The sequence below is a fragment of the Haliotis cracherodii genome, unplaced genomic scaffold, assembly GCF_022045235.1.
Source record: "Haliotis cracherodii isolate W230 unplaced genomic scaffold, xgHalCrac1.p SCAF_9, whole genome shotgun sequence".
NCBI classification, from domain to species: domain Eukaryota; kingdom Metazoa; phylum Mollusca; class Gastropoda; order Lepetellida; family Haliotidae; genus Haliotis; species Haliotis cracherodii.
This window is the reverse complement of record NW_027266343.1, coordinates 8,944,489-9,088,667: the sequence shown is the minus strand read 5'-3', so window position 1 is coordinate 9,088,667 and position 144,179 is coordinate 8,944,489. Positions and strand designations below refer to the sequence as shown.

Sequence of the window (144,179 nt, the reverse complement as noted above, 5' to 3'; positions counted from 1 at the left end):
TCATACACCCACCTATTATTATAACCCACAACAGCTGTTGAAGCTGAAAACCGTTCTGAGATGGCCCTTTCCGTAGAGCCCAAAGTTCAAGCGTCCAGTCACCGCTTTGCGTCCCTTGATGAAAAAGCAGTACAGGACATCGTGGATGGGAACCTCTCCAAATCTACTGGGAGTTAAAATATTTCGACGTAAGCCATTGAAACATAAAAGAATACATAAACACATACCAAAATTTCCTACGCAGATTCGATCAACATCAGCGAGAGTTACCTCCCTTACACCATTGCCATAATAGCAATGTAAAGTGTGACCAATGTGTCATCGCAAAAATTGGTAATAATATAACGAGATTGACCAAAATCTTAACATAAATTAAATATTTCGTTTTGTAAGATTTGAGATATGTTATACTAAATGGATATACGGAAATTTCATTTAAACACGACACCGTAATAATAACGAATTACTCCCACTTACCGTCACATTTGTACCCTGAACACAGCAATCTTTTCACTTCCAGAATGGCTTGGTTTCCGAGGTTTTGAACCCACGTTCGAAGAGCTTCCTGCTTTTCAACTGAATGAAAGACTGAGGTTCTTTTATGTCGAAGTCAGAAATGCTGAGGGAGACCTTTACTCAAAATCGAGTTTTGTTGGGTTGCGTGCTGCCATACACAGGCACATCAGGGGACCGCCATTTGAGCGCAGCATAAACATTATCCAAGACCAGGAATTTCACACTGCAAACTGCCGTCACTTTGCTGTGACGTCACTTTGTCGTGTTCAAATGAAATTTCCGTACATCCATTCAGCATAACATCACGCAAATCTTACAAAACGAAATATTTATCTCCTAAGTCATCAGCGGATGAAATGACGATGAACCTAGGCCAAGAATCGGCCACTTGAGGAGAGACATCTTCATCAGACGAGACAGAATCTGTATGCCTACGCTTGTTTGTTTTTGAAGAACCAGAGTGCAGATTTAGAGACATGATGTAAGTATAAGTTTCAGCATCCCTGCTCCCAACCCGCCATCGAGTGTCAACAAGGACGGTGTGCAGTGGAAGCCAGTCTACAACACCAGGGATACAGGGATGTTATACTCCAGCAAATATGACGTGAATAGCTATATGTATCTACCAGATATAGTGCCAGGCAGGTTCAGTCCATGACAAGAAACTGGAGACATACAGAATACAGAGGTCAACATCACCAGATTGGCCCATGAGCCACCGCCTTCTGGCGTAAGACTCTAGGCAATTTATTCAATTCAAATTGGAGAATTCACACTAGTAATGCACGGCCAAGACCAAAATATTCATTAAGATACAACACAGGTGTGCATACACAATATTACGCACAGGGCCTGGCATGACCAGCCGATTGATAAGACCGGGCCCATCTTACCACCCGTCTAGGCGAAGTAAGGGTCGAAGTAGTGTGTTGGGCAAAGGAACACAGTTCCAGGAACCAGTGCCCTCAACTACCAGACTCCCTTCCTCCGCCGACACAGGGACGCAACCCACGGCAAACGGGCTGCCCACTTTGGTCGCCTCTTACGACCAGCAATGGGGTGCTGTGGAAATATTCTACCCCGGTTCCACACGGGGGAAGAGCTATTAGCGCTACTCACTCACCACGAGGAGGTTGCTCTTCACGAGTGCCATATACGTATGTACGTTAACTACAACGTGTGTGCAATTCCTTATTAGGGCAAGGGATAGCCACCATGAAATGACCAAATCTTTAGAACAGCTGGATTGTTGTCATTTCTGGTTACCAGATAACAACAGAGGTCAATCATTCAGATGTTAAGGTCAAAGAAGGCGCTGCAGAACTTACAAGATGATTCCAAAATTCAACATATATCTTACTTAGTAAGAGAATACATTTACTTGTATGATTGATATGAGGTCTGAATCTTGTAGTGCCATTGGTGGCCAAGGCGCCAGAGTCCCCTGTGTATAGTTGCGATTCTTACGAAACTTGCCCTACGTGGAAGACGCTTCCAGGATGACGAGGACATAAAGGCTGCAATAGAGGCGTGGTAAGAGGGCCAGTCTGCGAATTTCTATAAAAGTGGCATTAAAAGCTTGAAGGACAAATGGTTTTGAGGTGAATACAGATTATATTGAAAAATAAAACTGCAAAAGATAATAATTCTGCGACTTGGTCTTATATTGAAGTTGCAAAACTTATTGAACGCCCCTCGCAGGCCTGCCAGAAATCTATGATTGGGGTCTCTAATTCAGATTCTCCCTGAAAATGTTTCTTGGTTTGTCAGCACCATACCCGTGGGTTTCACTTTAGTGGCAAACGTCATAGACCTGCTATACTTCGGGCTTATCTCCCACTATGTGATGTAACTGAAATACTGTTTCAAAGCAAGTAAATTCACTCACAAACTCACTCGAATTCTTAACAAAAATAATATATCAAAATAAAAATGTAAAATCACTCTTTAGGTATAGCCTATTAATGAAATGTACACATCCCTCCGAGTAATATTGGAGTTTGATACTATTCAATTTTGAGCTCTTGTTTTAATTATCGTCTCTGTTAATGTTTTTTCAAGTTTCTGCCTGCTCGATACATCAACGTCTCGATACAATATGCTACAGTATGCTAGCGATATGGTGTATATCAAAATACACTCTTTTCGATTAAGTGTAGTAATGTAACAAAATACGAAATGTAAACCACAGAGACACATCAGAGTGAGTGAGTGAGATAAAATTTTACATCGCATCGGCAATATTGCAGCCATATTGCGATGAAAACAAGTTAATTATTATTAAATACCTGTCAACAAAGGACAGTAAAACAGTAAGTCATGTATCACAGCTAAGGTATAAAACAAACCAATTTAGAATAAAAAACAAAGAATACAAAGATAAAACTGGGCTATATACCACGTGCATATTAGTGATATTGTGGCGTAATGGACAACTAGTCAGTTTCGTGAACGTGCATATTAGTGATATTGTGGCGTTATGGACAACTAATTAGTTTCCTGGACGTGCATTTTAGTGACATTGTGGTATTATGGACAACTAATTAGTTTCCTTAACGTGCATGTTAGTGATATTGTGGCGTTATGGACAACTAATTAGTTTCATGAATGTGCATATAAGTGATATTGTGGCGTTATGGACAACTAGTTAGTTTCTTGAACGTGCATATTAGTGATATTGTGGCGTTATGGACAACTAATTAGTTTCGTGAACGTGCATATTAGTGATATTGTGGCGTTATGGACAACTAATTAGTTTCGTGAACGTGCATATTAGTGATATTGTGGCGTTATGGACAACTAATTAGTTTCGTGAATGTGCATATTAGTGATATTGTGACGTTATGGACAACTAATTTGTTTCGTGAATGTACATATCGTGATATTGTGGCGTTATGGACAACTAATTAGTTTCGTGAATGTGCATATTAGCGATATTGTGCACGTTATGGCAATGTCATTAGTTTTGCGATATTGTGTACATTACGGCTATCTGATTAGTTATGTGAACATGCATATTAGCGATATTGTGCACGCTACGGGAATGTCATTAGTTCTGTGAATGTGTATATAGGTGCTTATCAGCGATATTGTGCACGTTACGGCTATCTGATTAGTTCCGTGAACGTGCATATTAATGACATTGTGTACGTTACGGCTAACTGATTATTTCCGTGAACGTGCATATTAGCGATATTGTGCACGTTATGGCCATGTGATTAGTTTTGTGATGGTTTTTTTGTGTGAAACCTTTCCAAAAAGAATCCGGTAGGGAGAATTTACAGGCGACTTGTAAAAGAGAAGGTCGAATCAATGGAGACTGGATTCATACAGTTTGCACATCGGTTCTTCGATTCATACCTCAATGAACCGAAAAAAATACACAGTCAATCCTTAACTAATTTGTTTCGTGAACGTGCATATCATTGGTATTGTGGCGTTATGGGCAACTTATTAGTTTCGTGAATGTGCATATCGTGATATTGTGGCGTTATGGACAACTACTTAGTTTCATGAATGTGCATCTTACTTTTAGTAAAAGTCAAACTGCACAGTTTAAAGGCAAATAAACCCTGCTATGAAATATTTTAATTTTTTTTCGTTGTTAAAAATATGAAGAAACTCCCAACAATAATAGCAGAAACTCCCGATTTTACATATTGCATTAACACCCCCAGGATATATCGTCGACATATGTTGCCAGCGGCGATATATATATGTGCCCGGCGACAATATATACTGTAACATGGTGTCCTTTATGAGTATTTTATCAATCGCTTGCAAGTTTGGAGAAGGCAAATGTTTCAAGAGCTGATAATGGATATTATCATCTCCTGTTGCTGTATCATGAGTTTGTCCAAGGGCAGTACGTAGCTCATATAATGAAAATACCTCATTATAGTCTTCACCGTTGTCCGAATTAAAAACTCATTTTTCTTTTCCTATTGTTTCCGATATTTTCTAAACTCCGGGACATAATTTGATGGTGAAGAATGTTTGGCTAACATTTCTCCAAGTTTATTTGCAATTTCAGTTTTATTAGTTAATAACTGATCACCATCCTTAAGCTGATGAACAGAAGATTTTGAACCTTTGCCTTTTATTTTCTGAACCATGTTCCACATCTCGGACATGTGTGTACGGGAATTTATTTTGGAGACATAGTTCCTCCAATATTGTCGCTTATTTTGTTTAAAAGCATGTCGTGCCTTGGCATTTGTAATTTTAACCTTATCCAAATTATGGACTGTAGGATGTCGGCGAAAATATTTTTTTGCTTTCTTCCTACACTTTCTGGCCTGTTTGCAGTCATTAGTAAACCATGGTTTACGAATATGGGGATTAGCAGGGGACTTAGGAATGGTTTGGTCAGCAATGTCATTCAGTCATAAGGACCAATTACCCTTCGTAAAGTTCCACCTGGATGATGGTGGCTCATCAGTAGGGTTAACAGTTTTAAGTATAGTGGTAAAATGATCACTCCCGCAGAGGTCATCATGGACAGACCATGCAAATTCATTATACAAGTTTGAGTCTGTGAGTGGCAGATCAAGGGCAGAATAAGTTCAAGTGGCTGGATGTAAATAGGTGCTCGAGTCATCATTAAGAATACATGTTATTTTCAGAAAGAAAATCCCAATGATTTTTCCTTTATTATTAGCATTTGTACTTCCCCACAGCGGGTTGTGTCCGTTCACCCATGATAATGCAGGGCTTTGGAAGTTGATCGGATAGATTTTGATGATCAGACTGTCGAAGATAAGATGAAGGAGGGATATATAAGGAGCACAGCGTAAAAGCAATGTGCAGAGTCAGACGAACAGCAACAGTTTGAAGATTTGTATTAAGAGCTACAGGGCTATGTTTGATGCCCTGCCGCACCGAGATAGTTGAGCATCTCATAGCTTTATCTAAAGGAGGAGAAAAGGAATTGTAATCATCGTACTGTCTTAAGGTAAACTGATCTGTAGTTTTCAGGTATGTTTCTTGAAGACATAATGTTGACGGTTGAAAATCCTGTATCAATAATTGTATCTCATTAAAATCATGCCTAAGTCCTCTGTAATTCAAATGTATTATATTGGACAATTGAGTCATGGTGGCTCAATTGGAGATCGCTCGCGTGAATGTGCGGAGGAACTACTCCTCCGCCTGTCTTGTGAGGACAGAGTAACCTCCATGTCTAGAGGCCCTAAGGAGGTCTGTAAAGGAACCTCTAAAGGTGAAGGGACGATAGGTGGCTGTGTTATGATCAATTCCTTCATCTCTTTTGTTTTTGACTGATTAACTGGTTCTTTCACAGACCTTTGAGATTGTGTTTCAGAAGTCTGAGAACCTGAACTTAATTGACTGATGGCAGGAATAGGTTTATTAATTGGAATAGTAGCAACAGGTTGTTCTAATTTGACCCATGTCAAGTCAGTCTGACACGAAATAGATCTTTCAATAGTTTTTTGGCATCCAGGTAGGGTATGCTCCTTTCACATTTCAGTTTCATTATTTTAGATTCAATCTGTCACACAGGGCAAGATTTAGATGAAGCAACATGTGGGCCAGAACAGTTAGCACATTTCAAATCATTTTCGAAGTCAGTGCTCTCATGGTTGGCACCGCAACGATGACATACCACAGAGTTATGACGGGATTTAGAGTTATGACGGTATTTGGAGCCATGACCGAAACGTTGACACTTGTAGCATCAAAGCGGATTTGGGACATACACATCCACTCCGATGTGGAAATAACCAGCTTTAATTGACTGGGGAAGGAATGTACCGGGAAACGTCATGAGATACGTATTTGTTTTTGTGATGACACCGTCCTCCTTGAACGTGAAACGTTTAACTGCATTAACAGCCTGGTCTTCCAACTCTGTAGCGATTTCTTCTTCAGACATGTCGGACAGACAACGAGCCCTGTCATGAACAATGCCTCGACAAGAGTTTAATGTTCTGTGCACAGACACAGCAACCTCAATATTGGCAAATGTAGAGATAGATAAAACTTTGAGAGATTGCTGTCTCCTTGCACACTCCACCAGAAGCGACCAACTACGGAGACGTGTGGCGTTCTTGACCTCACCACAAATCCTGGACACAGCCTTAGAAACAGCAAAAGGATTCAATTTGATGGGTAAGTTATCAGCAGCCTCAATCACCAGGAATCTAGCCCAGGAATCAATATTTTGAGAAAGATTTCCACTTGTAATTTCAAATCCTCCAGACGTCTCTTTTTTTTCATTTCGAGATGAACCAGATTGTTGTTGAGCCATGATAAAAAGAAATGATTCGGCACCCCTGTTCCCCACCCGCCATCGAGTGTCAACAAGGACAATGTTATATTGCACCGGATATCCAGGATGCAAACACCAGGGATACAGGGATACAGGGATGTTATACTCCAGGGAAGATGACACGAACAGCCGTATTTGTTTACCAACTCAATGCCAGACTGGTTCGGCCCATGAAAAGAAATTTAAAACGTACATTATTCGGAGGTCAAAATCACCAGATTGACCATGAGCCACCGCCTTCTGGCATAGGACTTTAGGCAATATTTAGATTTGAATTAGTTGGTTTATCTTATTACATCATCAAAAAGTGTTTCAAATGATATAACTAATATGACAGTTTTCCATGCACAGGGCATGGCGTGACCAGCCGATTGATAGAATCGGGCCAATTCTACCACCCGTCTAGGTGAAGTAAGGGTCAAAGTGGTGTGTTAGGCGAAAGGAACACCGGTTCCTGGCTCCAATGCCCTCAACCACCAGACTCCCGTCCTCCACCGACACAGGGGCGCAACCCACGGCAAACGGGTTGCCCAATTTTGTACCCTCATACAACAAGCAATGGGGAGCTGTGGACACATTCTACCCCGGGTCAACACGGGGGTAGAGCTTTTAGCGTTACCCAGCACTCACCACGGGGAGGTTGCTCTTCACGAGTTCCTTATAAACCATGAATATCGCCGGTAAGAGTGAATTTTTTAGATGTGTAAATAATAACGGATTTAATTAATAATAAGCAATAATATTAACCGGAAATGACATGCCCCTTATTACTTTGCTTTAAACGAGTGTCGCCACGATTGGAACGACAAGAATACTCAATCAGCATCTGGACGTGGCACGATTGGTTGGTTGGTTGGTTGTTTGTTTAACGCCGCGCTCAGCAATATTCCAGCTATATGACGGCGATCTGTAAATAATCGAGTCTGGACCAGACAATCCAGTGATTGATATCATGAGCATCGATCCACGCAATTGGGATCGATGACATGCATCAACAAAGTAAGCGAGCCTGACCAACCGATCCCGTTAGTCACCTTTTACGGCAAGCATGGGTTGCTGAAGATCTATTCTACCCCGGAATCTTCACGTTCGGATGTGGCAAGAAGTAGAGTGAGTGAGTGAGTGAGGTTTTACGCCGCTTTTAGCAATATTCCAGCAATATTCCAGCAATATCACGGCGGGGGACATCAGAAATGGGCTTCGCACATTGTACCCATGTCGGGAATCGAACCCGGGTCTTTGGCGTGACGAGCGAACGCTTTAACCACTAGGCTACCCGACCGCCCCTGCAAGAAGTTTCTAACAACTTATCGACAGATACCCTGTAAGTATTGCATTGAAATTGTCGGACTTAATACTTTATTAGTTACATAAAACATTAGTTTAGATGAATAATACAGATGTTCTTCATGTACTGTTATGTCTTTTTTCGGAATAGAACAGTTACGACATTTAGGTCCCAAATGTTTGCAGTGAGCATGTGAAATAAACTAGTTTGAATTGACACTAAGTGTTATTAAACCTTTCATGTTATTATAGAATATTAAATGGAAAAACTTCGCTTCGGTTTGAGGTTTATTTTACCAAATTCAAAATGTTATAATAACTGCTCCCGCGCGTATAGTAACTATTAATAACTTTTTCAGGAATTTCCCCTATTAGCATTGTAAGTAATATTTGTAGTATCAATTATGCACGGAATATATTAAGTTGTCACTCGTACTTTGGCGACATATACCTCAAATATCATACTGATTTTACTTGTATTACTGTATGTAATTGCAATGTGAAATGGTATTATTACAAGATTAGGCAAAAATAGATTCAGTTAGTAATATAATTATTGAAATATGCCAAAGTAAAGTTTGGCACCAAGCATAATGGTTACAAGAAACCAATAACAAGAACAACATATTGCAATGAATCGATGTAAATATTATATATATTGTACACTAATACTTGGGTTATGCAAGAGTACTTTAGACGTTGTTTTGTTGTGAATGGGCATTGTTTTCAATCCATTACATATGGGCATCTTCAAAAACTCATAGAATGTATTGAAAAAAAACCGGTAAGGTGTTAGCCCGCACACTAACATCTGTGCTGCTAACACTTAAACCAAATTAGTCTGGTGTTTTACCTCCAGTGACAAACATAAAGAGCAAGATTAAATCTTTAAACCATCATCCCAAAGCAGTAGAATGGTTCTCTGAAGGTCAAGATCCTGACATCATCGGCAATGCCTTTGCTGGCCAAGACATTGCATTTTCACATCTACATAAATTACAGAAGATGACAAGTACAATTTTAACCAATGAAATGGCCATTGAACTGCGTTATCATGCACCCAAAGGATCACTCAAATATGAAACAGTAACACAATATATAAATCTTTTTAGATCCGAGGGAAATGAAATCACTTCACAGCTTTGTTTATATCACCTCAATAGTGTTCACAAAATTCAAACTGAAAAAATTAGAAATCATAAAACAGATACTGACAGTTTCAAAAATCTTCCTTTTGCATCATCGCCTGCCCCTTCTTTTTCAAAATGTCTTCTTCATCGCAACAACTTGAAATACAAAATGAATGTCTCATCCTTGAAACTGAAAAAATAAAAAAAGAATACAAGGAATTTCAGCTCAACTTAGATTTTATTTCATTGACTGCCACAGAAATTCTTGAAGAAAACAGCTAGCAAATATTAACAATATCAAATCTGGAAAACAACATTTTACAACTTGAAAAGGAATATTCTTGTTGTCCAAAAAAAAAATGATTCCCTAAATACAAGGCTTTATACAAATGAGAAACAAATCAAATCCTTAAATCCAAAAAATGTAAAGCGTACTCTTAAAAGGAAGGATTCAACAATCACACAGATGCTTTTAGAAATAAGAAAAAGTATTTCTGAAAAAACAACAACTTGACAACGGCTCTTGTCCATAAAGACGAAACTATTATTTCATTGACAAAACAAGAGGTGGAAACTGCTGATCTAAATAAAAAAAGTAAAGAAACTTGAACACCATTGGTCGGTTAAAAATGAAAAGACCTTACTTCTTCGCGCTCAAGTTCAATCAGTAGCTCAAACCAATCAGGTCATGGTTTGTTTGTTTGTTTGTTTGTTTGTTGTTTTACGACAAGCATAGTCACCTTTTACGGCAAGCATGGGTTGCTGAAGACCTATTCTACCCGAAATCTTCACGGGTCCAATCAGGTCAAAGAATTTAAAATTAAAGAACAAGACAAAACCATTACTCAACTGATGAATGAAGTTCACAGTGCCTTAAAGGAAACCTACAATCTGAGCTTCATCAATGATGGCATCTACAGTGATAATTTAAGAGCAGTTATCATGCACATTGGAGCAAACAGTGTCAGTTCACACCACATGGCTGATACAATTAAAACCGTACTTGACGGCCTGGTCAATATTGACACCCCAAAACTACCTTGTCATGCAACAATTAGCAATATTCTTAAAGAAGCCAACCTTGTTGGATAATTGCAAGCTGCTGACGTACTGATGAATCATTCAAACAGCTGTTTGCATGTTGATGGCACGGGTGATCACCTGCGTCATTTCTATGGGTATCAAGTGTCCACTTCATCACTGCCCAGTATGGCCATGTGTATGGTTGAAACTGAATGTAGTGACACAACAACCCAATTGAACCAGCTCTCAACGCTTTTGGAGGATTTGTCAAAACTTCTTCCATCAAATAATAATGACCCTAAAGAATTATATGAGCAAATGTTTCTCAACTTTAAAAATCTCATGACAGATCAACATATTGTTAACAAAGTTTTTAAAAAGAAATTAAACAGACCATCTTGTCAAAATCAGAAAATAGCTGAATTGCAATGACCGATACTGAAAAAGCTCAAACTGTCAATGTCAATCAATGATTTTGTCACTTACATGTTCTTTTAGGCCCTGTCGACTCAGCATCTCTTTCAATTTCCCAATATGAAAAGGATTCTTGCTACTGATGGAAATCTGAACACTTTAAAAAGATCTTTTAGCCTGAACAAAAAAACCCCGAAAATAGCCGTGCTGAGGAAGTCATACGATCAATATCATCCCTCATCCACATCAAAGGCCATCCTGCTGCTGGACTCTGCAGATTTCATTTCTTATATGAAAACATACAACTCGTCGATCCATTTTAAACAATTTCAGCATAATCGTTTTAACATCACTTTCCATAATGCCACAGCAACAATCCACCAACTTACGCAGTTCCTGGCCAATATTACTCATGAAAATCTCCTCATCAAAGCTGTCAAAGAAGATCTGTCCAATGACATCCTCCTTGCTGAAGTCCATGCTCTTGCCTTCTTTAATGAATATTTATCAAACCCATTTTACAATCTTATTTGAAGTCAGAACACAGCAAATCATATCCTTGATCTGAATCCCCATTTTCTTTAAATGCAGCAAAACTTGCAGCAAATTTCAGAAAATTCATCACAAATCTTACAACCTGATTTCATCATGTGGCCATATTTTCAGAAACAAAATCCCTCTTTTCTTTCAGTATCCCATATAGATCACACTTTAGAATGTCTTGGACTCATTTGGACATATGCTCTAATTGATTTCACTCGTCTTGTTGCCAATCAGTTGCCATCAGGATGTCATGCAGATGATACTCTTCAACTCTTAACGGAAACAATCCCATATAGATCTCACTTTAGAATGTCTTGGACTCATTTGGACATATGCTCTAATTGATTTCACTCGTCTTGTTGCCAATCAGTTGCCATCAGGATGTCATGCAGATGATACTCTTCAACTCTTAACGGAGTCATCATCTGTACCAAAATCAAACAGTAATGGAGAAAGCCAATTTGCTCTACTCAAACATCTCAGGCGTTTCAAGCCAAATGCCAGCACTTCCCACCTGGAAGCCAACATCCTCTGGGCATACAACAAACCATACGCTTGGCTGCAGTGTCTGTCTCCTGAAGATCGTCACCTCAAGCTGGAACAAGCCCGCCTGCAAATGAAGGATTTTCAACTCGTCTGGCAGCAACGTCGTGAGAACCTTCATAAGCAGGGGTTACAACGTCTTCAGGAAAAGAAACAAGCTGAGACCAATCGAGAACACCGCAATGCAGTCAAGCATTTGGAAGCAACGCAGTGTGTGGCCACCCAAGGAGAACAAAAAGTAGCAAGTAGCCCTTCTCTCTTCACAAATAATCTTCTATCGTGATGTCGTCAAGCCCAAACGAGTTCCACGAAAAACTTACTTCCTCTCTGAAAAAAGGATTCATTTTGATTCTGTTGCTCTGAAAAATAAACTAAAACACATTTTACAAGTCCATTCTGAAAATGTCCATTCTCTACCATCATCATCATCATCTACTGTTGTGTCACCACATACACGTCAAAAGAAAGTTCATGTCACAAAGTGGTCCATTCTGTTGTATGCAAGTGATTGTGTTTTATTAATCATGCAATAATAATATCCTCATTTATGTTCATGCAGTGCTAAAAACACCAATTTCTTAATATTTCAGATACCACCATATGCTTTAACATACTAGTTTTGTACAAGGTGAGTGTAATTAATTATATTTGTGTATAATCCATATTGTTATGAAATAATAATAGCATTGATGAATCTAAGATAACAGCATACTGGAGGGTTAATAGTCTGTATTATTTTTACAGATCCTGTGCCTTCACATGATATTATTTTAAAAGATTAAGGTACATGTAAATACCATTATAGGAGAATTAGTCCAATAATTATATCTTTATGTGATTAGAAACTATTTTTATAAATTCATGTTAAGAACCATGAGTTTTTTCCCAAGTGATTCCACTGACATCATCAGATATTTTGGCTCCAATCCAGTCCGGCCACCCCCGCAGGAATTGTGTCACCACTTTCCGTTATTGCTGTCTGACGGCAAGGGTTTCCGGTTGGAGAGGGTCCAGGATCCTGATGGTGTTCCAGTGGAATACCTGTGTAAGGCTGGTGACAGGACAGAGGCATTGTTTCAGCTTCTAAAAAGGGAGCTACCACTGCTCATACAAAAGCATGGAAAGAATGCCGCTGTATATGTATAGAGTGGTACTTGTGATATCATCACTAAAAAGATTGGACGTACCCAAATGATAGGTATACGTACTCCAGGCACCTCATCTCAAAAGTCAAAAGTACTTTCCAGGACATGAGGAGAAATGCCTTTAGCCAGGGCTGCCACATAAAATTTATTGGTGTACCATACTATTCTGTCATGGAGTACAATGGGTACAAAGGGTGTTCCATGCCAGGTAGTTATAAAGTTCATGGTCGTAAGGGTATAAAACAGGTAAACTCAATTAATGAGGGGATCACATTGCTTAATACGCAATTCAACAAAAATTCTTTGAAGTTTAACGTTGACTTGCTAAAAAACCAGAGGTGCCCGTCGGCATAGAAGGGTCAGTCAACGTTTGACTGGGTCACATGGTCGACAGAAGATCATGTGGCACCTTCTGTATGATGGGTTGCATCCAGGTGGGCTCCTGTCACACCAGTGGCTGAGGCGGCTTCACTCGGATGTAATCGAGGAGTGCTACAGAGACCCACAGCGCTTGGTCATCAGTGTAGATCCTCAGGACGAGGTGAGGTGAGGTGAAATTGGGTTTAACGTCGCGTCCAAGATTATTGCACTTATATAGCGACGTGCATGCACGTGTGTGTGTGGCTGCTTGTACTAGTCCGGACTGATGCCGATTTATAGTGCTAGCCCACTGAGATACATGCCACAGTTTAACATGAATACCCCACTCAGACACAGTATACTGACTCCGAGCCTACCAGTCCTTGTTTTAGCTCCTTAATGCCGAGCGCCAGACAGGGTAACAACAAGTACCATCTTTTAACGTCTTTTGGTATGACGCGGCCGTGGATCGAACCCCGGACCTTCCGCTCTCTGGGCGGATGCTCTACCTCTGGACTACGGAGGCGGTTCCTCAGGACGAGACACTGTTATGAGTACAGTTATCATCCTCATTGTGACTTTATACCTCCCATTTACACCTACACTTGTGTCCTGGAACAACTACATACATAAATATAAATCTGTCCTGCTCACCATCATGACTTTAAAACTATACTAGGGATGTTTGGTTGTTAATGTTTTTAGATTTTTTTTCTTTGGGTGTGTTTGGGGGAATTTAAATTAAGTAGGTAAGGTGTTCTTATTTTTACTTCAACCTAATTGTCAATTACCACTTTTCCTGGTGCCATCTTATAGTTTGAATTATATGCTGGACTCCTGTGATAAGGGTGTTCAAAGCGAACCCCGATCACTATATCATTAGGCCTATTGAATACCCTGAAACTTGCTCATCTTCAATATGTCAACACTTCTCTGGATTCTCAATATGTGTGGAACTCCTTTGGACTGATGTGAGAAGGGTGTTCAAAGCAAACCCCGATCACTACATCATTTTTCTCTATCACCTCGATCTAGTTCATCTTTAACCCCATTGTAAATAGAATGTATATTAGGAATGTTTGTCACTGGAGTTATATGGAGTCACTGGATGTGTATAAAACCTGTATATAATTGTTTCATGGAGGATAAATACTTACTTCCTTTCATGGAATGTGTAATAATTGTCACCAATGATATCATTACGCAGAAACAATGTGAAGTGAAAGGTATCAACTGCACAGATATATCAAGTTACGTCTTTGGTATATGGGTCTTCAATTTAACAGGTCACCTACAGTTATAGGTGTGGTATGTAAAAGTAAATATAGAGATTATATATATCCGTAACTGAGGAAAAATGAAATTATATTCTTTGGACTAAAGTATGTAAAACACTATTTAGTTTTGATCAGGATCTGTACTTGGGGACTGGTTATATCCCACCAGAAGGGACCCGTGAAGATTCCGGGGTAGAATAGGTCTTCAGCAACCCATACTTGCCGTAAAAGGTGACTATGCTTGTCGTAAAAGGCGACTAACGGGATCGGGTGGTCAGGCTCGCTGACTTGGTTGATGCAATCACTGGATTGTCTGGTCCAGACTCGATTATTTACATGCATCAACCAAGTCAGCGAGCCTGACCAGCCGATCCCGTTAGTCGCCTTTTACGACAAGCATAGTCACCTTTTACGGCAAGTATGGGTTGCTGAAGACCTATTCTACCCCGGCGTATTCTGGGGGCTTAAACTTATTGAAATCTGTAAAAAATTAAACACGTTAATAGTAATGACAGGCTAGGAAAATGATAGGTAAAACAACATGAATAGATAAAAGTGTTATATCAACTATGTTATGTATCGCAAATGTGCCTTCCGCTCTCTTCTGCTTTTAATATAATTGACTACTCACACGTGCACTGCCCACTCACCTTTATATTACACTTAGCGCAGTCAAACATTCTTTAAGTAATCCATGTAAAGGCCTACCATGCATCCATACAAATACCGCTAGCAAACCTAAGCATTACAAACTTGATAAATCGGATATATACATGAAGAATATAAATGTTGAACAGATAAATAAACTGATGAAGACTGTGCACGAAACGCGGACAGGTCGGACACCCGTCGAGTGTGAACAGACTCGGGAATGAAATCGCGCACGTGCATGTTAATGCTGCACGAGCAACATTCGGAGTCAGAGAAAACAGTGTTAAATTCAGACAACGCGAAAAAGATAAGCCTTGGTTCAGAATAGAATGCAGACGATCCCGTAAGAAATTTAATAAAGCAAAACGGCGTCTTAAAAAATCGAAAACAGTATTTAATGTTTAAAGTATTTTAAATTGTCATATCACCAAGAAGCAAAGGCTTACAAGAAATGTATGGATAAGAATATACGTAAATATAAAGACAATTTAAATAAGACTTTTGACAAAACCTTCACCACTCGCCTGAAGAATTTTGGCAGATCCTAACAGGATGTAAGAAAGAACCAAAGCTCCTGATATAAATTCCTTCTATAATATTTACAAAAACTTGTCGAGAATGATCATGTAATAGATAGCATTGGAGTACTTGCCTCACTATATTCGGAATTGTTCAGTCTTGTACTCTCATGTGGTGTAATCACTGAAACGTGGCTCTCGGGAATTATAAAACATTTCTTCAAAAATAAAGGCGACCCATCTGATCCAAACTCGTATAGACCTATTACGATATTAAGCAGTTTCGGAAAACTATTCACCAGTATACTAAACGAACGACTGACAAAATCTCTAGATGCCAATGATATCCTAACTCTAGCACAGTCGGAATTTAGGAAACAATTTCAAACTGCTGATAATATATTCGTTATCCATTCGTTGATGCATATTTTGAAACTGTCAAATAAAACCAACTTTATTGTGCGTGCATATATTTTACAAAAGCATTTGATACTGTCTGAAGAGTAGGACTGTGGTCTAAAATGCAAAACAGTGGATTTTAGGGCCGATTTCTAACTTTAGTTAAAAATATGTACAGTAATATTAAATCAATGATACAATGAAATAATGCAGAATCGGAGTACTTCCCTTGTCAATCAGGTGTTAGACGGGGCGAAAATCTATCACCACTACTGTTTTCAATATTTATAAATGATCTTGAACCGTATCTAACAAAACATGGATGCCATGGAATCTCATTTGATTGTACAGCAGGGAACCCCTCAAACTTAAAGTATTTAAGGCACTCGTGAAGAGCAACCTCCTCGTGGTGAGTGCTGGGTAGCGCTAATAGCTCTTCCCCCGTGTGGAACCGGGGTAGAATATTTCCACAGCACCCCATTGCTGGTCGTAAGAGGCGACCAAAGTGGGCAGCCCGTTTGCCGTGGGTTGCGTCCCTGTGTCGGCGGAGGAAGGGAGTCTGGTAGTTGAGGGCACTGGTTCCTGGAACTGTGTTCCTTTGCCCAACACACTACTTTGACCCTTACTTCGCCTAGACGGGTGGTAAGATGGGCCCGGTCTTATCAATCGGCTGGTCATGCCAGGCCCTGTGCGTATTATTGTATATGCACACCTGTGTTGTGTTATCATGTATATTTTGGTCTTGGCCAAACATACTTTGTATGAATTACCAATTTTGGATGGACTTAATTGCCTAGAGTCTTACGCCAGAAGGCGGTGGCTCATGGGCCAATCTGGTAATGTTGACCGCTGAATTCTGTATGTCTCTAAATTATTGTTATTTGCAGAACCAGCTTGGCAATCAATTTAGTAGACAAATATAGCTGTTCATGTCATATTTGCTGGAGTATAACACCCCTGTAGCCCTGGTGTTTGCATTTTGGATATCCAATGCAATAAGACACCGTCCTTGTTGACACTCGGTGGTGGGTGGGGAGCAGGGGTGCAGAACGACTTCCTTTCATTATGTCAAAAAAACACTCTGGTTCGAAAAGGAAACATCTAGATGCTAGCTCATCTGATGATGAAACTGATCTGCAATTAGATTCCTGGGCTCGGTTCATTGTAATCGAGGCTTCTGATCATCAGCCTTTGAAATTGAACCCATTTGCTATTTCTAAGGCCATCAATGGTTGTTGTGGTACGGTTGACAATGTTACCCGCCTCCGTAATGGCTCCATACTTGTGGAATGTGCCAGGAAACAGCAATCTCTAAACCTTTTGTCCATCAGCCAGTTTGCAAATGTAGAGGTTGCTGTTTCAGCACATAGAACATTGAACTCGTGTCGAGGCATCGTGAGAGACAGAGCCCGATGTTTAGCGGACATGAGTGAAGATGAGATTGTGACCGAACTAACCAAACAAGGTGTTACAGCTGTCAAGCGTTTCACCAGAAAACAAGATAATAACATCATCAAGACAAACACCTATCTTTTTACTTTTTCCCTTTCAACTATTCCTAAATCTATCAAAGCTGGGTACTTTAATATCGGAGTGGAAGTTTATGTTCCAAACCCACTCCGATGTTATAAATGTCAACATTTTGGACATGGTGCCAAGACCTGTACTCTCAGAACTGTCTGTGTGCGCTGCAGTGGCTCTCATGAGAGCACTGAGTGCACTGATGCCATTAAGTGTGCAAATTGCGATGGGGACCACTTGGCCTCATCCAAACATTGTCCACACTTTCTCCTTCAATCTCAAATTCTAAAAATTAAACACACCAACAATATCTCTTTTTATGATGCTAAGAAGCTAGTTCAGTCACAATCTCCGAATAACTCAACAAAATCATACTCAGCAGCAGCAACTGTCACTCCTGTTGTCAAGGCTACCACAGTATCTGTAGGATGCCAAACAACCATCTCTTGGGTTGGTACTCAGCAGATGCTACAGGACAATACTGCTCAAACATCTTCAAGTGCACCAACACGAGCAACATCAGCTTCACAGACGGAGCTAGTGGAATCCAGAAGAACAGAACCAAAATCATCTACAATTATTGAAGACTTACCTTTAACTAAAACTGAAAAAAAGAAACTGAAAAAAACGGCCAGGGCCCTCCAACACTTGGAGGTGCCTTCTTCTGAGCCTACACCTGTTAAGGTTCAAAATCAATTTGAACCTTTGGCGATGGAGGTCACTCCTTCTCCAACAGGTCATGGGAGTGGACCTCCCTCCCGCTCCAGAACCCCAGTAGAACCACCATGACCTGTTCTAACCCGATAATACAATGGAATTGCAGAGGACTAAAAAACAATTTTAATGATTTGCAGCTATTAACACAAGATTTCAAGCCATCAGCCTTTTGTTTGCAGGAAACGTACCTTAAAACTACTGATCAACTAACCATTAGACACTACGACTCCTATCATTTCTTTTCACCTCCAGGGGTTAAAGCCACTGGAGGTTCTTCAATCTTGGTGAGGCAGGGTGTTATTCATAGCCCTGTTCCTCTCATTACCCCTCTACAAGCTACCGCAGTTCGTATAGCTATGCACATTGTTTTTACTCTGTGCTCTCTTTACATTCCTCCATCTACATCTCTTCAGCAAACCGATCTTCAAGCTCTCTATGACCAGCTTCCTAAGCCCTGTATTATCATGGGCGATATGAACGGTCATAATCCACTTTGGTGTAGTGATCGTACAAGCAGTAAAGGCAAGCTCTTAGAAGATTTTATTTCCAACAATAATCTATGCCTTTTTAACGATAATTCCAACACATATTTACACCCTGGTACAGGCACATACTCTTCTTTGGATTTGTCTATTACCGATTCAAACCTGCTGAATGAATTTTAGTGGTTGGTCCACGATGACCTCTGTGGAAGTGACCACTTTCCAACCATATTAAACCCTATTACCCCATCTGATGTTCCTCCATCATCTCGATGGAACTTTACAAAAGCCAACTGGCCTCTATATGACATTCTGTGTACAGAAAAACTAACACCTGATCATTTCACTGACGTTCCTGACCCAATACAATGTTTTTCTGATGAACTTTTCAATATAGCTGAAAAATGTGTTCCTCAGTCCTCTGGAATTCCCCACATACGTAAACCATGGTTTACCGATGACTGCAAGCAAGCTAGGAAGGCGAGGAAAAAGGCTGAGCGTTATTTCCGTCACCATCCTATGGTCCATAACTTAAACAAATTTAAAATATTAAATGCTAAGGCAAGGCGAACATTTAAACAAAGTAAACGCCAATCTTGGCGAAATTATGTGTCAAAAATAAATTCTCGGACGCCCATGTCCAAGGTATGGAACATGGTCCACAAAATCAAAGGTAAGGGCACTAAATCTAGTATTCACCATCTTAAAGATGGGGACCAACTTCTAACTCATAAATCAGATATTGCTAATAAACTTGGTGCAACTTTGGCAAAACACTCTTCCTCATCTAACTATGTACCTCAATTCCAAAAGTATCAAAAACCGCAAGAAAAGAAACCTATTAATTTTAATTCCGATAATGGGGAAGATTATAATGAACTATTCTCTATTCATGAACTCCACACTGCCCTTGGACAAGCTCATGATACTGCTACAGGAGCTGATAACATACATTATCAACTCCTGAAGCACTTACCCGAATCATCCTTAGAAACACTATTGAATATTTTTGATGTCATTTGGACCCCAAGGAAGTTCCCTCCTTCGTGGCGTGATGCTATTGTTGTCCCGATTCCCAAGCCCGGTCGAGATCACACTGATCCATCCAATTACCGACCAATATCATTGACAAGCTGCGTTTGCAAAACCATGGAACGCATGATAAACAATCGTCTGGTTTGGTACCTGGAATCCAATAATCTTATCACTAATATACAATGTGGTTTCCGGAAAAACAGAAGTACCATCGACCATTTGGTTCGCTTAGAATCATTTGTTAAAAATGCAATAATAAATAAACAACATGCAGTGTCTATCTTTTTCGATCTAGAAAAAGCATATGACACTACATGGAAACATGGTATTTTAAAAGATTTACATGATTTTGGATTACGAGGCCGTTTGCCTCAATTTATATCTGAATTTTTAACTGACAGGCAATTTCAAGTCCGCGTGGGCTCTACCCTGTCTGATCATTATCATCAGGATCAGGGTGTCCCACAGGGCAGTATTTTGTCTGTTACACTATTTAGTATTAAGATAAATAGTCTCTCTAAGGTTTTAAATGACTCCATTGATGGATCTTTATTCGTGGATGATTTTAACATATCATGTCGTGGTAAAAACATGCATACTATCGAAAGACAATTACAATTATGTCTCAATAAGATAAATAAATGGTGTTTAGAAAATGGTTTTAAATTTTCAAAATCCAAAACAAATTGTATCCACTTTTGTAGGAAATACAAACCCCATAAAGACCCTGATTTAATTTTAGATAGCACTCCGATTAAAGTAGTAAAAGAGGCTAAGTTCTTGGGTCTTATTTTTGACCACCATTTAACGTTTTTACCTCACATAAAATATTTGAAAAATAAATGCCTGAAGGCCCTTGATCTCCTAAAAGTTGTTTCAAATTCCAAGTGGGGAGGGGATCAGAAAACCCTCCTTCAACTGTACAGAGCACTTATTCGCTCTAAACTTGATTATGGCTCCATCATCTATGGTGGAGCCTGCAAAAGTAATCTTAAACTTTTGGACTCTATCCACCATCAAGGTCTGAGACTCTGTCTTGGATCTTTCCGAACTTCTCCTATTGACAGTCTGTACGTTGAGGCTGATGAACCATCCCTCAAACAACGCCGAATTAAATTATCCTTACAATATGTCACTAAATTACGCTCTAATAACTCGAATCCTGCATATGACTGTGTTTTTAACCCCCTTTATGAAAATCTCTATAATAAAAAATCATCGGTTCTCCCCCCACTTGGAATAAGACTTCAATCTGATATTTCTGCCGCTAAAATTAATCTTGATGCTATAGCCCCCACGCAGCTTTTGTCTTCTCCACCTTGGCAGTTAGTAAAGCCAGAGGTGGATCTGTCATTAACTAAATTAAAGAAATCGGAAACAAATCCACTTATATATCAACAAAAATATAATGAATTAAGAAACACATATAATACTTACAAATCTATATTTACTGATGGATCCAAGGATAGTGGCGCTGTTGCTAGCGCCACTGTCATTGGATCCAGGACTATCTCCTCCAGATTACTCGATACTAGTTCTATTTTCACAGCTGAGGCCAATGCCATTTTAACAGCTTTACAGTATATCAGTAAACAGTCAAAATATCAGAAGTTTATCCTATTTTCCGATTCTCTTTCTTGCTTGCAGGCTATCCATAACATCTCATGTCAACATCCACTTTTAATCAAAATTATTGAATTATTTAATGAACTTGCTACTGGCCAATACGACATCGTCTTTTGTTGGTTGCCCAGTCATGTGGGCATCAAAGGCAACTCAATGGCTGATGCTGCTGCAAAAGCAGCACTCAACAAATCTGTGACACCACTTCTTATCCCATACACTGATTTTAAACCTGTAATCAGATCTTATATTTGTGATCTGATGCAAAAGAAGTGGGACTCCCAAGTAGGTATCAATAAATTACATGAAATTAAACCAAATATTGGTTACACCTACTTGGGCTGTCAGTCCAGATTTGAAGAGGTCATTATGCGACGATGTCGTATTGGCCATAGCAGGTATACACACGAATATCTTTTAAAAGGTGAGGATCCTCCATTTTGTATCCCTTGTGATGAGAGAATCACCGTCAAGCATGTCCTGCTTGACTGTGTTGATTTTTCCATCACAAGGGACAATTATTTCAAGGTTTCATCTATGAAGGATCTTTTTAAGGTAAGTTCTCATTTAATTATTGCTTTTTTAAAAGAAATAGAATTGATTGATAAATTTTGATATGTATTGTATAAAGTATGTGCTTTTAATTTGGTAAAATGATTATATAACTGTGATTGTTAGTGGCTGTACCTTCAAAGGGGGTTGAAGTAGCGTAAAATAATTGTCCCCCTGAGAGGGTACATAAGTCCTATTTCATTCAAAGTATTTTTCATTTTCCATGTTTTTAATCGTAGAATTCTTGTTGTTTTTAACTGATTTGGCTTAAACTTGCTGACAATCACCAGTAGCCAGAGCGATGGTGTAAATCCTGCTGGGTTACCATGTAGGTAGCAGAAGTATCGTAAGTCCCCATGGTACCTAGTATGGTGACCTACCTTTGGCTATTGGTGATCTATAGCCCATTTTTATTGTGTATTGTTATGAATTGTTACAAATTTTATTCTGTTATGCTAGTTTTACAATCTACATCTGTGATGGTCTAGTGTTTTTACTGTCCTTTGTCGACAGATTTTAATGTCTCTTATGTATTATTACTGTCCAACTTGATTTAGTCACGATATGGCTGAAATATTGCCGATGTGACTATAAATCTTAACTAACTAACTAACTAAAGTATTTAAACGGATGATTTCCTTCTGGCATAAATTAATGAATTATAACGGACCCACAAAGTTATCTAATATTTTATATAATTATTTGATAAAAGACTATGATGCAAATGCAAAATCGTTTAAGTGGATAGCTGGAGTTAAAAAAACCACTATATTATGTCGGACTGTCAGAAGTATTCATAAATCTGTCTATTTGTTCTACTTCATGGCTGGTTTCAAAGGTCGAGAGAACTCTTAAAGACCAATTTATTCAACAGTGGCGAGAATCAAGTTCAAAAGGTTTATATTATCTACATTTAAAGAATTACGAAAATTTGAAAAATTTCTATTGCTTCCTAAAACTATCTACTTGCCAATTTTACAATTTCGCGGCCGATGGCGAGGGTTACTGAGAGAAGACCGTGTCTGCACACAATGCAATTCATCTGCTGTTGGAGACGAATTTCACTATCTTTTTAGGTGTGAATTATAAGCACTTCTCCAACAACGACTTCTTTACATCCTAAAGAATTGTTATATCTGGCCAAATATGTGTAAACTGCGTTTATCACCTAAAATATATCCACTTTGAAAAATCTGTCCAGATTCATTGTACATTTGAACACATTATTACGTTAAAGTGTCAAAGATTTTATTTTTTTTATATTTTTTTAAGTTTTTATTTTTTTTATTGAGGCTTGTTACCATCTTGATCTGCATTGTATATTAGTTAGTTCGGTGAAGCACATCTGTAGTGTATGCAGAATGATCCCAGTCGTCATGGACTTCAAACTCTGGTATCTGTATCAGTAGAAACATCTATCGAACGCCCTGCCAACCACATAAATCAACAACAAAAACGTCGAGATGAATTGATTAAGGAGTTCTGTGGTTGGCTAAAGTGGCGTACGCCATTGGTTCCTCAGAATTAGTTGATCATACTTTCAGCGTGACTGGCAACACGTTAAAGACACATAGCAGTATCACTGGGAACATCACAGAGACGAGGAGTCCTGAGCACGCAACATCACGACCCAACTCACACTACTAATACTGAGACCACAGTGTGTTGGTTCACTGTACAGCTTGTAGCATCTCCGGACACACAAGACAGCCGAGCCATGGATCCAACGATTGTTCCGATTCTTCTTGTGTTACTTCTTGGCGTTGTGGAAGGTGTGGGTTGAGCAACGTGCTACGCCATCGATATCGTCATCCTCACGGCTCGAACTATTTTACCTTGCAATAAGCATCGATAATAGGTGACCAATCCTCACAGTGCAGTCGAACACTGCTGTGTTACAGTTGAATGTACATAGTACGTAAATACTTTGAGTTATCCGAGGTCCGACACAACCGAAAATGCCGAATAAAAAAGGAATACTTCGAGACAACCGCAAGTTCGACACATCAACGTTTTATACAACGTTGTTTGACTGTATATTTAAGATTTGAACGTCATTTTGGATGGGTTCATTGAAGTGTAAACGATTTAAAAGCGCTGGTTAAAGTGTGTGAACCTCCGAGATTTTAAATCGTCCACACTTCAATGAACCCATCCAAACTGACGTTAAAATTCGTATAATTTCATACTTTGCAGTTTATTGGTCTCGCCGAATAATATCGTTTAACAATGTTTGCTTAAATTTGAAGTTCTCTGGAAGAACATTGCAACAATGTTATTTTGTCGGTATTTGCCGGCTCTCGGTCACATACGAATCATATTCAGTTGCTCAATGAAAAATAGTTCCATGAATATATACCACATAATCTGAGCGTGAGGATGAAATTTATACTTACTGCTGTTGAAAATGAAGTTTATGTAATAGGGAAAACATCTCGACACATGAACCTCCCACGGCACTAGCAAATTGTGAATATCCCTGAATTATGAATGTGTTGCTTGTGATTGGATAATCGCAAACCAATTCGGACGATGTGGAATGGACCAGTGGGGATCGAACGGAGTGCTCAGAAACTTGTGTGTTTTGTGTCAGAGTGTGTTATATTTGGAGTTTGTGATTTGTCGTGTGTGCTGTAATACTTTACTTGGCTGGTGTTTCTGGTCACCTGAGATGCACCTACTGTATGCCCTGATGCCATCTTCGTTGCTGTGCCCCGTCCTTCTTCACATGTCGCCGCTTCTCGTCCTAAAATGCACGAAGAAGATCGGCCAACTCAGAAACCGGAATAGTAATTCCGTCAACGGGTAGTTTCTCGTCCTCGGTAAAACAGGTAGGCAAGGTTTTTGTTTTTGTTTCTTTCCTTACCTTTTAATGTCCTATTTTTTTTAAACGCTAGATTAATTTTATTTGTCTTACCATTTAACATTTTAAGAGCCTATTAATTTAGTGTTTTTCATATTTTTCATATCTTGGAGGTTTATTTTCCGATACGGTAGTGAATCGGGTTTTAGTTTAGGATTGATCAGAGGCAGTCGCTTTGACCTGTGTCGACGGTCACATCTGAGCAGGATAGATCTAGTCTACAACATTGCTTTCATTCGCAATTGTCTTGAGGGTAGATTCTTGTCATTTTCGAAAAGAAAGCATCAAAGTCAATATCGCTCAATAAATCAATTTCGTTCACCTCAGTAATTTTAGAGAATTCATTTTCTTCACTTGCGTTATTAGTATTGATAGATAGCCATTTCATATCCAAATCACCGTAAGGACAATCCATTTTGATTCATGTAGCAGCTAGACGACATCAAACACCAGAACCAAAGCATTTATTTATGTATTTATAAGTCAGATGAAATGTTACAAGACCAGGCAAAAATACTAAAAATACTGAACTGACGGATATTGCGAACTGTATTTTGGGTCCCGTCCATTTGCCGTATATAGGCTGTATAGGTGCCTATAACGAACTACGGTTATAATGAACTATAATTTGTGGTCCCTTTTAGTTCGTTTTAACCGTAGTTTACTGTATATCATATCCATTGCTTTCCAATGAAATTGAAATACAGGTAATTGTGTTCTCCTTCCAGGTGGTAGAACTCATGACTTTACAGTGACCACGTATGGGCATCACCCGCCCCTCCCTGTCCAGGGCCCACTTGCACAAAGCGATCTTAGCGCTTAGATCATCGTAACGCCCATACTTTAACATAGGCTTACAATAGTCTTAGCGCTAAGATCGCTTTGTGGAACAGGGCCCTGCACAGGGCACTGTGTGTGCCCCCTACTCTGGCATACTTGGTCCGACCGAGACGGAACTCGTCACCTGTACCTCCTCTGTCCAGCACAGGGCACTGTGTGTGCCACCTACTCTGGCATACTTGGTCCGACCGAGACGGAACTCGTCAACCGTACCTCCTCTGTCCAGCACAGGGCACTGTGTGTGCCCCCTACTCTGGCATACTTGGTCCGACCGAGACGGAACTCGTCAACTGTACCTCCTCTGTCCAGCACAGGGCACTGTGTGTGCCACCTACTCTGGCATACTTGGTCCGACCGAGACGGAACTCGTCAACTGTACCTCCTCTGTGTGTAAGTGAGTTACAATTTGACGTTGAGTCGGCAGTATACCTACCAGGCATATATGTAAGAGTGGGAGGTATTTTACAGAAGAACATATAGCTACTTCAGAACTGAAGAATGGGGCGGTCGAGTAGCCTCGTGGTTAAAGCGTTCGCTCGTCACGCCGAAGACCCGGTTCGATTCCCGACATGGGTACAATGTGTGAAGCCCATTTCTGGTGTCCCCCGCCATGATATTGTTGGAATATTGCTCAAAGTGGCGTAAAATCCCACTTACTTACTTAATTACTTACTAAAAATGACAAAGTTGCCGAATGTCCATGGTAGAAGATTTCAAAGATGTGGGAATGTCATAGTTGATAAGGGTATATGGGGACGAAGTTGCAAGTATTTCAAAGAAGCGCGGATATTGAGTGAGTGAGTTGGGTTTAACGCCGCTTTTAACATTATTCCAGTTATATCACGGCGTGTCAGCTTAATGTGGGAGGCAAGCTCCGAAGTGATGCAGGTCTCAGACGTTTACCACTTCGGTGAAACCCACGAGCACGGTATGGTGCTGACAATCCTAGAAACATAATCAGGGTGAACCGGGATTCGAACCCACAATCATAGATTTCTGGCGTGTTCAGGGTACGCAACTCTGCACAGCGATTCGCGGCGCCTTAGACGACTGGGCCACCCGTGCTGTCAAAGTTACAAGTTACAATGGTATTTGTGGCGGAACAGTACTCCTTTAGACCAGGGTGTTATTAGACAAGAACAAAGTAATAATTGAAAACGTGTTGACAGTTTTAATACTATCAGCTAATTGTGTCAATAGACAAAATACAGGATCAAAAACCCAATTTACGCTGTCAATGATCACCGAGTGATTAAATCAGAGTATATATACAAGCTGATCAGCTACGCTGTATAACAGTGAGAAAAAAGTAGTTAAATCAAAACTTTGACAAGATAATTGGCAGGATTCACAAACAACCAATTAAGTCGGCTGCGACCAATTAACAACTAAGATTTAATAAACTCAAGACTCTAATGAGTGAATAACCTCAACGGGGTTAGATAGGGAGAAATACACACTTAGGGCCTATCGCTATATACAAATATTGTGTGGCTTGTCCTATGTTAAAGGTATAGTTTTTTCATGTTCGTAATGTGTTCAGCGAATAGTTGGTTCAAGACGGAATGCGGGGTCAGACCCACACATGAAAACAATGTATATATAATACATACCTTGGATTTCACAAGTCATTTTAACTTAGATAACCCAAATAATCGAACCGTGAATACGAAACCGTTTTGTAAAATGTCACCCGTGAAGATTCCGGGGTAGAATAGGTCTTCAGCAACCCATGCCTGCCATAAAAGGTGACTATGCTTGTCGTAAAAGGCGACTAACGGGATCGGGTGGTCAGGCTCGCTGACTTGGTTGATGCATGTCATCGATCCCAATTGCGCGGGTCGATGGTCATGATATCAATCACTGGATTGTCTGGTCCAGACTCGATTATTTACAGACCGCCGTCATATAGCTGGAATATTGCTGAGTGCGGCGTTAAACAACAAACCAACCAATTCAGAGATCGACGTTGAATAGTGTGATGGGGAGAGGGCAGGGATATTTTCGTGAATATCCTTTTAGTCAAAACAGCATATGTACCTATCCACACCACATTATTTTTCAGAATATTCATCCTTTCACACCCAAACTCCAATTCATCCACCCCTTTAATTTCAAATTGGTGGTCGGTAAGTGGTCACATCCACCCAATTGTCCAAAATTAATATTTGTTCCGTTACTCGCTTTTCAAGTTGCTCTCAGGTCGTGGGTTCGAATCCGCCCTCATTATGATCCCCCGTCGTGTCACTAAATGGTGAGCATCTGCGACCTAAATCACTTGTAGTGTACACAGTGTTTATCATCCAAAACTGGCTCCCACAGGAGATATCGCTTGGATGAGACACTGTAGATATCGCTGCAATGAAATGACATCACAATGCTTTGCAGACCATTGTGACATCACTGGTTACCATGACATCACAATCAAATGACATCACTAATGGCTCTGCTACTGAAGCTGTTAGCAGTATTTTTTACACTGAAGACACTGCTAATTACTGTCTACAAATTGAAAAAGTTGAAAGAATGATGTTGGATGATAAAATAAATCTCACCCGAGTGTCTTTTTATATCAAATATATCAACACTCGTTGATAAAAGTGGCAAAAATCCTCGGCAAGCCTCGGAATTTTTCCACTTTTATCAACTCGTGTTGATATATTTGATATCAAAAGACACTCGGGTGAGATTCGCTAGTATTGCTCTGTTGGTTCGATCCGACATTTAGCTAGTAAATTAAACTACGAATCCTCCGTATGATAAACACCTTTTATTTCAGGGTCACACGCTGACAAAGCATCGCGATTGACAAGGGCATTTCTTTCCAGTCAACTGTTTTCTTGCCAAGGTATTGCAAAAGCATAGCAGTAAGGGCCTGTAGCTCACCTGGATAAGTAGCTTTAAATGTCAACAAAGATGGCCAATTAGCATTGCCATTCTACTGTCCTCTTCATAAATACTGAGGACTTAAAAGTAACAGTAATTTCTACAGATGTTCACACAATATGATGACATCAAAAGAAGAAATATAGATTAACAATTTCAGCTTTCTATACCTCAAACAATTTTTGGAATGTCCCCCAAAACGGAATATATGTACTGCAAATACCATTTTTCATTATGAGTGAGTGAATATGTTTTTACGCCGCTTTAGCAATATTCCAGCAATATCACGTCGGGGGACACCAGCAATGGGCTTCACACATTGTACCCATGTGGGGAATCAAACCCGGGTATTCGTCGTGACGGGCGAACGCTTTAACCACTAGGCTACCACACCGCCCTGTTTCATTCATTTCAGTCAGGTGTGCTCATTAACCTGGCAGTTATGGGTGGACAACGTATTACCTCCCCTTAGACCACAGGATTCGGAGTCACAGTTCGTTCAGATTCCACCTGAAACGACCTTCCATGGAGGTGTAACAGCGTAAAAGATCCAATTGTGTAGGTTACAAGTCTTGGTTAGCATGTAGAGTTACTGACTATCTACACAATCACACACGTTCATTTAAGCGAGGGAGTAAATGATTACTGAGTAATATTCAATCGTCGTAACGTTCTGTACACAAGTTAACTTAGACGTTCGAAATAATGCATAACCGTCGTGAGTTCACAAAATCATGAAATCTGTCCAGAAATTGCATTCAGTCACGTTTTCAGAAGTCCATTTTCATTTCATGCGGAGCCGTATCTTATACGCTGGTGTTTTCAGAACAATCCCCTGCCCATAGAGCCGTGGATCGGGGGGAGGGAGGGGCGATGCCTCATCCTCTACGATGTCGAAATTCTGCAAGATATTGGCCACACAAAGGAAGGTACGGAGACGCGATAAACTCTCCCCAGGACAGGACCTCTTTCCAAGGCCGAATGGAATAACACTGAAATAAAAGTTTCTGGTCGTTCAATACAAATTCCTGTTCAATGGATCAGTAGGGGTAGCTCATGATCTCATTAAAATTGCATCTTCTATTCCGATACAATTCCTCTCTTTGTGAATATCCATAGGAGGTTGTGTCAGCTAAACCCTAAAGCAGCTAATTTCCCAGCAAATCATTCTGATTTGTAAATCAGATTTCTTTACCTCGTTTTAGAAAACTGACATTCACGAAGTTGAACACACGTTTACTTCATTCTGACTGTGTATTCAGATCTTCACGTAAAGAGGTACCGTATGGGAGTAAAGAACCTAGGATTAATGAAATGAAATGGCTCATGTTTGGATATTGTTTTATTTAAGAAATCTACCCTGAACACTTTTTTCCCCCATCAAAGTTCACTTTCGACCATAGAGTTTTGTTATGATCATGGAAATGGTTGATTCACTGTTGTTAATTGTACTGAATATCCCAAAGCTGTTAAATAAACTGTTTATTATTGCTTTGAGATCATTATATGGGACAAGTGGCTTGTCCAGAGCTCCATGCTTTGAGGTACCTGCTATGCAAACATGGCTGTGCAACCAACAAAAAGCAAGTTCACATTGACCAGTAGGATCGTTATGTCGTTCAAAGATCTCAAGCATTTCCATGTGACTGGCGGAAATGCTTTTAAATGCCCGAAGGCAAAAGAAAAGAGCCTGAAAATATGATAAAAACAAAGCTGTTAAAATAGCGTAGGCCACCGCAGTGGCCATTGAGCTCTTGCCTGCGATCCTGGAAGAAAAAGTTTAAGATCCAGTGACACTGGCATTTGCTCTTTGGTACAATCCTTGGATCTGTCAAAATGGATCTGTGAGAATCATATTTTGAAAATATTTGCATATGGAGAATCTGCATCTAAGTTTCTTTAAGTAAATGAAAGAAGTCCACTGAGCAGTCCTTGTTTTAGCCTCTTAATACCGAGCGCCAGACAGGGTAACAATCGTCTTTTGGTATAACGCGGCCGGGGATCGAACCACGGACCTTCCGCTCTCCGGGCGATCACTCTACTACCAGACCACGGATACGGTCTTCATTGTGATTCAAGCTTGGACTTACTGTAAAACAATTCCCCACAAAGAGGATTTAAAGCTGAGTTCGACTGATTATTAAACACTTTACAAGCTTGGACTTACTGTAAAACAATTCCCCACATAGAGGATTAAATGCTGATTTCGACTGATTATTAAACACTTTACAAGCTTGGACTTACTGTAAAACAATTCCCCACATAGAGGATTTAAAGCTGAGTTCGACTGATTATTAAACACTTTACAAGCTTGGACTTACTGTAAAACAATTCCCCACATAGAGGATAAAAAGCTGAGTTCGACTGATTATTAAACACTTTACAAGCTTGGACTTACTGTAAAACAATTCCCCACATAGAGGATAAAAAGCTGAGTTCGACTGATTATTAAACACTTTACAAGCTTGGTCTTACTGTAAAACAATTCCCACATAGAGGATTAAATGCTGAGTTCGACTGATTATTAAACACTTTAGTGATACATTAACAACTGAGATCCTAAATGCCCCAAGAGAGAGTCTCAGGTCTTGATGTACTGAGTCCAATATTTCTACAACTTTAGCAGGCTCGAACCGTAAACAACTGAGCCAAAATGTGAACGTTTAAGTTATATCATTAAATGATTTTGAACAAGTGCACAATGAAGGATAGGTGAAGCGAAATCAGTTTAACGTCGCGTTCAAGATTATTTCACTTTAATAGCAAGGTCCATGCACATTTGTGTGGTTGCTTGTACTATAACTTACTTTTCTTTTAATGCTAGCCCATTTTTATCATGCATTGCCACTAAGACACAATGCTTCAGTTTAACATGGATACCCCACTCAGGCACAGTTTACTGACTTCGAGTCGACTCTTGCCTTCATCCCCTTAATGCCGAGCACCAAGGCAGGGTAACAACAAGTACCATTTTTCAACGTCTTTTGGTTTGAAGTAGTCAAACGGACCTGGCGCTCTCCGGGCAGCTTGGCTATCTATTTAAACACGGAGGCGGTCTTACATAATGAAGACATGACTATCTTATAGATTCAGCATACAATTCGTAAAACGGGATCTCAGTTAGATTGACGGTATCACGATCAACGGCGTGACAAGCATCTGGCGTAATTGATCAATGAATTGTATTCAGTAACATTTACAATCGGTGAATAAGACGGCCTTGTGGGATCACATCAATAAAATATCTTACCGACGGTGTGACAAGCATCTTGCGTAATTGATCAATGAATTGTATACAGTGACATTTACAATCGGTGAATAAGACGGCCATGTGGGATCACATGAATAAAGTATCTTACCGACGGCGCTTCTCGTGTTCGCTTGAAAGAAGAGCGCCGTTTTCGTCGAGGAATCTCTCAGGGATGTAATCAAACGGTCTCTCCCAGAAATCCTCGTCGTGATGTATTGACCATACATTGTAGAGGACCTGTAAAACACGTGGATGAACAGTTCAATCAACCAATCAACCAATCAATCACCTACTCAACCAATACATGCTACTAATGGTTGGAGGTCCATTTTTAAGTTCAAGTTTTAAGATGAATACCCACCCCACTCAGACACATAATACTGACTTCGAGCCGACAAGTCCTTGTTTTAGCCTCTTAATGCCGAGCGCCAGAAAGGGTAACAACAAGTACCATCTTTTAACGTCTTATGGTATGACGCGGCCGGGGATCGAATCCGGACCTCCGCTCTCTTCGCGGATGTTCTGCCACTAGACCACGGAGGCGGTCTGCAATCATGTGTATGGCCACATATTATCAGCTTACATGCAGTGTGATGGAACAGTACAGTGTCCTTATACTATTTCAACGATATCTGAACTGTCTATATATTGTTGAAATGTTCTCGCTGGAACAAACGGCAGGAAATCATATGTTTGTCTACTTACTGCAGTATCTTTGGGTATCTGGTAACCATGGAAATCAACATCCCGACTTGTCGCGTGGAATGGTGGCAGTGGGAGAGGCGTATACAACCTCATATGTTCCAACAACGCAGCATTGGTGTAGGGGAGGTGTGCTTTGTCAGGAGCTGTTATTCTTGACCCAAGGGGAATAACTTGTCTGATTTCAGCCTGAATATTCTGCTGGACACCTCGATGTGTTGCGATGAAAAGTAATGTACTTAGAAGCGTCTGTCGTGTAGTTTCAACGCCTGTATAATGGACATAAAATAACATTTGCTGTTTTCTTATTACAATTCCTGATAATTTCATACACAGGATATAATTTCTGTCTAGTGAGTGAGTGAGTTGGGTTTAACGCCGCTTTTAACAGTATTCCAGTTATATCACGGCGTGTCAGCTTAATGTGGGAGGAAAGCTCGGAGTGATGCAGGTCTCAGACGTTTACCACTTCGGTGAAACCCACGAGCACGGGTATGGTGCTGACAAACCTAGAAACATAATCGGGGCGTACCGGGATTCGAACCCACAATCATAGGTTTCTGGCGTTCCCAAGGGACGCGACTCTGCACAGCGACTCTGCGCTGCTTTAAACAGTATTCCAGTCATATCACAGCGTGTCAGCTTAATGTGGGAGGAAAGCCCGGAGTGATGCAGGTCTCAGACGTTTACCACTTCGATGAAACCCACGAGCACGAGTATGGTGCTGACAAACCTAGAACCATAATCGGGGCGAACCGGGATTCGAACCCACAATCCTAAGGGACGCAACTCTGCACAGCGATCCGCGGCGCCTCAGACGACTGGGCCACCCGTGCCCCCGCAGTAGTATCGTAGAATTGCAAACCAGACAGACCTTAGTATCAAAGTGAACACAACACGTTTCTTTATTTCTTAATGAATTATCTCCCCTGATTTTGTTTATGCTTGTTATAAAACATTTTAAAAACTTGATACTAAGGTCCTAACCATCACGAGACTTGAATGGTCAAATAAAACTAACGATACCAGATGGGTGTATGTATGCTGTGTATATTATGTGCATTGTGTACCATACAGATCATCCAAGGCATTTTAATCATTATGAATATGTATATTTATTTGGATTTAGAAAACATGTACTTTCAAGAATCTACAAATACATATTACCCCAAACACCATACCAAAATCCAAATTTACTTTTTTGGCATAAGACAAAGATTAAAGTTTGTTAATACTTTGTTGATGAAGGGTATGATTTCTTGATATGTCGAGTTCATGACTGAAATTAGATTTTGTGTGATTGTAGTGTGTTCCCTGAAGACGATAGCTCATTGGGCGTCCGATGTTCGCCCATTTGCTGCAACAATTTCATAACCTGTGTCAATGATTGAACTTTCAAAATTATTTGAAAAAACTTTCCTAAAAATGCATAGTTGAAAATTAATCCATGGCGGACACCACGTAAAACGAATAATCAAGGAAAAGTATTTATATTCATGATCATTTTATATCGTGAAAGCAATTAAAAGCTATTCGTCGAGTCTTTTCGAGGAAAATGGCAACTATAACTTCAAGTCTAATAATCTCTTGCTCTAATAGTCACGTTACCATAAAAAGTGTATGTGCATTTTGTACTACAACAAAAGCGACAAAAAACGATAAGCGGTCATGAGTTATTACTTATAATTCTTTCAGAAAATCTTTCAGGATTTCAATCGGTGGACTAATAATCTGAAAACTACAGTTGTACTGTGTGATGCTTTAAGCACCTGCTGCAATCAGATCAGTAACGATGCCCCTCATATCTTCCTCATTGATTTTGCCGCCGTCGTCCAGTTCCACGTCACCAGACAGCAACTGCCCCATGATGCTTTGTTCGGCAATGCCTCCCTCCTGCAACACGTCTAGAATACATGTGGAAGATATTTCCAAATTTGAGGCATCGGTGATGCAATTCCATATTTTGACTTTGACAACTCATTTTTCCCTTTTTTTCAGCTGAACGATTGACTTACCTTTGCATGTGTTTGCAATGGATGTCATCGTTGGAGCAAGATTCGCTTACATTTGTCGCGAACACCTTGTATCATCACAATTTGATAGTGGTCCATGCATACATGCTTGAGATAAAGTCGGAATCGTGCAATGAACTTTACTAAAAGCAGATGTGTCTTTATATGATTGTGGAAAGGATTTTGTCGCTTTCATTGGATGAATGGTATTTAACGATGCATATATACGGGCCTGTAAAAATCAAAATCAACGCAATCTGCCAAGCAAGAGAACCTGACTACCCGATCCAAATAAATCGTCTCTTATGATAAGCAGTAGAGTTCTTACAGCTCAGAGTTATTTGTTGTTTTGCAATCCCAGTGGTGAAATGTTTTTGTTCTAGTTTTTTCAGGAACAATTTACATTGTATCAGAAAAAAACACCGTTCATAGACTTGGACATCGAACCAGAGGTTTTGGAATCACGGCAAAACGCTTGACTACCCCGCCGACCCAGTTTTAAACCGAATGACACAAATGCTTTGGAAAAATGTTTTGTGGACGCATAAATGAAAAACATTTTTAACGCAAACGTAATAAAGTTCAAAAACACTTTATCTTAAAATCAACCGTTTAATTAAAGCGCGCGCAACAAAGAATTGTACCGTTAAATTAATCAACACTAGACATTTAAAGAAGAAATTAACACTTACAGAATGTTCTTTGCGAAACTGGCCTATGATGTCATCTATACACACTGACAACTTTTTGCAAGATCGCCCGGTGTTGTAGGGGAAGTACCGAAGCAATGGAAACATCTCTATCTCAGGGCTATTGCCGGGATTTGCCAGGCTGGACATGTGATCGTCGATGTTTGATATTCTCTCCATCACATGATCATACGTTTCCCGACGTCTTCCTGTCAGCTGTCATGGAATCCAACACGTTCAACACATTCAAATATACCAAACCGATTGTGTGTTTGTTTGTTTTTGTTTAAGGCCGCACTCAGCAATATTCCAGCCATATGACGGCGGCCTGGACCAGACATTCCACTGATTGACATCATGAGCATCGATCCATGCAATTGGGATACGATGACATGTATCAACCAAGTCAGCGAGCCTGACCACCCGATCCCGTTAGTCGAACGTGCGACAAGCATAGTCGCCTGTTACGGCTAGCATTGGTTGCTGAAGACCCATTCTACATCGGATCTTCAGGGGTCACGAAACCCTTTTAGTTAACAGTTCTGTCATGCAGATCTGATTTTGTCAATTTTCATTTGAATATTTTTTTTGTGTTGCCGCACTCAGCAATAGTCCAGCTATATGACGGCGGTCTGTAAATAATTGAATCTGGATCAGAGAATCCAGTGATTGACATCATGAGCATCGATCCATGCAATTGGGATACGATGACGTGTAATCAGACAACTGACCGAGCCTCATCGCCCGATACATTTTGTCGCCTCTTGCTACCATATTCCTGATGCAAGGGAGTTAACTGACTATTAAAGTCAAGTTTCCACCCTTGCAGAACTGGGCTGGGATTATGAAGTTATATTTTGGCTGGACTAACGAGTCTATGCATAGTCCAATCAAAATCGCGTAACGAAATCGACATCCAGTTCGTAAACTGCCGTGCAGATTTCGGTCGATGGCAGGATTTGGAAAGCATATGTACCGCAAACTGGGCGTCAACAGATCTTTTCATGTTTTTAATCAAGGTGCTCACGTGATTTGGTGCACTTCGCGAAGTAATTCCCGTTTTATGACAATATAGATTTTTATTATCGTTCAGATCGTCCTGACTGGGTGGATTGGTCAATAAGAGGAACATAGAAAGGACATAACTTGTAATAGCCACTGGTGGCGCTACGATCGAGCCCAGAAATTCCAGGGTAGTTCCAGGGTTGACACAGGACTTTTACAGTCAAGTAACTCCCTTGCCTCGGGTAGATGCTTACTACAAGACCATTGAAAATGCTTTGGCTGCATTTCTGAATATTAGTTAAGAATCTTTGGTTGGACGAGGAGTCATGTAATGTCATACTTTTGTCACGGTACATTTTGAGAATGTTATATGGTCAAAACACAAAGGTTGAAACAAGAGTGGTAACAGCGCGAAAAACGGAACATGTATAGAGCCCCACTAATTGCATAATTTTCCAAATATAATTACATTTTCAACACAAATGTCTGAGCAATAAGGTTAACTTCTATTATGGCTTCCGTAGCGGAGAGTTAACTGCCCGACCAAAAGCAACATGCACAAGCACTTCACTGTGTTATTTATAGCTGAACTTTTAAACGTAAAGAAAGTGAATCCTGGCTATAAACTGATGACTCGTTTCTTCATCCGGGATAATGTAAGAACAAAGGCGTAAATCCACGAATTATTATTTCCACTGGAAACTAATAAACTACTACTGCATGTATAAAAAAGAGCGCACCATTTGACGAAGCGTAAGCGATTGTACGATCGCTTCAAGCCGCGAATAGCTGGAATATTGCTGATGCGGCTTAAAGCAACATTTACTCACTCACTCACGATCGCTTCTGAACTATGGGATCTTGCGCAAGTGACCATTTAATGTAGTTGGAACACACACACACACACACACACACACACACACACACACCGGGGGGGGGGGGGGGGGGGGGGGGGGGGGTTGGAATAGTGGGGTCCGAGGCTTTTTGCGATGTTTTCTGAGAATGTGCAATGTGTATCTGTGTGGTCAGTAGAACAAGTTTCACACCTGAAGACTTTATCCGTAAGGTTCCGGCACTTGCAATGACTGTGCTGATAGAGGAATCATATTGCACATATTATTGTACGGCAGAGATCGTATTTGTTCAAGTCATACCAACATACGTTAAACGATGGTACTTGTTGTTACCCTGCCTGGCGCTCGACTTTAAGGTATGGCCTGGTCGGCTCGGAGTAGGTAAACTGTGTCTGTGTGAGGTATCCATGTTAAACTGTGGTGTGGTTAGGTGAACAATTGAATTGCCTTTGCATGTGTTTGCCACCGGTGTGTCAGGATACGCTCATCTTTTCGCGAACACCTGGTATCATTACTATTTGATAGTGATTCATAAACACATGCTCGTGATATAGTCGGAATCGCACAATTGACCCTGCTTTATGCAGAGATTTCCATTTGATATAGAAAGGGTTTTGTTGCTTTATTTATTTGTGGGCTTAAAGTAATGAATGAGCACAAATCCGGGTAAGTACATACACTGGAATGCCATAATCTTGAACGCGACGTTAATCGCTATTTTTACCTCAACACAATCCATGAACGGTACGTCAGACAACCTTTCTTCAGTTTGGCAGAAAAGAAAAGAATTAAGAAACGAGCAATTTGTTACTTACAAGTATCAAGATGGTGTTGGCGACAAACATGTGAATGTCCTCGAGAGGATAAAAACTTTCCGTGCCATGATTCTGGAATCTTTCAAGCAGATGGTCAGTTTCCCGGTATATGATGTCGTGAGTTGATGAGGACTCTAAACAGACAGAAGATGCAGCTTCACACAATGGACACCCAACATACTCGTATTAGGATAGCATCTGTCTGTACTATTTCCCAGTTGGTTCACATTCAATCGAGAAAGCCATATCAATAGGCGAGACTGGGAGGAATGCGTCAGGGACCAGTTCATACGTTAGGAGTCAGACACAAATCCTTTAATTCCTTAATTCCTTTGAGACAGCATTTAAATAACCATTTGAGTTGAGTGCTTGATTAGTTTAGTTTTAAATATACAAAATTGAGAAATCAGATAAGTTGAACTTGTCGGATGGAAAACTTGCATGGCGATATGGTGAGTGTGTTTGGCGTTATGACGAGCAAGTAGACATGGTGTTTTGATGAGCGAGTAGGTTTGGCGTAATGGCGAGCAAGTAGCTATAGGCCTGGTGTTATTTATGAGAGAGTAGGTTTGGCGTTATGACGAGCAAGTAGACATGGTGTTTTGATGAGCGAGTAGGTTTGGCGTAATGACGTGCAAGTAGGCCTGGTGTTATTTATGAGAGAGTAGGTTTGGCGTTATGACGAGCAAGTAGACATGGTGTTTTGATGAGCGATTAGGTTTGGCGTAATGACGTGCAAGTAGGCCTGGTGTTGTTATGAGCGAATAGGTTAGGCGTTATGAAGAGCAAGTAGGCTTGGTGTTGTGATGAGCGATTAGGTTTGGCGTTATGACGTGCAAGTAGGCCTGGTGTTGTTATGAGCGAGTAGGTTTGGCGTTATGACGAGCAAGAAGGCTTGGTGTTGTAATGAGCGAGTAGGTTTGGCGTTATGACGAGCAAGAAGGCCTGGTGTTGTTATGAGCGAGTAGGTTTGGCGTTATGACGAGCAAGAAGGCTTGGTGTTGTTATGAGCGAGTAGGTTTGGCGTTATGACGAGCAAGAAGGCCTGGTGTTGTTATGAGCGAGTAGGTTTGGCGTTATGACGAGCAAGAAGGCTTGGCGTAACTGAATGAGTCAGGGTTTATAACGCTGCTTTCAACAATATTTCAGTTATAACACGACATGTCAGATTGATCGTACATGAAATCCATCAGGGTGGGTTAGGTGCTGACAATCCCTAGGATTCGAATCCACGACACTTAAATGTAAGGCAGGCAACTTTTCACGTCACTTTCCGACACTTTACGATTTGACCGTTAGACAAAGTATATCATTCGACCACACTAAATATATTTATGGACCTAACATGAGGGTAAAGACAATTCGTACAAGCCGAGTTTGACTAATCGACTGTAAATGCACACGAAGATAACAGTTATACAGGAACGCTCACCGATTCCATACAACCGAATAACCTTGTGCATGAACTTCCGTAGTTTGACCACTTTAGGCGTGTAAGGTTGAAATATGACGTCACTTGGTAGGATATATTTTCCAAGGAATAATGGCGGCCTTGATGCAAAAACTTCTGCAAGAGTAGTGGCAGTCAACGCCTCCTTCACAAGATCAAATGAGTCAAGTACAACCACGTTGCGACCAAAGACATTTAGACGGAAAATGCCTTCAAACTGTTTTCTGAATTTATCCAAGCTGATATGAAGCGAGCCTATCTCGATCTGGTGAAAGTTGCCAATGATAGGAAGACCGGGAGGTGCTGGGGGGAGGTTGCCTTGGTTCTTGCTTCTCCAGAAGAGGAATTTTAAAGACGCTACAAGTACACATGCTGCTATTCCGATCAGGACAATTTCCATGTCAGCGGCGGTTGGTCAACAGTGAAATCTGGAAAGGGAAAGCAGATCACCACACCATTTTGTATATTTTGTACATATCATAACACCCTTACAAGCGTATGACAAAAACGCCTCCGTGGCTTAGTGGTAGAGCATCCGCCCAGACAGCGGAAGGTCGGGGTTCGATCCCCGGCCGCGTCATACCAAAAGACGTTAAAAGATGGTACTTGTTGTTACCCTGCCTGGCGCTCGGCAATAAGGGGCTAAAACAAGGACTGGTCGGCTCGGAGTCAGTATACTGTGTCTGGGTGGGGTGTTCATGTTAAACTACGGCATAGTATCTCAGTGGGCTAGCACTCTAAAAAATCCGAACTAGTACAAGCAGCCACACACACACGTGAATGCACATCGCTATATGAGTGCAATAATTTTGAATGTGACCCTAACAGCAGCGAAATCAGATACGCTTTCATTGCTACGAAAACCCCTGACTTGACACGATAATCGCAGTTTTGAATTGTAATTGTTAAAACAGGTGACTGTGGATTGCAGACATTATCTGATCATTTTTTGGCGCTATGTTTCGTTCCATGTGATTGCATATATTACCGATGTTTTTTTCTTTTTTTCGCCAAATGTATTTTGTAGATGATGGTACAAGTACGTTTGAGCAGACACCATTAGTATACCAATATACTGTTATCTCACGTATGCGTTTCATTATAAGAGCGAAGGGGCGGTCGGGTAGCACAGTGGTTAAAGCGTTCCCGGACCCGGGTTCGATTCCCGACATGGGTACAATGTGTGAAGCCCATTTCTGGTGTTGCCCGCCGTGATATTGCTGGGATAGTGCTAAAAGCGGCGTAAAACCATACTCACTCACTCACTTATAAGAGGGAGCTAAAGTTTGTCTTCTAGTTGTTTGCTTCTCGTTTTCTGAGTTTTCATTCAAACTGTCATTTCAGGTTTAATCTGACCGCTCGGGTAAGGGTGTCCGTATTTTTGTCTTCTTCCTTTCGTCAATCGGCGCTGTTGAAATGTATGCCCCGATGTGATAAAAAATATACTCCTAACCATTGCACACTCATAAACAACCCAGGTCATTTTCAGCAGCTATATTTATTACAAATTTATTTCCGAAGCAAAGCCACTCCACCTCCGTCATAAATTAATTTAAAGACAGGTGCAAAGTGTTATAAACTTTACAATGTCATAAAATAATTTACAAAGTTAGTGAAAAATACATTTGTTTTATTTATGATACAGTAAACTACGGTTATAACGAACACGCTTATAACGAACTGACGGATATAACGAATTTATTTTTTGGTCCCTGCCATTGCTGTATATATGCTGTATATATACTTATAACGAACTACGGTTATAACGAATTAAAATTAGCAGTCTCTTCGAGTTCGTTTTAATCGTAGTTTACTGTATTACATAAACACAAAACCAAATATGGATGGCCTAATTCCAGTGTGGGAGGATCAAGTCACTCCCTCAGGAGCCCAGCAATCCCCATTTACAGGATGAAACACTTCTCAGGATGAAAATACCCTCCTTATAATTTCTGCGGACAGCGCCCACTTAAATTCTTTATTATACATTTTGGATATGATTATATACAAAATCAAACTTCAACAAAAACTATTCTAACAATGTAAATAATAGCATCTGTTCTTAGGAAAACACTATGTATTGTTTTAGTGGAAGAACTCTACTCGGCGCTAATAAGTGGTGCTATTTGGTGTGTGATTGGATTAATGTAAGGTTGGATTAAGGTGAGGATTCTCTTGTAAACAGAACAAATGTTCTTCATATATAAATCCACTGATGCTTGAGAGGAGGGGGGTGTCGCATTCATATTGAGTCGCATCTTTGGCTAGGGGCCAGAGGTCGCATTCGTTTGGAGACGCATTAATTTCACGATTTACAGTAACTTATACAGGTTTTTATGGGCATGTTTTTTTCATATAACGGGATGTCGACAATCGTCTTGTAAAAAATGGAGGATTCTACTTCTAATAACCTTTATCAGGTGTGTGCAATGGTGCTTAAATTGTTTTATTCCACTAAGAAATGATAATTTATTATGGTCGGTATTTCATCTTAAAAAACATAATTTATATAAAAATATCAAGATAGATTTAATCTTGTTTGTTTGAACATATTTCAGTTATTCCAACAGTGACTCGAATACATTATATTTCCTTTAACGTTGATTCCTCAAATGGACCCCAAAATACGGATAATTACATTACCGATACTGAACACATTAAAATGTCATGTCCTGTAAACGATATGATTCTGTGGCATAAACTGGCAAAAAGTTACAAGTTGTATGGACTAGGCATTTCTGGTATTGAAAGAATTAGTTGCTTTTTCGGCCTTGGGATAGTGGATCCGTATAAGAAACGCCTTAGGAAACTTAATCCGAGTTTTCTCCCCGAACAACGCTCCACTTCCGGCGCGTATAATCGGAACAAAACATGACAAATGAAGAATACGCAGCACAATTGTTTAAGAAAAACTTTATTTTTTGTATCGACGTGCCAGGGGCCCTGCTTCAGATTAACCATATTGCGTTAGAGAGTGAGTTGGGTTTAACGCCGCTTTTAAAGGTATTTCAGTTATATCGCGGCGTGTCAGCTTAATGTCTGGCGTGCCCAAGGGACAGCGATTCGCTGTGCAGAGTTGCGTCCCTTGGGCCAGAAACCTATGATTGTGGGTTAGAATCCCGGTTGGCCCCAATTATGTTTCTAGGTTTGTCAGCACCATACCCGTGCTCGTTGGTTTCATCGAAGTGGTAAACGTCTGAGACCTGCATCACTTGGGGCTTTCCTCCCACATTAAGCTGACACGCCGCGATATAACTGAAATACCTTTAAAAGCGGCGTTAAACCCAACTCACTCTCTAACGCAATATGGTTAATCTGAAGCAGGGCGCCTGGCACGTCGATACAAAAAATAAAGTTTTTCTTAAACAAATGTGCTGCGTATTCTTCATTTGTCATGTTTTGTTCCGATTATACGCGCCGGAAGTGGAGCGTTGTTCGGGGAGAAAACTCGGATTAAGTTTCCTAAGGCGTTTCTTATACGGATCCACTATCCCAAGTCCGAAAAAGCAACTAATTCCTTCAATACCAGAAATTTCGAAACATTAAACTGTAAATAATTAGAAAACAAATAAAGCGGTATATGTTCTTTATAAACTGAATATACGTGAATCCCAACCCCGACACTGAAGTGAATACAAACGTGTCAAACAATTACTATTTTAAGTTTCAAAGGAGGTGAGGTGACATGGGGTTTAACGTCGCGTCTAATATTAATGCATTTATATGTGCATACACGTGCGTGACTGTGAGTATGTGGCTTCTTATACAAGTCCATTCCAACAGATTCCATTTGGCGTAAACTGCAAACTAGTTGTGAAGATAACATGAATTGACCACAGAAAGTCAGCGATGACACCAGGTGTTCGCGAAAAGGGTAAGCATATCCTGCTCTACCGGTAGCACTCACCATTCACACAATTTGCATAAAAAGGTATGTATTGCCTGACGCCGCACAGAGGTACTCCTGCCATGCAACGGCGGCCTGTAAACAAACCAGACAATCAAGTGATTGATAAACCAGAAAATCCACTGACACGATGGTGCATTGACTGATTTTGTGAAAAACTTAATTTAAAACTTAATTTAATTTTGAATTACGTCTGCTGTGTACACGTGCAGAGATTCTGCTGCTTAATAATAATAACAACAACAACAACAACAACAACAACAACAACAACAACAACAATAATAGCAATGAAACTCGGGTTCTTGAGCAATTAAGTGCCCTAATTTTGAAAGCGACGTTAAACCCCATTTCGCCCCACCTTATTGAGCTTGCCACATGCATTGTCACAAATGCAATCAAGGACTAATAAATTACTGATCACATATTTTAGCTGGTGATGGTAAAGTTTTAATATAACACACACACACACACACACACACACACACACACACACACACACACACACACACACACACACACACACACACACACACACACACACACAAACACACACACACACACACACTGGCTTGTTCACCGTGACTTCTTGTATGTAAGACCTTTGAACCAACCTTCCCGTGATTGTTTAGCAATTTGTGAATTTTAGTATTTCCTTGTTCAGACAGCGTGACTGAATTGAGACTAGTCGATTGAGACTAGTTGATATTCAGACGTACTGGCCCATTTTTATGCATGTCATCGTCTCCCCATTGCGTAGATCGATGCTCATGATGTCAGTCATTGGATTGTGTTGTCCAAACTCGATTATACTCTTCAAAAAAAGAGACGCAAAGCCAGATTTGTGTGAGGTAGGAAAATACATTTATACGGGGAACCATAGAGGCATTGAGCCAACATGTTGGGGAGAGAACACTGGGTGATTGTAGTCATCTCAATTATCGGTACATAGGAACAGTCCAAGGTGAAAGTCATCTACCATCAATAACGCATATGTCCCCCTTTGGAATCAATAGCGGCCTGACATCTCCTGCCCATGGAAGTATGCGAATCACTTCCTGGGGTTTGGTTGCCCACTCGCCCTGCAACGCAAAAGCCAACTTCTGCAACGTCTGGGGTTGAGGTTGACGTCGGCGAAGCCGTCTATTCAATTCATCCCACAGGTGCTCTATAGGGTTCAAATCCGGGGATCTGGAGGGCCAGGGGAGAACATCAACGTTGTTGTTGTGTAGACAGGCTCTTGTGATCCGTGCTGTATGCGGTCAAGTGTTGTCCTGCTGGAATACACCGTTGTCGTTGGCTGCAATCGGGAGGACGTGTGGTAGGAGAATTTCGTTCATGTATCGTAGAGTCGTAAGATTGCCCTGGATATGGACCAAACCTGTCCTGCCATGACAGGAGATAGCCGCCAAAATCATACCGCTATCCCCACCAAAATGTCCACTTCCTGTACGCAGTTACCGGCGTAACGTTCTGCCCGACGTCTGTAGACCAGTGCTCTTCCATCATCTCGATGGAGGGGAAATCCTGATTCGTCGCTGAACCAGACATCTCCAATGCAGTTGTTGTTGACGATGTTGTCGACTCAATATGACACGTCGAACAGGACGTCTTGCTCGTAGACCTGCTCTCTTAAACGGTTTCGTACGATCTGGTCGGAGATTCTGCGCAGTCCGGGTATTTGGGATGCGGTTGAGGTGGCTGTGGTCGTCCTTTCACGTAGGTGACCAAGTCGGGTGTAGCGATCTTGGGTGGGGGTGGTTACTCTCGGCCGATCACGTGTTGACCAATGCTGTTAAAACTGATCCCATAGCCTTGTGATGGTGCTGGGCGCTACATTGAAAACCCTGGCAACAGCTGATCGGGATTCCCATGCGTGCAAGTCGCCAATGTTTCTTTGCACTTCTGTTATTCTTGGCATGTTGTTGAACTGTCACTGTTCGATTGACGCATATGCCAGGCAATAAAAAACCCTGCACTTTAATACCGTTCATAGTGCTGCTCCGTTTTTCTAGAAATCCGTGGATAACCAACCTTTCAGTGATTGTCTAGATACTTAGTAACTAGGGTTTCCAATATTCCGTTTTTATAGCAATCCGTGGATAACAAACCTATCAGTGATTGTCTAGATACTTAGTAACTGGGGTTTCCAATACTCCGTTTTTCTAGAAATCCGTGGATATCCAACCTTTCAGTGATTGTCTAGATACTTAGTAACTAGGGTTTCCAATACTCCGTTTTTCTAGAAATCCTTCGACAACCAACCTATCAGTGATTGTCTAGATACGTAGTATCTAGGGTTTCCAATACTCCGTTTTTCTAGCAATCCGTGGATAACCAACCTATCAGTGATTGTCTAGATACGTAGTATCTAGGGTTTCCAATACTCCGTTTTTCTAGCAATCCGTGGATAACCAACCTATCAGTGATTGTCTAGATACTTAGTAACTGGGGTTTCCAATACTCCGTTTTTGTAGAAATCCGTGGATAACCAACCTATCAGTGATTGTCTAGATACTTAGTATCTAGGGTTTCCAATACTCCGTTTTTCTAGAAATCCGTGGATAACCAACCTATCAGTGATTGTCTAGATACTTAGTAACTAGGGTTTCCAATACTCCGTTTTTCTAGAAATCCGTGGATAACCAACCTATCAGTGATTGTCTAGATACTTAGTAACTGGGGTTTCCAATACTCCGTTTTTCTAGCAATCCTTCGACAACCAACCTATCAGTGATTGTCTAGATACTTAGTAACTAGGGTTTCCAATACTCCGTTTTTCTAGCAATCCGTGGATAACCAACCTATCAGTGATTGTCTAGATACTTAGTAACTGGGGTTTCCAATACTCCGTTTTTCTAGCAATCCGTGGATAACCAACCTATCAGTGATTGTCTAGATACTTAGTATCTAGGGTTTCCAATACTCCGTTTTTCTAGCAATCCGTGGATAACCAACCTATCAGTGATTGTCTAGATACTTATTAACTGGGGTTTCCAATACTCCGTTTTTCTAGCAATCCGTGGATAACCAACCTATCAGTGATTGTCTAGATACTTAGTATCTAGGGTTTCCAATACTCCGTTTTTATAGAAATCCGTGGATAACCAACCTATCAGTGATTGTCTAGATACTTATTAACTAGGGTTTCCAATACTCCGTTTTTCTAGCAATCCTTCGACAACCAACCTATCAGTGATTGTCTAGATACTTAGTAACTGGGGTTTCCAATACTCCGTTTTTCTAGCAATCCGTGGATAACCAACCTATCAGTGATTGTCTAGATACTTAGTAACTGGGGTTACCAATACTCAGTTTTGGCTATCTATTTTCGCAATGTGGCTTAGGCGGCCTGTAACCGTCAGCTCAGATTTGGCTCATCTGATCTTTTATTGTCATCCATTAGTACAATTAGCTGTTATTAATGAACCTGTGAACCTGTTACCACGTTTTCATTATTACTATATTGTTGTTTATGACACCCTTTTGATCATTGGAGCACTGCTCCGTGACAAGAAACAAACAAAATCTTAATTTTCAAAATATTTTGACTGAAATGCAAATACAGTTTGTGTTAATGTTTAGATTCCTTAAGCCTCTTGACAAGCAGTATACCTTTTCATTTCTAAGAGTAAAAGTTGTTCCCTTTGAAACCTAAATCATGTTTAAGGAAACATGAACATAACATTTGTACTCACAGTGTAAGGACTTGTGTTCCTCTCCTCCAAATCAAAATCAACTATGTGACAAGCTGTTTGCGTGGATAGTGAGAGGCCTGGCAGCTGTTATATTTAGCTCCCTCGCCGGTCATGATGACCCGATAATTGTCATACCAAGGTCAGCCGATGAGCTCGCGCGCGTGTTCGCCGATGCTGCACGAGAAAAAAATCCTTCCTGAAAACAGACTTGTAACAGTAATAAGGTAAATAAACCCTGGTTTATTAAAGAATGCATATTAATAACAATATAATATAATAATAATAATAATTATTATTATTATTAATGTGCCATGTGTACATAATACACCTGGCCATTACTGGCCTAAAAGACACCTAAAATTATACAATCAATAAAACATTATAACTAAATAATATCTTCATAAGTATACAGCAACCCACCTCCCCCTTTTTTAATGCGTAAAAAAACTAAAAACGTATTCTAAAATCAGAAAACTCTTCAAGAAATTTGGAACCGAAAGGAATAGATTACATTATCGACAAGTCGCAAAGAAGTATTAAAAAAATGTCTCTCAAAACAAATTAATAAACACAAACACGAAAGCTTCCCTAAAAGAGTTCTGGAAAATATTGAACGGGAAAGACGACAACACTGTTGGTCCTATCCCGGATGGAGACAGATTTTACAATGTATTTAAAGACATCAATTCTATATCATATAATGATGATGAGTTAATAGACGTTACTGAACCAGATAACTATGACATTAATGTACTGAATAAAGTTATATCATTGGAAGAAATAAAAGAGAGAATTAGATCTTTGAAACGACAGAAAGCCTGTGGGTTAGATTTGAAGGATAATAGTTATTCGATTGACGCATTTCAGTTGCTAGGGCCCCTACTCAGCATCACATTTCAGTCTTGTATATATACCAGGGGTATTATTCATAATGCATGGTCAGCTGGTATTATTAAGCTTATATCCAAGGGAAAGGGTGACCCGCTAGACCCTGCTTCCTATCGACCAATCACAATACTGAGTTGTCTTGGTAAGCTATTTACTGGTATTTTAAACACTAGATTCACAAACTATTTAAATGTGAATAACATATTATCGCCAGCCCAAGCTGGATTTCGTTAGGGCTTTTCTACAATTGACAATATTTTTGTTTTGAGTATGCTAATAAATATACTAAAAAATAGAAAAGAAAAATTGTATTTAGCACGCATTGACTTTTCAAAAGCTTTTGAGAATGTTTGGAGGGTGGGTCTCTGGTCAAAATTGTCAAATTCTGGAATTACGGGTATTTTTTTACTCCAGTTATAAACATGTACAGTGACATTAAGACATGTGTTCAAATAGGCAAACACACCTATAGTGTCTTCACAAGTTACACTGGAGTTCGCCAAGGAGAGAAATCTCCCCCCCCCCCCCCCCCCCCCCACACACACACACTATTTTCAATGTTACCTAACGAGCGCGAGCCGTGGTGATCGAAAGCTGTCGTCAAGATGTCAAGTTAACGTTGACCGAGGAAACATTGACTCTTTGTGAACAATTTCTGTTACTTCTGTACGCTGACGACATAGTTCTATTTGTTACCGATCCTGGATCTCTGGAAACTTCTTTATTATATTGTCGTAAATGGAAACTACAGTTCTTGTTTTTGGCAGTGGTACTACAAAGAGAAACCTCGCCCCCTTCATTTTCGACAAACGCTAGACTTCTATGATTATAAAATTCATTAAAAATGGAAATTTGGACTTGTCGTCAAATCGAGAATGCCACAAAAACGTATGTAATGTCTCCTGAAGAAATCCCGAAATAACAATCTCCAAACTCGAATGTATTATTCAAGCATTTGATCTTATGGTGTTTGGGGATTTGAATGTTTGAATATGGTTGAAAAAGTTTATTCAGTAAGAGGTGACTAACGGGATCAGGGGGTCAGGCTCGCTGACTTGGTTGATGCGTGTCATCGATCCCATTTGCGTGGATCGATGCGCATGATGTCAATCACTGGATTGTCTGGTCCAGACTCGTTTATTTACAGACCGCCGTCATATAAACGCAAGCTTTTACTGAAATCAAATTTAGGTATATAAGTAAAAAAATAACTTCACAGGCTGCTTATTTCATCATTTACATCACAAAAAAGTTAGACAACGATACGACATCATTTGGACTGAGTTCTTTAAGCACCATATACACCTTCTATTTCATTTTATTACCCGTGAAGACCCGGGCAGAGAATAGGTCTTCAGCACCCCATGCTTGCCGTAAAGGGCGACTAACGGGATCGGATGGTCAGGCTCGTTGACTTGGTTGATGCATGTCATCGTATCCTAAATTCGTGGATCGATGCTCATGATGTCAATCACTAGTTTGTCCCGTCCGGACTCGATTACTTACAGACCGCCGTCATATAGCTGGAATATTGCTGAGCTAGAAGATAGCACGCGTCCGCAGTGGAGAGAAGAGGTAGCTTATTTCAGTTTTGGAGTCAAGACCACGTGACATTGCTCACTTCCGCCTTGGTCACCGTCGCGCTCGCCATTTTGAGACACTAATGAGATAATTATTTTTCAAGAGAGTTAGGTATATTTCCGCTCGCCACGGCGACATGGAAGAAATATTTACTTACTAATAGTTTATCCGTTTATGAAGTCTGAAGTATGTGGTTTATGATGAACGTTTTATGTTTAAGTATGCAGTGTATGAACGTGTGAATTGGTAGCTTTTCGATCAAAGAAACGAACGCATAGAAAAGTAATTATTCGTATCTTGATCAGGAAATGTTTGCTCATAATAAGCCCATCAACATGGGAAAGTATTATTTAGGTGATAAATTATTCCTGTCTGAATTGCATACCTGCCCCGGGACACAGAATCGCTAAGGAGCGGGGTGCACGTGAGAACTATAATTTCATTTGTATCACACACGGCCGACTTATTATACACAGTGTTCTCACAGTAAAGTGAGTGAGTGAATCGATAGGTTTAAGTAGAGCACTCCCCTGGGGCAGGTGCGTGCATGTTCTTTACACTTTAAGAAGGAAACAATAAAGCATTTGCCCTCACACTTCTACACGATTACTGCATCGATACGTTAAAGTAAGCACTCAACTGGAGTGAGCGAGTGAAGGTTTTATATCTTCAAGAACAAACTGGGTATTGATCGCAGCTGCAACACACACTCACATACATGGCAATACTTAAATTTATTGCTTCAATACGGTTAAGTAGAGCAGTGCCCAGGAAGTATGCCCAATGTGGCGGACTGAAATTAAACTTTATCATGAGCGGGTCTGTTTCATGTTGATTCATGTTGTGAAATCAGGCCGTTGTCACGATACGTAATCGCCCGTGATAAAAAGTCCTGTTGACAAAGTTGATCACGCTTTTGTTGTTTGTAACGGCGCATTCAGCAATATTCCAGCTACAGTAAACTACGTTTATAAGGAACACGCTTATACCGAACTGACGGATATAACAAACTGTTTTGGGATCCCGTCGATTTGCTATATATTGGGTGTATATGTGCCTATAACGAACTAAGGTTCTAACGAACTAAAATTAGTGGTACTGTACATGACGGTAGTCCGGACAAAGTTGAGTCTCGACCGGACAATCCAGTGCATCGATCCACGCAATTGAGATACGATGACATGAAATCAAGCTAGTCACCAACCCTGACCACCCGGTCCATTCAGTTGACAAGCAGAGGTTGCTGAGGGCCCATGTTCCTACCTAGGATCCCCACGGGTTAATGACAACTGAATTAAATGTATTTCAGTACACATGCTGTTGGTGAGCTTCAGCAGAGATGTCTTATGATTAGAAAGCCAACTCCCGTGAAGATCCGGGGAAGTTTAGGTCTTCAGCAACCCATGCTAAATGGCGACTATGCTTGTCGTAGGAGGCGACTAACGGGATCGGGTGGTCAGGCTCGCTGACTTGGTTGATGCATGTCATCGATCCCAATTGCGTGGATCGATGCTCATGATATTAATCACTAGTTTGTCTGGTCCGGACTCGATTATTTACAAACTGCTGTAGCTGGAATATTGCTAAGTGCGGCGTTAAACAACAAACAAACACACTTAGAAATCAAATTGACGTTGTTTAACGCTGCACTCAAAATTCAAGCCAAACGACTGCGGCATGTAAATATAACCCTGGAACAGACAAACCAGTGAGTGATATTATGATCCACGTCCAATAGCAAATGATTAACCAGGTCACTGAAACCTTCCACCCCATCCGACGAGTCGCCTCTCTCCTCCAGCACAGGGACATATTCCCACGAGGGTTTACATTGATAACACCCACCTCACATTGCCTTCCGAAGTCAGGCATTCAGTAGCTTCAGCCATGTTTACTTTGTACTGTACAAAGTCTTCAAAAAACTACTTCTCAGCAACTCTGAGCCGCGCCGCCTTTGAATAATATTATCAGGCTTTAAAAGCATTGACATGTAGGTAATGTTTGCAGTCGATAGATTGGAATAAACATAAAATCCATTTGACCGATTCGTTAATGTGAATAAATATATATTTAGCAGGTTTGAAGAGGCTTAACGCTTATATGCTTAAGGTATCGGTTTGAAATAATGTTGAGTGTCCAGGTACAATTACACACCGTGGTAACGTTGATGGATTCATCCTACTAATGGATTTGGATGGATAACGTTACCCCGAGTTACAGCAGCTTTACGTCGTATTATTTCAACTCTTATCCTTATTGACAATGCAAGTCATTGCAATCCATCAATACACGTGGAATCTGTTTCGGCAGATAATCGAGACTGATTGTTCTCTGGTGTTGACGTTTTATGTTTGTAATGCAGCTTTACAGCTATAGAAAACAAAGCAGGCAGATAATAATGGATGGACCATCAGTAGCATGTATTGGTTGAGTAGTTGTTTGATTGATTGCTCGAACTGTTCAGCCGCGTGTTTTACAGGTTTTCTCCAATATATGATCAATACATCCCGATGAGGATTCTGGGAGAGACCGTTTGACTTCATCCCTGAAAGATTCCTCGACGAAAACGGCGATCTTCTTTCAGGCGAACACGAGAAGCGCCGTCGGTAAGATACTTTATTGATGTCATCCCACGTGAATGTCTTATTCACCGATTGTAAATGTTACTGTATACAATTCATTGACCAATTATGCCAGATGCTGGTCTCACCGTTGATCGTGATGCCGTCAGTCTAACTGAGATCCCGTTTTACGAATCGTATGCTGAATCTTTAAGATAGTCATGTCTTCATTATGTAAGACCGCCTCCGTGTTTAAATAGATAGACAAGCTGCCCGGAGAGCGCCAGGTCGGTTTGACTGCTTCAAATCAAAACACGTTGAAAGATGGTACTTGTTGTTACCCTGCCTTGGAGTTCGGTATTAAAGGGATGAAGGCAAGAGTCGACTCGAAGTCAGTGAGCTGTGTCTGAGTGGGGTATCCATGTTAAACTGAAGCATTGTGTCTCAGTGGGCAGGCATTATAAAAGTTGGCTAACACTAAAACATGTGCGGTCTGGTACAAGCAACCACACAAATGTGCAAGGCCGTCGCATTGAAAGTGTAATAATCTTAAGAGAGAGAGGTTGTCTTAAGTCCAGAGGCTACGGTATAGCAAACGACCTGACGATGGACAAGAGACAAGAAATAAAACAATGCAAAGAACAAGTAAACATTATTTCTATAAAGGTGGTAAAATGTCGTCTGCTCCTGTACGTGATACGTATGCTTCACGTGCAAATACAGAGGGGACTCGACCCGAGTCACGTGACGGAAACAACCCACGTCGGGCCTACAGAGGTAACGCAGGCAGCGGTGGGAGACCGATGCAGAAGAGATAGAGGTGTGGCCAGGGCCCGGATATACAGGGGGCGTCGTCTGAACCTACTTGTAGTATCATTAATGCTGTGAAATTCGTGTTTTGGAATATATCAAGATTGCCTCCAAAGTTATTAGACTGTGAGTGTCCATCATTTTTAAAAACATTTGACATAATTGGTTTGACAGAGACATGGACCCAGAAACTGAATTTTGATGATTCGTTCTGCGAATATACCAACTTTATTAAGGCAGCAGCCAAGATAGCAAATTTTGGAAGACCTTCAGGTGGAACTTGTGTTCTCGTAAAAAAGAATCTTATAGCTTATGTTAAAAACTCATGGATCACAGCAAATGGTGTATATCTATTACTTGACAGGTATTCCGGGATTGAATAGGTCTTCAGCAACCCATGCTTGCCGTAAAAGGTGACTATGCTTGTCGTAAAAGGCGACTAACGGGATCGGGTGGTCAGGCTCGCTGACTTGGTTGATGCATGTCATCGATCCCAATTGTGTGGATCGATGCTCATGATATTAATCACTGGATTGTCTGGTCCAGACTCGATTATTTACTGACCGCCGTCATAAAGCTGGAATATTGCTGAGTGCGGCGTTAAACAACAAACCAACCAACCAACCAACTTGACAGGTCACTGTTTGGACTTGAAAAACACATATTATACTGCTGTGTGTATATTCACCCAGAAGGATCTACATGGTATGACAGTAATGTATGATCTAAAAACGGTATATTGCTATTTCAGGATGAACTGATTGGCATCCTACGTGATGTTGGTGACGTTTCGTGCATTTTAAATTAGGGGGTGACGTTAATGCAAGAATTGGCAAAGAGCCAGATTATGTAGAGGATGATATACTTGAATATCTCCATGGCCAGGATACTTCATACTGGGACTTTCTCTTAGACAGGTTTAATCTGTGTAGATATTCTTAATAACTTTGGATAATGTTTTATCAATTTATGTGCTGTTTTAAATGTACACATTATGAATGGCCGCTGTGGAAGTGATTCCGAGAAAGGTGATTTACATTTGTTGGCAATGCTGGGGCAAGTGTTATCGATTACATTATTAGCACCATAGATATATTTGACTTGTGCCAAAATGTTGATATTGAGTCACGCCACGAATCACAGCACTTGCCTATCACAATGTCTGCACGAGCGCTTCATTCATGTGGAAAACCATCATTTGATAACGCCTACTATAGTCATTCAATGTTTAAGTGGGATAACAGCAAAGCAGATATTTTCCAAGAACGACTGTTATCAGACACTTTTGCATGCCTCTTAAAAAAGCTATTGATTCTGTTTTTACCAACATTGATGAAAGTGTATCGTTATTTACAGAAGCTATTGCATATGCTGGGAATGTAATGAAAAGTGAAGTAACCCCTAACAGAGAAAGTAAACAGTGGTTTCACTGGAAATGTGAGTTGTTAAAGAAGGAAAGATGCACTCTTTTAAACCATTTCAGGAAATTAAAAGATAAAGACTCACTTGCTAAGTACACTGATTCGAAAAATAAGTATAAAGCTACTTGCAGAAAAAAGAAACAAAATTTCATGGATAGAAGCAGAAAAAAACTAGAAGAAAGTATCAGCTCAAAGAAGGAAACCAAAAGTAACATAGAAATGCATGAGTGGTTTAATTACTTCAAAAATCTTTTCAGCGGTGATGATTCCACAAATAACTTCCAGTTGAACTGTTTTGGTAATGATGAAACCAATTTCGCAGCAGAAATATTAGATTCCCCAATCTCAAAAGAAGAAATGAAATCTGCTATTCAAAATCTGAAAAACTTGAAAAGCCCTGGATTTGATAGACTTTTTAACAGAATTCTTTAAATACTCTCTTGATAATACCCAGTCGTATTTTATTTGATACAATGTTATAATATGATGCTATTGTATGAAAGAATGGAGATCAAAATTGGGCATACAATGTTAAATGTCTTCTATATAAATGTGGGTATGGCTACATCTAGGACAAACAATGTTTCTTAGAGAATCATGCCATGTTTATATTGAAAATACGGCAGACGCCTTTTGACATGTACTTTCAAACATGGAGATCTACTGTAGATGTTTCTAACAAATGCGAATATTATAGATATTTGAAACTGCAAATATGCGCAGAAAAATATTTAACTGATGTAAATATAAGAAAATGCAGAATATCATTAACACAATTTAGATGCAGCTCACACAGGTTAATAGTTGAAGTTGGCAGGCACAAAAAAATACCCAAATGTTTAAGATTATGTAGACAATGTTCTTTAAATATTGTCGAAGATGAATTTCATTTTCTACTTGTATGTTGTAAATATGATAATTTAAGGAACAAATATATTGAACAAAAATATTATTCACATCCAAATAAATACAAGTTTATCTCTTTAATATCAATATGAGCAATACAAAATCTATCTCTCTTTATATGTCATGCCATGTTATTAAGAAATGAATCCTTGTAACATCTCTAACCGCTTCCACATTGTCATGTATTCTGTACTATGGGCCTGTGGCCTTACAGTGTTATATATGAATTAACTGATTGATAATCTTGAAGGCGACGTTAAACTGATTTCGCCACACCTATCCCTCATTGTTTACTTGTTCAAAATCATTTCTTTAAAAGTAGGGAGGGGGGATAAGAAAATCTTTCTTCACTTGTACAGATAACGTATTCGTTCCTATTATGGCTCCATTGTTTACGGTTGGAGCCTGCTATAGTTGTAGTGAGTGAGTTGGGTTTAACGCCGCTTTTAACATTATTACAATTATATCGCGGCGTGTCAGCTTAACTTGGGAGGAAAGCCCGAAGTGATGCAGGTCTCAGACGTTTACCACTTCGTTGAAACCCACGAGCACGGATATGGTGCTGACAAACCTAGAAACATAATCGGGGCGAACCGGGATAGGAACCCACAATCATAGGTTTCTGGCGTGCCCAAGGGACGCAACTCTGCACAGCGAATCGCGGCGCCTTAGACGACTAGGCCACGCGTGCCCCCCTATAGTTGTAGAAATATTGGACTCAGTACATCAAGACATGATACTTTTTCTTGGAGCATTTAGGATCTTAATTATTGATGTACCACTAAACTGTTTAATAATCAGTCGAACCAAGCATATGATTTAATCTTCTCTTTGGAGAACTGTTTCATAGTGAACCCAAGCTTGCATCACAATGAAAACCGCGTCCGTGGTCGAGTGGTAGAGTGTCCGCCCAGAGAGAGAGGAAGGTCCGGGGTTCGATACTAGGTCGCGTCATTCCAAAATACGGGTCCGGGTTTCGATCCCAGGTCGCGTCATACCAAAAGACGTTAAAAGATCGCACTTGTCGTTGATAATCAACTAAGATTAAAATATGATTCTCACAGATCCATTTTTGACTGCTCCAAGGATTGTACCAAAGAGCTGATAGTGTCACTGGATCTTAAACCTTTTCGTCCAGGATCGCAGACAAGAACTCAATTGTCACTGCGGTGGCCGACACTATTTTAACAGCTTTGTTTTTATCATATCTTCAGAATCTTTTCCTTTGCCTTCAGGCATTTAAAGCCTTTCCGCCATTCATGTAGAAGTGCTTGAGATCTTTGAACGACATGACGAACCTACTGGCTAATGTGAACTTGTTTTTGTTTGTTGCACAGCCATGTTTGCACAGCAGGTACCTCAAAGCATGGAGCTCTGGACAAGCCACTATCTATACCACTTGTCCCATATAATCATCTCAAAGCAATAATAAAATGATATATTCGGGATCGTATGCAACAAAGGTGAGACACCCTGCTTGGCATCACTATACTTTATGAAACTAAACTAACAATTGGTCTCATCTACAGTACTTGAGTTGTCAGCCAAGACATGATGAGGTCATTTCGCCACAGTGGCTTCACGCATGAATATCTCCAAACAACCTTTCGAGGACGAACCCGCTAAATGTACCAATAGTGATGGAATGTTCACTTTCAAGCATGGTTTGCCTGACTGCTACGACTTTGCAATCACAAGGGATGCTTTTGTATCATAAGGAAGCAAGTCTGTTAACTCTAATTGGAAATTAGCCTGTGTCGAAAATTGTGAATACACGTAGTTGTCCATTCTAGTTGTAGTGTTGAAATAGCGTGCTTTTATTGCAATATTGTTATTTATATATGTTTTACTTTAACCCGTATTCTTACCTTGTAAAGCTTTCATAAAGTTTTATGGTAGATATGTGCAGGACAGTTTGGCGCTACATGATCAGTGACACAAAATGATGTCTGATTTTGATGACACCTACCTAGTTTGACGTGTATCATTTGTTAAGGGGCACGGCTGGCCTAGTCGTCTTGGGCGCCGCAATTAGCTGTGCAGAGTTGCGTCCCTTGGGCACGCCAGACACCAATGATTGTGGTTCAAATTCCTGTACGCCAGGTTATGTTTCTTGGTTTGTCAGCACCATGCCCATGTTTATGGGTTTCACCAATGTTAGAACCTGCATTACTTCGGGCCTTTGAAGCTGAGACTCCGTGATAGATGGAATAGTAGTGTTCAAAGCGGCGTTAAACCCAACTCACTTACTGGCGCCAGATGTTCACGTGTTTATCCAGGTGCCACATCGACTTGCATTTGCACGTGTTTGTGACGTGTGGCACCGGTGGGACCTCTGGTATCATCACTATTTGCCAATGATTCATAAACACATGCTTACGATGTGGTCGGAATCGTGCAAAGTAGTCTTGAACAGACAAACCAGTGAAGGATATTATGATCACCTTTCAATACCAACAGGATCCAGTAGCAAATTATTAACCAGGTCACTGAACCCCACCACCCCATCCGTCGAGTCGCCTCTTTCCACCAGCACAGGGACATTATCCCACAGGGGTTTACATTGATAACACTTACCTCACATTGCCTTCCGAAGTCAGCCATTGAGTACGCTTCAACCATGTTTACTTTCTACTGTACTACGTACTCACTAAACTACTTCTCAGCAACTCTGAGCCGCGCCGCTGTTGAATAATATTATAAGGCATTAAAAGCATTGACATGTAGGTAATGTTTGCAGTCATTCATGCAAGCTTAGCTCTGAATAACCAGAAAATCAGTTTGACCAATGACATTCGTTGATGTGAACGCGTATATTTAGCAGTTTGGGATAATCAGTACAATTAACAACAGCGAATCAACCATTTTCGTAATCATAAGAAAACTGTATTGTACTTTCTATAGTCGAAAGTGAAATTTAATGGAAAAAAAGTGTTTAGGGTAGATTTCTTAAGTAAAACAATATCAAAACATGAGCCATTCCATTTCATTAATCCTAGGTTCTTTACTCCCATACGGTACCTCTTTGCGTGAAGATCTGACTTCACCCCACAAGAAAGTCACACAGTGAGAGTGAAGTCAACCTGTGTTTAACTTCGTGAATGTCAGCTTTCTAAAACGAGCTACAGAAATCTGATTTACCGGCCAGAATGCTTCACTCAATCCATGTACTGAGGAATTAGGTGCTTTAGGGTTTAGCTGACTCAACCTCCCATGGATCTTCTCAAAGAGAGGAATTGTATCGGAATAGAAGATGCAGTTTTAATGAGATCATGAGCTACCTCTATTGATCCATTGGACAGGAATTTGTATTGAACGACAAGACACTTTTATTGCAGTGTTATTCCATTCGGCCTTGGAAAGAGGATGTGCCCTGGGGAGAGTTTATCGCGTCTCCGTACCTTCCTTTGTGTGGCCAATATCTTGCAGAATTTCGACATCGTAGAGGATGAGGCATCGCCCCTCCCTCCTCCCGATCCACGGCTCTATGGGCAGGGGATTGTTCTGAAAACACCAGCGTACAAGATACGGCTCCGGATGAAATGAAAATGGACTTCTGAAAACGTGTAATTTCTGGACAGATTTCATGATTCACTTCTAAGTTAGCTTGTGTGCAGAACGTTACGACGATTGTATATAACTCAGTTAACAATTACTACTCCCTCGTTTAAATGAACGTGTGTGATTGTGTAGATAGTCAGTAACTCTACATGCTAACCAAGACATGTAACCTACACAATTGGATCTTTTACGCTGTTACACCTCCATGGAAGGTCGCGTCAGGTGAAATCTGAACGAACTGTGTTTGTCCAATCTATATAACTATAAATGTATGACGCAATTGTTCTTTGTTCTTGAGCCAATCTGATTCTCCAAACCTTTCGCCTTCATTTCGTTACATCAATTAGGAAATATCGATCTTAGCAAAGGAAAACCGCCACAGAATACAAATATTCCCTTGATAGTACACCCTTTGGGTGTTGACGTCATTGCACCCGGGAACGACAGGGGGTATTAAATATCCAGAACAATATAGTAGACCGGCTTTATGTCTGTTGTATTTGGAACTCCCAGATTATATAAACTTTCGTGATGCAGAAATCAGATAGGCTTGACTGAATGCTTTGCCGACTCAAACCAGAACTTAAAGGCTTGACGCTGATTGGCTGCTATGGAGGGGTTCTTAGATCTTCATGCCTGGAGTTATCGTGTCTGATTGTATCTGATCTATAAAGATCTGATTGTTATGAGATTGGTCATCTATACAATGAAATTCTGGTGTCCCGTTTAGCATACTAAATGATTCATATGTTTCAACTTAACGTGATATATGAATATTGAATCAGATTTTTTCAGAAAACGAGCCAGTGTTCTATACAAGACATGTGTCAGGACTCCGAATCCTGTGGTCTAAGGGGAGGTACTACGTCGTGCGTTATTAAAAAAATGTACAATGTTTAGAAAGCTGAAATTGTTAATCTATGTTTATTCTTTTGATGACATTATAGTTTGTGAAAATCTATAGAATTTACTGTTACATCAGCATTTATGAAAAGGGCATTAGAATAGCAATGCTAATTGACCATCTTTGCTGACATTTAAAGCTACATATCCAGATGAGCTACAGTCCCTTACTGCTATGTTATTGCAATACTTTGGCACTAATAGTTGACTGGAAAGAAATGCCCTTGTTTACCTCTTAGTGACACGACGAGGGATCATAATGAGGGCGGATTCGAACCCACGACTTGAGTGCAACTTGAAAAGCGAGTAACGGAACAAATATTAATTTTGGACAATTGGGTGGCTGTGACCACTTAGCGACCACCAATTTGAAATATAATGGGTGGATAAATTGGAGTTTTTGTGTGGAATGATGAATATTCTGAAAAAAATAATGTGGTGTGGATAAGTACATGCTGACTAAAAGGATATTCACGAAAACACCCTGCCCTCTCCTCATCACACCATAAAACGTCGATCCCTGAGAGTGAGCAAGTTATACAACGGCGTGTCAGCTTAATGTGGGAACAAAACCCGAAATGCAGGTCTCAGACGTTTACCTCTTTGCTGAAATCCACAAGCACGGGTATGATCTGACAAACCTTTAATTTCAGGGCAAACCAGGATCGAACTCACGAAAACAGGTTCCTGGTGTGCCCAAGGAACGCAACTCTGCACAGCGCATATGGGCGTCCAAGACGACTGGGATACTATGCTCCCCTTGACCCCGATCCCTCAGAAGGGAGGATCCAAAGCAAAAAACGAAGTTAGACAGGCTTACATAGTACAGCACAGATGCATTGCAACAGCTCTTCAACTTCAGAGGTATTACAAACAACCCCAAATCAGCAGGTGCAGAATCACGCCCAGCTGAGCCAATATTGCCCGCGGTAGAAATAAAATAATAACAACAGAACACTAGGGATATTTACACTCAGTTGCCAAAAGCCGCGTTGAGAGAAGGAGCTGGTGTGAGGCCATTAACACGTTTGACTTACTTCAAAGTTAGCTGATGCAATTACGGTATTTTGATTTTATTTATAAACTCTATTTCAGACAAGGTCTATAAAAAGCTTATTATTTTCAGGAATTGGTATATAAACCTTCTTGCCCACGTCAACTGCTGTTCACACATGAAACACATATGACGACTTTTATTGTTTAATGATGTCATTGCATTGTTTGAATTCAAAAAGTACGTCACGAGTAGTATTCAACCTCATCTCCCAACACATTAAGTTTTCTCCTGTTATCCATAGTCTGTATATATCCTAGGAAGAACGCCAGGCACCGATTACAGATATTTTCATGTAAAATAGACAATTCACCGTATCCACTATTAATTGTCTTGTCCATCATGTTTACACTGTGATCTACCCATATTGCAATGCAGAATCCAAAAGCCATTACTAGTATATATTGAACGATCTTGTACCTGTTCGAAGGCAATAGGTGTTTCACCACACTTCTTGTTTGTTGCTCTGCTTCATATGGGAGGGCCAAGCACCAACTATTGTCTGAAGAATTCGTTATTTTTGTTTGTGGTTTAACGCCGCACTCGGCAATATTCAAGCCATGTGACGGCGGTCTGTAAATAATTAAGTCTGGACCAGACAATCTCGTGACTGATATGATTAGCATCAATCCACGTAATTGGGATACGATGACATGCATCAACCAAGTCCCCGAGGCTGACCACCCAATCCCGTTAATCGCTTCTTACGTATGGGTTACTGAAGACCAATGCTTACCTTGATCTAGGCTAGGGTCATCTGAAGGAACACATATCTTTCTTAACTTTTCAGCAGGAATCCATCTTCTTTCACACATTTATAGGAATGAGTGAGTGAGTGAGTTGGGTTTTTACGCTGCTTTTTACAGTATTCCAGTTATATCGCGGCGTGTCAGCTTAATGTGGGAGGAAAGTCCGAAATGATGCAGGTCTCAGACGTTAACCACTTCGGTGAAACCCACGAGCACGGGTATGGTGCTGACAAACCTAGAAACATAATCGGGGCGAATCGGGATTCGAACCCACAATCATAGGTTTCTGGCGTGCTCAAGGAACGCAACTCTGCACAGCGAATCGCGGCGCCTTAGACGACTGGGCCACCCGTGCACACATCTGTCTAGTCCATACATGGACGCAGAATACACATTGACTAGTATGCGAGTATCATCAACATTTGCTGCACTATGAATACGGTTTAATTGGCAGTGGGTTGGCTGGGGATTGGCGTGATGTGAGGGTGGGTGCACCTAGAGTGACTGACTGACTGACTTACTTACACAACAAGTGTGTTGCCTTATTATTGAAGGCATTAGCATTTCCTTACTATTTATGTGTCCGTTGCATGAGAAAGTTTGTTTGTTTGTTTGTTTGTTGTGTAACGCCGCACTCAGCTGGACCAAACAATCCAGTGATGACATCATGAGCATCGATCCACGCAATTGGGATCGATGACATGCATCAACAAAGTCAGCGAGCCTGACCACCCGATCCCGTTGGTCGCCTTTTACGACAAGCATGGTAGCCTTTTACGGCAAGCATTGGTTGCTGAAGACCTATTCTACCCCGGATCTTCACGGGTCGCATGAGATAGTGAGTGAGTTGGGTTTAACGCTGCTTTTAACAGTATTCCAGTCATATCACAGCGTGTCAGCTTAATTTGGGAGGAAAACCGGGATTCGAACCTACAATCATAGGTTTCTGGCGTGCCCAAGGGACGCAACTGCACAGCGAATCACGACGCCTTAGACGACTGGGTTACTCGTGCCCCCTTTATAGATATGAGATCAATGTGGTATGCAGATATGTCTAAGGGATAGATATAAACGAGGGACTGTCTAACATGTGTCCCGGTGTGTATATTTATTCATCTCACCTCTAAATGAACCACAGTAGCACAATTGATTTCTGAACCTTTATCAAAAACATTTTAAACAATTTAACTTCGAGACAACAAAATACCTTATACGATAATTTAACAAAAATAATTTTCAACTTCAAGGATCCTTGTCGTTGCGTCGAATGAGATGCGTTCTGTTATATTAGATACTCGCAGATCTAGATATAGATCTATATGAGCAAGCACGAACAGACTGTAGGTACAACAATGAATAAGCTTAAATCCTACGAGTAATATATACCAAGTTCCAATAATTACCAGCTTAGCAGGATCAACATGATCGAGCTACAGATGCATTAACTAAACAACCACGGGCAACAGACGTGCAGACAAATGGAATCATCCTATTTACACACTTTTACGGCAACAGCTGCTCGTTTTATATCGAACGCAGAGCAAGCTCTTGTCAGACTACGGATACCGTGGACCATGGTTGTCGTTTTTTATCTGGAATCCTAAAAGATTTACGGATTTGGAATTGAGTGTTCAAGGAAAAGAAAGGTATATATGTTTTAAAATAATTTATATTGTTATGATTTGAATTTGCCAATCGGAGATGTGGTTAGTTGTAAATCCTACAACACATTGACAAATGTTTATAACGGGGCCGAATAGGTAGCCCTCGTTTTCAGTGACAGCACACCAGCTGATGATCATGAAAAACGTTTAATGAATCTGAGAATACGGTAACCGATACGTCCAGTTCACCGTGAGTCTGAAATAGCCAAACTGCTGCGCATTACCGAGACCAAAGATGCATATACGTCCGTGATGATACATATAGTTTTTTTTAATGTCACAGTTCGCAATATTCCAGCTGTATGGCTCAAACAACAGGCTGACATGTTGAGGTGTCTTGGTAAGAGTGTCATTTCAAACTAGTTTTTTCAGTTGTTTGGATCTTACAGCGACAGTGGTAAGTATACGAGCTGGTGTATATGTAAAGTATTTACAAAGGTCAACTGCATAGTGACCTCAACCTTTAAAGGCGGCGGATGCAACCGCTGGGGCAGGATGTGCTCATCCTCATCCGCCCCCCCTACACCCCAACGTGTGGCGTCAGCAATATGACTTTGCAATAATTCGTGAGTGTCATTCTGAGTCGTGAAATTCTTTTTCCAGAGAATATGAATATCATACTTTCGTTGCAGAATAAATTATAAATATGAAAAATATGTAACTTGCTTTTACCTCGGAAAACCACAATGCCACGGTTATTGTTTCCGAGGCTGTCAATAATATCTTGGGTGACTGGGTCTATATTTAATAATAATGAAACGAAATCATTGATCGTTAGAAGCATGATTGACTACGGTTTTGATGAACATGAAAACTATTTTCAGTGGCATTTATTATCCATACCATCGCCTTTACATATCCCGAATATTGCTGTGAGTAGCATATAGACTATAAATGTGTCAACTTGACCGTCAACTAAAATGCGTGATTTAGAGTTAGTATTAGTTCTTGGTTGCATACGTGACAATGAATCTGGCAAGGTCAATAAGGTGGGGTGAAATTGGGTCTAACGCCGAGTTCAAGATTAGTGCACTTGGATGGCGCGGGGCATTCATGTATATACTATATATGTGTGTGTGTGAGAGGTTTGATTAGGTTAATGCTAGCGATATATATATATACATACATCATAATGCTTACAAGAAGAAATTTTGGAATGGCTTGAATAACATTTGCAAGGACTGCCAATTGATCTCCTTAATTTCAGTTTCATAAAATTCGCAAAATCATACATGTTTATTTGTAATCAATAACATAGAAGTTGTCTTCACGCTGACCGTAGTGTACCTGTCAAAAAATGTGTGTGTGTGTGTGTGTGTGTGTGTGTGGTTTGTTTGTATGCGTTGAGTTTAACGTCGCGTTTAACAGTATTTCAATTGTAACAATTACTTTTATGGAGGAAATTGTTCAAACAAAAGTTTACATAGACTATTGGCACAGATATGACACAGAGGTGCGCACTGACCATAATCAGGGCGAATCTTGGATTCGAACTCATGAACTCCGGATCCTGATACGCAGTGCAAACCTTGAAACAAATCTCATCGAAGTTGCTTTTGACTCCCCGAGACCGTTGATCGACCGTGTGTGTGTGTGTGTGTGTGTGTGTGTGTGTGTGTGTGTGTGTGTGTGTGTGTGTGTGTGTGTGTGTGTGTGTGTGTGTGTGTGTGTGTGTGTGTGTGTGTGTGTGTGTGTGTGTGTGTGTGTGTGTGTGTGCTTGTGCTAAGGGAAACAACAAAGACCACCTTTTAACGTCTCGTGGCATGACGCAGCTGGGGATCGAACCACCAACCTTCCGCTCTCCTGGTAGACGCTTCACCCACTAAGTCAAGAGTAATGTTTACATTACCGGCGAAAATTTTAAAAGACATATTTCTCTTCACCGTATTGGCGGATTTGATTGCAATATCGTAATGATTCTACAAAATTCGATTGGTTGGTTTCTCACAGCTTGTTCCTTTTAAATGTTCACAGCTAGTCCGTATTAAATGTATATCGTTTGTCCCCCTCCAAGTCTTGAGGATTAGGTTAAACCAGGGCACACAATCCGTCATTTCTCTTATGTGTATCCCTGTGCAGATTTGCGTCCCTTGGGTCAGAAACCTATAACTGTGGGTTCGAATCCCGGTTTGCCCCGATTATGTTTCGAGGTTTGTCAGCACCATACCCGTGCTCGTGGGTTTCACCGAAGTGGTAAACGTCTGAGACCTACATCACGTCGGTCTTTCCTCCCACATTAAGCTGACACGCCGCGATATACTGGAATACTGTTAAAAGCGGCTTTACACCTAACTCACTCTTATGTGTAACGCGTTAAAAGTTCCATCCGACAAATACAGTCGCCCATGACAACCAGCATATGGTGTTGTCAGCCAATCCTAATCCTGAACCCCACGATTGACACGTGATTTCAAGCAAAACGGAATGTGTAAATGATAGTCAGTGGCACCCCAAAATGAACTTCACACATGTGGGGAATCGCACATGACGAGCGAACGCCTTATCCACTCGGCTACCTCACCACCCCTTACATGATTAGATGACAATCTGCGAATCAAGTCTTTGAATGACATTTAGAGTGAGTGAGTGAGTATCGTTTTACGCCGCTTTTAGCAATATTCCAGCAATATCACGACGGGGGACACTATAAATGGGCTTCACACAGTGTACCCATGTCGGGAATCGAACCCAGGTTTTCGGCATGACGAGCGAACGCTTTAACCACTAGGCTACCCGACCGCCCCTAATGGCATTTAGAGGTGACACACATTAGAGAGAGAATTTATCGATGACATTGTGTAGAATAAATCTCATAATAAGGAGGTGGACATCAATGAAGTCTCTTATAGTGGAGAGCATGTGTTCATAACGGTCTGATGCATCTGGATCAGAGGAACCTGGGTTCGAATTCAGACCGAACATGATCCTTGCACTGTCAGCCTGTGGTTTTCACGACTGTGACTATCGCAGGGCCTGCTTGACGTTCACCTCACCCCCCCCCCCCCCACCACCCCCCACCCCCTTCCCTAACCCAACCACCACACACGTAGCGGACACGCTGCGGGTTATCTATAAGATTACTGAAGGGACGTTAAACCCAAGTTTAACCTACTTCTATTGTATTTTGCTGCGGGAAACCCCATTTTTGTGCAACCTGAGGCAAAAACTCATATAAAAAGTCGGGTCCCGTATACTTGGCAATAAAGTGACAAATATAGAGTAAAGTAACCTCTGATGATTGTGATATCACTAAGATCTTTTTATGTGAACTGATTTCCTTTACACCTGGCATTTGTCAAATTAACCAGTGGGTAGCCGTGTTAAAGCGCCTGCGCGATAAGTCCCAACACGAGTGTCTATACATCGCCATATATCACCCCACCTACTGTGATCGTATACCTTCACCGCGAGCCAGACAGGTCAACGCGACTTTGTTCACTTTTCCAGTCACTGTATATCGCGATGTGTCATGCGTAACATAAGAGGAACACCGTGCGGGTGCCTGGCGAAATGCTCTTCTGCTGACAAACCAAGGATAATAATATTATTAGGGTTTTCGACCCCACGATCGTAGGATTCTGTTACGCCTAAGGACCGTAGCCCTGCACAGCTAATCAGACGTCTCGGGAACAGTGCCCTCCTATCAGGTGCGATTGCCCTGAACGTTTAATTTCCAGCTATGCTACTAATATGCTGAGATAGGTTTATTCAAGCCAGAAGTATGCAGGCCAGAGTACGTACAACCGGTTAACACTCCGCCGTCTGGACCTGGCAAACCGGTGATAGATATTATGAGCACCGTACCACGTCGTCGGGGTAAGATGACATGCAATCAACCAATTCACAGACCACCCGATCCACTTTTTAGCTTCTTGCAACAAGCATGGGTTGAATTGCAGAGGCTATTCCCACCCTGAGACCCTTGGTAATCGTTTGGGGCGTATAGCAGTCTGTCGATAGGTACTATTAAAATTACTTCTTCAATAGCTGTAGACATAACATAATTCACATCAACATGACAATGAGTCTTTCCATGTGAAAAAATGTTCAATGTGAATTAACACTACCGGTAATGTAAAGCCGTTGTGAATGGGACCTGCCCAGTTTGAGTCTATGTTATTCAAAGAAAACATCCGCAGCTCAACCCATTTGAAAATAATGACATACCTTGTCCTTTGCTATACAGCCAATCTTTGTGGAGATACCACACCGTCCGATTAAACGCAAAGTCTTCCCGTCGCGGCCTACATTTCTGAATGAACAGGCTGTCAGAAACCCGACTCGTTGTAATCGCGCTAAAATGCTATTTTTGTAGTACTCCGTTTGTCCTTCACAGGTCATGTACTTGTGCGCGTTGTTTTTTTTTGTCATCACAACAAACTCGCACACGTACACGCATAGCAGCAATACCGGGTCTATGAGGAGTGTTACCTATCTAACGCGTTATTATTCATATCTCCACTTCAACATTCAATGTGCTGGAGGTGAGGACAGGCTGTCGTGAGCCGGGTATTAAAGGTAAGCTATACACACGTATGTACATTTCAATGATTTTCTTACAAATGTAACAAATGTCAGCGTTCTGGAAATGTAACTTCTTTATCCCATGTTTGAAATTTCAACAGAAACAGATTCGACGATTTGTCATGTGTCGACACTCATAACTGAATGTACCTGTTTGATTACCCATGCAGTAAATGGACGTCTACTTGATATCCTCAATAGGGCACGATGTGAAGCTGTGTCAGTGTTTGGGCGTAATTTATAAGGCAAACTCGGAATCAGATACTGAAATAAACCCATTCCCTTTGCTTAACATCCCTTTTGAGAGATGTTGTATGTTTGCTTGTTTTTATACGCCGAAGACTTTGTAGCAGGGCGTGGAGTCATCCCACAGATGACATCCTTACCTTGGTTCGTGGTCCGTGGTTCGAATCCCATCACGGGACTCGGTAATTTTATGGCTGTTACATTGGCGGCCAACGTGGGGCTGAGCACGTTCATATTAGATTTGAGCAAAATAAGCCTCAGTTCCCTACTGTGCGGCCCGGGACGTGCCTTCTGTTGATGGGGGAGTATGTAGCAGGGCGTGGAGTCATCCCACAGATCACATCCTTACCCTGTCAGCTTGCAGGCGGGGTTAACCTTTTTGGTCATTTGGACAAGGCGTCCGACCTCTGATCAGAAGGTTAAGAGGCCCCTTCCACGCCATCAGTACGTGAGTGAGTGAGTTGGGTTTAACGCCGCTTTTAACAGTATTTCAGTTATATCACGGCGTGTCAGCTTAATGTGGGAGGAAAGCCCGAAGTGATGCAGGTCTTAGACGTTTACCACTTCGGTGAAACCCACGAGCACGGGTATGGTGCTGACAAACCTCGAAACATAATCGTGGCGAACCTGGATTCGAACCCACAATCATAGGTTTCTGGCGTGCCCAAGGGACACAACTCTGCACAGCGAATCGCGGCGCCTTAGACGACTGGGCCACCCGTGCCCCCGCCATCAGTACGATGAAAAGACGTCTCCGAGCTTGACCATCCGGTCCATTTTGTCGCCTCCTACAGTATACAAGCTGGGCCTTTTTTTAAAACCATGAGAGACATATATGCGGAAACAGCACTATAAAAATGAACATGGTGGAAACAAGACACGGTCCATCCTGAGTGTTTTAATTTTATAAATAAAGATATGCTTTATCGAGATAAACGGGACGAGCAGACTTTAATTGGAATTGCATGTTTTAATGGGGACATTAATAGGATTCCACAATGACATTGACATGCACACAATACTTTTATGTCCGTGTTTGCATATCAGATAGCGTGACACATTATAACGTATTTGGCCCCTGTGGCTGTGTTCGTCGTGACTACACTGTGTATATGTACACTACGATTCAAAAGTAAGTTACCTCGCGCTACTGGATGACTGATTTCTGTTCGGTTGACAGAAAGCAATCTCACCTGATTCTCACGCGTTCAACGACTACCTTGTACGCCACACCTTACCTCCTTTTGATGTAACTTACTTTTGATTTCCAGGCAAAGGTATGTGTCCTACAGTGGTATGTAACGGAGCGTTTAAGTGAGGTGAAATCGGGTTTACCGTCTCGTCCAAGATATTATTCCACTTATATTGCGACGTAGTGTACCTGTCAAAAATGTATGTGTGTGTGTGTGTGTGTGTGTGTGTGTGTGTGTGTGTGTGTGTGTGTGTGTGTGTGTGGTTTGTTTGTATGAGTTTAACGTCGCGTTTAACAGTATTTCAATTGTAACACTTTCTTTTATGGAGGAAATTGTTCAAACAAAAGTTTACATAGACTATTGGCACAGATATGACACAGAGGTGCGCACTGACCATAATCAGAGCGAATCTGGGATTCGAACTCATGAACTCCGGATCCTGATACGCAGTGCAAACCTTGAAACAAATCTCATCGAAGTTGCTTTTGACTCCCCGTGTGTGTGTGTGTGTGTGTGTGTGTGTGTGTGTGTGTGTGTGTGTGTGTGTGTCTGTGTGTCTGTGTGTCTGTGTGTGTGTGGCTGCTTGTACTAGTCCGGACTGATGCCGATTTATAGTGCTAGCTCACTGAGATACCATGCCGTATGTTATTAACATGAATACCCCACTCAGACACAGTATACTGACTCCGAGCTGACCAGTCCTTGTTTTAGCCCCCTAATGCCGAGCGCCAGGCAGGGTAACAACAAGTACCATCTTTTAACGTCTTTTGGTATGACGCGGCGTGGATCGAACCCAGGACCTTCCGCTCTCTGGGCGGACACTCTGCCACTCGACAACGGATGGGGTCTAACGGAGTGTTTAACTATAGTGGGTCGTGTGGCTTGTAGGCTAAAATATTAGGCTCTATTCAGGTCAGGAATGTTGTTTGCGTGGAGTTTGAGTGGAGTTTGACCTCCAGGCTGCCTATATCGAGATTTTAGTTTAAACCTCCTCATTGCTTGTGTGTAGTGTGTGTGTGTGTGTTTTGTGTGTGTGTGTGTGTGTGTGTGTGTTTGCGTGTATGCGGATGTTATCATTTAATTGCTTAATTGCGTAATTAACACATGTAATTCTCAACATTTGAAGTTGCAATCACATTTGCTAGAACTGCCATTTAACCCCAGCTGTGTAGCCCCCCCTCCTCACCACACACACACACAGACACACACACACACTCAGACACACAGACACACACACACACACACACACACACACACACACACACACACACACACACACACACACACACACACACACACACACACACACACACACACACACACACACACAGAGGCTCGAGATTAACACCATATCGCTCACTCAGGACCGTTAATCCGTATAATCGTTTGTTATTCTCGAAACAGACTCTGAGGTTATGTTGAGTGAAAAGTCGCAAAGGCCTACATTTCAGCCAGGATATGTAACTGAGGCTGATGCACAGCTTTTTTCTTGAACTTGATTTGTGAAGCGTAAACCTAAGGTTTACCGAGAGGTCAAGGAGAAACTGCATGACACTTTGTATTCATTTTCGAGGAAAACCTGCGTGGCAAGTATGTTAGCTCTGCGTTTAACATTATAACACATATGTTGCATGATGTTTGATTGGTATTTGGTAATTTTAAGATATTACCTTGTATACGTTTTGATAAATACCTGACCATACCAGATATTGCTGGAATAATGCTATTAAAGGTGTGAAACATCCGGCACTCCATCACACAATCTCACAGACATAAATTATGCTCAGTAATCAATATATCCCTTACAGCCCGGGTCGAATTGAAGGCTATCACACTGTAAATACTTGTACTTCCTGATTAGAGATAGGAACGCTATCGCGCGCTAAAGGAACTTGTCAAGACATTACGTTGATGTACAAAACACAGTCACTGCAGTTTACTGCAGTTTGCAGCGTTAAACACTCCTCCATCATCTGGTGTCATAGACTTTAGTGAACAAAATTATCTAAGGTAGGAAAATATATATTTTTTTGGTCAAGTTTCCTGAAATTTCTTTTGGAGGGTACTTGGCGGTTTGCATATGGTTGTGATGCTCTTGTGCGAAATCTGGCTTTGTCTGTGCCCAGAAACTATATGCTGGCGTAAGCTGTTAGGGTAGCCTTGGGACGAGGTGTGTCATCGTGTCCACACTGATCGTTGCTCAAAACATCAACCACTGAATTTGTCTGGTTCAGCGTTAATCATAGGTATCCGTCATATACAATGCTGGATTGCTGTTAAACAAAAAACTATGGTGGTCGACTTTCTCTTTGCAGATTCCAGTATTGACCCAACGTAGCTGACATGGAGGTGATCCTCGTTGGAGTTGCTGCATGCGTCCTTGTGGCTTCTTTGAAATTCCTCTTCGGGAGAAGCAAGAACCAAGGCAGCCTACCCCCAGGACCTTCCGGTCTTCCCATCATTGGCAACTTTCACCAGATTGAAATTGTGCGCCTTCACCACAGTGTGGAGAAATTCAGAAAAAGGTTTAATGGCATATTCCGTCTGAACATTTTTGGTCGGAACATTGTTATCGTGGACTCCTATGATATGATGAAAGAAGCTTTCGCTTCTCCAGCTCTGGCGGACGCGTTTGCAGACAGGCCGCCAATTTTCCCCGGAAAATATGTCCTGCCGAGCGACATAATCTTCCAGCCCTACACGCCGAAGGTAGTCCAGTTCCGGAAAGTCCTCCACCAAGTCATACGGGCTCACGGAAGCGGTGAGTGCTTGTTATCCCCAAGGTCAAAGGAAATTGTGGTTATGTAACTTAAGGGATAATTAAAAATTAATACTACAGTAAACTACGGTTATAACGAACTCAAAGGATCTACTAATTTTAGTTCGTTATAACCGTAGTTCGTTATAAGTACATATTCAATAAAGTACGTTTATAACGAACACGCTTATAACGAACTGACGGATATAACGAACGGATTTTTTTGTCCCGACTATTTGCTATAGTTATGCTGTATATATGCTTATAACGAACTACGGTTATAACAAACTAAAGCTAGTTGTTCCTTCGAGATCGTTATAATCGTAGTTAACTGTACAACATGACTACAGCAGGTAGTCGGGACCAAAAAGTAAGTTCGTTATATCCGTCAGTTCGTTATAAGCGTGTTCGTTATAAACGTACTTTACTGTACATATGGTGATATGGACTCTATGCGTTTACAGTATTAAGATGAAGGTCACATCTCAAATAATACTGCCTTGTAATACTGCTGTCGTCGCTATATGGCTGAAATAATGCCGATGCTACGTTAAATTTTAACTCACTAAATCACCTACTTTAAAACTGCTGTACATCTTGATGGGGATTGAAAATAACCGGACATTTTACCGTACATTTGTGTAAACATTACATCAATTGATGGGTAGAAAGTTGGATTTGATATTTTGATTTTGTTAAATTTGCAGCTGGAATATTGCTAAGGGCGGTGTAAAGCAACAACATGTATATACAAAATAATAAGTTGCTCCAGGAGATCGACGTTCAACACAATTAAGCATCTTTGCGTTTTCAAGCTTTAAGTGGAGTTGAGTTATATGCTTAAAGGACATCAGGGCCGTCATATTCCTCTTGGTTTCTTGTTTCTGTCTGCAGATCATATTTAATTCATGTGTATTTTATGTTTGACTCTAGTTTTGTGGAACCCTTTATCTCGAACTGTCGAAGTCAACCCGCGCTCCATTATTAGTTCAATGCGGTATGTTTGTTAATAGTGGGAAAAAACAGAACTCCTTCACCTCGTTTGGAACCGAGAACTTGGGGCGGGACTTGTGATATGCATGTATGTAAACAGCTGATGATTAGATGGTAAGGCACACCCCCTCAGGTCGCATCTATGTCAGGCTCCAGCTGCTGATGCTTCAATGATCTCATATCTGTCTCACACTTATCAGAATATGTAATTAATACTAACAGGTCTCACAGTTATCATAGAGAGTGTGCGAGGACCTCACAATGTGTCTGGTGATATTTTGAAGCTTTATCTATAGTGTAAGGTGACGATCGTTTGATAGTCTGATATTCTGTGATCTGAGAAGGGACGGGAAGGATAAATACAGCATAAAGATTCATGAATAAAAAAAAATGTGCTTGATGCTTGACTTGTTGGATCATCCATACACACACACCAACAACACACGTGCGCACGCACGCACGCACGCACGCAAGTTTGTTGGGCCCAAGTAAGGCCTAAGCTGTTACGAGATAAAACAAGGACTGTTCCTGGAGGCAGGAGATTATGTGTTCGAGTAGGGTCGCCATGTTAAACTGTGGGATGGTTTCGCAGTGAACTAGCACTATAAAAGCGAAAAACGCCCGGCCTAGTATAAGTAGCCACACACACACACACACACACACACACACACACACACACACACACACACACACACACACACACACACACACACACACCACACCACACCACACCACACCACACACACACACCACCACACCACACACACACACCACCACGCTGCACACACCACCACACTGTGCACACACACTGTGCACACACACACACACACACACACACACACACACACACACACACACACCACACCACACCACACCACACCACACCACACCACACCACACCACACCACACCACACCACACTACACCACACCACACACCACCACACCACACACCACCACACCACACACCACACGACACACACACACACCACACCACACCACACCACACCACACCACACCACACCACACCACACCATAACCACACCACACCACACCACACAACACCACACCACACCACACCACACCACACACCACCACACACCACACACACACACACACACACACACACACGGTCGATCAACGGTCTCCGTGAGTCAAAAGCAACTTCGATGAGATTTGTTTCAAGGTTTGCACTGCGCATCAGGATCCGGAGTTCATGAGTTCGAATCCCAGATTCGCCCTGATTATGGTCAGTGCGCACCTCTGTGTCATATCTGTGCTAATAGTCTATGTAAACTTTTGTTTGAACAATTTCATCCATAACAGAAAGTGTTACAATTGAAATACTGTTTAAAACGACGTTAAACTCAACGCATTCAATATATGTTTTTTTGTTCTAGAGTCCACATCGAAAGATACTATCTACCGGGAAGTTGACCACCTGATAGAAAGATTCCAAGCACATGGGACTGATACTTTTGATCCTAAACACGACATTTACATTTATATCGCCAACACCATGCTGACACTTGTGAGTATCCCTTTTCCATTCCTTATATACTAGACCGCCTCCGTGGTCTAGTGGTAGAGCGTCCGCCCGGAGAGCGGAAGGTCCGGGGTTCGATCCCCGGCCGCGTCATACCAAAAGACGTTAAAAGATGGTACTTGTTGTTACCCTGTCTGGCGCTCGACATTAAGGGACTGGTCGGCTCGGAGTCAGTATACTGTGTCTGAGTGGGGTATTCATGTTAAACTGCGACATGGTATCTCAGTGAGCTGGCACTATAAATCGGCATCAGTCCGGACTAGTACAAGCAGCCACACAAACACACACACATACATGCACGTCGCTATATAAGTGCAATAATCTTGGACGCGACGTTAAACCCCATTTCACCTCACCTCACCTCTTAAATACTAAAATGTCGGGCTTAGGAAAGTGTACATCCATGTTTGGTGCTCGCTAAAAATGAAACAAACCAGAAATGTTCGATTCCATGGTGGGGAATTTGGGACGGGTATCATAGGCGAGATTACATGTATACTACTCAAAAATAGTCGAGGATCACCCGGTTATTTTATATTACTAGAGTTCATATGTCATGACTATAATAATATAAAAGAATTGTGTGATCCTTAACTTGTTTTGATTGGTATATTTCACAACAGGTGACGTGCACAGCACATCTCAAGGAACAAGGGGGCACAATTTCATAGAGCACATTAACCAGCAGAGAGAAGTGGGAATGTTCAACTGTATACTTGTGTTTTGTCCGGTAGTTGATAATCCAAAAGTAACTGTGATCATATAACTAATTAATTTTAAAAAATAGTTATTATTCATAGCTGAAATATCATAATAATTACGATGATGTTTACTTAATTGAAACTACTTTAGTTTATATCCAATTAGTACCGCGCCCCGGTACCGGCTGATGCCCGTTTGGAATACCCACCTACTTCCTCGATTATTTAGGTGTTATTGCCATTCTATTGCGATAAATACACATTTAGCATAATAGGTTCGTTTCGGAAGTGACGTCACTAACTCTCTCTCTCTCTCTCTCTCTCTCTCTCTCTCTCTCTCTCTCTCTCTCTCTCCTATGACACAGATACTCTCTCGCTCATGCGAGTTCTTTGATTGGATGGTTAATTTAGCGCTGTACCGATCGGACTCAAAACGAGGCTATGGCGGTATATGCGTCTAGTTTTGTTATTATAATAAAATGGAGATTTAATGAATACACTGGATAATCGGGGTGACCTACACTGAACAAGAGTGACATAACAATTAACCTATGTTTCGCTGATCCGGACATCTGTTAATCCGAATAATTTCACTGAACAGTATCTTCCGGATTAATAAGGTTCACTGTATATAGCTGTCCATATTGATAAATATTCTGTGTACACGATAGGCAGCCTATCAAGACTGACCCCGATAGCTTGGTACCGTTGGGTGCGTTTTGAAAGTTTCACTTCAGTTATCATTCCCTTTGTAAATCTCGATTGGGGAACGAAAATAACCATTTTTCTATATTATACATAAACCTGTTAAAAGAGCACAAAAAATGGTAGAAAGAATTTGAATATTCAATTTTGAATTTGTTTATTCTTATAAATAATCATCATATCATTAGTCATCGCACAATTCCTGTTGTATTTAAGTATTCTCATCATGCCTTCAACAAACTGTTGTGGTATTTGCTACAATCCCGATACAGAGCAGGGAACTACAGTAAACTACGCTTATAACGAACTCGAAGGGACCGCTCATTTTAGTTCGTAATAACCGTAGTTCGTTATAAGCATATATACAGCATTTATACCACAAATGGTCTGGACTAAAAAAAACTTTTAAAAAGTTCGTTATAAAGGTCAGTTCGTTTTAAGCGTGTTCGTTATAAACGTAGTATACTGTACATAATTTCATTCACATTAGAAACACCATTCCAAGCCAAATGTACAATCCACCTGGGCATTCCTTTTCTATAATGAAGTGTAAATGCGAGGTCCAAATGTAAATGTTATTAGCTAAAGTCTTATCAATTGCATCAAATGTGGAAGAAGTATTTTTCTAACTTATCATCTTATTGTATACAGTCTCTTATCATTCATTGTAGGTAGGAGTGATGAGTAAGTTTGGTTTAACGCCGCTTTTAACAGTATTCCCGTTATATCGCGGCGTGTCAGCTTAATGTGGGAGGAAAGCCCGAAGTGATGCAGGCCTCACACATTTTCCACTTCGGTGAAACCCACGAGCATGAGTATGTGGCTGACAAACTTAGAAACATAATCGGGGTGAACCAGGATTCGAACCCACAATCATACGTTTCTGGCGTGTCCAAGGGACGCAACTCTGCACAGCGAATCGCGGCACTTTAGCCCCCCCCCCCCCCTTGTAGGTAGGAGGCATGTAACAAAGATTTAATTAAACTCCATATATGTTGTGTGGAAAACAGCATGTCCAACTAACTCAAAGATACCGAACTACTACAATCAATACCTCATTTTGTAGGGCTTCAAATTCCGCGATATTCACACGCAGGTGCGTTTTAAACACAGCTATTCAACATGTAAAAACAAGTGGTTTTCTCGATGACTCGACTGTTCTTTCAAGGGCAACTCGTTGCTGTGACCCCAGTGTGAGATTCTCGTTCACGTATTGACAGTGATCATGGGAAAGTTGATTGTGTTACTTGTTCAACAGAGAGGGATTCGTTGGAGTTCCACCTGCTCTCATGAGACTGGCGTGTTTACTGTTCAAATAGACTGCGTGGATTTCGTCTCGAGCTGCGTTGTTGTAACTGCTTGTGTGTGCTATTTTGCGCATAGGGCCATGTCAAGCTGATCTCTGAACCTGCTTTGGGTTGGGCACTCAAACCAGCGACGCATGTGGTAAAGCGAAGTTAACGCTTCGGTTGTTGTCCTTACATTTAACATATTCACTGTCAAACCGGGCCTTTAGTCACATGCCGTACAAAGAATGCTCGAAGATCGTTAGGGTCTATGGTCTGTCACACTCGCAATCCGTAGCTGACGAGCGGCACGTGCAGCCCTTTACAAGACGGTCACGTACGCGTGTACAGGGTACACGAAATGACACCCACGTACAAAGAACATGCAAATATACGAAACATGGACTACACAATAATACGTAGGTAAACAAATGTACAGGGTGCGAACCTTAGCGCTATGACTGTCGTAAGTCTATGTTAAGGTATGGGAGTTACAATCACCTTGGCGCAAAGATCGCTTTGTACAACGGCACCCAGGGCGAGAAACATGTACACACTTGCCGGGAGACACAGTCACGTAAACACATGTACAGGGAGAGAGACAGTCACTTAGACACATGTACAGGAAGGGAGACAGTCACGTACACACGTGTACAGGAAGGGAGACAGTCACGTTCATACATGTACAGGGAGGGAGACAGTTACGTACACACGTGTACAGGGAGGGAGACAGTTACGTACACATGTACAGGAAGACAGAGTTACCTACACACATGTACAGGGAGGAAGACAGTCACGTACACACATGTACAGAGAGGGAGACAGTCACGAACACACATGTGCAGGGAGAGACAGTTACGTAGACACATGTACAGGGAGAGACAGTTACGTACACACATGTACAGGGAGGGAGACAGTCACGTACACACATGTACAGGGAGGGAGACAGTCACGAACACACATGTACAGGGGGAGAGACAGTTACCTACACACATGTACAGGGAGGGAGACAGTCACGTACACACATGTACAGGGAGGGAGACAGTCACGTAGACACATGTACAGGGAGGGAGACAGTTACGTAGACACGTGTACAGGGAGGGAGACAGTCACGTACACACATGTACAGGGGGCAGAGACAGTTACCTACGCACATGTACAGGGAGGGAGACAGTCACGTACATACATGTACAGGGAGAGACAGTTACGTACACACATGTACAGAAAGGGAGACAGTTACGTACACACATGTACAGGGAGAGACAGTTACGTACACACATATACAGGGAGGGAGACAGTCACGAACACACATGTACAGGGGGGAGAGACAGTTACGTACACGCATGTACAGGGAGGGAGACAGTCACGTACACACATGTACAGGGAGGGAGACAGTCACGTAGACACATGTACAGGGAGGGAGACAGTTACATACACACATGTACAGGGAGAGACAGTTACGTACACACATGTACAGGGGGGGGGGGGGGGGCAGTTACGTACACACATGTACAGGGAGGGAGACAGTTACGTACACACATGTACAGGGAGGGAGACAGTCACGTACACACATGTACAGGGGGGGGGGCAGTTACGTACACACATGTACAGGGAGGGAGACAGTTACGTAGACACATGTACAGGGAGGGAGACAGTTACGTAGACACGTGTACAGGGAGGGAGACAGTCACGTACACACATGTACAGGGGGCAGAGACAGTTACCTACGCACATGTACAGGGAGGGAGACAGTCACGTACATACATGTACAGGGAGGGAGACAGTTACGTACACACGCGTACAGGGAGGAAGACAGTTACGTACACACATGTACATGGAGGGAGACAGTAAAGTACACACGTGTACAGGGAGGAAGACAGTTACGTAGACACATGTACACGGAGGTAGACAGTTACGTACACACATGTACAGGGAGGGAGACAGTCACGTACATACATGTACAGGGAGGAAGACAGTTACGTAGACACATGTACATGGAGGGAGACAGTCACGTACACACATGTACATGGAGGGAGACAGTCACGTACACACGTGTACAGGGAGGAAGACAGTTACGTAGACACATTTACGGGGGGGGGGGGGAGACAGTTACGTAGACACATGTACAGGGAGGGAGACAGTTACCTACACACATGTACATGGAGGGAGACAGTCACGTAGACACATGTACAGGGAGGGAGACAGTTACGTAGACACATGTGCAGCTGGGAGAGACAGTTACCTACACACATGTACAGGGAGGGAGACAGTCACGTACACACATGTACAGGCAGGGAGACAGATACGTACACACATGAACAGGGAGGGAGACAGTTACGTAGAAACATGAAGGGGGGGGAGATAGTTATGTACACACTTGTACATGGAGGGAGACAGTTACGTCGACACATGTAGGGGTGGGGGTGGGGGTGGGGGTGGGGGTGGGGGAGGGGGTGGGGGGCAGTTACACGTAGACACGTTAATGGTTCACTTTCATCGTCTTGAGACATCATTCCGATGTTATATTTAACTAGTAGAAATGTTCTTATATGCCTGATCAGGGCGCCCAGAATTATGTTTCAGTGTGTATCAGTTCCATACACACCATAAACACCACATTTGGCATTCTAAAGTTTGTGTGTAAGACACTTTAACAAAACATCTTGTGATGTTTTTTTGGGCGTCTTCTTCGTAAGCTCCAGACCTGACAATCACATTTGAAGGTAGATGCAATTATCCTGTCAACGATTTCAAAGGCGTTATATACAGGTGGATCGCATTTCTGTGTGTAAGCGTTTTCAAACACCGGGCTTTCCTTTCTGACACAACAGTGCATGCCTTTGTCCATCTGATGACTTTGGTATGACTTATAACCTGTCGAACTGACAGTTTCTATGGGATTGTTGGCAAAGGCTGTAACCTGTGATAGAGTGAGTGAGTGACTGGTTGAGAGAGTGAGTGACTGGCTGGGTGAGTGAGTGAGTGAGTGAGTGAGCGAGTTGGGTTTTAGACATATATAAGCAATATTACGACTTCTTCAAAATTGTTGTATTTCCCAAACGAGATCGAGGGTACTCCGTGAATTCTTACACGAGTATCGTAAAATCAGTGTGACAAACATGAGAGTGTAATAAATTCTTTATAACCCATTATATCTAGATTCGTTTGAGACCCCGTTACACTATCAAAAACTTTGATAAAAAACTTGGTAAATGTTCACACGCAAGAAAGTTTTTGACAGGCCGTCAAAGTTTGGGTTGGAATTATCTTGCCAAGTTGGATGCTACTGACGAAGAATTGTTCGCTGTTGTCGATTGTATTGCCATGTTGAGAAGGCGGCGTCGGAGTAGGCAAAGGCATATTTGGTCCCGAGAATGGCTGCTCGTTGTTGAAACAAACAATTAATTCTTCCAACATCTCGTCCGTCCAAAAAAGGTGACTCATTTTGGCTTGACTCTATGCACTTCCGGTTGAAAAGGGGTAAATGTTCCTTGCAGTCTGATTGGCTATATTAAATCAACGTCATCAAACTTTGATCCAAGTTTGACGAGAAATAGGGTCGGTTTCTAGTCCATCAAAGTCCCGTCGAACAATTGTCAAAGTTTTTGACGGCATGTTACGCTATCAAAAACTTGGTCAAAATGGTTTTTGACCAAGTTTTTTATCAAAGTTTTTGAAAGTTTAACGGGCGCTTTAGAAAACCACAATTGTAGAATGACGTCAACAATCTTCATGGTTTCTAGGGTGACGTCATTTCGATCTTACAACACAATATGATTTGAATGACGTCAACAATGCCGTCCTGATGACGTAAACAATACACTGGCGCGTGTGAAGTGATATTTGTACCAGTGCACATACGATGATTTTTGGGGACTGGGTTATTTCTTACCCTATGGTAATAAACGTACCTTGTACAGATAACAGACCAACGTGTCAGGGACGAGACCCGAACGTTTCGTGTCTAATCAGATAATGTTCATACGAGTATCTCCTAACATATTCAAACTATGTCCCTTGTCAAATTGTGTGACCCCTGTATCGCTGAGTCACAGAAAACACGCGTGACGATGTCCTCTCGATTTCGCAATAATCAGTTTTTTTCCAGGGGCGATGGGGTTGCCTAGTGCTTAAAGCGTTCGCTCGTCACGCCGAAGACCCGTTTCCAGTCGTGATGTTGTTGCTGGAATATTGCTAAAAGCGGCATACAACCATACTCACTCAAATTCCAGAACCCCCTGATTATGATTCTTGAATAGTTGCACCCCAACGAATCCCGGTTCGCCCCGATTATGTTTCTTGGTTTGTCAGTACCATACCCGTGCTCGTGGGTTTCACCAAAGTGGTAAACTTCTGACACCTGCATCACTTCGTGCTTTCAACCAACATTAAGCTGACACGCCGCGATATAACTGGTATACTGTTAAAAGCGACGTTAAACACAACTGACTCACTCACTCACCCACTCCACATGATCGGGCGACCACACCATTGTCAGTCGGGGCATCGTGATGAACCACCCGAATCCAAAATAAACCCTCGTGCAGAGCTTCGTCCCTTTGACGTGCCAGAAACCTATGATCACAGATTCGAATCCTAAATTTGCCCTGATTATGTTTCTAGGCTTGTCAGCACCACACTCGTGCACTTCGGTTTAAACGTAGACTTGCAACACTTCTTTATGGAAACGTATCAGTGCCACATTCTAAAAATATCTATGTAGATAATACGTACATCTGCGTAGATGATACTCACACCTACGTAGAAGATACTTTCATCTACGCATATGATATTATAATCTACGGAGAAGAAAGTATCATCTGTTATCGAATTATCGACATTTGTAACAATATTTTCTCGAGGGGGCACGGGTGGCCCAGTCGTCTAAGGCGCCGTGATTCGCTGTGCAGAGTTGCGTCCCTTAGGCACGCCAGAAACCTATGATTGTGGGTTCGAATCCCGGTTCGCCCCGATTATGTTTCTAGGTTTGTCAGCACCATACCTGTGCTCGTGGGTTTCATCCAAGTGGTAAACGTCTGAGACCTGCATCACTGCGGGCTTTCCTCCCACATTAAGCTGACACGCCGTGATATAGCTGGAATACTGTTAAAAGCGGCGTTAAACCCAACTCACTCACTCACTCATTATTTCGAGTAATCGAAAGTTCCGGGCCAGTTATATATAACCTCTGGCATAAATGATTCATGTAATGACTTTGATTGACTTTCTACCTTGACATGCCTTTATTGGGGTACTGTTCAACCCTTTAAGTAAACATTCATTTCAATGTGTCCAAGTTACTGAAGAATGACACACGCCTCACCCTCTCACCACAGTAATGTTGAGAGGAAAGTTCAAACTCTTCTCCAATCTACAACTAAAGTTTCCTCTGGATTGGTAAAATAAAAACACGGGAAGTTAAACTTAATAAGCTTCAGGTGTATCGATGATTTGACATCGTTAGATAGTGGTCAAATAGCCAGTTCTGTTCTACATATTTTCCCACCTGACAGTACAAGTGAAACCACCTAATTTGCGTCCTGTTTGTATAATGATTCAGAGTGACAGAGTATTACCCACAAGACTGTATGGCACGAAAAATGATTTCAACTTTCCAAATATTTGTGTCCATTACACAACTTTTGAAATACCTTCGACCATGCATATTCTACGAATATTTCAAAGAGCGTCATACGGCTCTTGCTTAAAACATTGCTCAAATATGTTTTGTTTTAAATTTCAAGCAATCAGACTTTTTTATTCATAATCATATTTATGTATAATGTCATAAGTTCAAAAGGGCTAATTCTCAGACAGTTCAATATGTCCAATAATGTTCTTATAAAAAATACAGTTTTTGTTTTTCACAGTGTATCATGTCAAATTGGGCAAAGGGGCCCTTATCCTACATTTTACGACCTCGTCCTTTGAATATGAGGGCTTTCATTGAGACGTGAATTCACTCGCATTATAATTGTGTTACCACTGTCAGTTTAACTAATGACCGTTTTACCTGAATTAATTGTACATATGGTGTGTACATGCAAGTGATTCATTTCCCACAGCTGACCGGGAGGCGACGAGAGGCGAATGATAAGCTGCTGAAGCTGGTGTGTAGTATAGAGCATCATCTCAGCTATCTGGCCAATCCAGGCAACAGCACTCTGATGGAGTTATTTCCCTTTTTGCGATACTTCCCCAACAAAGCCGGTCGGTGTTACAGAGAGTTTATGGTGGAAATCGATGAAATCATCGAACTGTTCCGCAAAGAATATTCGGTAAGTGGCATGTCCTATCTGAAAGATATGTTTATTAAGCGCCCTTAAAAATGTTATTTGCATATGTTGCAAATTATCTTTGTTTTTAGATAAAAACATGGCGGTTGGGTAGTCTAGTGGCTAAAACGTTCGTTGTCACACCAAAGGCCAGGGCTCAATTCCCCAAAGGGGTAAAATGTGTGAAACTAATTTCTGGTGTCCCCTGCCGTCATATAGCTGGAATATTGCTAATAGTGGCGCAAAACCTAACTCAGATACTATAAGCAATAACTGTTCATAATTTTGATTGCGGACAGGACTTTTGGTTTTGAGTAAAATATCCGGGCAAGGAATACTGAGCGACACCTACAAGTCTTAATGAAAATAACCGTTATGTCCTTTACAGAATGGAGACATTGATGGGGAAAGCACGGTGGGGCAGCTGTTGTCAGGCGACATGGAGGTCGAAGGGAACAAGTTGACTGAGGACGACATCAGAGGACTGCTCATGGATATCCTTGCCGCAGGTTGTAACGCATTGCTATACATAACAATACGTGTGGCTATACAGTAGAGCACGGATATGATATGTAGAACAGGTCTTCAGAAACCCATGCTTGCCGTAAAAAGCGACTATGCTTGTCGTAGGGGGCGACTAACGGGATCGGGTGGTCAGGCTCGCTGACTTGGTTGATGCATATCACTGAATCCCAACTGCGTGGATCGATGCTCATGATGTCAATCGCCGGATTGTCTGTTCCAGACTGCATTATTCACAAAGCGCCGTCATATAGCTGGAATATTGCTGAGTGCGGCGTAAAACAACAAACAAAGAAAACGGATATAACGAACACGGATAGAGCGAACAAACGGATTCAACGAACTGTTACAAAATCCCCGATTTATCTCCTATATTTTATCTCCGAATGTCGCATTTGACTTCAATCGATAAAATGATAAAACCGACAAAGGATTAAAAAGTGTTTCTTTAGATGCACGGTTCGCTTTATTTTATCAATAAAACGTTATATAGTGTCGTTCTCCGCTTTGATTCTTAATGTCTGGTATAGGCATGCATCCAACGCAGACTTACTAATTAATGTGTCAAAACCTATATAAATAAAACTTGTTTCATAACTTGGTTTAAATAATGACATGGTGTGTCAGGTAAAACACAAGTATGGCATTATATATCGCAATAAGCGTTAGTATTCACTTTGCAGAATTGCGTCCCTTAACAACGCAGGATCCGCTACCCATTGCAAGATCCGCTCCGATTATGGTCCTTGATCTTTCAGCACCTACGCGGGCAGGGGAGTTTCAACTAAACGTTAAACATGTTCCTCCTGCATCACTATGCCCCCTCCTCCTTAAACACATCAACAACTAAAATGCAGTACAAAGATAATTCTTCACAAACTCATTGATACACTTTGTGTTTCAGCTGCGGAAACAACACGACAGACGCTGTTAAGCGCATTGTTGTATTTAGCCAAACATCGAAACGTGCAGGAGAAAATTCAAGCCGAAATGGGCAGAGTTGTTCCCCTTGGCACCATGGTCACGGGCGACGACAAGGTTCGCCTGCCTTACACCAGCGCCGCTCTGTTAGAGTTTTACAGGGTGCACAGCCCTTTACCTCTCCCCTTTCCCCACGTTGCAAATCGGGATGTTGACTTCCATGGCTACCACATACCCAAAAACACAACAGTAAGTAGCAATACTGACACATGAACTATACGACCGCCTCCGTGGTCTAGAGGTAGAGCGTCCGCCCGGAGAGCGGAAGGTCCGGGGTTCGATACCCGGCCGCGTCATACCAAAAGACGTTAAAAGATGGTACTTGTTGTTACCCTGTCTGGCGCTCGGCATTAAGGGGCTAAAACAAGGACTGGTCGGCTCGGAGTCAGTATACGGTGTCTGAGTGGGATATTCATGTTAAAATGCAGCATGGTATCTCAGTGGGCTAGCACTATAAATCGGCATCAGTCCGGACTAGTACAAGCAGCCACACACACACACGTACATACACGTGCATGCACGTCGCTTTTTAAGTGCAATAATCTTGGACGCGACGTTAAACCCCATTTCACCTCACCTATAACCTCAACGCCAGAAAAGGGGTGGTGGGGAAGCCTAGTGATTAAAGCGTTCGCTCGTCACACCGAAGACCCGGGTTCGATTCCCCTCATGGGTACAATGTGTGAAGCCCATTTTTGGTGTCCCCGCCGTGATATTGCTAGAAAATTGCTTAAAGCGGCGTAAAACCATACTCACCCAGTAAAAACAGTCTCGATTAATTGACTCGTTTTTGACTGTAACTGCGTTGTTGGTACATGTAGATCATTCCACATTGCTGTTCGACTTGTATATTGGCACCGTCAGTACATATAATCAGCTCTCTATTACTTTAGTATTAAAGCTGTTTGGACATATCAGTGATGTACTTATGTACGTAACTATAGCAGCTGACCAGATTGTGGACAAGGTAAATAGGTTGTCCGGTATATAGGTTGCGGAGTTGCGTCCCTTATGCATGCCAGAATCCTATCATCGTAAACCGAAGTTAGATATACTTTAAAAACTATTTAAAAACAAGCTCCGAAGTTCATACAGTTTGGCCCTCACTCTATGAAGGTTCATACTCCAATCTCCAATAAACTCAATACAAGTGAAGGTCAATTCTTAAATCTACGGGAAACAAATACTCAGCAACACTCAAGAATATGAAACTATAAAATAAACTGATACATATAACGTTTTTTGTCTCCTGTATCTTCAGGTGTTATTCAGCATGTGGTCAATACATCACGACGAAGACTTCTGGGAACGACCATTCGACTACATTCCTGAAAGATTCCTTGACCGTAGCGGCGAACTGCTTCCCAATAACGATGAAAAACGTCGCCGGTAAGAAACAGTGGTTAATGGAAGTTGATTGGTTGTTTAACGCCACACTCAGCAATATTCCAGCAGTACGTCTGCGATCCGTAAATAATCGGGACCAGACAATCCAGTGCTTGACATCAGGAATATCGATACACAAACTATATTGTAATACGATTATATCTAATCAACCAAGACCGCCATATAGCTGAACTAAACTGAAGGTTCGATCATTTAGCATTATGCAGGGCCTGGGAGTTTGAAGCAGAAACAAATTTCGGTCACTGCGTCAACGCATACATTTTCATACTCTGAAAGAAGGAGCTTAATCATATAACCACACATTGTTTGGGCATGCAGTTATCAGTACAGTGTTTGCTATTTTCTCCATTATTTTGTAGAACAAATAATTATATTGATTTTAATAAATTCACACCTTAGCAAGAAAAGCATTTCCAGCCTACTCTGTTCCTTTGGTTAATTTATATCTGTCATGGACACGAATAAGTCATATTAAAACATCGTCGCCATTCACTGAACATAGAGCATCGCTTCATTATTATGTCCATCTTCTTTATATTCTATATTTGAAAATGAAATTTGAAAATGAATCAGATTTTGTGCATGTGATTATTTTTTCATTTCTCAGCCTTCTGAACATATTTTCCAATATACATTAGAAGCATCGAACAAATATTGGCAACAGCTAACCTGTATACTGAAAGTGTATCGAGGAATCTGTATTTTCATAGTGATTTTGATTGTATTTGAAAATTCAGGAAAATATAATTGATGCTTTTTTTCTCAACATCATCAACCCTGTAGCTATAAACTAACAGTGTATTTAACAATCATGGTGCTTTCAGTAGAATTCAATATGTATTGTGGGGCACGGGTGGCCCAGTCGTCTAAGGCGCCGCGATTCGCTGTGCAGAGTTGCGTCCCTTAGGCACGCCAGAATCCTATGATTGTGGGTTCGAATCCCGGTTCGTCCCGATTATGTTTCTAGGTTTGTCAGCACCATACCCGTGCTCGTGGGTTTCACCGAAATGGTAAACGTCTAAGACCTGCATCACTTCGGGCTTTCCTCCCACATTAAGCTGACACGCCGCGATATAACTGGAATAGTGTTAAAAGTGGCGTTAAACCCAACTCACTCACTCAATATGTATTGAGGCCAGTGAAACCGGAAATGGGCCTAAAGATTGTATTGATGTGGGCAATGAACCCATGGCTTTCTGACGAGCGGTTTTCCCACTATGCTACACAACCAACCATAAATAAGCACAAATAAGTCATCACAGTTGACCATAACTCATGTACCTACAACGTGATCTGACCATTATATTATTGTTATTGCAGAGTGGTCGCCTTCGGCCTTGGGAAGCGCATATGCCCTGGTGAAGGTATGGGTCGTCTTCGCGTCTTCCTCTGTGCGGCCAACATTCTGCAAAACTTCGACATACTTGAGGACAAGTCATGCCCCTTGCCCCCCGCAGACTCACGCACCTTTGAGCAGGGGGTTGTCCTCTATCCACCCGCGTATAAGATACGGCTCAGGAAGCGAGAAAGCAAATAGCTTTTGCGGCAGGAAGAAATCGCTTGATTTCTAGGAACAGCGAAACTATGCTCCTTAAAGGGGCTATGCACTGTAGTGTTGAGTTTACCTCAGTATAGGCCCAGACGTTGTAATGATGGACATGTTATAAAAATCACACATTGTCAGTGTGTAGTGGTCATCGTTACTATTAGGTTGATCAGGACATGCATCATAAATGTTAAGCTGACAAACAAATATATTAAGCTTGCTGTGGCTGCCAATTTAACAAATTGCTCCTAATTTCAAAAATATATTTTTTAATTAACTATTAGACATATATACAAAATATAATTTGTTCAAGGAGACGAACAAAATGGTGCTTGAATCAAGCTTGCTAGGACTGCCAATTTCGTCAAGCCAAAAGACCCTTCACATGTGGACCAACATAATATTATACAAATAACTAATACAATCATGAACATGTACTTGAATTATAACATGTAATTGTTATGTTTGTCTTGCCTTATATGCTTTCTATCAATCAACAAGAACACAAATAATTAAATAGGGGGCACGCGTGGCCCAGTCGTCTAAGGCGCCGCGATTCGCTGTGCAGAATTGCGTCCCTTGGGCACGCCAGAAACCTATGATTGTAGGTTCGAATCCCGGTTCGCCCCGATTATGTTTCTAGGTTTGTCAGCACCATACCCGTGCTCGTGGGTTTCACCGAAGTGGTAAACGTGAGACCTGCATCACTTCGGGCTTTCCTCCCACACTAAGCTGACACACCGTGATATAACTGGAATACTGTTAAAAGCGGCGTTAAACCCAACTCACTCACTCAATAATGAAATAAGACAAAAGCAATATGATTTTTACATCCCAAGATCGTTCCCCTTCTTTTGAAGCCGCCTTTCTGTAATACGTTTGGAATCTATTATGACAACAACGTCTGTTGAGGGTTATACTAAAAGGCCACTGTGCACTAAGAAGGTAATAATAGTAGTAAGTAATAACAAATTGAAACGATCAATGCATTGAACAAGCTATCAAATCTGTCAATTATTATGTTTCTCCCACCTTATGTACGTGAATACTTTACAATGCTTTAATGAATCTGACAGGCTACGATCAAAACTTTTCCATTGTACCTGAGGTCAACATGTATCCTGTGATTGATCATGTTTGCATGTTGGATACGTATAACAACGTCAAAAGCTATTTACCATAAGTATTGCATGATGTTCTAAGACTATGGCTGCTGAAATTTGCAAAACGAAGGTATGGTGACGATTGGTTCCAGGGTATATAGTGTAAAGAATGAAGATATTATACACTGGATAACCGAGGATGATAGCTGTGTGAAGTGTCACTCATAACGGTTCATATCTGCTACTTTTTACTTTTATACGAGAATATTATTCATTTTTTGTAAACTACCAGGGTTGACATAACACTTGCTGTGGTATGATGCGATTTGCGCATAAATGTACAACGGAAGCCCGCCAATCCGGGCGATACGGTCAGCGTGTTTCCTCCAATGTTCCTTCAGTGAGTCGGGCAATATTCCAGTTCCAGCCTTTGGTGTCATTTCATATTCTGCTTTTAGTTGAGATTTCTTATGATATTTGCATTTTTTTGTCGCTTTTAAATAAATATAGACAGTATGCGTTCGGTGAAAGGAAGTTTAACTGTGGCGACGCAAGAAATGGGTATTGAGCAGAAACAAGTTACAATTGACTTTATTCCTCCACAAATGAACAGGCTGCCATACATGTCGCATCAAAATGAAAACACTGTGCCACCGGCATGATGCCACTGTCTGGCTATACCCATGACACGACGCCAGCAGTGTTAGGAACGGATACAGGACCAAGACCGGCGCTGAAGTCACTTCCGCCGGGACCATATGTACCTAGAATAGAAATAAACTCAAGTCAACATTATATTGCTTAGATTTTTATTTACAGCAATCAGCCCTAGGGAACCGGATACAGTTCCCTATCATGTTATGACCACTTATAGTCGGTTAACAGTATGAAAAAAGGGATCGTATTGTGTTTCAAAATATGTAGTTTGTAACGACAATTTACCCCCATAGGAGTATGGGGACCATTCATGAAATCCATATTACACGAAAATAATTGTAGTCTTTATCTTTGTAGTTTCTATACAGGATATGTCCTTAACATGGCACGGTGATCTGCAGGGGGTACGGGGGCCCAGTCGTCTAAGGCGCCGGGATGCAGAGTCGCTTCCCTTAGACACGCCAGAAACCTATGATTTTGGGTTCGAATCCCGGTTCGCCCCGATTATGTTTCTAGGTTTGTCAGCACCATACCCGTGCTCGTGGGTTTCACCGAAGTGGTAAACGTCTGAGACCTACATCACTTCGGGCTTTCCTCCCACATTAAGCTGACACTCCGCGATATGACTGCAATACTGTTAAAAGCGGCGTTAAACCCAACCCATTCGCCCATTTGATCTGCATTGGACAGATTGGTCACTCGTTTCCTCGTAATGTGTCTGAATGCATCAGGATTTATTCGGCAAGAAGAATAACCTATCTTAAATGCATATAACACGTAGGTAAAACCTTAATCACATCACTGGAATGCGAACCCCATCTTCAATCAATCCACTTATCACACATCTTCATCAGTTTTTACATTACCTTGATCGATGAGATCCAATGAATTGAGTCCGGGGGTGGCCTGGACGTGAGAAGGTCTGACTGGGGTGAGGTTTCTTCTATATAAGACGGTTGGATACATCACACGAGGGTAGGGCAGAATGTAGGCGTGTGATGCGGCAACCAGACACAGGACCATGACAACTGTCACCTTCATCATCATCATCTGAAAAAGACAATCGGAATCGACTGTCGGTGAAGGTCAATGTGACTATGTGACAATAAATGAACTCTCCAGAAGGATTTTCCAACTCTGTACTAGTTCGCATTGATTATGATTCAGTTTCAAGATTATTCTATTAACTAGTCCTGCGCCATGACAGTGAATTATATATATACTTTTAACTAAAAGCCTAGGCAAGTCTAGAATAAACTAAACCAAGTCTAGTTTCATTTATTCCCCATATCAGATGAGGAAAAGTTCTCTTGAAGATAAAAAATACAATTATCTTAAAGAAATATTTTGATAGAATTAGTGTTAGTCTACACGTTTACATGCGTCGACAAAAATAGGTTTACCACCATTCCTGTCATCGGCAAGTAAACAGTACAGGTAGAAACTGAAGTATAGCTTCAATAACTTAAGAAACAATAAGGTTTTGATAGACAGTCTGAAGTGGCACACGAGGAATAGGTTCATTGAATATGAAACAAAGGTAAAAGGTGTGAAGATAACATTTGAAAAGTATACGATTCAACAACAGCTGTTCTCCACGTGTCAACTTACAGAGTTCTACAGACGTTGCGTATGCGCGACCTTCGTGTAAAATATCTTCGGATCAATATCAGTCTAATGCTTGTCACGTTGTGTTATATACAGGTCAAACTATTGTTGTCGGACGGGTGTGAGTGATGTCCGTCGCCCCCGTTCCCACTGGTCAATGTCTGTATTGACCATTGTCCTAATCTGCCCTTAAGCTCACTCATGAATCACGGCAAATGATACCCTTGTAGCTAGAAATACCAGGGATTAGTAATCTTTGTATGTGTTATAGTGGGTTACTCGTGGCATGGATGTGGTGATTAATCTATATTATGATTTGCTTAAGGGAGAGTTGTCCTTTATATACGGTTTTACGTAAAGATATTTTACGGAAGTGCTATAACATATGGCCCGATTTTTAATGTGTTATCCACAAGTCAACAACTTGCAGTACTTTTGTCAAATGACGACATGACTTTTTCTGTATCAAATCTGCTGCAGCAACCTCACGCATAGGCGCCCTTTAATGTACAGCAAAATTGCATTATAGCACTCTATATTTTATAACTGAGTGGTTTTATCATCTGTCATAAATCGCGAGGCGATTGGTCGCAAATTACCGGATATGTTTCATGATATAGTTATGTTCTATGTAATTGCGAGTGAGATGGAAATGGTCCGTCCGTCTATCTGCATGGATTTGTCGTTTTCTCTCCATCATGAATGAGAAAACAAACAAACAAACGGAATCGTATCACAAAACTCGTCTGAATTAGCATTTTCAGATTAATGAATCATAAACACAGATTAATGTCAGTTTGTATCCATGTTAGCTTCCCAGTAATCTTCTGCCTGTCTCTCTGTCTGACCGACGCTCTGTCTGCCTGCCTGTCTATCTTTTTCCTAAGGTATTCCCATTCCCTTATAATAAGTGCAGCGACATAGGAACAGAACAGTGCAAAAATGCTAAAAACAATAAAACATATGATTACTGTAATATTTCCTTTTTAACGAAATTTTATTCTTCTTTCATATAACTATTCCAAACATTGCGGAAATACACACGACAACATTTCATATAATATGACCATAACGGCAAATATTTGACAAGTATCTTTCCAAGGACAATATATTCTGAATCCATACGCACTACAACCATGTGCGTAAGAGAGTTGTGGTTTAACGCCTCTTTTAACAGTTGCATCAAGGCTTGTCAGCTTAATATGGGATGAAAGCCTGAAGTAATGTTGGTCTTAGATTGACAAGGGAGGCTACTCTGCAATACACTGTAATACAAGTACTAGGCGCATGTTGCCTTACAGTATTGAGACAATGAAACAAAGACTATGCATAAAACATAGAATCATGGCGCCTTGTTACAGAAGAAGCAATGCGACGAACATACAAGTAATCACTATCAGCTTCAGCTTCTCAATTGATATTATGACGATGGACTACATGTAGCCTGTTGGTTAAATCGCCAGGGGAAAGATCAGGGCTCAACTCTCCGTAATCAACGAATTTAACTCTTCGCTTCCCTGGCATTGACATACCTAGAATGTTGCTATAATCCCAGGAAATCATACCCACTCACTCTAAAATGTGTCATCGTACTACAAAAAATGGGCATGGAAAAGTAATAAAGAACAGTGGCCATGTCTTCTGGGAACAAGAGAAGAAACAATTCTAAATGTTTCATTAAATCATACTCTCTCGGTCATAGAAGGTTGTGATATATAAAGGTTATATAAAACCATAGCCAAATCTTCAGGAAAAACAAATTTAAAGTAAGAAATGCTAAAAGTGGCATTATATTATTACCCATTCTCAAACAATTGTGTTTCCAACAGAAGCTGACAAACAGTGTATAAGATAAACGTATGCATCCAAAAGGACGTCACGGACTGTAAGTGAGCTCCTATGAAATAATGAGATTGTACGGCCTCCATCCGAATATTATCACGTCAGGAATGACCGCACAGTTTTTATGTAGTTCACATCCGTTATTTATCAAACATGATCGACATAATGATTTATGTAGAGAAAACAGAACATTTAATTAAAATCTATACTCCAATTACCTCAAGCAATACTTCCATATTAATGATTCAACCCATAAATTGTTTGATAGGCATTACTTAGATGTTGACGTATGACAAGGTAGACACAGTTTTATGGATAACAACTTCTTATTAAAGAAGTTGTTATCCATAAAATTATGTCTACCTTATTCAACCCATAAATGTCAACAGAGTATAGGCGTGACAAAGAAAACGCAATTTTTATTTATCACGCTAAGATAATAAAAAAATGAGAAATTAAAAACATCAACAACATTCTTCTCCTACAAGCAGGACGATTTACAATAGGTCGATGGAAGCTCAGCCCTGAAAGAAATGTTAACTAACACATACAAATGTAGTGGTTTGATTTGACATGAAGCAACTCATAGTCATCGTCCATTGTTCTTCTTACTGTCAACAGCGTGACATACATTGTAAATAACTGTTGCTTAAGATATTATATAACAGGTAGTCATCACTGTTGACCATATTTCAATGTAATAAACGAAGGCTGTTCACAAACAAAATTAAGGACGGAACGTTGGTTGACATACGGGTATAAAAACCTGGGTTGCTTGGGATACTGCCCTCTCAGCATCACCTGAAGGTCATATACCCTGTGTCTATTCCAGTTACATGTTAGTAGATCTAATTTGAATTACATTATATTATTTTTTTTTTGATCAAGTGATTTTGATCTGAATCGAGATGTTTGAGACAGGGCTCCTGTGCAGGTAGCTCATGTTTCTCACTGAGTAAGAAAATAGGCAGAATCGAGATGTTTGAGACAGGGCTCATGTACAGGTAACTCATGTTTCTCACTGAGTAGGAGAATAGGCATTTACTATTGTAGATGTGGAAAGTGCCTCTATCTGGCAGTGCGTCGCCATACCAAAGGCGATCATCTCGATTTTTCCTCATCAAGACTCGAATATTTTATCACAACAATCCCCCGTAGTAATTTAATCATTTTCGACTGTACATTTTCTGCTTGCATGCAATTGCATGATGCCATTTGTTTTGTGTGTATATGTATTTATGATGGGAATAGGGTTATCAACAAAGCAAAGATCATTGTTTTAAAGTATAAAAGAAAGTTAGAAATTACAATCTTTTCTTGAACAGAATCAGAACATGAGGGTCTTCGTTGTCGCAACGGTCTGTCTGTGTGTCATTGCGACAGCAAACGCCTTCGTGCCGTATGGATTCCACCCATTCGGTCTTGGTATTCCCGGTATTGGATTTGGCGTCCCTCCATTCGTACTGGGGAGACACCGTGACCACCCCAAACTTGGCCGCCAAGGTATCGGAGGATATGGTGAGTGACACATCACAGATGCTGTAAGGCTGCATACCAATAAATGTTTATTGGGCATTTTTTTCTCGAAAGAGAGGAGTAAGGTAGGACTTTTAACACAATTTTTCTCTTGAAAACAAAGGGGATAAGGGAGGAACATTTTCTTTCTATTCCCCCAACCAATAATACCAACAAGCGAAACTGGGCCAAAATGAATATCGATATTTAATAATAAATCATGCTCAGTTGCCGAGCGTGTTGTTTCATGGATAACAGGGAATTCTTCGTATTACGTTGAGAATAACAATGCTTTCACCTCATGCTACGTTTGAATGTATAACGGATACGATTGGGAGTTAAAATAAAATATCAGAAAACATCACTTGGTTATGATATATTATAAAGTGAATAAACCAATACGGTTTACACATATTATGACGTATGAACAGACTAGTTCCGTGGACGTAAAGAACGAGTAGTTAGGTGAGTTGGAACTTTGGAACTTGGCACATATTATGAAGGTATCATGGAAAAGCATAGCTTCCCTGCAAGACCGAATCATGAGAGTTCCAAGAGCATCACCCTGAATCGTTTGACAAGTCATTTTGTTCGGAATATGCCTCTGTTCAACAGCAGCAAATGCATATCCAGATATTTAAGATGATAACGTGAATACAAAACCTTCTCGACAGTCAGATGTGTTGTATACTACTCAAATGTATTTGAGGGTATACTGATCCATTGACCTGTTAAATAATTGTGCAGCGTAGTGACCATGATGTATTGCAATCATGCATTTATTAACATCATATTATTTGTGCACTTGTATGGAACTTACTTTCACTCAGTATTTCTATGAAAAATATTTTCAACTACAAGCAGAACGAATTCCTCTTAGGCCATGTGGTATTCTGGAATCCGAATCCATGACTAGTAGATGCCCTTAGGTAAGGGACGAAACTATGCACATAAACCATCTGGTCATCCTTGTTTCCGGACCCTAATACGTTATTATCACGGCGTGTCAGTTTGGTGTGAGACGTAAGGCCGAAGTATTAAGGGTAAAACCCACAAAATCTAGGGTATAATGCTGACATACCTGGAACATAAAAAGGTCGAAACTGGGATTCGAACCGACGATCATAGGTTTCGTTGCGCCAAAGGTATGCAAGTGTGATCCTAGAATTGCGGCATCTTATTACAGCTGAAGCATGCACTGAACATATATACAATCAAAACAACTGGCTTTACCTTCTCTGTCGATTTCGTGGCGATGGACTACATGTAGCTTTGTGGTAAACGTACTGGGTCTTCAGGAATTGGAATACATACTGTTAATTTAAGTTAGTTTACAAAACGTGTCTTCTGGTAAGAAAATGGACATCTGATATTTTAAATGCGGAAACTACCTGAAGCTGAAGGTTCATCGTCATGCCACAAGCGATCACCGCACGTTTTTCTCATCTCATCCATTTTCTTACCATAACAGTTCTCAGGAGAAAACTGTCTGTATGTGTCTGTGTGCCATCGCGAAATCAAACGCTTTTGGGCCATATCGATTCCGCGCATGAGGTCTAGGTATTCCTGCTGTTGGGCTTGGCGTCCCCGCCCTTTGGTCTTGGCGTGCCTCCCGTCGGAGTGGGTAGACGCCGTGGGCACCCCGGACATGGCTCCCAAGGTATCGGAGGATATGAGCTACACAGATCACCGATGTTAGGCTGCATAAATGATAAATGTTTCTCAGGCATTTTTTTTATCAAAAGTGAAGATGGAGTCAGGAGTCCATTGACCCTACAATGATGTCGTTCTAAGTGGATTCTAATGTGGACCACGAAGGGTAGACGGAGCGTTGAAAACGATTCATCTCCAAGCCGGCTTCGTGTCCACAATGAGGGTCACATTATTTTCGTTTGTGTTCTGTTCTATAACAATGCTTTGACATTAGATTATGTTTGAATGTTGAATCATGTGATTGCGTGTTAAATGTGTGATTAAAATAATTATCAGAAAATATCACTTGTTTATTATCTATTACAATGTAAATAAACCAATGAGTTTAAGACATATGCCGTATGAACGGGCTTGTTATATGCGTGAGTTTGTTCGGAATATGCTTCGGTTCACCCAGCAGCGAACTAATATCCAAATAGATAAGATGATAATGTGAATGCAAAACCGTCTAGCCTAGATCGGTTTGTATACTCAGATATACTTAGGGGCCATGAAGATCCGGGTAGAATATAATAGGTCTTCAGCAACCGATGCTTATCGTAAAAGCCAAATATGCTTGTCGTAAGAGGCGACTACCAGGATCGGGTGGTCAGGCTCGCTGACTTGACTGATGCATGTCATCGCATCTCAATTGCGTGGATCGATGCTAATGATGTCAATCACTGGATTGTCTGGTCCAACTTCGATTATTAAAAACACGCCGTCATATAGCCGTCAAAACAACAAACAAACAAAACAAACAGATGTACTTTCAGGACATACTGATCTATTGACTTGTTAAATAATTGTGTAGCGTAATGGCAGTATGGCAATTACTTTCAGTTAGACCATCTGCGAACAATTCGCCTACACACCGACGAATTCCTCTTCCATATGATACGCTGGAATCAGAACCCATGACCAGCGGTTTAGTTTAGGGACACAACTCCGCGCATGCTTAAACCGTCGAGTCACCGTTAACCATTCTATGACATGTGTTTATCTAGATATGTAGACTTTTCAAAAATGAAACAGATGAAAAACATATGCAATATCTTGAATGTACTGTTTAAGATGTGACGAATCGTCACATGGCGCTGGCCTGTGGCAGAGGTACTGTGCTGGTCGCATGGAACTCTCGGTGGGAAAGTGTGTTCAAAACTCACTAACAACGGACTACTTACTGTTACAGACGGCCCAAGGATATACTTGAAGTTGTCAATCTAACGCTGATATCTTAGCCTCAAGGCTATGACATTTGATACCGAAAGAATACTTTTGATCCTAACGCATAACTGGGCGGATATTTCACTTGAAGAAATGTGCTACCGTGCGGTTTTCTTAATCAAAGTCAACTCATAGCATTACTGTTGAGTGTCATTTTATTTAATTTGTTTGTGAAATGATTTAACAGTACATTATAACTTAAAACAAAACAAAGCATATATCCTATACAAAGTGGTGTCCAAAGATTATTGTCTCTTTCACAGTCAATCCCACGGTCTTCTTTCATGACAGGAACAGTGATATCGGTCATTGACGTCATATGAACAAATAGTCTGTTCAGAATGATGTCGACCTAAAGGCCGCGTCGTCGTGAAAATCTGTTGGATATCAGGCACCAGATGAGACACCAACATCGTCAGCAGGGATTGTGTCAGCTTTAGAGTCAGCGTTAGCAGCTGAATAGACAGCAACTTCAAATACACACTTAACCCTGCGAATAGAAAAAAAATCAGAATGAGTTAATTAGTTCAATAGACATATGCCAAAGTTGTCCTTTTGATTAAACCTGCAAATAAATTGTGTATATTTTAAGGTGTATAACAATATATGCGTCACAGGGAATACAATATCAAATTATTTACACTATGCATGACGTTCACTACATTTTAGCCTGATCTGTTAACCTTGTTGGTTACAAATGATGTTTTGTTAACTGTTATGATATAGCCAGGTACAATTTCGTGTTGCATACATTGAATACATTTGACGCAACTTTTGCAAGATATATAAGTTCATGTTATTTGGATTTCACTTTCTTTCTTCTTTATACACATTATTTCAAGACTAATTATTGCTTGACAATGGTATAAAGATCTATACTGAAACGTCGGTATTACAGTATAATAAAGCAGTTGTGATCCACAGATTGTGTCACGTTCACAAACCTAGACTTGGTACTTGAGAGCTATGGTATAATTCATGTATAAATACGATATAGGATACTTTTCAGAATGTGTGAACCATTGACCCATCAGTACCCTATAGGGTGATAAACCGTTGAAATATCGGGATTAAAATCAAAGCACAAGAGGTGTAAGAATCAAATTACATATATAGACTCATGATTTTAGACCAAAATCCTAAAATGACCGTGCTCTTAAATGTACATGTAATAATTACGTGTGTATATTTGCCAAATGGTAAAGAAGAAGGTGAATGCTACAAACAATGAAGTATCATCAGCGGGGTGGCCTTATATACATGTACACGTCATTGCCAGTTAGGTCATAAATTGCGTTAGGATTTTTACTTATGCAACCACCATGACAGGTGTTGCACAATTGATGTAATAGTGTTACATAGACTGTCTTCTGATCTTAAATGATGACAAAGACATTTTATTGACGTGAATGGAAGGCAATGAACAATTAGTCAACTGTATAGCGAACAGCGTGTAATAAGGTTAAACTTAAATACAGAAGTTTAGAACGTGACAAAACCCTAAGTTTCAATATGCAAAAGTAATGATTGCTAAACGCAGAGTCGATTGTACGATTCCGACTATATCTACTAAAAAATAGATGATTTTCAAAATATGCATGTATGGAACACAATGTGTTATTCCATGTGATCGAAGCATATTTTTCCATCGTATTTATGAAACCCGGATTAATGATTGTTAATGTAAATCTCGCAACAGGAAATCAATTTAAAATAGCTGGTCAAAAAATAAACATGTTAAATGCTAAGCGTAGTCAAATGTATGATACATCAAATTATTTTCCCGGTCGTAACTTGTGTATGTGAAAGAACTAATGCATTTGCAAAGAACTACTTTTTTATGCAAAGTTATATTTCATTATGTATCTTTCAATGTCCTTTGCGCTTGACAATACATTATCACGATGATTTGAAATGTTGCGTGATGGTTGTATCACTGAGTGAAGTGTTTCCATGTATACCAAAATCAAATGATGACCATGAGTGTAAAAATACATATTTCAGATATTTGCATTGTTTTTGCAGATAAATGGAAAATGTATGGGGAGCTGATCCGCCAAGTACATGTCGATTAAATGTATCAGTGTTTCAGTAAATGCAACCAAGCATGCGGCTCCATGTATCTAGGCATTTCAATATTGTCGTTTACACATCAATTTAAACAACTATTCAACCTGGATTGGATGTGAGCCCTATAGTACACACACTCATACACGTTTATACACATGTGTTTATACACAGAGCTACTGCAATTCTGTACAATTAAATCATAATGTATACATTTAATTAATTATCTCTATTTACACTGTATGTAGCTTTGATTGACAGTAAAACATTTTGTGTGCATCTTTCTTTCATGAACATCCAACGCTGTTAAATGTGAAAGGGTGCTAAAGGATTTTAGTTTAATAATACATGTACTTACAAATTGGCAGGTTACGCCATTTCGTGTTGCATAGATTGAATACATTTGACGCAAATTTTGCAAGATTTATAAGCTCATGTTATTTGGATTTCAACTTCTTTCTTCTTTATACACATCATTTCAAGACTAATTATTGCTTGACAATGGTATAAGGATCTATACTGAAACGTCGGTATTACAATATAATAAAGCAGTTGTTATCCACAGATTGTGTCTACGTTACTTATTGTCACTTTATCAGATGAATGGTCATATTTCAAATTAAAAATGATCCTATCTTGATATATACATGTGGACAGACGAAGCCAGAAAAGCTGTATTCAAATGCGCTTGCGGTGAACAGACGACTGTTTAGTACCTAATTACAGTTGTTGCGGTTGATTAATTCTGTGTTATTGCAGTTGAATGATCTTGTAGGATTATTCCTTTGTAAGGTCCAAGGCTTTGGGTAGGAAACGCTTTGATCACGGTTCATGAAGCAGTTTAAGTTTTTCGACGTTATGCTGTGATAGTGTGGATTTCATGTGCGGATGGTCAATGCAGAGCTATCTTTGTTCCTTCATTGACACCGATTTTGTAATTGTTGGGACAGCTACACTGTAGACACTTCCCGACCAGTAATAACCCGCCTCAATGAACACAAAACCTTCTATGTCTCTTTGAAACATGCCTATCGAACTCATTCAGTATTCATATACGTATCATGTAGCTATTATCCTGTATTAAGGACGTCGAGAAATGTAATGGAACTTGTCAGCAATGACGTATGCCTCACACACTCAACGTAATTGTTTCTTATTTGTTTTAGTAGTAACTAAAAAAGCACGAATCATGACAGCAAATATAAAAAGAATCTGAACGAGTAGGATTTCTATTGACCAGTAATATGCCATGTCTATTTAAACGAGTACTTTAGATTTCTGTCAACCTGTTGTAAGAGGCGACTGAACAGATCGGTTGGTGAGACCTTGTGACTTGGTTGATTACATATCATCGTAGCCCGAATGCATGGGTCGGTGACAGGATTTTCTAGTTCAGACACGATTATTTACAGACCGCCGTCATACAGCTGGAATATTACTGAGTAGACGTTAAACAACAAACAAATACGCTTGTGTAACACTACGCACAGCTGCGTCCTATTGCCGCGACAGGATGTGTTAGCCCTGAGTTCGAATCCAGATTGAAGGGTGGAAAACAGATTTTGATAATAGGCTAGTGGACACTCATTTTTCGGGAAGATGTATAAGTATGAAGGAAAAAAGGCTTTGAAGTTTTTATACGATGTGTTTGAGACGGAGACATGCTGATCTTGCTCTACATATAGCTAAAGCATGATGCCCAGAAGTGCTGGATTTAACCCCAAGCATTGTTATATGATGTCAGTGTTTTTGGTATGAAACAAAGCAGTAGCCATCATGAGTCTCCACAGAAAAGTCCTTGATATTTCTGATCTCTTGCTAGTTTCACGTGTGTTTCTAAGCTCGGAAGCAACACATCCGTGCTCGTGGGTTTCACCAAAGTGGTAATTTAGCGTCGAAGACCTGTATCACTTCGGAATGTCCTCCCACATCAAGCTGAAATGCCGTAAAATAACTGATATACCTTTCAAAGCCGCATTAACCCAATTCACGCATTTCTAATCTTCAGGTCTACTTACTGTTACCGACGGCTCTATCTATACTTGTTAATCTAACACTGATATAATCGCCTCAAGGCTTTGGCATTTGATACCATAACCTTTTACCTCAAAGCGTATTTGGACGGAAATATTTCGCTTAATGAAATACACATACACGTAGTTGTAAAAGTATGCTGTCTTCTTATATCAAAAGGCAACTCATAGTATTGTTGTGGAAAGTCATGATTTTATTTGTTTGTGAAATGATTTAACAGTGCATTATAACTTAAAACCAAAACATAGAGCATATCCCATACAAAGTGGTGTCCCAAGGTCATTGTCTCTCTGATAGTCAATCCCACGATCTTCTTTCATGACAGTAACGGTGATATCGTTCACTGACGCAATCTGAATTAACAGTCTGTTGAATTATTGAGAATGATGTCGACCTGAAGGCCACGTCGTCGCGACTATCTGCTGGATGTCAGGCACCAGATGAGACAACAATAATGGCAGCAAGGGTCGTGTCAGCTGCAGAGTCAGTATCAGCAGCTGTATACACACCTAACCCTGTGAAAGGAAAACATGTTCGGAATGAAACGATTTATAGTTAATTGGTTCAATAGACATGTACCAAAGTTATTCTTGTGATGAAACATGTCTATAAATTGTGTATATTTTAACGTGTATAATAATACATGCCGTACTAGGAATACGATATCAAAGTATTTACACTATGCATGACGTTCACTACACTTTTAACCTGATCTATTAACCTAGTTGGTTACAAATGAAGTTTTGTTACCTGTTCTAATATAGCCAGGTACAATTTCGTTCATTGAAAGAACATGCGAATGTTGATTTAGCTACAACTTGTTCTACATAAAAAGGATATTGGTAAACATTTGTTTGTAAAGCATTTTGTGTAAGTATTTGCTTATCATTGAAACACTCAGCTCACCACAAATGGATGGATACCATGGCCGAATGGATGAATACCAAAGCCGAATGGAGGAAAAGGAAAGCCGATCGGAGAGAAGTTAGGCCCCAATGGAGGAATGCCAAATGGATGAATTCCAACACCCAGTGGAGGATGGAAGGTGGCGTTGGTTGTTGCTAGGGCAACAAGGCACATAACGGCAACGATCAGGACCTTCATTGTTGAAACTGTAGAATAAAAACAATATTCATTGGCTACTCATTGGAATTTGACCATATTCACGTTCACGTTAGGCTATCTATACACATTAACATATGGTGTTAGTTATCACTGTATAAAGTATTGTTATAAGACTTTACAATTACAAACCTAGACTTGGTACTTGAGAGCTATGGTACAATTCATGTATAAATACGATATAGGATACTTTTCAGAATGTGTGAACCATTGACCCATCAGTACCCTATAGGGTGATAAACCGTTGAAATATCGGGATTAAAATCAAAGCACAAGAGGTGTAAGAATCAAATTACATATATAGACTCATGATTTTAGACCAAAATCCTAAAATGACCGTGCTCTTAAATGTACATGTACTTACGTGTGTATATTTGCCAAATGGTAAAGAAGAAGGTGAATGCTACAAACAATGAAGTATCATCAGCGGGGTGGCCTTATATACATGTACACATCATTGCCAGTTAGGTCATAAATTGCGTTAGGATTTTTACTTATGCAATCACCATGACAGGTGTTGCACAATTGATGTAATAGTGTTACATAGACTGTCTTCTGATCTTAAATAATGACAAAGACATTTTATTGACGTGAATGGAAGGCAATGAACAATTAGTCAACTGTATAGCGAACAGCGTGTAATAAGGTTAAACTTAAATACAGAAGTTTAGAACGTGACAAAACCCTAAGTTTCAATATGCAAAAGTAATGATTGCTAAACGCAGAGTCGATTGTACGATTCCGACTATATCTACTAAAAAATAGATGATTTTCAAAATATGCATGTATGGAACACAATGTGTTATTCCATGTGATCGAAGCATATTTTTCCATCGTATTTATGAAACCCGGATTAATGATTGTTAATGTAAATCTCGCAACAGGAAATCAATTTAAAATAGCTGGTCAAAAAATAAACATGTTAAATGCTAAGCGTAGTCAAATGTATGATACATCAAATTATTTTCCCGGTCGTAACTTGTGTATGTGAAAGAACTAATGCATTTGCAAAGAACTACTTTTTTATGCAAAGTTATATTTCATTATGTATCTTTCAATGTCCTTTGCGCTTGACAATACATTATCACGATGATTTGAAATGTTGCGTGATGGTTGTATCACTGAGTGAAGTGTTTCCATGTATACCAAAATCAAATGATGACCATGAGTGTAAAAATACATATTTCAGATATTTGCATTGTTTTTGCAGATAAATGGAAAATGTATGGGGAGCTGATCCGCCAAGTACATGTCGATTAAATGTATCAGTGTTTCAGTAAATGCAACCAAGCATGCGGCTCCATGTATCTAGGCATTTCAATATTGTCGTTTACACATCAATTTAAACAACTATTCAACCTGGATTGGATGTGAGCCCTATAGTACACACACTCATACACGTTTATACACATGTGTTTATACACAGAGCTACTGCAATTCTGTACAATTAAATCATAATGTATACATTTAATTAATTATCTCTATTTACACTGTATGTAGCTTTGATTGACAGTAAAACATTTTGTGTGCATCTTTCTTTCATGAACATCCAACGCTGTTAAATGTGAAAGGGTGCTAAAGGATTTTAGTTTAATAATACATGTACTTACAAATTGGCAGGTTACGCCATTTCGTGTTGCATAGATTGAATACATTTGACGCAAATTTTGCAAGATTTATAAGCTCATGTTATTTGGATTTCAACTTCTTTCTTCTTTATACACATCATTTCAAGACTAATTATTGCTTGACAATGGTATAAGGATCTATACTGAAACGTCGGTATTACAATATAATAAAGCAGTTGTTATCCACAGATTGTGTCTACGTTACTTATTGTCACTTTATCAGATGAATGGTCATATTTCAAATTAAAAATGATCCTATCTTGATATATACATGTGGACAGACGAAGCCAGAAAAGCTGTATTCAAATGCGCTTGCGGTGAACAGACGACTGTTTAGTACCTAATTACAGTTGTTGCGGTTGATTAATTCTGTGTTATTGCAGTTGAATGATCTTGTAGGATTATTCCTTTGTAAGGTCCAAGGCTTTGGGTAGGAAACGCTTTGATCACGGTTCATGAAGCAGTTTAAGTTTTTCGACGTTATGCTGTGATAGTGTGGATTTCATGTGCGGATGGTCAATGCAGAGCTATCTTTGTTCCTTCATTGACACCGATTTTGTAATTGTTGGGACAGCTACACTGTAGACACTTCCCGACCAGTAATAACCCGCCTCAATGAACACAAAACCTTCTATGTCTCTTTGAAACATGCCTATCGAACTCATTCAGTATTCATATACGTATCATGTAGCTATTATCCTGTATTAAGGACGTCGAGAAATGTAATGGAACTTGTCAGCAATGACGTATGCCTCACACACTCAACGTAATTGTTTCTTATTTGTTTTAGTAGTAACTAAAAAAGCACGAATCATGACAGCAAATATAAAAAGAATCTGAACGAGTAGGATTTCTATTGACCAGTAATATGCCATGTCTATTTAAACGAGTACTTTAGATTTCTGTCAACCTGTTGTAAGAGGCGACTGAACAGATCGGTTGGTGAGACCTTGTGACTTGGTTGATTACATATCATCGTAGCCCGAATGCATGGGTCGGTGACAGGATTTTCTAGTTCAGACACGATTATTTACAGACCGCCGTCATACAGCTGGAATATTACTGAGTAGACGTTAAACAACAAACAAATACGCTTGTGTAACACTACGCACAGCTGCGTCCTATTGCCGCGACAGGATGTGTTAGCCCTGAGTTCGAATCCAGATTGAAGGGTGGAAAACAGATTTTGATAATAGGCTAGTGGACACTCATTTTTCGGGAAGATGTATAAGTATGAAGGAAAAAAGGCTTTGAAGTTTTTATACGATGTGTTTGAGACGGAGACATGCTGATCTTGCTCTACATATAGCTAAAGCATGATGCCCAGAAGTGCTGGATTTAACCCCAAGCATTGTTATATGATGTCAGTGTTTTTGGTATGAAACAAAGCAGTAGCCATCATGAGTCTCCACAGAAAAGTCCTTGATATTTCTGATCTCTTGCTAGTTTCACGTGTGTTTCTAAGCTCGGAAGCAACACATCCGTGCTCGTGGGTTTCACCAAAGTGGTAATTTAGCGTCGAAGACCTGTATCACTTCGGAATGTCCTCCCACATCAAGCTGAAATGCCGTAAAATAACTGATATACCTTTCAAAGCCGCATTAACCCAATTCACGCATTTCTAATCTTCAGGTCTACTTACTGTTACCGACGGCTCTATCTATACTTGTTAATCTAACACTGATATAATCGCCTCAAGGCTTTGGCATTTGATACCATAACCTTTTACCTCAAAGCGTATTTGGACGGAAATATTTCGCTTAATGAAATACACATACACGTAGTTGTAAAAGTATGCTGTCTTCTTATATCAAAAAGGAACTCATAGTATTGTTGTGGAAAGTCATGATTTTATTTGTTTGTGAAATGATTTAACAGTGCATTATAACTTAAAACCAAAACATAGAGCATATCCCATACAAAGTGGTGTCCCAAGGTCATTGTCTCTCTGATAGTCAATCCCACGATCTTCTTTCATGACAGTAACGGTGATATCGTTCACTGACGCAATCTGAATTAACAGTCTGTTGAATTATTGAGAATGATGTCGACCTGAAGGCCACGTCGTCGCGACTATCTGCTGGATGTCAGGCACCAGATGAGACAACAATAATGGCAGCAAGGGTCGTGTCAGCTGCAGAGTCAGTATCAGCAGCTGTATACACACCTAACCCTGTGAAAGGAAAACATGTTCGGATTGAAACGATTTATAGTTAATTGGTTCAATAGACATGTACCAAAGTTATTCTTGTGATGAAACATGTCTATAAATTGTGTATATTTTAACGTGTATAATAATACATGCCGTACTAGGAATACGATATCAAAGTATTTACACTATGCATGACGTTCACTACACTTTTAACCTGATCTATTAACCTAGTTGGTTACAAATGAAGTTTTGTTACCTGTTCTAATATAGCCAGGTACAATTTCGTTCATTGAAAGAACATGCGAATGTTGATTTAGCTACAACTTGTTCTACATAAAAAGGATATTGGTAAACATTTGTTTGTAAAGCATTTTGTGTAAGTATTTGCTTATCATTGAAACACTCAGCTCACCACAAATGGATGGATACCATGGCCGAATGGATGAATACCAAAGCCGAATGGAGGAAAAGGAAAGCCGATCGGAGAGAAGTTAGGCCCCAATGGAGGAATGCCAAATGGATGAATTCCAACACCCAGTGGAGGATGGAAGGTGGCGTTGGTTGTTGCTAGGGCAACAAGGCACATAACGGCAACGATCAGGACCTTCATTGTTGAAACTGTAGAATAAAAACAATATTCATTGGCTACTCATTGGAATTTGACCATATTCACGTTCACGTTAGGCTATCTATACACATTAACATATGGTGTTAGTTATCACTGTATAAAGTATTGTTATAAGACTTTACAATTACAAACCTAGACTTGGTACTTGAGAGCTATGGTACAATTCATGTATAAATACGATATAGGATACTTTTCAGAATGTGTGAACCATTGACCCATCAGTACCCTATAGGGTGATAAACCGTTGAAATATCGGGATTAAAATCAAAGCACAAGAGGTGTAAGAATCAAATTACATATATAGACTCATGATTTTAGACCAAAATCCTAAAATGACCGTGCTCTTAAATGTACATGTACTTACGTGTGTATATTTGCCAAATGGTAAAGAAGAAGGTGAATGCTACAAACAATGAAGTATCATCAGCGGGGTGGCCTTATATACATGTACACATCATTGCCAGTTAGGTCATAAATTGCGTTAGGATTTTTACTTATGCAATCACCATGACAGGTGTTGCACAATTGATGTAATAGTGTTACATAGACTGTCTTCTGATCTTAAATAATGACAAAGACATTTTATTGACGTGAATGGAAGGCAATGAACAATTAGTCAACTGTATAGCGAACAGCGTGTAATAAGGTTAAACTTAAATACAGAAGTTTAGGACGTGACAAAACCCTAAGTTTCAATATGCAAAAGTAATGATTGCTAAACGCAGAGTCGATTGTACGATTCCGACTATATCTACTAAAAAATAGATGATTTTCAAAATATGCATGTATGGAACACAATGTGTTATTCCATGTGATCGAAGCATATTTTTCCATCGTATTTATGAAACCCGGATTAATGATTGTTAATGTAAATCTCGCAACAGGAAATCAATTTAAAATAGCTGGTCAAAAAATAAACATGTTAAATGCTAAGCGTAGTCAAATGTATGATACATCAAATTATTTTCCCGGTCGTAACTTGTGTATGTGAAAGAACTAATGCATTTGCAAAGAACTACTTTTTTATGCAAAGTTATATTTCATTATGTATCTTTCAATGTCCTTTGCGCTTGACAATACATTATCACGATGATTTGAAATGTTGCGTGATGGTTGTATCACTGAGTGAAGTGTTTCCATGTATACCAAAATCAAATGATGACCATGAGTGTAAAAATACATATTTCAGATATTTGCATTGTTTTTGCAGATAAATGGAAAATGTATGGGGAGCTGATCCGCCAAGTACATGTCGATTAAATGTATCAGTGTTTCAGTAAATGCAACCAAGCATGCGGCTCCATGTATCTAGGCATTTCAATATTGTCGTTTACACATCAATTTAAACAACTATTCAACCTGGAGTGGATGTGAGCCCTATAGTACACACACTCATACACGTTTATACACATGTGTTTATACACAGAGCTACTGCAATTCTGTACAATTAAATCATAATGTATACATTTAATTAATTATCTCTATTTACACTGTATGTAGCTTTGATTGACAGTAAAACATTTTGTGTGCATCTTTCTTTCATGAACATCCAACGCTGTTAAATGTGAAAGGGTGCTAAAGGATTTTAGTTTAATAATACATGTACTTACAAATTGGCAGGTTACGCCATTTCGTGTTGCATAGATTGAATACATTTGACGCAAATTTTGCAAGATTTATAAGCTCATGTTATTTGAATTTCAACTTCTTTCTTCTTTATACACATCAATTCAAGACTAATTATTGCTTGACAATGGTATAAGGATCTATACTGAAACGTCGGTATTACAGTATAATAAAGCAGTTGTTATCCACAGATTGTGTCTACGTTACTTATTGTCACTTTATCAGATGAATGGTCATATTTCAAATTAAAAATGATCCTATCTTGATATATACATGTGGACAGACGAAGCCAGAAAAGCTGTATTCAAATGCGCTTGCGGTGAACAGACGACTGTTTAGTACCTAATTACAGTTGTTGCAGTTGATGAATTCTGTGTTATTGCAGTTGAATGATCTTGTAGGATTATTCCTTTGTAAGGTCCAAGGCTTTGGGTAGGAAACGCTTTGATCACTGTTCATGAAGCAGTTTATGTTTTCGACGTTATGCTGTGATAGTGTGGATTTCATGTGCGGATGGTCAATGCAGAGCTATCTTTGTTCCTTCATTGACACCGATTTTGTAATTGTTGGGACAGCTACACTGTAGACACTTCCCGACCAGTAATAACCCGCCTCAATGAACACAAAACCTTCTATGTCTCTTTGAAACATGCCTATCGAACTCATTCAGTATTCATATACGTATCATGTAGCTATTATCCTGTATTAAGGACGTCGAGAAATGTAATGGAACTTGTCAGCAATGACGTATGCCTCACACACTCAACGTAATTGTTTCTTATTTGTTTTAGTAGTAACTAAAAAAGCACGAATCATGACAGCAAATATAAAAAGAATCTGAACGAGTAGGATTTCTATTGACCAGTAATATGCAATGTCTATTTAAACGAGTACTTTAGATTTCTGTCAACCTGTTGTAAGAGGCGACTAAACAGATCGGTTGGTGAGACCTTGTGACTTGGTTGATTACATATCATCGTAGCCCGAATGCATGGGTCGGTGACAGGATTTTCTAGTTCAGACACGATTATTTACAGACCGCCGTCATACAGCTGGAATATTACTGAGTAGACGTTAAACAACAAACAAATACGCTTGTGTAACACTACGCACAGCTGCGTCCTATTGCCGCGACAGGATGCGTTAGCCCTGAGTTCGAATCCAGATTGAAGGGTGGAAAACAGATTTTGATAATAGGCTAGTGGACACTCATTTTTCGGGAAGATGTATAAGTATGAAGGAAAAAAGGCTTTGAAGTTTTTATACGATGTGTTTGAGACGGAGACATGCTGATCTTGCTCTACATATAGCTAAAGCATGATGCCCAGAAGTGCTGGATTTAACCCCAAGCATTGTTATATGATGTCAGTGTTTTTGGTATGAAACAAAGCAGTAGCCATCATGAGTCTCCACAGAAAAGTCCTTGATATTTCTGATCTCTTGCTAGTTTTACGTGTGTTTCTAAGCTTGGAAGCAACACATCCGTGCTCGTGGGTTTCACCAAAGTGGTAATTTAGCGTCGAAGACCTGTATCACTTCGGAATGTCCTCCCACATCAAGCTGAAATGCCGTAAAATAACTGATATACCTTTCAAAGCCGCATTAACCCAATTCACGCATTTCTAATCTTCAGGTCTACTTACTGTTACCGACGGCTCTATCTATACTTGTTAATCTAACACTGATATAATCGCCTCAAGGCTTTGGCATTTGATACCATAACCTTTTACCTCAAAGCGTATTTGGACGGAAATATTTCGCTTAATGAAATACACATACACGTAGTTGTAAAAGTATGCTGTCTTCTTATATCAAAAGGCAACTCATAGTATTGTTGTGGAAAGTCATGATTTTATTTGTTTGTGAAATGATTTAACAGTGCATTATAACTTAAAACCAAAACATAGAGCATATCCCATACAAAGTGGTGTCCCAAGGTCATTGTCTCTCTGATAGTCAATCCCACGATCTTCTTTCATGACAGTAACGGTGATATCGTTCACTGACGCAATCTGAATTAACAGTCTGTTGAATTATTGAGAATGATGTCGACCTGAAGGCCACGTCGTCGCGACTATCTGCTGGATGTCAGGCACCAGATGAGACAACAATAATGGCAGCAAGGGTCGTGTCAGCTGCAGAGTCAGTATCAGCAGCTGTATACACACCTAACCCTGTGAAAGGAAAAAATGTTCGGAATGAAACGATTTATAGTTAATTGGTTCAATAGACATGTACCAAAGTTATTCTTGTGATGAAACATGTCTATAAATTGTGTATATTTTAACGTGTATAATAATACATGCCGTACTAGGAATACGATATCAAAGTATTTACACTATGCATGACGTTCACTACACTTTTAACCTGATCTATTAACCTAGTTGGTTACAAATGAAGTTTTGTTACCTGTTCTAATATAGCCAGGTACAATTTCGTTCATTGAAAGAACATGCGAATGTTGATTTAGCTACAACTTGTTCTACATAAAAAGGATATTGGTAAACATTTGTTTGTAAAGCATTTTGTGTAAGTATTTGCTTATCATTGAAACACTCAGCTCACCACAAATGGATGGATACCATGGCCGAATGGATGAATACCAAAGCCGAATGGAGGAAAAGGAAAGCCGATCGGAGAGAAGTTAGGCCCCAATGGAGGAATGCCAAATGGATGAATTCCAACACCCAGTGGAGGATGGAAGGTGGCGTTGGTTGTTGCTAGGGCAACAAGGCACATAACGGCAACGATCAGGACCTTCATTGTTGACACTGTAGAATAAAAACAATAATCATTGGCTACTCATTGGAATTTGACCATATTCACGTTCACGTTAGGCTATCTATACACATTAACATATGGTGTTAGTTATCACTGTATAAAGTATTGTTATAAGACTTTACAATTACAAACCTAGACTTGGTACTTGAGAGCTATGGTACAATTCATGTATAATACGATATAGGATACTTTTCAGAATGTGTGAACCATTGACCCATCAGTACCCTATAGGGTGATAAACCGTTGAAATATCGGGATTAAAATCAAAGCACAAGAGGTGTAAGAATCAAATTACATATATAGACTCATGATTTTAGACCAAAATCCTAAAATGACCGTGCTCTTAAATGTACATGTACTTACGTGTGTATATTTGCCAAATGGTAAAGAAGAAGGTGAATGCTACAAACAATGAAGTATCATCAGCGGGGTGGCCTTATATACATGTACACATCATTGCCAGTTAGGTCATAAATTGCGTTAGGATTTTTACTTATGCAACCACCATGACAGGTGTTGCACAGTTGATGTAATAGTGTTACATAGACTGTCTTCTGATTTTAAATAATGACAAAGACATTTTATTGACGTGAATGGAAGGCAATGAACAATTAGTCAACTGTATAGCGAACAGCGTGTAATAAGGTTAAACTTAAATACAGAAGTTTAGAACGTGACAAAACCCTAAGTTTCAATATGCAAAAGTAATGATTGCTAAACGCAGAGTCGATTGTACGATTCCGACTATATCTACTAAAAAATAGATGATTTTCAAAATATGCATGTATGGAACACAATGTGTTATTCCATGTGATCGAAGCATATTTTTCCATCGTATTTATGAAACCCGGATTAATGATTGTTAATGTAAATCTCGCAACAGGAAATCAATTTAAAATAGCTGGTCAAAAAATAAACATGTTAAATGCTAAGCGTAGTCAAATGTATGATACATCAAATTATTTTCCCGGTCGTAACTTGTGTATGTGAAAGAACTAATGCATTTGCAAAGAACTACTTTTTTATGCAAAGTTATATTTCATTATGTATCTTTCAATGTCCTTTGCGCTTGACAATACATTATCACGATGATTTGAAATGTTGCGTGATGGTTGTATCACTGAGTGAAGTGTTTCCATGTATACCAAAATCAAATGATGACCATGAGTGTAAAAATACATATTTCAGATATTTGCATTGTTTTTGCAGATAAATGGAAAATGTATGGGGAGCTGATCCGCCAAGTACATGTCGATTAAATGTATCAGTATTTCAGTAAATGCAACCAAGCATGCGGCTCCATGTATCTAGGCATTTCAATATTGTCGTTTACACATCAATTTAAACAACTATTCAACCTGGAGTGGATGTGAGCCCTATAGTGCACACACTCATACACGTTTATACACATGTGTTTATACACAGAGCTACTGCAATTCTGTACAATTAAATCATAATGTATACATTTAATTAATTATCTCTATTTACACTGTATGTAGCTTTGATTGACAGTAAAACATTTTGTGTGCATCTTTCTTTCATGAACATCCAACGCTGTTAAATGTGAAAGGGTGCTAAAGGATTTTAGTTTAATAATACATGTACTTACAAATTGGCAGGTTACGCCATTTCGTGTTGCATAGATTGAATACATTTGACGCAAATTTTGCAAGATTTATAAGCTCATGTTATTTGGATTTCAACTTCTTTCTTCTTTATACACATCAATTCAAGACTAATTATTGCTTGACAATGGTATAAGGATCTATACTGAAACGTCGGTATTACAGTATAATAAAGCAGTTGTTATCCACAGATTGTGTCTACGTTACTTATTGTCACTTTATCAGATGAATGGTCATATTTCAAATTAAAAATGATCCTATCTTGATATATACATGTGGACAGACGAAGCCAGAAAAGCTGTATTCAAATGCGCTTGCGGTGAACAGACGACTGTTTAGTACCTAATTACAGTTGTTGCAGTTGATGAATTCTGTGTTATTGCAGTTGAATGATCTTGTAGGATTATTCCTTTGTAAGGTCCAAGGCTTTGGGTAGGAAACGCTTTGATCACTGTTCATGAAGCAGTTTATGTTTTCGACGTTATGCTGTGATAGTGTGGATTTCATGTGCGGATGGTCAATGCAGAGCTATCTTTGTTCCTTCATTGACACCGATTTTGTAATTGTTGGGACAGCTACACTGTAGACACTTCCCGACCAGTAATAACCCGCCTCAATGAACACAAAACCTTCTATGTCTCTTTGAAACATGCCTATCGAACTCATTCAGTATTCATATACGTATCATGTAGCTATTATCCTGTATTAAGGACGTCGAGAAATGTAATGGAACTTGTCAGCAATGACGTATGCCTCACACACTCAACGTAATTGTTTCTTATTTGTTTTAGTAGTAACTAAAAAAGCACGAATCATGACAGCAAATATAAAAAGAATCTGAACGAGTAGGATTTCTATTGACCAGTAATATGCAATGTCTATTTAAACGAGTACTTTAGATTTCTGTCAACCTGTTGTAAGAGGCGACTAAACAGATCGGTTGGTGAGACCTTGTGACTTGGTTGATTACATATCATCGTAGCCCGAATGCATGGGTCGGTGACAGGATTTTCTAGTTCAGACACGATTATTTACAGACCGCCGTCATACAGCTGGAATATTACTGAGTAGGCGTTAAACAACAAACAAATACGCTTGTGTAACACTACGCACAGCTGCGTCCTATTGCCGCGACAGGATGCGTTAGCCCTGAGTTCGAAACCAGATTGAAGGGTGGAAAACAGATTTTGATAATAGGCTAGTGGACACTCATTTTTCGGGAAGATGTATAAGTATGAAGGAAAAAAGGCTTTGATGTTTTTATACGATGTGTTTGAGACGGAGACATGCTGATCTTGCTCTACATATAGCTAAAGCATGATGCCCAGAAGTGCTGGATTTAACCCCAAGCATTGTTATATGATGTCAGTGTTTTTGGTATGAAACAAAGCAGTAGCCATCATGAGTCTCCACAGAAAAGTCCTTGATATTTCTGATCTCTTGCTAGTTTTACGCGTGTTTCTAAGCTTGGAAGCAACACATCCGTGCTCGTGGGTTTCACCAAAGTGGTAATTTAGCGTCGAAGACCTGTATCACTTCGGAATGTCCTCCCACATCAAGCTGAAATGCCGTAAAATAACTGATATACCTTTCAAAGCCGCATTAACCCAATTCACGCATTTCTAATCTTCAGGTCTACTTACTGTTACCGACGGCTCTATCTATACTTGTCAATCTAACACTGATATAATCGCCTCAAGGCTTTGGCATTTGATACCATAACCTTTTACCTCAAAGCGTATTTGGACGGAAATATTTCGCTTAATGAAATACACATACACGTAGTTGTAAAAGTATGCTGTCTTCTTATATCAAAAGGCAACTCATAGTATTGTTGTGAAAAGTCATGATTTTATTTGTTTGTGAAATGATTTAACAGTGCATTATAACTTAAAACCAAAACATAGAGCATATCCCATACAAAGTGGTGTCCCAAGGTCATTATCTCTCTGATAGTCAATCCCACGATCTTCTTTCATGACAGTAACGGTGATATCGTTCACTGACGCAATCTGAATTAACAGTCTGTTGAATTATTGAGAATGATGTCGACCTGAAGGCCACGTCGTCGCGACTATCTGCTGGATGTCAGGCACCAGATGAGACAACAATAATGGCAGCAAGGGTCGTGTCAGCTGCAGAGTCAGTATCAGCAGCTGTATACACACCTAACCCTGTGAAAGGAAAAAATGTTCGGAATGAAACGATTTATAGTTAATTGGTTCAATAGACATGTACCAAAGTTATTCTTGTGATGAAACATGTCTATAAATTGTGTATATTTTAACGTGTATAATAATACATGCCGTACTAGGAATACGATATCAAAGTATTTACACTATGCATGACGTTCACTACACTTTTAACCTGATCTATTAACCTAGTTGGTTACAAATGAAGTTTTGTTACCTGTTCTAATATAGCCAGGTACAATTTCGTTCATTGAAAGAACATGCGAATGTTGATTTAGCTACAACTTGTTCTACATAAAAAGGATATTGGTAAACATTTGTTTGTAAAGCATTTTGTGTAAGTATTTGCTTATCATTGAAACACTCAGCTCACCACAAATGGATGGATACCATGGCCGAATGGATGAATACCAAAGCCGAATGGAGGAAAAGGAAAGCCGATCGGAGAGAAGTTAGGCCCCAATGGAGGAATGCCAAATGGATGAATTCCAACACCCAGTGGAGGATGGAAGGTGGCGTTGGTTGTTGCTAGGGCAACAAGGCACATAACGGCAACGATCAGGACCTTCATTGTTGAAACTGTAGAATAAAAACAATATTCATTGGCTACTCATTGGAATTTGACCATATTCACGTTCACGTTAGGCTATCTATACACATTAACATATGGTGTTAGTTATCACTGTATAAAGTATTGTTATAAGACTTTACAATTACAAACCTAGACTTGGTACTTGAGAGCTATGGTACAATTCATGTATAAATACGATATAGGATACTTTTCAGAATGTGTGAACCATTGACCCATCAGTACCCTATAGGGTGATAAACCGTTGAAATATCGGGATTAAAATCAAAGCACAAGATCTAGAGGTGTAAAAATCAAATTACATATATAGACTCATGATTTTAGACCAAAATCCTAAAATGACCGTGCTCTTAAATGTACATGTACTTACGTGTGTATATTTGCCAAATGGTAAAGAAGAAGGTGAATGCTACAAACAATGAAGTATCATCAGCGGGGTGGCCTTATATACATGTACACATCATTGCCAGTTAGGTCATAAATTGCGTTAGGATTTTTACTTATGCAACCACCATGACAGGTGTTGCACAATTGATGTAATAGTGTTACATAGACTGTCTTCTGATCTTAAATAATGACAAAGACATTTTATTGACGTGAATGGAAGGCAATGAACAATTAGTCAACTGTTTAGCGAACAGCGTGTAATAAGGTTAAACTTAAATACAGAAGTTTAGAACGTGACAAAACCCTAAGTTTCAATATGCAAAAGTAATGATTGCTAAACGCAGAGTCGATTGTACGATTCCGACTATATCTACTAAAAAATAGATGATTTTCAAAATATGCATGTATGGAACACAATGTGTTATTCCATGTGATCGAAGCATATTTTTCCATCGTATTTATGAAACCCGGATTAATGATTGTTAATGTAAATCTCGCAACAGGAAATCAATTTAAAATAGCTGGTCAAAAAATAAACATGTTAAATGCTAAGCGTAGTCAAATGTATGATACATCAAATTATTTTCCCGGTCGTAACTTGTGTATGTGAAAGAACTAATGCATTTGCAAAGAACTACTTTTTTATGCAAAGTTATATTTCATTATGTATCTTTCAATGTCCTTTGCGCTTGACAATACATTATCACGATGATTTGAAATGTTGCGTGATGGTTGTATCACTGAGTGAAGTGTTTCCATGTATGCCAAAATCAAATGATGACCATGAGTGTAAAAATACATATTTCAGATATTTGCATTGCTTTTGCAGATAAATGGAAAATGTATGGGGAGCTGATCCGCCAAGTACATGTCGATTAAATGTATCAGTGTTTCAGTAAATGCAACCAAGCATGCGGCTCCATGTATCTAGGCATTTCAATATTGTCGTTTACACATCAATTTAAACAACTATTCAACCTGGAGTGGATGTGAGCCCTATAGTACACACACTCATACACGTTTATACACATGTGTTTATACACAGAGCTACTGCAATTCTGTACAATTAAATCATAATGTATACATTTAATTAATTATCTCTATTTACACTGTATGTAGCTTTGATTGACAGTAAAACATTTTGTGTGCATCTTTCTTTCATGAACATCCAACGCTGTTAAATGTGAAAGGGTGCTAAAGGATTTTAGTTTAATAATACATGTACTTACAAATTGGCAGGTTACGCCATTTCGTGTTGCATAGATTGAATACATTTGACGCAAATTTTGCAAGATTTATAAGCTCATGTTATTTGGATTTCAACTTCTTTCTTCTTTATACACATCAATTCAAGACTAATTATTGCTTGACAATGGTATAAGGATCTATACTGAAACGTCGGTATTACAGTATAATAAAGCAGTTGTTATCCACAGATTGTGTCTACGTTACTTATTGTCACTTTATCAGATGAATGGTCATATTTCAAGTTAAAAATGATCCTGTCTTGATATATACATGTGGACAGACGAAGCCAGAAAAGCTGTATTCAAATGCGCTTGCGGTGAACAGACGACTGTTTAGTACCTAATTACAGTTGTTGCGGTTGATGAATTCTGTGTTATTGCAGTTGAATGATCTTGTAGGATTATTCCTTTGTAAGGTCCAAGGCTTTGGGTAGGAAACGCTTTGATCACTGTTCATGAAGCAGTTTATGTTTTCGACGTTATGCTGTGATAGTGTGGATTTCATGTGCGGATGGTCAATGCAGAGCTATCTTTGTTCCTTCATTGACACTGATTTTGTAATTGTTGGGACAGCTACACTGTAGACACTTCCCGACCAGTAATAACCCGCCTCAATGAACCCAAAACCTTCTATGTCTCTTTGAAACAGGCCTATCGAACTCATTCAGTATTCATATACGTATCATGTAGCTATTATCCTGTATTAAGGATGTCGAGAAATGTAATGGAACTTGTCAGCAATGACGTATGCCTCACACACTCAACGTAATTGTTTCTTATTTGTTTTAGTAGTAACTTAAAAAGCACGAATCATGACAGCAAATATAAAAAGAATCTGAACGAGTAGGATTTCTATTGACCAGTAATATGCCATGTCTATTTAAACGAGTACTTTAGATTTCTGTCAACCTGTTGTAAGAGGCGACTAAACAGATCGGTTGGTGAGACCTTGTGACTTGGTTGATTACATATCATCGTAGCCCGAATGCATGGGTCGGTGACAGGATTTTCTAGTTCAGACACGATTATTTACAGACCGACGTCATACAGCTGGAATATTACTGAGTAGACGTTAAACAACAAACAAATACGCTTGTGTAACACTACGCACAGCTGCGTCCTATTGCCGCCACAGGATGCGTTAGCCCTGAGTTCGAAACCAGATTAAAGGGTGGAAAACAGATTTTGATAATAGGCTAGTGGACACTCATTTTTCGGGAAGATGTATAAGTATGAAGGAAAAAAGGCTTTGATGTTTTTATACGATGTGTTTGAGACGGAGACATGCTGATCTTGCTCTACATATAGCTAAAGCATGATGCCCAGAAGTGCTGGATTTAACCCCAAGCATTGTTATATGATGTCAGTGTTTTTGGTATGAAACAAAGCAGTAGCCATCATGAGTCTCCACAGAAAAGTCCTTGATATTTCTGATCTCTTGCTAGTTTTACGTGTGTTTCTAAGCTTGGAAGCAACACATCCGTGCTCGTGGGTTTCACCAAAGTGGTAATTTAGCGTCGAAGACCTGTATCACTTCGGAATGTCCTCCCACATCAAGCTGAAATGCCGTAAAATAACTGATATACCTTTCAAAGCCGCATTAACCCAATTCACGCATTTCTAATCTTCAGGTCTACTTACTGTTACCGACGGCTCTATCTATACTTGTCAATCTAACACTGATATAATCGCCTCAAGGCTTTGGCATTTGATACCATAACCTTTTACCTCAAAGCGTATTTGGACGGAAATATTTCGCTTAATGAAATACACATACACGTAGTTGTAAAAGTATGCTGTCTTCTTATATCAAAAGGCAACTCATAGTATTGTTGTGGAAAGTCATGATTTTATTTGTTTGTGAAATGATTTGTGTAAACCAAAACATAGAGCATATCCCATACAAAGTGGTGTCCCAAGGTCATTGTCTCTCTGATAGTCAATCCCACGATCTTCTTTCATGACAGTAACGGTGATATCGTTCAGTGACGCAATCTGAATTAACAGTCTGTTGAATTATTGAGAATGATGTCGACCTGAAGGCCACGTCGTCGCGACTATCTGCTGGATGTCAGGCACCAGATGAGACAACAATAATGGCAGCAAGGGTCGTGTCAGCTGCAGAGTCAGTATCAGCAGCTGTATACACACCTAACCCTGTGAAAGGAAAACATGTTCGGAATGAAACGATTTATAGTTAATTGGTTCAATAGACATGTACCAAAGTTATTCTTGTGATGAAACATGTCTATAAATTGTGTATATTTTAACGTGTATAATAATACATGCCGTACTAGGAATACGATATTTACACTATGCATGACGTTCACTACACTTTTAACCTGATCTATTAACCTAGTTGGTTACAAATGAAGTTTTGTTACCTGTTCTAATATAGCCAGGTACAATTTCGTTCATTGAAAGAACATGCGAATGTTGATTTAGCTACAACTTGTTCTACATAAAAAGGATATTGGTAAACATTTGTTTGTAAAGCGTTTTGTGTAAGTATTTGCTTATCATTGAAACACTCAGCTCACCACAAATGGATGGATACCATGGCCGAATGGATGAATACCAAAGCCGAATGGAGGAAAAGGAAAGCCGATCGGAGAGAAGTTAGGCCCCAATGGAGGAATGCCAAATGGATGAATTCCAACACCCAGTGGAGGATGGAAGGTGGCGTTGGTTGTTGCTAGGGCAACAAGGCACATAACGGCAACGATCAGGACCTTCATTGTTGAAACTGTAGAATAAAAACAATATTCATTGGCTACTCATTGGAATTTGACCATATTCACGTTCACGTTAGGCTATCTATACACATTAACATATGGTGTTAGTTATCACTGTATAAAGTATTGTTATAAGACTTTACAATTACAAACCTAGACTTGGTACTTGAGAGCTATGGTACAATTCATGTATAAATACGATATAGGATACTTTTCAGAATGTGTGAACCATTGACCCATCAGTACCCTATAGGGTGATATACCGTTGAAATATCGGGATTAAAATCAAAGCACAAGAGGTGTAAGAATCAAATTACATATATAGACTCATGATTTTAGACCAAAATCCTAAAATGACCGTGCTCTTAAATGTACATGTACTTACGTGTGTATATTTGCCAAATGGTAAAGAAGAAGGTGAATGCTACAAACAATGAAGCATCATCAGCGGGGTGGCCTTATATACATGTACACATCATTGCCAGTTAGGTCATAAATTGCGTTAGGATTTTTACTTATGCAACCACCATGACAGGTGTTGCACAATTGATGTAATAGTGTTACATAGACTGTCTTCTGATCTTAAATAATGACAAAGACATTTTATTGACGTGAATGGAAGGCAATGAACAATTAGTCAACTGTATAGCGAACAGCGTGTAATAAGGTTAAACTTAAATACAGAAGTTTAGAACGTGACAAAACCCTAAGTTTCAATATGCAAAAGTAATGATTGCTAAACGCAGAGTCGATTGTACGATTCCGACTATATCTACTAAAAGATAGATGATTTTCAAAATATGCATGTATGGAACACAATGTGTTATTCCATGTGATCGAAGCATATTTTTCCATCGTATTTATGAAACCCGGATTAATGATTGTTAATGTAAATCTCGCAACAGGAAATCAATTTAAAATAGCTGGTCAAAAAATAAACATGTTAAATGCTAAGCGTAGTCAAATGTATGATACATCAAATTATTTTCCCGGTCGTAACTTGTGTATGTGAAAGAACTAATGCATTTGCAAAGAACTACTTTTTTATGCAAAGTTATATTTCATTATGTATCTTTCAATGTCCTTTGCGCTTGACAATACATTATCACGATGATTTGAAATGTTGCGTGATGGTTGTATCACTGAGTGAAGTGTTTCCATGTATACCAAAATCAAATGATGACCATGAGTGTAAAAATACATATTTCAGATATTTGCATTGTTTTTGCAGATAAATGGAAAATGTATGGGGAGCTGATCCGCCATGTACATGTCGATTAAATGTATCAGTGTTTCAGTAAATGCAACCAAGCATGCGGCTCCATGTATCTAGGCATTTCAATATTGTCGTTTACACATCAATTTAAACAACTATTCAACCTGGAGTGGATGTGAGCCCTATAGTACACACACTCATACACGTTTATACACATGTGTTTATACACAGAGCTACTGCAATTCTGTACAATTAAATCATAATGTATACATTTAATTAATTATCTCTATTTACACTGTATGTAGCTTTGATTGACAGTAAAACATTTTGTGTGCATCTTTCTTTCATGAACATCCAACGCTGTTAAATGTGAAAGGGTGCTAAAGGATTTTAGCTTAATAATACATGTACTTACAAATTGGCAGGTTACGCCATTTCGTGTTGCATAGATTGAATACATTTGACGCAAATTTTGCAAGATTTATAAGCTCATGTTATTTGGATTTCAACTTCTTTCTTCTTTATACACATCAATTCAAGACTAATTATTGCTTGACAATGGTATAAGGATCTATACTGAAACGTCGGTATTACAGTATAATAAAGCAGTTGTTATCCACAGATTGTGTCTACGTTACTTATTGTCACTTTATCAGATGAATGGTCATATTTCAAGTTAAAAATGATCCTATCTTGATATATACATGTGGACAGACGAAGCCAGAAAAGCTGTATTCAAATGCGCTTGCGGTGAACAGACGACTGTTTAGTACCTAATTACAGTTGTTGCGGTTGATGAATTCTGTGTTATTGCAGTTGAATGATCTTGTAGGATTATTCCTTTGTAAGGTCCAAGGCTTTGGGTAGGAAACGCTTTGATCACTGTTCATGAAGCAGTTTATGTTTTCGACGTTATGCTGTGATAGTGTGGATTTCATGTGCGGATGGTCAATGCAGAGCTATCTTTGTTCCTTCATTGACACCGATTTTGTAATTGTTGGGACAGCTACACTGTAGACACTTCCCGACCAGTAATAACCCGCCTCAATGAACCCAAAACCTTCTATGTCTCTTTGAAACAGGCCTATCGAACTCATTCAGTATTCATATACGTATCATGTAGCTATTATCCTGTATTAAGGACGTCGAGAAATGTAATGGAACTTGTCAGCAATGACGTATGCCTCACACACTCAACGTAATTGTTTCTTATTTGTTTTAGTAGTAACTAAAAAAGCACGAATCATGACAGCAAATATAAAAAGAATCTGAACGAGTAGGATTTCTATTGACCAGTAATATGCCATGTCTATTTAAACGAGTACTTTAGATTTCTGTCAACCTGTTGTAAGAGGCGACTAAACAGATCGGTTGGTGAGACCTTGTGACTTGGTTGATTACATATCATCGTAGCCCGAATGCATGGGTCGGTGACAGGATTTTCTAGTTCAGACACGATTATTTACAGACCGACGTCATACAGCTGGAATATTACTGAGTAGACGTTAAACAACAAACAAATACGCTTGTGTAACACTACGCACAGCTGCGTTCTATTGCCGCGACAGGATGCGTTAGCCCTGAGTTCGAAACCAGATTGAAGGGTGGAAAACAGATTTTGATAATAGGCTAGTGGACACTCATTTTTCGGGAAGATGTATAAGTATGAAGGAAAAAAGGCTTTGATGTTTTTATACGATGTGTTTGAGACGGAGACATGCTGATCTTGCTCTACATATAGCTAAAGCATGATGCCCAGAAGTGCTGGATTTAACCCCAAGCATTGTTATATGATGTCCGTGTTTTTGGTATGAAACAAAGCAGTAGCCATCATGAGTCTCCACAGAAAAGTCCTTGATATTTCTGATCTCTTGCTAGTTTTACGTGTGTTTCTAAGCTTGGAAGCAACACATCCGTGCTCGTGGGTTTCACCAAAGTGGTAATTTAGCGTCGAAGACCTGTATCACTTCGGAATGTCCTCCCACATCAAGCTGAAATGCCGTAAAATAACTGATATACCTTTCAAAGCCGCATTAACCCAATTCACGCATTTCTAATCTTCAGGTCTACTTACTGTTACCGACGGCTCTATCTATACTTGTCAATCTAACACTGATATAATCGCCTCAAGGCTTTGGCATTTGATACCATAACCTTTTACCTCAAAGCGTATTTGGACGGAAATATTTCGCTTAATGAAATACACATACACGTAGTTGTAAAAGTATGCTGTCTTCTTATATCAAAAGGCAACTCATAGTATTGTTGTGGAAAGTCATGATTTTATTTGTTTGTGAAATGATTTAACAGTGCATTATAACTTAAAACCAAAACATAGAGCATATCCCATACAAAGTGGTGTCCCAAGGTCATTGTCTCTCTGATAGTCAATCCCACGATCTTCTTTCATGACAGTAACGGTGATATCGTTCAGTGACGCAATCTGAATTAACAGTCTGTTGAATTATTGAGAATGATGTCGACCTGAAGGCCACGTCGTCGCGACTATCTGCTGGATGTCAGGCACCAGATGAGACAACAATAATGGCAGCAAGGGTCGTGTCAGCTGCAGAGTCAGTATCAGCAGCTGTATACACACCTAACCCTGTGAAAGGAAAACATGTTCGGAATGAAACGATTTATAGTTAATTGGTTCAATAGACATGTACCAAAGTTATTCTTGTGATGAAACATGTCTATAAATTGTGTATATTTTAACGTGTATAATAATACATGCCGTACTAGGAATACGATATCAAAGTATTTACACTATGCATGACGTTCACTACACTTTTAACCTGATCTATTAACCTAGTTGGTTACAAATGAAGTTTTGTTACCTGTTCTAATATAGCCAGGTACAATTTCGTTCATTGAAAGAACATGCGAATGTTGATTTAGCTACAACTTGTTCTACATAAAAAGGATATTGGTAAACATTTGTTTGTAAAGCGTTTTGTGTAAGTATTTGCTTATCATTGAAACACTCAGCTCACCACAAATGGATGGATACCATGGCCGAATGGATGAATACCAAAGCCGAATGGAGGAAAAGGAAAGCCGATCGGAGAGAAGTTAGGCCCCAATGGAGGAATGCCAAATGGATGAATTCCAACACCCAGTGGAGGATGGAAGGTGGCGTTGGTTGTTGCTAGGGCAACAAAGCACATAACGGCAACGATCAGGACCTTCATTGTTGAAACTGTAGAATAAAAACAATATTCATTGGCTACTCATTGGAATTTGACCATATTCACGTTCACGTTAGGCTATCTATACACATTAACATATGGTGTTAGTTATCACTGTATAAAGTATTGTTATAAGACTTTACAATTACAAACCTAGACTTGGTACTTGAGAGCTATGGTACAATTCATGTATAAATACGATATAGGATACTTTTCAGAATGTGTGAACCATTGACCCATCAGTACCCTATAGGGTGATAAACCGTTGAAATATCGGGATTAAAATCAAAGCACAAGATCTAGAGGTGTAAAAATCAAATTACATATATAGACTCATGATTTTAGACCAAAATCCTAAAATGACCGTGCTCTTAAATGTACATGTACTTACGTGTGTATATTTGCCAAATGGTAAAGAAGAAGGTGAATGCTACAAACAATGAAGTATCATCAGCGGGGTGGCCTTATATACATGTACACATCATTGCCAGTTAGGTCATAAATTGCGTTAGGATTTTTACTTATGCAACCACCATGACAGGTGTTGCACAATTGATGTAATAGTGTTACATAGACTGTCTTCTGATCTTAAATAATGACAAAGACATTTTATTGACGTGAATGGAAGGCAATGAACAATTAGTCAACTGTTTAGCGAACAGCGTGTAATAAGGTTAAACTTAAATACAGAAGTTTAGAACGTGACAAAACCCTAAGTTTCAATATGCAAAAGTAATGATTGCTAAACGCAGAGTCGATTGTACGATTCCGACTATATCTACTAAAAAATAGATGATTTTCAAAATATGCATGTATGGAACACAATGTGTTATTCCATGTGATCGAAGCATATTTTTCCATCGTATTTATGAAACCCGGATTAATGATTGTTAATGTAAATCTCGCAACAGGAAATCAATTTAAAATAGCTGGTCAAAAAATAAACATGTTAAATGCTAAGCGTAGTCAAATGTATGATACATCAAATTATTTTCCCGGTCGTAACTTGTGTATGTGAAAGAACTAATGCATTTGCAAAGAACTACTTTTTTATGCAAAGTTATATTTCATTATGTATCTTTCAATGTCCTTTGCGCTTGACAATACATTATCACGATGATTTGAAATGTTGCGTGATGGTTGTATCACTGAGTGAAGTGTTTCCATGTATGCCAAAATCAAATGATGACCATGAGTGTAAAAATACATATTTCAGATATTTGCATTGCTTTTGCAGATAAATGGAAAATGTATGGGGAGCTGATCCGCCAAGTACATGTCGATTAAATGTATCAGTGTTTCAGTAAATGCAACCAAGCATGCGGCTCCATGTATCTAGGCATTTCAATATTGTCGTTTACACATCAATTTAAACAACTATTCAACCTGGAGTGGATGTGAGCCCTATAGTACACACACTCATACACGTTTATACACATGTGTTTATACACAGAGCTACTGCAATTCTGTACAATTAAATCATAATGTATACATTTAATTAATTATCTCTATTTACACTGTATGTAGCTTTGATTGACAGTAAAACATTTTGTGTGCATCTTTCTTTCATGAACATCCAACGCTGTTAAATGTGAAAGGGTGCTAAAGGATTTTAGTTTAATAATACATGTACTTACAAATTGGCAGGTTACGCCATTTCGTGTTGCATAGATTGAATACATTTGACGCAAATTTTGCAAGATTTATAAGCTCATGTTATTTGGATTTCAACTTCTTTCTTCTTTATACACATCAATTCAAGACTAATTATTGCTTGACAATGGTATAAGGATCTATACTGAAACGTCGGTATTACAGTATAATAAAGCAGTTGTTATCCACAGATTGTGTCTACGTTACTTATTGTCACTTTATCAGATGAATGGTCATATTTCAAGTTAAAAATGATCCTGTCTTGATATATACATGTGGACAGACGAAGCCAGAAAAGCTGTATTCAAATGCGCTTGCGGTGAACAGACGACTGTTTAGTACCTAATTACAGTTGTTGCGGTTGATGAATTCTGTGTTATTGCAGTTGAATGATCTTGTAGGATTATTCCTTTGTAAGGTCCAAGGCTTTGGGTAGGAAACGCTTTGATCACTGTTCATGAAGCAGTTTATGTTTTCGACGTTATGCTGTGATAGTGTGGATTTCATGTGCGGATGGTCAATGCAGAGCTATCTTTGTTCCTTCATTGACACCGATTTTGTAATTGTTGGGACAGCTACACTGTAGACACTTCCCGACCAGTAATAACCCGCCTCAATGAACCCAAAACCTTCTATGTCTCTTTGAAACAGGCCTATCGAACTCATTCAGTATTCATATACGTATCATGTAGCTATTATCCTGTATTAAGGATGTCGAGAAATGTAATGGAACTTGTCAGCAATGACGTATGCCTCACACACTCAACGTAATTGTTTCTTATTTGTTTTAGTAGTAACTTAAAAAGCACGAATCATGACAGCAAATATAAAAAGAATCTGAACGAGTAGGATTTCTATTGACCAGTAATATGCCATGTCTATTTAAACGAGTACTTTAGATTTCTGTCAACCTGTTGTAAGAGGCGACTAAACAGATCGGTTGGTGAGACCTTGTGACTTGGTTGATTACATATCATCGTAGCCCGAATGCATGGGTCGGTGACAGGATTTTCTAGTTCAGACACGATTATTTACAGACCGACGTCATACAGCTGGAATATTACTGAGTAGACGTTAAACAACAAACAAATACGCTTGTGTAACACTACGCACAGCTGCGTCCTATTGCCGCGACAGGATGCGTTAGCCCTGAGTTCGAAACCAGATTGAAGGGTGGAAAACAGATTTTGATAATAGGCTAGTGGACACTCATTTTTCGGGAAGATGTATAAGTATGAAGGAAAAAAGGCTTTGATGTTTTTATACGATGTGTTTGAGACGGAGACATGCTGATCTTGCTCTACATATAGCTAAAGCATGATGCCCAGAAGTGCTGGATTTAACCCCAAGCATTGTTATATGATGTCAGTGTTTTTGGTATGAAACAAAGCAGTAGCCATCATGAGTCTCCACAGAAAAGTCCTTGATATTTCTGATCTCTTGCTAGTTTTACGTGTGTTTCTAAGCTTGGAAGCAACACATCCGTGCTCGTGGGTTTCACCAAAGTGGTAATTTAGCGTCGAAGACCTGTATCACTTCGGAATGTCCTCCCACATCAAGCTGAAATGCCGTAAAATAACTGATATACCTTTCAAAGCCGCATTAACCCAATTCACGCATTTCTAATCTTCAGGTCTACTTACTGTTACCGACGGCTCTATCTATACTTGTCAATCTAACACTGATATAATCGCCTCAAGGCTTTGGCATTTGATACCATAACCTTTTACCTCAAAGCGTATTTGGACGGAAATATTTCGCTTAATGAAATACACATACACGTAGTTGTAAAAGTATGCTGTCTTCTTATATCAAAAGGCAACTCATAGTATTGTTGTGGAAAGTCATGATTTTATTTGTTTGTGAAATGATTTGTGTAAACCAAAACATAGAGCATATCCCATACAAAGTGGTGTCCCAAGGTCATTGTCTCTCTGATAGTCAATCCCACGATCTTCTTTCATGACAGTAACGGTGATATCGTTCAGTGACGCAATCTGAATTAACAGTCTGTTGAATTATTGAGAATGATGTCGACCTGAAGGCCACGTCGTCGCGACTATCTGCTGGATGTCAGGCACCAGATGAGACAACAATAATGGCAGCAAGGGTCGTGTCAGCTGCAGAGTCAGTATCAGCAGCTGTATACACACCTAACCCTGTGAAAGGAAAACATGTTCGGAATGAAACGATTTATAGTTAATTGGTTCAATAGACATGTACCAAAGTTATTCTTGTGATGAAACATGTCTATAAATTGTGTATATTTTAACGTGTATAATAATACATGCCGTACTAGGAATACGATATTTACACTATGCATGACGTTCACTACACTTTTAACCTGATCTATTAACCTAGTTGGTTACAAATGAAGTTTTGTTACCTGTTCTAATATAGCCAGGTACAATTTCGTTCATTGAAAGAACATGCGAATGTTGATTTAGCTACAACTTGTTCTACATAAAAAGGATATTGGTAAACATTTGTTTGTAAAGCGTTTTGTGTAAGTATTTGCTTATCATTGAAACACTCAGCTCACCACAAATGGATGGATACCATGGCCGAATGGATGAATACCAAAGCCGAATGGAGGAAAAGGAAAGCCGATCGGAGAGAAGTTAGGCCCCAATGGAGGAATGCCAAATGGATGAATTCCAACACCCAGTGGAGGATGGAAGGTGGCGTTGGTTGTTGCTAGGGCAACAAGGCACATAACGGCAACGATCAGGACCTTCATTGTTGAAACTGTAGAATAAAAACAATATTCATTGGCTACTCATTGGAATTTGACCATATTCACGTTCACGTTAGGCTATCTATACACATTAACATATGGTGTTAGTTATCACTGTATAAAGTATTGTTATAAGACTTTACAATTACAAACCTAGACTTGGTACTTGAGAGCTATGGTACAATTCATGTATAAATACGATATAGGATACTTTTCAGAATGTGTGAACCATTGACCCATCAGTACCCTATAGGGTGATATACCGTTGAAATATCGGGATTAAAATCAAAGCACAAGAGGTGTAAGAATCAAATTACATATATAGACTCATGATTTTAGACCAAAATCCTAAAATGACCGTGCTCTTAAATGTACATGTACTTACGTGTGTATATTTGCCAAATGGTAAAGAAGAAGGTGAATGCTACAAACAATGAAGTATCATCAGCGGGGTGGCCTTATATACATGTACACATCATTGCCAGTTAGGTCATAAATTGCGTTAGGATTTTTACTTATGCAACCACCATGACAGGTGTTGCACAATTGATGTAATAGTGTTACATAGACTGTCTTCTGATCTTAAATAATGACAAAGACATTTTATTGACGTGAATGGAAGGCAATGAACAATTAGTCAACTGTATAGCGAACAGCGTGTAATAAGGTTAAACTTAAATACAGAAGTTTAGAACGTGACAAAACCCTAAGTTTCAATATGCAAAAGTAATGATTGCTAAACGCAGAGTCGATTGTACGATTCCGACTATATCTACTAAAAAATAGATGATTTTCAAAATATGCATGTATGGAACACAATGTGTTATTCCATGTGATCGAAGCATATTTTTCCATCGTATTTATGAAACCCGGATTAATGATTGTTAATGTAAATCTCGCAACAGGAAATCAATTTAAAATAGCTGGTCAAAAAATAAACATGTTAAATGCTAAGCGTAGTCAAATGTATGATACATCAAATTATTTTCCCGGTCGTAACTTGTGTATGTGAAAGAACTAATGCATTTGCAAAGAACTACTTTTTTATGCAAAGTTATATTTCATTATGTATCTTTCAATGTCCTTTGCGCTTGACAATACATTATCACGATGATTTGAAATGTTGCGTGATGGTTGTATCACTGAGTGAAGTGTTTCCATGTATACCAAAATCAAATGATGACCATGAGTGTAAAAATACATATTTCAGATATTTGCATTGTTTTTGCAGATAAATGGAAAATGTATGGGGAGCTGATCCGCCATGTACATGTCGATTAAATGTATCAGTGTTTCAGTAAATGCAACCAAGCATGCGGCTCCATGTATCTAGGCATTTCAATATTGTCGTTTACACATCAATTGAAACAACTATTCAACCTGGAGTGGATGTGAGCCCTATAGTACACACACTCATACACGTTTATACACATGTGTTTATACACAGAGCTACTGCAATTCTGTACAATTAAATCATAATGTATACATTTAATTAATTATCTCTATTTACACTGTATGTAGCTTTGATTGACAGTAAAACATTTTGTGTGCATCTTTCTTTCATGAAAATCCAACGCTGTTAAATGTGAAAGGGTGCTAAAGGATTTTAGTTTAATAATACATGTACTTACAAATTGGCAGGTTACGCCATTTCGTGTTGCATAGATTGAATACATTTGACGCAAATTTTGCAAGATTTATAAGCTCATGTTATTTGGATTTCAACTTCTTTCTTCTTTATACACATCAATTCAAGACTAATTATTGCTTGACAATGGTATAAGGATCTATACTGAAACGTCGGTATTACAGTATAATAAAGCAGTTGTTATCCACAGATTGTGTCTACGTTACTTATTGTCACTTTATCAGATGAATGGTCATATTTCAAGTTAAAAATGATCCTATCTTGATATATACATGTGGACAGACGAAGCCAGAAAAGCTGTATTCAAATGCGCTTGCGGTGAACAGACGACTGTTTAGTACCTAATTACAGTTGTTGCGGTTGATGAATTCTGTGTTATTGCAGTTGAATGATCTTGTAGGATTATTCCTTTGTAAGGTCCAAGGCTTTGGGTAGGAAACGCTTTGATCACTGTTCATGAAGCAGTTTATGTTTTCGACGTTATGCTGTGATAGTGTGGATTTCATGTGCGGATGGTCAATGCAGAGCTATCTTTGTTCCTTCATTGACACCGATTTTGTAATTGTTGGGACAGCTACACTGTAGACACTTCCCGACCAGTAATAACCCGCCTCAATGAACCCAAAACCTTCTATGTCTCTTTGAAACAGGCCTATCGAACTCATTCAGTATTCATATACGTATCATGTAGCTATTATCCTGTATTAAGGACGTCGAGAAATGTAATGGAACTTGTCAGCAATGACGTATGCCTCACACACTCAACGTAATTGTTTCTTATTTGTTTTAGTAGTAACTAAAAAAGCACGAATCATGACAGCAAATATAAAAAGAATCTGAACGAGTAGGATTTCTATTGACCAGTAATATGCAATGTCTATTTAAACGAGTACTTTAGATTTCTGTCAACCTGTTGTAAGAGGCGACTAAACAGATCGGTTGGTGAGACCTTGTGACTTGGTTGATTACATATCATCGTAGCCCGAATGCATGGGTCGGTGACAGGATTTTCTAGTTCAGACACGATTATTTACAGACCGCCGTCATACAGCTGGAATATTACTGAGTAGGCGTTAAACAACAAACAAATACGCTTGTGTAACACTACGCACAGCTGCGTCCTATTGCCGCGACAGGATGCGTTAGCCCTGAGTTCGAAACCAGATTGAAGGGTGGAAAACAGATTTTGATAATAGGCTAGTGGACACTCATTTTTCGGGAAGATGTATAAGTATGAAGGAAAAAAGGCTTTGATGTTTTTATACGATGTGTTTGAGACGGAGACATGCTGATCTTGCTCTACATATAGCTAAAGCATGATGCCCAGAAGTGCTGGATTTAACCCCAAGCATTGTTATATGATGTCAGTGTTTTTGGTATGAAACAAAGCAGTAGCCATCATGAGTCTCCACAGAAAAGTCCTTGATATTTCTGATCTCTTGCTAGTTTTACGCGTGTTTCTAAGCTTGGAAGCAACACATCCGTGCTCGTGGGTTTCACCAAAGTGGTAATTTAGCGTCGAAGACCTGTATCACTTCGGAATGTCCTCCCACATCAAGCTGAAATGCCGTAAAATAACTGATATACCTTTCAAAGCCGCATTAACCCAATTCACGCATTTCTAATCTTCAGGTCTACTTACTGTTACCGACGGCTCTATCTATACTTGTCAATCTAACACTGATATAATCGCCTCAAGGCTTTGGCATTTGATACCATAACCTTTTACCTCAAAGCGTATTTGGACGGAAATATTTCGCTTAATGAAATACACATACACGTAGTTGTAAAAGTATGCTGTCTTCTTATATCAAAAGGCAACTCATAGTATTGTTGTGGAAAGTCATGATTTTATTTGTTTGTGAAATGATTTAACAGTGCATTATAACTTAAAACCAAAACATAGAGCATATCCCATACAAAGTGGTGTCCCAAGGTCATTATCTCTCTGATAGTCAATCCCACGATCTTCTTTCATGACAGTAACGGTGATATCGTTCAGTGACGCAATCTGAATTAACAGTCTGTTGAATTATTGAGAATGATGTCGACCTGAAGGCCACGTCGTCGCGACTATCTGCTGGATGTCAGGCACCAGATGAGACAACAATAATGGCAGCAAGGGTCGTGTCAGCTGCAGAGTCAGTATCAGCAGCTGTATACACACCTAACCCTGTGAAAGGAAAAAATGTTCGGAATGAAACGATTTATAGTTAATTGGTTCAATAGACATGTACCAAAGTTATTCTTGTGATGAAACATGTCTATAAATTGTGTATATTTTAACGTGTATAATAATACATGCCGTACTAGGAATACGATATCAAAGTATTTACACTATGCATGACGTTCACTACACTTTTAACCTGATCTATTAACCTAGTTGGTTACAAATGAAGTTTTGTTACCTGTTCTAATATAGCCAGGTACAATTTCGTTCATTGAAAGAACATGCGAATGTTGATTTAGCTACAACTTGTTCTACATAAAAAGGATATTGGTAAACATTTGTTTGTAAAGCATTTTGTGTAAGTATTTGCTTATCATTGAAACACTCAGCTCACCACAAATGGATGGATACCATGGCCGAATGGATGAATACCAAAGCCGAATGGAGGAAAAGGAAAGCCGATCGGAGAGAAGTTAGGCCCCAATGGAGGAATGCCAAATGGATGAATTCCAACACCCAGTGGAGGATGGAAGGTGGCGTTGGTTGTTGCTAGGGCAACAAGGCACATAACGGCAACGATCAGGACCTTCATTGTTGAAACTGTAGAATAAAAACAATATTCATTGGCTACTCATTGGAATTTGACCATATTCACGTTCACGTTAGGCTATCTATACACATTAACATATGGTGTTAGTTATCACTGTATAAAGTATTGTTATAAGACTTTACAATTACAAACCTAGACTTGGTACTTGAGAGCTATGGTACAATTCATGTATAAATACGATATAGGATACTTTTCAGAATGTGTGAACCATTGACCCATCAGTACCCTATAGGGTGATAAACCGTTGAAATATCGGGATTAAAATCAAAGCACAAGATCTAGAGGTGTAAAAATCAAATTACATATATAGACTCATGATTTTAGACCAAAATCCTAAAATGACCGTGCTCTTAAATGTACATGTACTTACGTGTGTATATTTGCCAAATGGTAAAGAAGAAGGTGAATGCTACAAACAATGAAGTATCATCAGCGGGGTGGCCTTATATACATGTACACATCATTGCCAGTTAGGTCATAAATTGCGTTAGGATTTTTACTTATGCAACCACCATGACAGGTGTTGCACAATTGATGTAATAGTGTTACATAGACTGTCTTCTGATTTTAAATAATGACAAAGACATTTTATTGACGTGAATGGAAGGCAATGAACAATTAGTCAACTGTTTAGCGAACAGCGTGTAATAAGGTTAAACTTAAATACAGAAGTTTAGAACGTGACAAAACCCTAAGTTTCAATATGCAAAAGTAATGATTGCTAAACGCAGAGTCGATTGTACGATTCCGACTATATCTACTAAAAAATAGATGATTTTCAAAATATGCATGTATGGAACACAATGTGTTATTCCATGTGATCGAAGCATATTTTTCCATCGTATTTATGAAACCCGGATTAATGATTGTTAATGTAAATCTCGCAACAGGAAATCAATTTAAAATAGCTGGTCAAAAAATAAACATGTTAAATGCTAAGCGTAGTCAAATGTATGATACATCAAATTATTTTCCCGGTCGTAACTTGTGTATGTGAAAGAACTAATGCATTTGCAAAGAACTACTTTTTTATGCAAAGTTATATTTCATTATGTATCTTTCAATGTCCTTTGCGCTTGACAATACATTATCACGATGATTTGAAATGTTGCGTGATGGTTGTATCACTGAGTGAAGTGTTTCCATGTATGCCAAAATCAAATGATGACCATGAGTGTAAAAATACATATTTCAGATATTTGCATTGCTTTTGCAGATAAATGGAAAATGTATGGGGAGCTGATCCGCCAAGTACATGTCGATTAAATGTATCAGTGTTTCAGTAAATGCAACCAAGCATGCGGCTCCATGTATCTAGGCATTTCAATATTGTCGTTTACACATCAATTTAAACAACTATTCAACCTGGAGTGGATGTGAGCCCTATAGTACACACACTCATACACGTTTATACACATGTGTTTATACACAGAGCTACTGCAATTCTGTACAATTAAATCATAATGTATACATTTAATTAATTATCTCTATTTACACTGTATGTAGCTTTGATTGACAGTAAAACATTTTGTGTGCATCTTTCTTTCATGAACATCCAACGCTGTTAAATGTGAAAGGGTGCTAAAGGATTTTAGTTTAATAATACATGTACTTACAAATTGGCAGGTTACGCCATTTCGTGTTGCATAGATTGAATACATTTGACGCAAATTTTGCAAGATTTATAAGCTCATGTTATTTGGATTTCAACTTCTTTCTTCTTTATACACATCAATTCAAGACTAATTATTGCTTGACAATGGTATAAGGATCTATACTGAAACGTCGGTATTACAGTATAATAAAGCAGTTGTTATCCACAGATTGTGTCTACGTTACTTATTGTCACTTTATCAGATGAATGGTCATATTTCAAGTTAAAAATGATCCTGTCTTGATATATACATGTGGACAGACGAAGCCAGAAAAGCTGTATTCAAATGCGCTTGCGGTGAACAGACGACTGTTTAGTACCTAATTACAGTTGTTGCGGTTGATGAATTCTGTGTTATTGCAGTTGAATGATCTTGTAGGATTATTCCTTTGTAAGGTCCAAGGCTTTGGGTAGGAAACGCTTTGATCACTGTTCATGAAGCAGTTTATGTTTTCGACGTTATGCTGTGATAGTGTGGATTTCATGTGCGGATGGTCAATGCAGAGCTATCTTTGTTCCTTCATTGACACCGATTTTGTAATTGTTGGGACAGCTACACTGTAGACACTTCCCGACCAGTAATAACCCGCCTCAATGAACCCAAAACCTTCTATGTCTCTTTGAAACAGGCCTATCGAACTCATTCAGTATTCATATACGTATCATGTAGCTATTATCCTGTATTAAGGACGTCGAGAAATGTAATGGAACTTGTCAGCAATGACGTATGCCTCACACACTCAACGTAATTGTTTCTTATTTGTTTTAGTAGTAACTTAAAAAGCACGAATCATGACAGCAAATATAAAAAGAATCTGAACGAGTAGGATTTCTATTGACCAGTAATATGCCATGTCTATTTAAACGAGTACTTTAGATTTCTGTCAACCTGTTGTAAGAGGCGACTAAACAGATCGGTTGGTGAGACCTTGTGACTTGGTTGATTACATATCATCGTAGCCCGAATGCATGGGTCGGTGACAGGATTTTCTAGGTCAGACACGATTATTTACAGACCGCCGTCATACAGCTGGAATATTACTGAGTAGACGTTAAACAACAAACAAATACGCTTGTGTAACACTACGCACAGCTGCGTCCTATTGCCGCGACAGGATGCGTTAGCCCTGAGTTCGAAACCAGATTGAAGGGTGGAAAACAGATTTTGATAATAGGCTAGTGGACACTCATTTTTCGGGAAGATGTATAAGTATGAAGGAAAAAAGGCTTTGATGTTTTTATACGATGTGTTTGAGACGGAGACATGCTGATCTTGCTCTACATATAGCTAAAGCATGATGCCCAGAAGTGCTGGATTTAACCCCAAGCATTGTTATATGATGTCCGTGTTTTTGGTATGAAACAAAGCAGTAGCCATCATGAGTCTCCACAGAAAAGTCCTTGATATTTCTGATCTCTTGCTAGTTTGACGTGTGTTTCTAAGCTTGGAAGCAACACATCCGTGCTCGTGGGTTTCACCAAAGTGGTAATTTAGCGTCGAAGACCTGTATCACTTCGGAATGTCCTCCCACATCAAGCTGAAATGCCGTAAAATAACTGATATACCTTTCAAAGCCGCATTAACCCAATTCACGCATTTCTAATCTTCAGGTCTACTTACTGTTACCGACGGCTCTATCTATACTTGTCAATCTAACACTGATATAATCGCCTCAAGGCTTTGGCATTTGATACCATAACCTTTTACCTCAAAGCGTATTTGGACGGAAATATTTCGCTTAATGAAATACACATACACGTAGTTGTAAAAGTATGCTGTCTTCTTATATCAAAAGGCAACTCATAGTATTGTTGTGGAAAGTCATGATTTTATTTGTTTGTGAAATGATTTAACAGTGCATTATAACTTAAAACCAAAACATAGAGCATATCCCATACAAAGTGGTGTCCCAAGGTCATTGTCTCTCTGATAGTCAATCCCACGATCTTCTTTCATGACAGTAACGGTGATATCGTTCAGTGACGCAATCTGAATTAACAGTCTGTTGAATTATTGAGAATGATGTCGACCTGAAGGCCACGTCGTCGCGACTATCTGCTGGATGTCAGGCACCAGATGAGACAACAATAATGGCAGCAAGGGTCGTGTCAGCTGCAGAGTCAGTATCAGCAGCTGTATACACACCTAACCCTGTGAAAGGAAAACATGTTCGGAATGAAACGATTTATAGTTAATTGGTTCAATAGACATGTACCAAAGTTATTCTTGTGATGAAACATGTCTATAAATTGTGTATATTTTAACGTGTATAATAATACATGCCGTACTAGGAATACGATATCAAAGTATTTACACTATGCATGACGTTCACTACACTTTTAACCTGATCTATTAACCTAGTTGGTTACAAATGAAGTTTTGTTACCTGTTCTAATATAGCCAGGTACAATTTCGTTCATTGAAAGAACATGCGAATGTTGATTTAGCTACAACTTGTTCTACATAAAAAGGATATTGGTAAACATTTGTTTGTAAAGCATTTTGTGTAAGTATTTGCTTATCATTGAAACACTCAGCTCACCGCAAATGGATGGATACCATGGCCGAATGGATGAATACCAAAGCCGAATGGAGGAAAAGGAAAGCCGATCGGAGAGAAGTTAGGCCCCAATGGAGGAATGCCAAATGGATGAATTCCAACACCCAGTGGAGGATGGAAGGTGGCGTTGGTTGTTGCTAGGGCAACAAGGCACATAACGGCAACGATCAGGACCTTCATTGTTGAAACTGTAGAATAAAAACAATATTCATTGGCTACTCATTGGAATTTGACCATATTCACGTTCACGTTAGGCTATCTATACACATTAACATATGGTGTTAGTTATCACTGTATAAAGTATTGTTATAAGACTTTACAATTACAAACCTAGACTTGGTACTTGAGAGCTATGGTACAATTCATGTATAAATACGATATAGGATACTTTTCAGAATGTGTGAACCATTGACCCATCAGTACCCTATAGGGTGATAAACCGTTGAAATATCGGGATTAAAATCAAAGCACAAGAGGTGTAAGAATCAAATTACATATATAGACTCATGATTTTAGACCAAAATCCTAAAATGACCGTGCTCTTAAATGTACATGTACTTACGTGTGTATATTTGCCAAATGGTAAAGAAGAAGGTGAATGCTACAAACAATGAAGTATCATCAGCGGGGTGGCCTTAAATACATGTACACATCATTGCCAGTTAGGTCATAAATTGCGTTAGGATTTTTACTTATGCAACCACCATGACAGGTGTTGCACAATTGATGTAATAGTGTTACATAGACTGTCTTCTGATCTTAAATAATGACAAAGACATTTTATTGACGTGAATGGAAGGCAATGAACAATTAGTCAACTGTATAGCGAACAGCGTGTTATAAGGTTAAACTTAAATACAGAAGTTTAGAACGTGACAAAACCCTAAGTTTCAATATGCAAAAGTAATGATTGCTAAACGCAGAGTCGATTGTACGATTCCGACTATATCTACTAAAAAATAGATGATTTTCAAAATATGCATGTATGGAACACAATGTGTTATTTCATGTGATCGAAGCATATTTTTCCATCGTATTTATGAAACCCGGATTAATGATTGTTAATGTAAATCTCGCAACAGGAAATCAATTTAAAATAGCTGGTCAAAAAATAAACATGTTAAATGCTAAGCGTAGTCAAATGTATGATACATCAAATTATTTTCCCGGTCGTAACTTGTGTATGTGAAAGAACTAATGCATTTGCAAAGAACTACTTTTTTATGCAAAGTTATATTTCATTATGTATCTTTCAATGTCCTTTGCGCTTGACAATACATTATCACGATGATTTGAAATGTTGCGTGATGGTTGTATCACTGAGTGAAGTGTTTCCATGTATACCAAAATCAAATGATGACCATGAGTGTAAAAATACATATTTCAGATATTTGCATTGTTTTTGCAGATAAATGGAAAATGTATGGGGAGCTGATCCGCCAAGTACATGTCGATTAAATGTATCAGTGTTTCAGTAAATGCAACCAAGCATGCGGCTCCATGTATCTAGGCATTTCAATATTGTCGTTTACACATCAATTTAAACAACTATTCAACCTGGAGTGGATGTGAGCCCTATAGTACATACACGTTTATACACATGTGTTTATACACAGAGCTACTGCAATTCTGTACAATTAAATCATAATGTATACATTTAATTAATTATCTCTATTTACACTGTATGTAGCTTTGATTGACAGTAAAACATTTTGTTGTGCATCTTTCTTTCATGAACATCCAACGCTGTTAAATGTGAAAGGGTGCTAAAGGATTTTAGTTTAATAATACATGTACTTACAAATTGGCAGGTTACGCCATTTCGTGTTGCATAGATTGAATACATTTGACGCAAATTTTGCAAGATTTATAAGCTCATGTTATTTGGATTTCAACTTCTTTCTTCTTTATACACATCAATTCAAGACTAATTATTGCTTGACAACGGTATAAGGATCTATACTGAAACGTCGGTATTACAGTATAATAAAGCAGTTGTTATCCACAGATTGTGTCTACGTTACTTATTGTCACTTTATCAGATGAATGGTCATATTTCAAGTTAAAAATGATCCTATCTTGATGTATACATGTGGACAGACGAAGCCAGAAAAGCTGTATTCAAATGCGCTTGCGGTGAACAGACGACTGTTTAGTACCTAATTACAGTTGTTGCGGTTGATGAATTCTGTGTTATTGCAGTTGAATGATCTTGTAGGATTATTCCTTTGTAAGGTCCAAGGCTTTGGGTAGGAAACGCTTTGATCACTGTTCATGAAGCAGTTTATGTTTTCGACGTTATGCTGTGATAGTGTGGATTTCATGTGCGGATGGTCAATGCAGAGCTATCTTTGTTCCTTCATTGACACCGATTTTGTAATTGTTGGGACAGCTACACTGTAGACACTTCCCGACCAGTAATAACCCGCCTCAATGAACCCAAAACCTTCTATGTCTCTTTGAAACAGGCCTATCGAACTCATTCAGTATTCATATACGTATCATGTAGCTATTATCCTGTATTAAGGACGTCGAGAAATGTAATGGAACTTGTCAGCAATGACGTATGCCTCACACACTCAACGTAATTGTTTCTTATTTGTTTTAGTAGTAACTAAAAAAGCACGAATCATGACAGCAAATATAAAAAGAATCTGAACGAGTAGGATTTCTATTGACCAGTAATATGCAATGTCTATTTAAACGAGTACTTTAGATTTCTGTCAACCTGTTGTAAGAGGCGACTGAACAGATCGGTTGGTGAGACCTTGTGACTTGGTTGATTACATATCATCGTAGCCCGAATGCATGGGTCGGTGACAGGATTTTCTAGTTCAGACACGATTATTTACAGACCGCCGTCATACAGCTGGAATATTACTGAGTAGACGTTAAACAACAAACAAATACGCTTGTGTAACACTACGCACAGCTGCGTCCTATTGCCGCGACAGGATGCGTTAGCCCTGAGTTCGAATCCAGATTGAAGGGTGGAAAACAGATTTTGATAATAGGCTAGTGGACACTCATTTTTCGGGAAGATGTATAAGTATGAAGGAAAAAAGGCTTTGATGTTTTTATACGATGTGTTTGAGACGGAGACATGCTGATCTTGCTCTACATATAGCTAAAGCATGATGCCCAGAAGTGCTGGATTTAACCCCAAGCATTGTTATATGATGTCAGTGTTTTTGGTATGAAACAAAGCAGTAGCCATCATGAGTCTCCACAGAAAAGTCCTTGATATTTCTGATCTCTTGCTAGTTTGACGTGTGTTTCTAAGCTTGGAAGCAACACATCCGTGCTCGTGGGTTTCACCAAAGTGGTAATTTAGCGTCGAAGACCTGTATCACTTCGGAATGTCCTCCCACATCAAGCTGAAATGCCGTAAAATAACTGATATACCTTTCAAAGCCGCATTAACCCAATTCACGCATTTCTAATCTTCAGGTCTACTTACTGTTACCGACGGCTCTATCTATACTTGTCAATCTAACACTGATATAATCGCCTCAAGGCTTTGGCATTTGATACCATAACCTTTTACCTCAAAGCGTATTTGGACGGAAATATTTCGCTTAATGAAATACACATACACGTAGTTGTAAAAGTATGCTGTCTTCTTATATCAAAAGGCAACTCATAGTATTGTTGTGGAAAGTCATGATTTTATTTGTTTGTGAAATGATTTAACAGTGCATTATAACTTAAAACCAAAACATAGAGCATATCCAATACAAAGTGGTGTCCCAAGGTCATTGTCTCTCTGATAGTCAATCCCACGATCTTCTTTCATGACAGTAACGGTGATATCGTTCAGTGACGCAATCTGAATTAACAGTCTGTTGAATTATTGAGAATGATGTCGACCTGAAGGCCACGTCGTCGCGACTATCTGCTGGATGTCAGGCACCAGATGAGACAACAATAATGGCAGCAAGGGTCGTGTCAGCTGCAGAGTCAGTATCAGCAGCTGTATACACACCTAACCCTGTGAAAGGAAAAAATGTTCGGAATGAAACGATTTATAGTTAATTGGTTCAATAGACATGTACCAAAGTTATTCTTGTGATGAAACATGTCTATAAATTGTGTATATTTTAACGTGTATAATAATACATGCCGTACTAGGAATACGATATCAAAGTATTTACACTATGCATGACGTTCACTACACTTTTAACCTGATCTATTAACCTAGTTGGTTACAAATGAAGTTTTGTTACCTGTTCTAATATAGCCAGGTACAATTTCGTTCATTGAAAGAACATGCGAATGTTGATTTAGCTACAACTTGTTCTACATAAAAAGGATATTGGTAAACATTTGTTTGTAAAGCATTTTGTGTAAGTATTTGCTTATCATTGAAACACTCAGCTCACCACAAATGGATGGATACCATGGCCGAATGGATGAATACCAAAGCCGAATGGAGGAAAAGGAAAGCCGATCGGAGAGAAGTTAGGCCCCAATGGAGGAATGCCAAATGGATGAATTCCAACACCCAGTGGAGGATGGAAGGTGGCGTTGGTTGTTGCTAGGGCAACAAGGCACATAACGGCAACGATCAGGACCTTCATTGTTGAAACTGTAGAATAAAAACAATATTCATTGGCTACTCATTGGAATTTGACCATATTCACGTTCACGTTAGGCTATCTATACACATTAACATATGGTGTTAGTTATCACTGTATAAAGTATTGTTATAAGACTTTACAATTACAAACCTAGACTTGGTACTTGAGAGCTATGGTACAATTCATGTATAAATACGATATAGGATACTTTTCAGAATGTGTGAACCATTGACCCATCAGTACCCTATAGGGTGATAAACCGTTGAAATATCGGGATTAAAATCAAAGCACAAGATCTAGAGGTGTAAAAATCAAATTACATATATAGACTCATGATTTTAGACCAAAATCCTAAAATGACCGTGCTCTTAAATGTACATGTACTTACGTGTGTATATTTGCCAAATGGTAAAGAAGAAGTTGAATGCTACAAACAATGAAGTATCATCAGCGGGGTGGCCTTATATACATGTACACATCATTGCCAGTTAGGTCATAAATTGCGTTAGGATTTTTACTTATGCAACCACCATGACAGGTGTTGCACAATTGATGTAATAGTGTTACATAGACTGTCTTCTGATTTTAAATAATGACAAAGACATTTTATTGACGTGAATGGAAGGCAATGAACAATTAGTCAACTGTTTAGCGAACAGCGTGTAATAAGGTTAAACTTAAATACAGAAGTTTAGAACGTGACAAAACCCTAAGTTTCAATATGCAAAAGTAATGATTGCTAAACGCAGAGTCGATTGTACGATTCCGACTATATCTACTAAAAAATAGATGATTTTCAAAATATGCATGTATGGAACACAATGTGTTATTCCATGTGATCGAAGCATATTTTTCCATCGTATTTATGAAACCCGGATTAATGATTGTTAATGTAAATCTCGCAACAGGAAATCAATTTAAAATAGCTGGTCAAAAAATAAACATGTTAAATGCTAAGCGTAGTCAAATGTATGATACATCAAATTATTTTCCCGGTCGTAACTTGTGTATGTGAAAGAACTAATGCATTTGCAAAGAACTACTTTTTTATGCCAAGTTATATTTCATTATGTATCTTTCAATGTCCTTTGCGCTTGACAATACATTATCACGATGATTTGAAATGTTGCGTGATGGTTGTATCACTGAGTGAAGTGTTTCCATGTATACCAAAATCAAATGATGACCATGAGTGTAAAAATACATATTTCAGATATTTGCATTGTTTTTGCAGATAAATGGAAAATGTATGGGGAGCTGATCCGCCAAGTACATGTCGATTAAATGTATCAGTGTTTCAGTAAATGCAACCAAGCATGCGGCTCCATGTATCTAGGCATTTCAATATTGTCGTTTACACATCAATTTAAACAACTATTCAACCTGGAGTGGATGTGAGCCCTATAGTACATACACGTTTATACACATGTGTTTATACACAGAGCTACTGCAATTCTGTACAATTAAATCATAATGTATACATTTAATTAATTATCTCTATTTACACTGTATGTAGCTTTGATTGACAGTAAAACATTTTGTTGTGCATCTTTCTTTCATGAACATCCAACGCTGTTAAATGTGAAAGGGTGCTAAAGGATTTTAGTTTAATAATACATGTACTTACAAATTGGCAGGTTACGCCATTTCGTGTTGCATAGATTGAATACATTTGACGCAAATTTTGCAAGATTTATAAGCTCATGTTATTTGAATTTCAACTTCTTTCTTCTTTATACACATCAATTCAAGACTAATTATTGCTTGACAATGGTATAAGGATCTATACTGAAACGTCGGTATTACAGTATAATAAAGCAGTTGTTATCCACAGATTGTGTCTACGTTACTTATTGTCACTTTATCAGATGAATGGTCATATTTCAAATTAAAAATGATCCTGTCTTGATATATACATGTGGACAGA

The 144,179-nt window shown here is 39.6% G+C and overlaps 3 protein-coding genes across 7 annotated transcripts; 1 reads left to right on the top strand and 2 right to left on the bottom strand.

Annotated features, from left to right (window-relative positions):
• Positions 1 to 5,609: 5,609 nt before the first annotated feature.
• LOC139451696 (uncharacterized) lies at positions 5,610 to 6,787 on the bottom strand. The gene is made up of 2 exons (XM_071233015.1): positions 6,237 to 6,787; positions 5,610 to 5,820 (listed from the first exon to the last, which is right to left on the bottom strand). Exons 1-2 carry the CDS (start codon positions 6,785 to 6,787, stop codon positions 5,610 to 5,612), a joined length of 762 nt encoding a protein of 253 aa, XP_071089116.1.
• Positions 6,788 to 26,983: 20,196 nt separating this feature from the next.
• On the bottom strand, positions 26,984 to 67,358 carry LOC139452162 (cytochrome P450 2U1-like). Of its 3 annotated transcripts, none has more exons than XM_071233513.1 (9): positions 67,262 to 67,358; positions 46,997 to 47,203; positions 39,377 to 39,822; positions 37,945 to 38,078; positions 35,274 to 35,486; positions 34,339 to 34,462; positions 32,573 to 32,838; positions 31,977 to 32,104; positions 26,984 to 29,609 (listed from the first exon to the last, which is right to left on the bottom strand). In XM_071233513.1, the coding sequence occupies exons 3-9, from the start codon at positions 39,792 to 39,794 to the stop codon at positions 29,402 to 29,404; spliced, it is 1,491 nt and encodes a 496-aa protein (XP_071089614.1). In that variant the 5' UTR covers positions 39,795 to 39,822; positions 46,997 to 47,203; positions 67,262 to 67,358; the 3' UTR covers positions 26,984 to 29,401. The 3 variants fall into 3 exon arrangements, with proteins under 3 accessions (XP_071089614.1, XP_071089613.1, XP_071089615.1); XM_071233512.1 differs by having other exon boundaries at positions 46,997 to 47,192; XM_071233514.1 differs by having other exon boundaries at positions 46,997 to 47,170.
• LOC139452161 (cytochrome P450 2U1-like) lies at positions 62,997 to 89,673 on the top strand. Of its 3 annotated transcripts, none has more exons than XM_071233511.1 (8): positions 62,997 to 63,076; positions 71,373 to 71,818; positions 74,207 to 74,337; positions 83,110 to 83,322; positions 83,708 to 83,828; positions 84,746 to 85,011; positions 86,084 to 86,211; positions 87,550 to 89,673. In XM_071233511.1, exons 2-8 carry the CDS (start codon positions 71,401 to 71,403, stop codon positions 87,764 to 87,766), a joined length of 1,494 nt encoding a protein of 497 aa, XP_071089612.1. In that variant the 5' UTR covers positions 62,997 to 63,076; positions 71,373 to 71,400; the 3' UTR covers positions 87,767 to 89,673. The 3 variants fall into 3 exon arrangements, with proteins under 3 accessions (XP_071089612.1, XP_071089610.1, XP_071089611.1); XM_071233509.1 differs by lacking the exon at positions 62,997 to 63,076 and adding an exon at positions 67,345 to 67,612; XM_071233510.1 differs by lacking the exon at positions 62,997 to 63,076 and adding an exon at positions 67,345 to 67,627.
• The last annotated feature ends 54,506 nt before the right edge of the window (positions 89,674 to 144,179 follow it).

What these genes read in the sequence shown, in the direction of transcription:
- LOC139451696 (XM_071233015.1), bottom strand. Translation starts at nt 6,787, where the DNA reads ATGGCTCAACAACAATCTGGTTCATCTCGAAATGAAAAAAAAGAGACG. An exon ending in TTCCACATCGGAGTGGATGT is followed by an intron (nt 5,821 to 6,236) that starts GTATGTCCCAAA and finishes ACAATCTCAAAG; the next exon opens with GTCTGTGAAAGAACCAGTTA.
- LOC139452162 (XM_071233513.1), bottom strand. Translation starts at nt 39,794, where the DNA reads ATGGAAATTGTCCTGATCGGAATAGCAGCATGTGTACTTGTAGCGTCT. An exon ending in CCAACACCATCTTGATACTT is followed by an intron (nt 35,487 to 37,944) that starts GTAAGTAACAAA and finishes ATTCCATGACAG; the next exon opens with CTGACAGGAAGACGTCGGGA. An exon ending in AGTTTCGCAAAGAACATTCT is followed by an intron (nt 34,463 to 35,273) that starts GTAAGTGTTAAT and finishes GACGTGTTGCAG; the next exon opens with GAGGGAGGCATTGCCGAACA.
- LOC139452161 (XM_071233511.1), top strand. Translation starts at nt 71,401, where the DNA reads ATGGAGGTGATCCTCGTTGGAGTTGCTGCATGCGTCCTTGTGGCTTCT. An exon ending in CATGGATATCCTTGCCGCAG is followed by an intron (nt 83,829 to 84,745) that starts GTTGTAACGCAT and finishes TTTGTGTTTCAG; the next exon opens with CTGCGGAAACAACACGACAG. An exon ending in ACATACCCAAAAACACAACA is followed by an intron (nt 85,012 to 86,083) that starts GTAAGTAGCAAT and finishes CTGTATCTTCAG; the next exon opens with GTGTTATTCAGCATGTGGTC.